The 123135-nt window shown below is 44.4% G+C and overlaps 3 protein-coding genes across 7 annotated transcripts; 2 read left to right on the forward strand and 1 right to left on the reverse strand.

The window, feature by feature from the left end:
* Positions 1-50792: 50792 nt before the first annotated feature.
* EAF2 (ELL associated factor 2) lies at positions 50793-63387 on the reverse strand. Its single transcript, XM_072342066.1, has 6 exons — positions 63189-63387; positions 61754-61848; positions 60793-60929; positions 59909-60051; positions 56938-57204; positions 50793-51663 (listed from the first exon to the last, which is right to left on the reverse strand). The coding sequence occupies exons 1-6, from the start codon at positions 63289-63291 to the stop codon at positions 51617-51619; spliced, it is 792 nt and encodes a 263-aa protein (XP_072198167.1). The 5' UTR covers positions 63292-63387; the 3' UTR covers positions 50793-51616.
* Positions 63388-63540: 153 nt separating this feature from the next.
* Positions 63541-81806, forward strand: IQCB1 (IQ motif containing B1). 2 transcript variants are annotated; one of them, XM_072341867.1, is made up of 14 exons: positions 63541-63656; positions 63843-64048; positions 64827-64989; positions 66650-66779; positions 68912-69005; positions 70096-70195; positions 70708-70880; positions 73032-73144; positions 74267-74376; positions 78368-78510; positions 78931-79079; positions 79519-79647; positions 80011-80167; positions 81184-81806. In XM_072341867.1, exons 2-14 carry the CDS (start codon positions 63946-63948, stop codon positions 81411-81413), a joined length of 1794 nt encoding a protein of 597 aa, XP_072197968.1. In that variant the 5' UTR covers positions 63541-63656; positions 63843-63945; the 3' UTR covers positions 81414-81806. The 2 variants fall into 2 exon arrangements, with proteins under 2 accessions (XP_072197968.1, XP_072197969.1); XM_072341868.1 differs by lacking the exon at positions 63541-63656 and having other exon boundaries at positions 63801-64048.
* A 2318-nt stretch (positions 81807-84124) lies between these two features.
* On the forward strand, positions 84125-121615 carry LOC140255057 (uncharacterized). Of its 4 annotated transcripts, XM_072342362.1 has the most exons (8): positions 84166-84292; positions 106931-107050; positions 108570-110299; positions 115235-115409; positions 116156-116360; positions 116774-117396; positions 119015-119160; positions 119927-121615. In XM_072342362.1, the coding sequence occupies exons 3-8, from the start codon at positions 108732-108734 to the stop codon at positions 120720-120722; spliced, it is 3513 nt and encodes a 1170-aa protein (XP_072198463.1). In that variant the 5' UTR covers positions 84166-84292; positions 106931-107050; positions 108570-108731; the 3' UTR covers positions 120723-121615. The 4 variants fall into 4 exon arrangements, with proteins under 4 accessions (XP_072198465.1, XP_072198463.1, XP_072198466.1 ...); XM_072342365.1 differs by lacking the exon at positions 108570-110299; XM_072342363.1 differs by lacking the exon at positions 106931-107050 and having other exon boundaries at positions 84171-84292.
* The last annotated feature ends 1520 nt before the right edge of the window (positions 121616-123135 follow it).

Raw genomic sequence — 123135 nt, forward strand, 5'->3', positions numbered from 1 at the left:
TTAGCTCCACTGGCCATGAAATGAGAGACAAGCAGAACTAATCTCCCATACACACAGAGGAAACACTTTCATCCATTAATCTGACCATACAACTAGGAGAATCTCAGGGCAGGCACTAATTGTAGTTTTTCCAGTTTTGTTTTTCATGCACCAGCAATAAACAGCCTGATTGTTTCATTATCTGCAAAGTTAATGCACTGCACAATTTCAAATCTTTGCCATCGCAGAGAGAGTACTCACCAGCTCTCAGCACAGAGGATTTTTTTGGCTAGGGCTTAAGTTAGATTGCTGTTGCATAATCAGTGTTTCATTAGGGCAAGCTGCCAGGTCAGGGAACATGTAAATCCCTATAATATCTCTGTCCTGATAGAAATCCTACTGATCTAATCCAGAGAGGTCCCAGCTCTACATCAGTGGCCCCTCCCAGATGCAAGCACAGATAGACACATTACAGCCTTCCGCATTCTAGGGACTATCATTGCTGTGAGATTTTAATCAGATCCTCCTGGACCAGCTCCCTCCATTGCCACACCCAGGGCCAGGCTGATCAGGGGCTCATCCAAGATTCATTAACTCTGGTTCCCTACATTTTCATAATGAGCTTGTGGTGTCATCCATTCTTTTCTGCCTTCCTCTGCAGTAACCGCAGGGACCACTTGGTCAGATGGGGAGAGCCAGCAGCTCCAGCAGGAAGAGCAGCTGTGTGGGTTTTCCCTGTATCAAATCCCAGAGGGAAAGACAGAAAATTAGTGACTTTTCCTCCTAAGTCTAAACATACAGTCTGAACTGACAGTCTGTAGCACAATCTATTTTGTCCTGGCTATGCTGTGCACAGGGAAGTCTGCTCTCCACTGGCCCTTGGTGCAAATCCCCTCTGACTGCAGGGGAAAAGGGTTATACTCACATAAGAGGAGGAGTTCATAAGTTCCTCTTCTTTATACAAACAGCACCCCTGAACCAAGACATGCTTTTCTCATGGGCACAGGGAGCTGCAGAGCAGAGTTGAAGCTGCAAGGAAGCAGCCAGATGTACATCCTACCAGCAAGCAATGGCACATGGTATTTCTCCTGCATCTACAGCCTGGATGCTGCAAGCCATTGGAGCTGTGCAACTGCAGGCTCAGCATGAGTCCGGCTCCCACAGCAGGTGGTCTGATGAATCTATTTGAGGCTGCTTTCACTCATTGGGCCGCTATGGTCACCTCCAGGCCCCTCTGCTTTCCTAACCTGTTTCTGAGTAGTTCCTCATGCGCTATGAGGATACAAACCCTCTATGGATTTCCTTTATCTTCCTGCGGTGTACTTGTTAGATGCTGATTGGGTCCTTCTTTGCATTTATTACTCACCAGCAGCCATTCCCACCTGCATCATTGTGGAGCAAAACGCCCATACCTAGCAGCCCCAAATGACAACGTGGATTTCCACCACCTCTCACACCTGTGCTCACAGCTGATCTTTTGCTGTTCAGTATTCAGCTTTAGGTCTATCCAAGAGCTTTTGCACAGCCTTCAGTAAACAGAGGAGACTACGGTGGTATTCGGTGACAGAGAAATCCATTAGTGCCAATATTTGTTAGCTTTAATAAAGCCATGATGAAAAAAGCAGTCGCCTTTTACATGGCCTCTGGCTATGCCTAGGATACAAGAGAAGATCTGGCAGTGCCAGTCCTATGAGATGCAGAGGGCCACTCAGGAGGTTTGTAGTCAACTGACTTCAAAGAACCTCAGAGTGCTCAGCAACCCACAAGAAGAGCTTTGTTTATAAACACTCATTCTCAGAAGCAAAGTGTACATGGCACTTTTTCTCCATCTCTCATTCAGTTTTACCTCCAACAATCAATCACAAAACAGACTAAATGCAGAAAGCCTTGGCATTCTGCTCCTCCAGAAATATTTCTTTGTTGCAAAAACTCAGATTAATATTCATTCTCTCCAAGATAAAGACAGCTAGAAGTAATTTGAGGCAATAAAAGCAGTTTTCAGCATTACTGACACTTCCCATTGTTAACAAACAGATGATCTAATAACGGTAAAGTCAGAGGAATAATTCCGCTCTTATACTGGATCTGATTGACTAGACACGACAGATGGTGGTTTTATTACTTTCTGTCTTTATGCCATTCTAAGAGAGGTCTCATCTAATGCAGACCAGGCTGTGTTTTGAGTCTTAACCTCACAGATAAGCAAACTCTGTTTCATCAGGTTAATGGATCCTTACTAGATTCAGGAAGGCAATTTTCCTTAAAGTTATTCTAATCAAGTACTCAGAGCCCAAATTGTGCTGGCTGAATGAATGCCAGCAACAGTTAAAGCTTTCAAGTAAAGACTAGATTTATTTTCAAAGAGGGAAAACAAGTTATTATTATTATTACAGAACCAATTCTATCCTGTATTCAGCGACTTCTCAAACACTGGCTTTTACTGCAATTAGAGAATTAAAGATAAAAGTAAAGTTAATACAACTTCCCTCTCAGTTGTTTTATTAAATAGCAGACAGGAAAAGAAAATTATGGAGATAAACGGCCTGCTGTCTATTGATACCCACTCAATTAACTGCCCCTAAGATAACAGCAGCTGACCCTAATCAGTACAGACTCCTTCAAAGAGAGACTCACTCCAAGCTGTCTTCCTCCATCAGCCTCCAACCTGAATGCTGTCAGCCTAAGTGTCTTAGCCAATAGGATAAGGATGGCTAAGATCATTCACCCTCTAAAAGAAAAGCTCTGAAGGAAAACTCATACCTTGAGGGTGTCCCCTGCAATTCCCATCAGCTGGCATGACCTCTAGCTCCACAAGCACAGTTTGGTGCTAGAGCTGCCCTGGTGTGCAGTGACAGCTCACACAGAGACAGGTCATAGTGTCCTGCTTTCTTGGCTCTTGGTCATTCCAAGCAGAAACCCTACTAGGTGTGGGGCTGTCCAGTCTGCCTGAAGGAACAGATGGAAGGTCTGAGCTCTCCTGCTGTCCCCCACCTATCACAAAACTGATTCAGGGATTAAGCTGAGGTAAGGACAAGGAAAGAATGCAACCTCTACAAGGTCATGCAGAAAATGAGCCACAGAGACAAGACCTGGGACCAGAACTCCCAAATGATCATCCAGACAGTGCTTTTACTCCTCAACGCACAAACTACCATTATATACAACCTTACAAGCACCTTCGGTCTCTCCAGTCTCCCCTGAATAGAGTATTTCCACCTCCAGAAATCACAGCTCCCCAGGAGCCCCAGCCAGCAGTGCTGGAGGTTGCAGGCCAAGCAGTGAGCAGCTGAGCTGTTGACCTAACAGCTCTGCTGAAGTTATTGATGCCTCAAATGAAATGATCGTTCTCAATGATTTTTATCTACCAGCCTCCAGATTTTTAGAGTTAAGTCGGGCAGAGGATTACGTTGTAATTTCAAGGCAGGCATCTTTAAAACGGTGATTATTCTACAGGAACGATAAAAATGCTGGAGAAAGCATTAACTCTTTCCTTCCTCAGAAGGACTACAAGGTTGTCAGGCTGCAGTACAGTGGGAAACCTACACACATATATGCTTCCCCTTCCTGACACGAATCAGACTTGCTGTGGTTGTGATCACAATAAGCATGTACCCAGACTTCATTAACTCACACTCTTCCTTATCTATCTCATACTGAGCTGTTTCCACAGCTCTTTCTGATGCTCTTAAAGATATTTCATCTCTTTTTACTATTTATTTATTTATTAGTGTCCCTAAAATCCAAAGAGGTATAGCATGGCAAGTTTTATCCATGCTTTGGAGCAGCAGCTACAACAACTTTCTGCTTAGCTTTGGGATGCACAGGAGGAACCCATGCACTGAGCAGCATTTCAAAGCAAGGCAGTGACAGCCTCACAGGACTTCTACCATTGTTCTCAACAGAAATCCCATAAGATGAGTCATTTTGACATTACTGGGGAGCTAATTTTGAGGCCTAAGTTCCTGATAAAAACTGTTGAGTTTTGTGTTTTTCTTAAGGCCTCCAACTTCCTCTGGATTGGAAAGGGAACATGGTCTGCTCTTGGTTTGGATATCAAGTGAGAAAGGTGTGGTTAAATCAGAGGCCCTCAGGTCCCAAACCAAAGTCAATGTATGTCTGGGCTCAGGCTCAAGGGCTAAAAGCTCTCCCAAATGTCTCTGCTTTGGGTCCTCACACATTGCCTGTCACCTCTGAAGTGCACAGCACACTTCAGGAGGGGTAGCCTTTAAACACTATTCTCTCATTTAATATCATTGCAGAGCTGATTACAGACACTTCTGAGTTCACAATAAGCACCACTAGAAACTGTTCAGAGAGGGATCAACAGACAGAGGGGCATAACTTTGACAACATCACTGTGTAGGAACAGCCCTGAAACTGTCCCCACAGTCAAACAATCCTGGAAGAAGTAGGCATTCATCCTTACTAACTGCTACTGGGAAAGAAGGCATCTGAGCAGCAGGAGGAAGAGATGACCCTGCTTTTTACCAAGTCTTGTTTGCTAGACCAGTTTTTGTTTCACATTTAAATTGGCATTGTACAGTGCCCCCGGGCCTGATTCAAAAGCCCATAACTTGGGCCCATGCACATAGGCAAGATTCACCGCAGTCCTGCTGCCGTTGTTTGGGAAGGGCTGACTCCAGCTGCTGTAGAGAGAACTGCAAAGAGGCTCTGCAGCTATAGGATAAGCTGCCCCCATAGGTTTCTCATCACCTTTATTGAACGTTGGGTCAGACATCATGCACAGAAGTTTTTGTGATCAATGAACCCATGATTCGCTAGTTCTGCCCAAGGGCTTATTCACAGTTAATCCAAACCTACTTGATACAGGAAACTGGAGGGAAATCTCATCAGAATAGACTTTGCAGAGATTTCTGGCATTTCTTCTTCCACCACTGGCTGAAAATAGAGTAGAAAGAGACTCCAGCCTCCTCCCAGTTATTTTGTCAGATCTTGAGATGGGTGACTAATTCACAGTAAATAATAGTAGCTTCTTCATTTTCTGCCTTTTGTTGCTGTTGTTGTTTTTCCCTTTCTCCTTAGTTTCTCAAAAGTATATGTTAAGCAATTTCTGCAAATAATTGCAGGCAGTTTGGCAGCATTAGCGATCTGCAATATAAGCAGGCGTGACGGGACACACAGGTTACAATACAGACTTCAGAGTCTTTCATCTGGATGAACATACATCTTAGAAACAGGTTCACAGTTCAGATTTGCACAGCTCTCAATCTGAAGCAATTCGTGAGTATTTTGGATTAGTACCTCAAAGCAGCCCACTCCCTTAAATATTCATCTCATGGCATCCATATGCTTAAGCACTCCTCAGCCAGGCGATGTGGAAAGAACAGAATACAATCAAAGCACCTGATTTCTGTATGCAAACTTAAAGCTTCTTGAGGAATCATTATTTAAATCACCATCCATTTTCTTAAGGGGTGTCTTTTGTATTTTCTGCACTACTCACTGCCTTTGTAACTGCAGAGCTACTGATGGGATCTCTTCCCAACTGCCACACACTCCAGAGCAGGCATCATGTAGAAACGAGTGGTCCTACAGGGAGGACAAGCAGCTAAAAAAAGGAGCTGTGATGAATCTAGGCTTATCCAGACTTTATCTGCCTGAGCCCTAAAGTTTCCTCTTTTTCACAGGTGCTGGCCAAATCTTCCATTCCTTGTTGGGGAATGAAAAGCATCTCAAGGAATTGGGCTGGATCAAACTGACTCAAAGTCTCCAGTGTCTCCCTCTCTGTTCAGTCCAGAGAATGTAATTATTTCAGCCTCAGTGCTCAAGTTGCTAAACCACCCGTGGCACGTTAGTTATTAAATAAGGCTGACTGACAAACAGTGCACTGATTATTTTAGAGGAGATAAGCCAGACATACAAGCTTCTTGTGGCAGAGCACTTCAGAACACTTGATACAGTGCTATGTGGTCCCTTGAGAGACTGACTCACCTCTCACCTGTTTGGTAAGAAGCAAAAGAAGCTGCTTTGCTTTGTCTGTGCAGCCAAACCTATAATAAAAAGGTTTGGTTGGAAGAATCTCTTTCTTGAGTGTTGGCCATAAGGATGGCTGGGAATCACAGGCTTCAAGGGTCTTCTATACACCTAGAAAAGCCAAGTGTGTTCAAGCTATGTGAACTGCCCTTCACAGAATCAAAGCCACAAACTAGAATGAAAGCCACAAACATCGGGTGATGAACATGGAGCCCTCCTTAGAGAGCATGAGTTACATAAGGGAAGGAATTCAAGCACTGATGACTGTAGGCTGACCAAATAGAGGAAGGAAGAGAAGCAATATGGTATGAGGGGTGCTCTGATTGCCTTGCCATAAAATGGTAGATAGAAATGTAAAAAGCTTTATAAATTATTCATTCAGTTTCAGCGTTCCTGCACAGTAAGAAATCTGTAAAGGGAAACATGCCCCAAGCAAACAGCACCTCAGAAATGCTGAGGTAGTTCTCCTGCACATTAACATGTCAGGTCAGTGAAAACAAGGCTGGACAATGCTTCAGTTTATAAAAAGGTCAAAGCTATTTTCAGCCAGCTGCACTCGGCATACAGAGCAGCTCCAGCTCGGCACGTCTGCCCCCAGTGCTCCATCCCTATGGGATTTTGGAACTGCTACTTTGCCCACAGTCAGTAAAAATAAACAAAACTGTATTTTTGAAAAGAGTTGTGTAATAAAACTGCAGTAAGAAACTTCTGCAAGTCCGGAATAAACAGTAGACAGTAGAAAAGTTGAATCTAGTGGTTGCCACACAGAAATAAACTCTAGGGAAGAACCACACAGGGCATCCAAGGATGGAAGAAATCACAGTCCAGATCAGAGAGAGAATATCTTGAAGAGAACTGCAGTGGGAATGAAGGTGGGAAGGATGAGGCTGTAGTTCTGGGCAGTGAGCATAAGGCAGCACCCTCAGCCACTGGGCTTTGCAACACCACTGCCAGATGTTCACACTGCTCTGTCATACCCCAATGCTGGACACAGCCATGGCAAGAAGCAAGAGCCAGCTCACCCAGCTGGGCTCTGTGCAGGTGAAACAAGGGGACTCTGTGGGGAAAGCTGCAGCCCAGGTGCAGCCACCTTTCTCAAGCCCCTTACTTCACCAGGGTGGAAGATGGAGCATTACGTGCGAAAACACAACATTTTGGTTGCAAAATAAACTCAGGGAGTCAACGGCTGCTGGAGCAAACAGCCTATTTCATGAGAATTTAGCAGGGGAATAATTTAATGGAGCTCAGATAAAAGGCAGTCACCTGGAACTCAGATTTAGAAGAAATTGCTTTTTTTCTGAATTACTGGTTCGAAGGTTAAAGATGGAATATTCATCTGCACTTTTTTTGCACATTCTCCCTGATCAGTGCACTAATGAACTCCAAACCATCCAGGGAAATTATTTCCCCCACCTCCCAAGGAACAAATTCTTTATTAAAAACAAAAGATTGATTCTCAAGATCAGTATCTGCAGGTCTGGGTGCAAATTCAATCCTGGAACAAACAGGGGGCAATTCCCACTGCACTGATTAGGAGCTGATCCTTCTCTAAAAAATCCCTAAGGCCACTTGAATTAGCTGTATTGAGTTAAAGTGGGTTTAGCTTTAATTGAGTAATTGGTGAGCTTGGTTATCACTGGAAACGGTGGAGATTTCAAACAGGGGGTGCTTTCTTTGCACCTCAGTGCAACACTCCTCAGGCTGAACTGTTCAAACAATTAAAGACACCTTATGACATCAGAACACATTCAAATACGTATACATCCATCTTATGTCAGCCCTGGAGGAGGCACCATCCTGCTCAGTGTTGGGTTGCACACCAGAGCATACAGGATTGCAGAAAAGCACAAGCAGGCCCAGCTCTGCACGCTAGGGTTGCAGAGTAGGAGCAAAGGCTAGCTAAAAAACATTACATCCTGCTGGGAGCAAACAGATTTACCCTGGTGCTGAGATGCTAGGTGGCTCACTCCCTTGTGTCTCATATTACTATCACATTATTAGTAGCCACAAGAACCAGTGTAAGGGGAGACTTGGCTGATGGTAAATCTCAAGCACACACACTTTCTTAATGCCTTCTGTAGAGATTTGGAACCAATTGCCAGTGAATGACCACTGTGAAATATGTGGATGTACATCTCTGTTTGATGTCTCACTATCAAATAATTTCTAGGTGCTTTGCAAGGCCTCTTACTGTGATTTCCTGATTCAAACCAAAGACAGAATTACCAGTGTTTAAAACTAGAAATGAGAGAAAACTAATTCTAGGGTTAATTTTACATCCATAGGTGACCTCTTTGCCTCCACTTAGCATTCTAGAGATAAACTCTCAGACTTTGCAGCACTGCAAAAGCTCTTTCTAATTGAATCAAGCAGATTTAGATTATATTGGCTGATTTTTTTAAGCAGGAAGTAGGGAATCACTTAGACCAGTGAAAACTGAGGGCCTGCAGAGGAAAGGAACTGAGAAGATTGTCTCCATGTAAGCAAAGAGAGGGAGATTAACATTTCAAAATTATTCAAACATGTTGTTTCAAAGCTTTTAGTTAAGTTACGGTTTTTAATTCTCTGTACACATATTTAAAGGTCAAAATCGAAATAAAACATTTCAAAAAGCATTATGACTGACTCAAGCCATGTCTTTTAATATTTCAAAATGCAGAAAGCTTGTTTTGCTTCAAGACAAAGATTGTCCAAATCTCAAACGCTGGTGGGGTTGGAACCTGGGGTGCATCTCTGTGCCTCTAAGACCATTATGTTCAGATCTTCTAAAGCTAGAGGCAAGTGCACTGCCAATGCAGGCAGGGAGGGACAATACAGGTTTACATGGCTCATTTATCAGCCAGCACAGGAGCACAAGCTCTGGGGTTAATTTCACTGTTAGTGAAGGGCAAAGCACAGGGTGATGGAGAGCTGCCACCTGCTCCATCTAACGACCTCCATTCAGACAGCCCTCCTTTGCTACGTGCTGGCTGCCAGAGCAAACAACTCCAACAAGAAAGCATGCGCCACTGAAACTGAAGTCACAGAGAGCCAAAATCTGCATCTGTGACTGATATTATGACTCTGACACTGTCAGACACTGTGATGAAGGAGGCTGATTCAGTTTGGCTCAAAAGCCACGTCAGGGCAGAACCATAGTTTACAGTGACTGAATTCCATCCCACAGTCACGCTGCAGGAGTGCTCAGTCCCTCACTCTTTACAACAGATCCCAGTGATGTGAAGATGTGCCAGATGCTGTTTCAGCCCCATTCATACAGAACAGATGACTCTGTCCATGCCAGTGGAAGCTGTGGTGGATGCACTGGGAGGTTGCCTGAGGGAGTTGGTCTTGATGTGCAAGCCAGAAAAGGTCAGCAGATCTGCCCAAACCACAGGATGACCAAACACAACTTAGCACAGTGAGCAGTTCCTCTTTGCCATCAAAGGCTGGACAGATGGCTGGACAGCAGCAAGATCCCATCACTTAACACCTTACTGTTGATACACAGCCCCTCCCCTTCCCTGGTCTTTTCAAGGTCATAGCCCATCCCCATTGACTGCCAAGGAGGTTTTCTGCCCAGAATCTGATTTTATACTACTCCAAGATGTGTTAATGAAGAATTCTCTACACTGACATACAACACTTGACATATAAATTGTCTGAGATGTCACTGTATAGCCATCTCTTGATATTCTGACACAACCCTCCAGCCCAAGGACCAGTCAACTTAAACTGACGTATTCTCATTCTGCTACCCATTAGAAAAAAAGTAGAAGGATTGAAGCTGGAATAATATGGTATGATTCTTTCAGTCCAACTGCACTGTTTCCCTTCTCTTGCTTGAAAATAGCAATGAGAGCACTTTGCAAACAACTTTCATGAGAGTTTACAAAAAGCAAGCAGATGGGAAGGTGGTTTGAAAGACAGGTCCACCTCAGGAACTCAGCTCCTGCATGCAGCCATGCACATAGCACAGCTGTCAGGTGGGAGTGATGCATTGCATGTAGCATTCAAACTGGTTTATGGGTGATCTTGTTCTGCAGGAGGATGGCAAGGGACCGTTCAGGCATTAAATGAGCAGAAAGAATAATAATTAACATGTCTGGATGTTCTGCTGAACAGATTCTCCTGGGACCCAACGGGAATTGCTCTCCTGACATAAGTAAAGTAGAAATCCCAAGATCAACAGTGAGTGTAAAACCAAATTCTTGTCTCCAGACAGAGGCATGCAAGGCACCCTGTGATGGACCCAGGCTCCACTGGTCAGAACTAGTAAGCAGGAAAAGCAGAAGCTCTACCTTTGAACGCTATTCTAAGTGTGAGCTGCTATCATGTTTCTTGTCTGAGTCAGTGCAGATTGTGAACATCATCATTTGGAGCAACAAACTTTTCTGTGCCACAAGTTCTCTTTAAACTACAGCACAGCGAGATCACAGTGAATTCTTTCAACTTTTTACAGCAATACTGTCAAGAGAAATGAAAAATAAAACTGGCTGCTCTAGGCTTTTGTTACAGCTTGAGGGCATCAAACTCTGAGCTTACCAGTTACTCGTGTTTCTGTCTGTCACTGTATTACACAAAGGGCACTTTCCTGTTCTTCCTCACTTCTCCTACCCCTGGTTATGGCTCAGCCTGAGATAGAGGGATGAGAATAAGGCACAGCTGCTGGAGGGCAGGTCTGTCACAGGAGCAAGTCCACCACTTTCACGCAAGGTAAGTCCTCTTTCAGACACCGTTTACTCTGCAGCAGTGCCTCATGCCACAGAAATTCTCTCTCTACCCTCCCAAGTTCCCCAACACACCCATCCAGAAAACACTCTTCTACACTTCAAGCACCTCCCTAGTCAAGCCTTTCCTTTTTAGCTGCCTGCCTACCAGCCCCAGCATAGCAGGGCAGCCCGTTTGCAGAACTCAGCACACCAATCCATTAACCTTTTCCACACTGTGTGGGCTAGACAATTTCTTATCACCAGCGCCTATTTTAAGTAATTTTCTAGAAGTTCAGTTCACTCTTCTGCTTGCCTAAGGAGATATAAAAATTTACACCTATTGTAAAAGCATGAATAAAAGCTGATTGCAGAAAGTAAAGACAATAATGTGCTCATAATACTAACAACCTCACTTGCACTGCTTTTCTGTTCGAAGAAAGATCTGTCTTATCATCAACAGGGTGTTGATTTAGATTGCTACTAAAATTGCCACTGTAAAAGCAGATCCACTTTTATTGCATTAGTATCGAAAACAGTTATGTGCAATTTTGACTAGTATGCCTATTGCCAGCAGTGATCAATCTATTAATTATCAAGCCAAACCGGTTCTGCAGCAGGAGGTGACATATTTAGTGCGCTTGGGATCTTTTCTGAAGAGGTTAAAATTTACAAAATAAAAATCAACAAAACCTTTTTAAAGTAGAAATCAGCAGAGTTGGTAACAGAATCACGTAGGGAAAGCAAAATGTTTGAGAATGTAAAGCCAGGGTACTGCTCTTGTACATAAAAGGCTCACATTAATTTTCTAGCTCTGTGCAGACTTCTGATGTAACTAATGCTAGTTTTTCAGGCTTAGTGACTGATTTCCATAATGATACAATGCATTTTGGCCAAACACTGAGAGAAAGAACTATAGTCACCTTCAATACTAGCCATGTCCATTTTAATTTCTCTTTACACAATTCTCTAGAGATCTGATATGCAAGATGCAGGTCACAAGTTTTCTTTGGTAGCTGTGTTTCCTGCCTCACACTTAGGTATTTCTAACTTCATCTCTGTAATCACTACCAGCAAAGCAGTAGATCGTGTGTGGATGCACAGGAGGAAGAAGCTTCTGTGCATTTTGCATGTGGTTTGTCATGTAAACACTAACCCCCCGAAACAGAGCAGGAAGGAAACATCTTACACTAACAAGTAGATACCTGCTTGGATCTCTCAGTGACCCTTTCTCATAAGTGGGAAACATTAAACTGGAAATAAATCCAGAGGCATTCCTGCACTGGTTTTGGCACATTCAGAATCGATTCACCCCTTGCTCAGTGCTCAGACTGCTCAGCAAGGAGAGCAAACCCTCTCTAGCCAACAGTGAACACTGTGACTGTGGACTGTTACCCTCTGACTCAGCTAAGGTGACAGTACTTGGGCGAATTTCATCACCCACACAACTCACAAGCAGCTCAGCTGCAGCTCCTCGCCAGTTATACCATATGGTCTTCAAGAGGGGTGTCAGCAGTGGGACTACAGCCCAGCCTGGGAAACGCCAATTGAAATCACTTTGATGAATCATTTACAGAAAACACATTTATAGATGAAAAGTACATTTATCTGAAGAGCATGCCATCAGTCAGAAATCACTTGAAGGCACTGATGGGAGAGCTTTGGAGAACACTCGGGATCCTGTACTTTTTGGTATGGCTTTGTTACCAGGTTTACACAGACTGCCTGCCAGCTGGGCTGTGTACCTATTGAGAAGCATCAGTCTGACTAACAGATAGCCCTGCTGGAGCTGGCTGGGTGGGAAAACTGTGTGCTTCAAAGGGGCATGGTAGGCACTGCTCTTCAGGCTGCCACTCTGAGAGAAACCCACTGGCTGGAATTTTTTTGAGCAAGAGAAAATGACTAATCATACAGATTTCTGAGCTCTAAGATTTCCTCCACCAAAGTAACAGAAGCACCAATTGACAGACCATATGAAAGAAAGAAAATCCTGTAATTCAGCCTATTTCAGTGTGTAAGAGATGGCACCATAACAGGCAAATTAAGTTGTTAAGGTATCAAAGCAATACCTTGTTTTCAATTCTCAGCTATGTCTCATCACCCTATCATGATCTTGGGTAAATTACTTGACCACTCATAGCTTGATTACTTGGCTTTTAAACAACTTCAGTAAGCATCTCTTCATGGAGGTTTGTACAGCATCTAACTCTTCTTCTCTGACAATGTTTTAGGGGAGGAAACAACATCTTTTATCTGCTACTGTAAACACAATGATCACCAGAAAATTTTCACTGCATCTATAGCTCAAGAGAAGTGTTCTCATTCCCAGGCCACAGAATCAATCAGGACAAAATGAATTCCTTAAGCCCCCATCAAAAGAGCTTCAGATGGGACACTGGCTGCCTGGAGGTTAAAGGTTTTCAGCACGCCTTGGAAGGCACTGCCATTGCCTGTGGAGTCTTCAGCCCAAACAAAAGAGCAAAGACACTCCAAGTCTTTGGGGACTGAGAGCAAAAGAAATCTTCCTTTGAATTGAGAAAATCTTTAGAGAAGGGACTTCAGACCTCCAGTTATAAAGGAAATAAAAAGCATCTGCACTGACAGCTCCGGTTAGGAGTAAAAAAACACAAAGGGCTTTGAAAAACAACCAGCCTTTCATCTTCAATAGCAAGCTCAACAGCTCTGCAACAGCTGCTCAGTAAACAGCATAGCAAAGGAAAGCAAATCACTGGCACCAAATGCATTAAACATGGCAGCGTCTTCAGATGACATATTTTGTAAACTTCCTCCTTACAAGTTATGTTATTTCTTAAATCTAAAGAATTACTTGCTGTTTAGCAGCAGAGCCATTCTTCCATGCACTTGGGCAGGTTCATTACCCATATTTCTTGCTGAGTTTCCCACAAGGCAGGCTGGCAGCTTGGGTAACAGAAGATCTAACAGGACGCCAAGTGCCTTGAGTTCATCACCTGTCTCTGCTTCACATTTTCTGAAGGCCAGCAAAGCACTTAATCTCTGGGCCAAGTTTTCACCTGGAAAAGGAAAGAACAATCACTGGCAACCTTTATTGACTCTGCATCTGTATGAGCATTTCAGGAGACAGGTAGATAGATTCTGCCTGGCAAGCTAAAGCCTCCTGATCAGAGTGGGGGTTTTTTGTTGTTTTTTTGTTTGCTTCTTTTTGTGGGTTTTTTTAGTTCTGGACCACATAGAAATTGCCCAGGAACATCCAAAAACCTGCATACACTCCCACATTTCCATTTTCTCTGCTCATGTAGAAATCTGTTGGGATTCTGGTTACTTAGACTTCCTATTGGGAAGGGAGGTTACAGCTTGCATCTTCCTGCTTGTCTTTGTCAAGCAGTCATCCAAAGACTTTCTTAACATCAGCCAGTCTAGCCATTTCTGCCCTGCCAGCTGCAGCTAAGCCAGATGTTCTTCCCTTCATCATGCATGGAGATGTGACTTCTCAGGAGTTGCCTTGAGAAGAGCCCAGCTGTCTCACTGTGTTAAAATAGCCACTTCAATTTGTTCTCTACACTTTGACCAATAAATAGCATATGGATCCCTTCTATCTTCTTTCATCCAACGCAAAGCAGCCCCCATGCTTCAGAACACAGCACTAGGCATCTACACTTGGAATAACCCTGAACACATGTCCAGGTGGTATCTGCACACTCAACCATTCCAGTATGAAAAACAGCATCCCTACATCCCACATGTCCTTGGGGTTGCAACTCATGTCTTCAAAGCAGGCAGTGCTGGCAGCTCAACCCCAAGTACTGTACTGCAGAAAGACTATACTGGCAGAGTCATTTAGCAGCTCAGCTACTATTAAACACCTGCTAGGCAGAAGCAGGCCTTGCTCCACCTCAGTGCAGCCCTAAAAATCTCTCCTTCTTCCCTCAAAGCTAAGTCATGAAGCAGGCATTGCCTGTGGAAAAGCTGATGTTTTACATACCTTGCTGTAACAGGTCTTTATGACTTGACTTGATGAGATTCCTTTAGTCAGAGGCATGGCACTGTCAAATGAGGACCACAGACTGGCTGGTACAGAGCTAAGCTTCAGCAAGCTCTTGATGCTGCTTGGACCTGGTCAGTTCTGCCCTCCTGTTGTAAGGAAACAGGATGAAGAGGTGTCATCACATGGCTAGAGCAGAGTTTAATGGCAAAGGATCCTTCTACCTTAGTCTCAAAATCAACCTCCTTCCATTCTCTGGGAGAAGCCTGTCAGGTGGGGACACACATAATGATAAAAACACCCTTCCTCACCTTCCTTCTTCCACTTGTTAGGCTAGTGTCATTGTCCTCTTAAAAAAAGGGGAAACTGAGACACAGAGCAAGATGACAACTTGTCCAAGGTTGCTCAGCCACAAGCCGTGCTCTGTGCCTGGGAGGAGGCTTTTCTGAGTTCCCACAAGAGATCTGAAGAAGACCTGTGTGACCAGACTCTGATGTGCAGCAGGGTTAAGGACCTGTGTTAGAGCCCACTTTTTCCAGAGATGGTCATCAGAAGCAAGACAGCTTCCTATTGCCTTGGAGGCTGCTTCTACCAGACAGGAAATGGGGAAGTCTCTTCCCCACTCCCCCAGCCCGGCCCTCTTCTTTCCATAGCACAGCTGACCCCAATTCAAGCTGCTGACACATCCTTGCTCAGGGTGTTTCAGAGCTTCATTATTTGTGAATGCTTTTTTGTGTTGTGCCACTGGCACCAGCACTGCCTGTTCCCAGCCTGTTCCAGCAGCTCCCCAGTCACTGAGGTGACAGACTCAAAACAAAGCATGGGATCCAAGCAGATCCTCACTAGGGTCAGGGAGAGAAAGAAAGGGTCCTGGTGGATCTTCCTCCTTTTTCTAGCTTTCCATCCCAGCCTTCAGTTGCTGCTCTCCAGACCTCAGTGCAGAGAGCTACTTGTTTAAATATATATATATACACACATATATAAATTTTAAAACCTTCACATTGGGCAACAACAGACTGCATAGGGTTGGGAAAAGGCAGAAGAAATATCTGAGAGGCTCCTGGGATACATCAGTGAGGAACAGGCTTGAAAACAGACAAAACTCTATATTCTAACTATGAGGCAGCCAGGCCCAGGACAGGGAGCTGCAGGCACAAAGGAAGTAAGCGCTGCAAGGGCTGATCCAGTACATATGCAGTTACCATGAGAGCACCGTGTTTAAGAAAGGGAGGGTTATTCTGGAGAGTTACTGTATAACCTGGCAGCTGGAGACTGGTACCTGAACTGTTCATTGCCCTCACTGTGTCTAGACTGTAGCTGATGCCAAGCTGAAGTTAGGGAAGAGGCTTAGGTATGTTCTCAAGCAACTTCTCAGCATTAGGGTAGGGAAAAAAAAATCACAAGAGTGACAGAAAAAGAGCAGCGTTCATAGGATAAATGAAGCACCCACTCAGAAGCCTATCTTCAACCATGACCAAAGGTAGGCGCCCAGGGAAAAGAGGAAAAACAGGGCAAGAGATGCACTCCCAAATGCTCCTCCAGCATCTGAGTTTGCAACTCAAGTGCAAATAAACGACAAAAATACCTCAGGTGTGAGACCAGACCAGAGAAAAGCCTCCTGAGAGCTGAAACTTGCAAAAGCATGCCAGAATAACACAGGCCAAAGCTCAACAAAACAGCTCGTATTGTTGAAACAATAAAAATCAGACTCTCATTGCAAAGTACCCCATGATTTTTTTCCTTTCCCCCTGACAGCATTAATAAACTATGCAGGTGTTCTGCAGGTGACTTTTTGGAGGGAAATGTGGCTAAGCAGTCACCCAATCTGCTGTCATGGGAGCAGGTGAAAGCAGGACACCAGCACCTAAAAGCAGAGCACAGCTTAAGCTTCACCAGCAGGGCATATCCAGACAAGAAACTGCTGCCTCCATATCCACCAAACTGCTACAGAGTCTGCACAGTTCAGCTTTGAATGCCAGTCACAAGCCATCTTCACCCATGTGACACAGGCAGCCCCCCAGTAGATGGGGAAGGGAAAACCACAGGGGGCTGAGTTACAGTCTATGCTGTATCATTGCAGTGCCATTGCTGTCTGCTAGAAGACTTCACAGTACATTAGAGGCAGTGTTGAATTAAAGCTGGACTTTTCAGACCTTAGCAACCCTATACACATTATTTCATAGGTGGAAATAACACAGCCCATAATGCCAAGGGCAAGAAATCTCATTGGTTTTGTCCAAGCTGTTCTTTTCTTGTTACCTCAGTTGCTCCTTGGTTTTTTGGTTTTTTTTTTCATCTATTTATCTTTTTTTTTTACCACCAGATTTATGCACCTGCCCTTGATTAAGCAGGCTGGTCCTGCAGTCAATCACTTGACCCAAGGTAAGGGGCTAGGCCCACGTTAGAGGTCAAAGTAAATACTTTTTGTAAATACTGCTCTGAAAGGTTTTGTGTTTGGGAATAGGAACGCATTTATCTTACTGGAAAACTGTTTTGATTCATTGTTTTAAGTTCTGTTTTGAGCACTTAAGCCAGTGCAGAAGTACAGGACATCTCCAGCACGCAATAGAGTGGCCGGCATACAAAAGCACAGTAACTCATTCAGAAATTATCATCTGAAAATTACTGTTGTTACACTTTATTATTCAGAGGCCTTGGGTGCACGGTCCAAGAAGACAACCCATTTAATCCAGTTACTTCTTAGGCGTAAAACTCAATACCCACAGTCTGTACCAAGAGGACAACCATCGTGCCAAGGGAAGAGAAGCTTTTTATATCCTCCTCCATAAAACAGTGTGCAGAGCAGAGAGAAACACCTTTCTCTCACATCAGTTACAGCCTGCAGCGTTGATCAATGGATTGGTCTTACTAGTAAAACTCTTCAGGCAGATTGACAAGCAATGCAGTGATATCAAATGGCTGGTAAGCATCGAGGATAATTCCAGCTCCCGGGCCCTTAACAGAAGAAATGCCTACAAAGGCTTTGCTCTGGCAAGGAAGCCCTTGAGAGGCTGATAGCCCTCACTGGGTTTTAATACAAAACCTCACAGCTTTGTAAGCAATGAACTTAGAGCTCATTGCAGAAGCAGGCCCAAATACGCTGTGCGATTACAGATTTCAGCAGCTGGAAACCAGACATGCATCCTACTTTCAAAGCACCTTAGGAGTAAACTGAACTGCTTTGATCCCAGAGGTTTATTAGAAAGAATTGGAAGTATTTCTGAATGCATTTGTCTCAGACATAAATAAATTGACATAGTCACTCTTCAGGAAGAGCAGGAAAATGCTACTTTGTTGAGATTGCAGAAGATTTACCAGTTTTGTCCCTGAAAACAAAGGGTATGTTAGAGATCACCAAGCCCTATCCAGGCACCAGCTGCATGAGCAGCTGCAGCTTCCCGTGACACCAGTTCGATCAGGCTGCTGGGGGTGACAGGTTGGGTTAATTGCAAGGGTGAACACCTGAGCTCAGGGCAGCAAACACTGCACAGAGCAGCTTTCAATAACACACTTTGGTGGCAGAGGAAATCTATTTCCTTTACGTGAGCAGAGAAGATAAACTCCCACTGAGACCACTGGATTTCATAGCCCTTTAATGCTTGTGCTGGGCTGGACTGAGAAGTAGGGGAAAAACAACGTGGAACCTCTGTGCACCATGCAAGAGAAGTTGCAAAAAAATGCCCCTGCAAGACCAGATAGGTTCAGAACTGGGGAAAAACCAAGGGCACAGCCAGGCAGGGGGAAGCACTCCAGAATCAAGGTGGAAATGGTGTACAGTGGATCTGTTGTGCTGGCCCAGGAGAGCAAAGCTTTAAGGTACACATCCCAATCAACTGTCCTGATAGCCCTGACGGCCTTGGCCCTGCCAGATCCCAAGGTAACCCAAACAGAGTCACATGCTGGGGCTGTACCTATGTGCTGTGCTGCAAGCAGAGGTGACACTTGACTGCTCATGGGCACCAGCTGCTCTGAGCATGGGAACCCACAGGGACTCAACTACACCTCTGCCTTTGCTTCAGGCTGTCACCATCCCTCAGGGCAACTGGACACCACTCCAAGTGGTGGGCCAGGCACTCAAGGTTAACCCTGGCTGTCTTCCCAGCACACAGATTATCAGGACATTTGTGTGTCAGGTGAATCAGAGCCCATCACCATCTCCCCTGTCAGGAGCTGAAGCCACCAGGCTGTGACTGCCTGCCTGACAGCAAGCCCATACAGCAAGGGGTAGGCAGGCCCAACCTGCCCAGAAGTAGGCAGCAAAACTCTGATCTTTCCAGCATGGATGAGTCACTTCCCACCAGGCTATTAAGTTATTAAATTGTATTATTATATTAACGTCATTGCTGTTTTCAGGAGAAGATAAACCTAATTTTAATCTGCTCGTAATTGAAAGCTTATCAAGAGACTGGCTCCATCCCTACACAGTGAGATGGCTTTTTATTTCTTCCTTTTCCCTTTCTCCATCCCTCCCTCCTCCCCCCCAATACACCACACTCCTTACGATGATGAAAAGAAACATCTCTATTCATTAGAAAAAACAGCTTGGAGTCAACCAGGTCTTTTAACCTGAAGCTCAGGCTGCTTGTGCCCATTGGACCTCCCCTAACAAGAAAATGAAGGAGCTGACGGCCCTTTCCTTAGCTGCTCGTTTTTATGGTGGGCACTTGACAGTTTCCATTAGGGGAAGTGAGAATATTTGAGCAGCTCTGGGAGAAAGTTAAGTATATAATACAAGGGGACTGTGTAGATTTTAATTACAGATTCCCCCAAAAATCCATAGAAACTCTGATTAAACTCCTAATTACTTTTAAAGAAGTGAATAAGCGGTCAATAAGATGAACAGCAGTCTCTCTCCTCTCTTTTTACTGTGAACAAGCTCCATGCTGATAGCACACTGCAGATGTATAACCACAGGCAAGCTAATAGGAGACCAGGGAGGAAACATTTCTCTCAAAACTCCTTTGAAGGAACTTTCGGTGACATACTCAAAGATAGGCCCTCAAATCAATCAGCTTGCAGTGCTTTGCATCAGCAGAGGACATGCCCATTGCTCCAGCTATGGCTTCATTTTGCAGGGTCATGTTGGATTTCAGATGGAGCTCTGCTCTTTACACTAGCAACACTGACACTTGGGGGCTACAAGTGGGCTTCAGGCCCTTACCTGGCACATGAAGGTGACGTTCACAGCAATGTGCACCCTGTCCTTTGGGGCTGGAGCCAGCTCTCCTGGCTGGGACCTTAAACAGAAGATGCAAGTGACCTCTGATAAAACTGATAGCATTTTGAGGCTAAAGCCATTCTGTGCAGTGGGTACAGTGCCCAATGGAATGGGGCTCAGTGCTGGCTGGGAGCTCTCAATGTTTTTACCATATAAATAACTTCTATCAGAGAAAACACACCTAAAGTAGTAAGACTATAGGGCATGAACATTTCAAGCATCCCTTTTCCTTTCTGCTTTTTTTATGGGGAGAGAGGGCTGCAAAATGGAATCTTATAGGGAAGAAAAAAGAAAAATGAGGGAGGGAGATTTTGCAGTGTATTGGAGAGATAAGTCTTAAGTGTTGAGCCAAGCAGACAAGAGGAGAGAGAAAGGGAATTGGAACAAAAAGAGGGTAAGGGGTTTGCACTGCAACCAAGGCTGGGTAATAAGGCATGTGTGGCTCCCAGTGACAGTGTGTGAATTTACAATATAATAAAGATATATATGGCCATTTGGAACAAGCTATTTCTAACATAAAACGACTGTGTATATTGATTGCCCGAGGAATTTGTACAGAACCTTATTTCCAGACATATAACTGAGCGTATTATTTACTCACCATAAAAGCTGGATAAATGGCCAGACTCCAAGAGGGTGTGAGGCAATGGTAGCTGTTCATTGACAGGATGAATGGAAGGAGGTTTGAGCATGACAGAGCATGCCAGGATGCTGGAACAAATCCCACCAAGCCAGCAGCTTCAGCAAATCACTGCAGCTGTATAGACCAGGTATATCTGCTTGTTCTTCAAAAAGATGAGAACTCTTGAGGAGGCATGAGCCCAGCGTATAGGGAAACACTATTTCTTCTCTCAAGCATCACTCAGTAAGGAATCAGAGACCAGCACGTCCAGAAATCAGAGAAGACTCTTACAGGACAGCATGTGAGCAATTACTGGAGGTCCCAAGCCATGGGAGCCCAGTTAGACCCTACATCATTCACTTAATAATGAGGAGAAATTACAGCTGTAGACCTGCCCCTGCCTTGCCTCCCATGTCCCACCTAATCTAAGATTGGTCTCCCTCAGCTGTACTGAGAGCTCCTGCTTATTTCCAGCTGGCTGGAAGTGCCTGGATGGCATGCTAAGGAGTTCACAAGACCTATGTTTGTAGATCTCCTTTCTGCTTCCTAAGAGACCCCTAGGCACACCAGTTTCCACTAGCTTCTTTGTCTGGCAAGCAGACCATGAGAGACATGAAGGCAGAAAGAGTAAAAAGATGCAGGGAGGAACAGACAAACAACCTTTAGCTCCCCAGAAGACAAGCAAGCAGTAAGATCACCTCAGAGACAGGGAATTCTGCAAAGTTTAGCAGCTCTACTGCAATTATATTTGGCATATTGATAGTTTTATCTCAACTTATAAAGTGGGTGAACAAGCAACACTCTGATCTTGAGCATTCTTCTCTGCACCTCCTTGCATTTCACGCTCCATTGCAATGTTATGTGTAAGCAATACTGAGTCCAGACTGAGATCCCCTAGGCAGGGACTGCATCATTTCCACATTCTGTTAAGTGCCCAGACAGTCCCCACATATCTGTTACGTGGAGACCCAAAGGACTGGCCAGACAAGTGAGAAGATGCTGATTCATGACTTCTGCTCATCAGCAAGGTGTTCTAAAATGGGAAGAAAAAAATAAAGAAAAAATAAAGAAAAAGAAAAAAAGAAAAAGAAAAAAAAAAGAGAGAGAAAAGTTTAATAGGTTTTGTGAGGGTTGTAAAACTGCCTTCATGTTCAGCACACAGCCACTCTGCCACAGCAGACCAGAGTATCCAAGAAGCTGAATATTTTTGTACTCCTGCTGCCACCTAAAGGAAATTTCTCAGCAATGTTCCAAAACGTCCTGGAATAACCACATTTTTTGTTTCCATGCTACAAAGGGCTTTTAGCTGAAGACAGATCCATTTGGAATATAGAATATTACAAAAGGGATATTTTTGTCTTCCAGAAATCTGCTGCAGTGTCCTGGTAGATGTCAGCAACCACAGCTGCCAAAGGATGGGGCCAGAACTCTTCTGCTGCCAACACTGCAAGGATTCTAGCAGTGGTATCTTGGTGACCATGGTATAAGGATATACTGGCAAATGAAGGTTTTTAGAGAGCAGTAGTATCTTTTGTTAGATAAGCAGACATAAATGGAAAACCAGAATAGCTTTAGGAACAGAAATATACCTTCTTCACTCAGAGTTCAACACAGAAATACCACAAGTTTTTGTTCAGTGGCTCCATCTGAAATAGTTTTCCTCAAGGCACTTGATTCCTATATTGTGTTCTTCCCTTTATTCAAGGGAGATGCCACGTCCTTTGCTGCCTTTGAAGACATGACAAGAAGGTCAGGCTAGTTTAGAAATCTGGATCCATGGCCTGTTCCTGGTCTTGGTCTCCTTTAATGCAGCTCCCATTCTTCTGGGACCTATTATATATATTTATATTTTTCCAAAATTGGGCATATTCCAATGGTGCTGGTGGTAGCTGGGCGAAGTGGAGACTTCTAAAAGGAAATGTTGTTCCCATATTGTGCATAAAATAGCAATAACTTTGTTTAAGCTTCTATGCTGAATAAATGCCCAGCACCAGAAGTTCTGTACAGTCAGCACTAGTGAGCCCAGGGAAATATTAAATTGCCTCATAAACTGGAAGCCAAGTGGAAGTATTACTTAAATGTTCAAAAAGTATAATTTGCTGCTTCAGATCAACGAGTTGCCTTATTAAATAGAGGGAACATTACTACATGAGGGAAATTGGCTTTGCAATTTTAACTACAAAGTTCACATTTTAATAACTTATGTTTGTGGGGTAACATAACGTATCCTATTTAACTTTCCACCATGTACGCGCATAAGGGCTTGCATGGAAAAGTATGCATACAACATTCAGACTGGTCAGAAGTACAGAAAGTACAGAATGTGGTCAGAGTACAGCAATCCCATTGAAATGTATCAGAGATTAGGAGCACATAGCACAACAAGGACTATACCCCTCAGCCAGAACTCTGGGCAAACTAATCATGATGATAAGTAGGTGCTTCCCTATATCACAGTATGAAACGGAATGTTTGTCAAGAGCAGGTAGCAGTGTGTAAGCTTCAGTGCACAGCACACTCTGATGTATCATTTCACGTCTGGAGAACTTATTATCTTCCCCATGTATTTACATTTTGGGACTACTGAACACTTTGTTGTCCTTATTTCACAGAGAGTTAAGCTGAAATGCATATGCATTAAGCAATTTGCCCCAAAGTGCCCTACTGCTATGTGTCATTTGATGATAGCTGCTCTTCCCTGATGCTATTCAGGAAACCATTTGACTTGCAGCCTGTGACTAATGTCTTGCCTGAACAGTCTTGTCAGGAGATGTGATTTCTACATATGCTTTCATTCTCTGTGCATTCCACAGAAACTGCATTTACCCAATTTGGTCTAATACTTTCCCCATTTATCCTCACTAGGGAATTTTAGCTTCTCTTGCAAGTGGAAACAGGAGCTATCTAGGGCAAAAGACATAGATGAATACGACCTTTTAATTAAGTCTTCTGAAACTGGTGAAGAATTGGGAATTGAAGACAATAAGGATGATTTTGAAAAAGAGAATGAAAAACAGAGAATAATCCTTTCAAAAAGGATTGTCTCCCTGTGACTCTTGTCTTCCTTTCCCTCCCAGAGCATGCCCAGGTGCAGCCAATATTACCACAGATACTCAAAATAGAGGCTGCGCAGGTTCACTGATGTGCTGTGCTGCAAGGCACTGCGCTGTATTAACTCCACAGCCAGCAGCTCTTGTGACTGACGTCAGAACACATATTATATCAAAAGATGAAAACCAACAGGGAAATCAAAATGATCGGGTTTTATCTTACCATTTTATTCCCCAAATGCCCAAATATGAAAATATTTTTTCTCCAGTACCAACGAGCGTGTATTTTTAGCTACTTGCAATGAGTGACATTCGTACCGACCTCCTGCTGCTCTCAAGGTATTGTCTACAGACTATAAGAATTCCCAGAGCCTTTAAGACTGAAAGTGACTGGGTAACTGACACTAAATATCCCTGCAAGGCCTCTGCAATTCCTCTCGCTTCTCAACCACTCAGAAGCTATACCTGTGGTCTCTGCTCACTGGGATGGTCCCTCTAGTCACTGCAAAGAGACCAACACTTCTAGCAGGCAATTCATCCACCCATCTCCAACCCCTTTCATAGGAAGAGATGCAGTTTTCTCAGCCTGCATTTGAATGGCTTGCAGGTAGGGCTGAGGATTCCTGCACCAGCAGGCTCAGGAAGCTGTTTGCCAACATCCTGCTGCAACACAGGCTAGAGGGCTTGCTCAGAACACTCACTTCTGTTTTGTCTCTTCCAGTAGGGTAGAATAAATATGCAGATAAATAAATAATCACAGCAACCAATACCACATGCATATCCTTTCAAGACAGGAATATGTGTTTTATATTCTAGCAATCTGAAACGTGTCTCTGAGGCCTCGGGTAGCATTTACATCTCAGCCAACCAAAATTAATTTTGCTTGCTTCTAACATCTTATAAAACAGTGCCTTAATTCTTTATCCCACACTTTATTCCATAGTGTTTCATGCTGTGTTCTTACCTACATCTATTAATTTTTGTAATGGTACACAGGAAAAAAAGCAATTAGGTTTGTTTGGCATGCTTTGGTTTTGAATACAAAAGAACCCAGGAGTTTTCAGTGCCATTCTCTTCTCTAAAACAAAAATCCCCACTTTCTTTTGAGTTATGCCAGAACTGTAACTACTGCAGAATCCTGTCTTTATGTCTTACTTGGTCTTAGTTGCTTCCCCTTCAGTGCAAGCTTTGGTGCTTCAGAATTCAAGCAATAAAGCAGAGCAACACTAGACACAAAATGCAGCATGTACATACCAGCACCTGTAAGGGCTTAAAAGCATCTCTGTAACTTCTGAGCTGGCAGGAAGATGGAATCATCTGGCATAGCTTTTTGGCTTTATAAAAAGAAGCCATAATTGTACCTTGAGATCTTTGTCTTCTTGAAAAACTCCGCAACTCTTCAGCTATCTGGCCTTTCTTGAGCCCTCAGCAGAAAGTTATCCTGCTAGCATTGTTACTGACACAGAAAAAAAGGAAGACAGGAAGTTAGGTGACAAGAAAAGCACTTAATTTTGGCTCAGCGAAGTGAAGGAGAAACTATTTCTGTTTTCACTTAGTTAACAAGCTGCCTGTGAAGATGTTCCCTTCCTGTTAACAGTCCTGTGTGCAGGACTGTTTCTGCATTGCATGTACAGATAGATACTCATGTGGACCTGAGCCTATGTATTGATCAGAGGAGAAGTTCTCTGTCAGGGGTTAGGAGAAAATTCATCTGTAGTCTTTATCCTCTTTTTAGCACACTTTGCTGTGAAGAACCCACAGGCAACAGCAGGAGTGATGCTGAACTGGATGAGGGTCTTTCTGCCATTTACACAGGTTAGCACCCCCAAGCCACACTGTATGGACCAGGCCCCCAGCAGTGGTTCATAGGGAGGAACTGCATCACTTCCAACGCGAGCACATGCTGGAGACTGAGATGTGGGGTGAAACCCTGTTTGGATTTGTTCCTGGTGCTGGAGCAAAAGAAATTGTACACATACATTATCACACTTCATGTGCTTGTCCAAGTGGGGATTAGGTACAGCTATGGAAAAAAACAATAGGCTGCAGAAAAGGAAAGCTGCTCTGATGCTGTGTAGGAGGGGCCGTTGGAGCATCAGTGGCAGAGGCAGTTTAGAAACAGAGAAACCAGGGTTCTGCCCCTGGATGCTCTCTCACACACACAGGTTCATGGGCAGCTCTGTAAAATTACTGCTTCATCTGCTGAGAGCTCAGTGTTAATTACAGAGTCTAGACTGGGAGCAAAACCCAAGGCATTAGAAGCCGATGTGTTTAGGCCAGAAGGTAAAGAGGAGTACAGGCAATAAAAAGAATTGTATTAAAGATATGAACTACCTAGCAAGGGAACCAGAAGTCCTATAAAAACAAAGAGAAGTGAGTTAGGAGGATTATTAAGGAACCGGAAAGAGATACTGAGTATCAGACTTACAGAGAGGCTTACAGAAAACACAGGGCACTGTGGACAAACCTGCACCAGACAGAAAGTAAACAAGACAATTACTCCAGTAAAAATCACAGAGGCAAACTGGAGTCAGCAGGTGATGAAATAGTGGAATTTATGAAGCAATTTTTTTCCTCCTGCTTCTTTGCAGAGAAGGGAGGGAGGAGCCCAGTGCTGTGACAGGGTCTATATCTCTGGTCGGGAAAGGGCTAGATAATGTGCAGACAGTAATAGAAGTGGTTCTGGAAAATATAGAGCACTCACCACCTCCAGATTTCTGAAATACTCACTTAAAAGAGAAAATGCACCTAGCTGCTGTGAGGGAAATGAAGATAACAGTCAGAGAGCATCAGGTCTAAGGAAGATATTTTAAAGCACCCAGCAGTGCTAGCAAAGGATCACAATAGAAGACATGTTTTGATTAGTATTAGTACACATCCCTAGTGTATTAGCACAGCACTGAGATACTTCAGCAGGACTGGAAGAAGAGCCAGGCAAGTAGATGCCCTGCCAGCCCCACGGCTATGCAACAGTTGCCATGACCCCATCAGGCCCCATTTCATGGGGCACTTCAGATTTCCTAGGTTTGACTGATTCAAGCCCACACAGCAAACTAGGCAGATGCAGTGCATGGAGGAACTGGAAGCCTGCTTACCTTCAGATAGCCCTGAACAAAGGGGTAAAGACTTCTCCCTCTAATTCAGTGTAACAGCCAAGCAGAAAGAAAAGATGTGTTTTGAATGGCAGCCTTACAGCAGGACTGCAGGAAGGCTTGTGCCCTGGGCTCTGATTGAGACTATAGGAACCTGCCAGTAGCTCAGCCCATCAGCCACAGCACACTGGGATTCACTGTATTTGATGCTTTCCACTCACAGCAGGAAACAGGACTGCGAAGGAAGGAGAGGAGAAACTGGGGCACAAAGCTGTTATAGAAGCTTGTCCTCTTCCTTTGCACAGGCAGTTCATGGAAGAACTGGCAATTCCTTCTTCTGGGTCCATAACAACTTCACTGGAGCCTGGTCAACAGGTAAGTGAGACATAGTACAGAAAATAGCTGCAATTCCAGCTCTTCCTTAAACTCGGGTATCTGGGTGGTAAGCCACAAGTGCTGGGGAATTATGGTGTCAAAACACCAGTTTGTTTTCAAAGGAAAAGAACAGACCGTCACCAGTCTCTGCTCTTACAAATGTTTCTGTGTGGGGAGAGTCTTACTGAACAACACAGCCCTCATGAAGGTGTCCAGAAAGGAATAAGTGCAAATATTCAAAGACCTCATTTCCCACACACTTTGTACCTTATCTCACGTAACGCCTGTGTTCCCACATACATACACACTTGATTTTTGCCTTACAAACAAGGCAAGAGCTGTTTTCCAGATCTACCCTAAACAGTCAATAGTCCTACACTTACTAAAAGCCGGGGATGAAATTTTAAGCCTATATGATCAGTAAGGGAATAAATGCACAATGCTATCATGCCTATCTGGTAGCTGGTTCATTTCTCATGACCCACAGTTAGCCTCCAATTAGTACTTAAATAGTCACTGGTGGCAGTGATTAATAAGGTGAACTGCCACTTAGGAGACCCAATTTCCCTCCTGCTTCTTCTGTTGTGTCTATGTGGGCAGTAAATTATTTATAGTAAAGACCACGTAGAGTGTGTCCACCTATTTTCAGGTTTTGCACCTATTTCCTTGGTAGTACTGTTCAGGCTCAATTTTCCAGGACAAATGAATGTTTTGTACTACATTTCTCATGAGCATTAACTCAAGAGACTGTATGTGACAAATGTACATCTCTTTCAATTTGTCTACAGGAAGATGAAGAACATGACTGCTTGTAAATAACTGGTTTGAGGATGTAAATTATCACTCTGCTTCAGTCTACCCCAGAGATTCTGAAGCTAAAAATGTGCAGTTCATTACCACACCGTAGTTAGCCAAGTTTCTAATAGTGTTAATATGCATCTTCGTATATCAGTGACAAATGAAGTCGATTGGCTCAGCCCTGTTCTGTGCATGGCAGAAGAGGTAATGATGGCTGCAGCAGAGATTTGCAAACCCTAATGTGTTCAGGACAGCCTCATCTCCTTAGCTCAAGAACGATGTATATGAAGGAAGAGACCAAATACAAGACGCATAAACTAGTTACAGCCCTGCCCTTTCTTTTAAGAGCTCCACACATGTGGTCCTCAGTCAGAGAAGGCTGTGTCTTAACCTTGTATGGTGGTAAGAGGCCTAAGGGATCCAAAATGAGAAGATCTTCACCTAGTTTGTACTGCAGGTTTCCATCTGGCTACAGGCAAGCACTTCCCTAATGCCCACCCTTCGGTAGTGAAGGCTGTACATCTTCTACCTCCTTCCAAAATGCACTGAGCCTTATGATATTGATTTGTGTCAGAAAGAGGGCAGAGTAGACGCAACTGGAAGTGCAGAGCAGTGTCTAGCAAGCATGGGTAACAAGCTGAGTGATGGGTGGTACACGCACGCTTGCAAGTAAATAATAAATCTGTCTCTTCTGTGATGCATGCTGCACAGCATTTAATTCTTTCATCTCTGCATAGCTGCTGCTGAAGAATGGCGAGTGACTACACATTCAGTGACGGCCTGCCCCTGAACATGGGATAGCAGTGCAGGGCCCCACCACGCTATCTTGACTTTGAAGAATATTACAGTAGCTTTAAAGCTCTCAGACATTAAGAAACCATTACTCACTGTCTCCTCGGAGCTGATGGAGTCCTTGCCCTGTGTGTTCTCCATTTAACAAATGTCACCGACTGTTTTACAACACACTCCGCTGAGGAACAGAGGAATCTTTCAATTCAAACAGAACTGCAATAGGTTTAAACAGCAAGGAGCACTTCGTGCTTGCTTGGGAGCAAAGCAGTTCTGCAAGCAAAGGTCAGAGTAAGAAGTCCTGAAAGAAGTTATCCTGAACACAGGAACTTTCTGCTGGCAAACTCTGCGGCCAATTACAGGCTGTGGTACAGCATGCTCAGCAGTAAGGGATGTGCCAAACATCAGGTAGCAGGTCTGTAGCAGAATTAAGGCTCATGTGTTCCAGCTCCTGCCCAGCTGCAGACCAGCATCATACTTGTTGAGCTCTCGATATAGCAGTCAGACCTCCCAGGTGTCTGAGGCAGCAAAAGAGGACAGCATGAAGCTGACAGGGAACTTCCCATGTGGGCAGCACCGGCCCAGACATGCTGTTGTTCCAGCTTCTGTGCAGAGAGAGATTAAGCTGACATCCAATCATCATCAGTTCCAGCAATTATTAAAATTTCCCAGTGCTAACCCAGGAGATAATGTGAAAGTCTGTAAATGTAGTCAACGGTAATTGTGAACCTACATCCCGATAATGTGAAGGACAATTAATAATTGCACTCTTCTTAATTCAGAGAAAGTGCTATATTATAGCTAAGTATCTTTTTTCCAAATCTGAACTGGACAAAGATAAAGTAGCACAGCCACTCTACACTGCCATAAGAACTTCCATTCCCTATGCATAACGGATTTAATGTCATTATCTAGAGATAGTATGTGTTCCTATTCTTCTGAAATCATCTACTCTTTGTCCATGGTTAATTACTTTGTATGAAAGCTGCTTAAAAATTATTTCCCCCAGTGGAAAATGTGGATGAAAACGAGAACATTCTGGTCTGAAATCAAAATTCTCAGTAGAAAACTGCTGGGTTTTTTTCTTCCTTCTCCCCGACTGCACAAAGCATTCTATTAAAAGTTTTGAGTTCAGGTTTTCCAGTGAAAAGCATCAGTTCTCTCAGCTGTTCTGTTCCATTTCCCAAAGAAAGCAGATGCCCTCCATGAACCAATTTTTGCTATGCCAAAATTAATTTTGTATTGACTTCAGGTCTGACCACCGCATGGGTCTCACTGCTACAGCAGCTGACAAATACCCCAAAGCACTTAATATCTCTGACACACACCGTTATTTTTTAATGCTCCCACACCGTGCTTTGTAGCATTACCCTGGGTTGTGTTCATTTGGAACAAGCTCAGTGCACGGGAGGATGACGTGCAGAACCAGACCTGGGGACAAGAGCACAGAATGTTTTTGATCCTACTTCCTTGTTCCCTCAGGGTTGTGCCAGTGGCAGTTTGGCAGCTCCCAGCTCTGGTTTCTGAAGCAGAATGACTCTCTGCAGCTGCAACTGGAACAGTCTTTTTCACCTTTTACCCTAGGACCAAACAACCTTCCCCCAAGCCTCATCAGAGCCATCCATTTGTGAAATGGCTGTACAAGAGGAGCACAAATGGCAGCAGGAACTTGGATGCTATTCCAGACTTAATGTAATAACAGAGGTGCTGCTCAGGAGTGATGTACTCTGTGTCCCTCAGTCCCTCCAAGATCCCAATTAATACAATTCCATTAACTTCAAAAGGTGTGCTAAGTAGTAATGCTCTGGGCCATTAATTCCAACAACGTCAGCATGCTCTTGCTATGACATTTACCTTAATTAGTACTATAACCCACTATTTAACTGCAAGCCTTGCAGGTAATGATTCATACACCAGTCTCCCCTAAACAGAACTTTGGTTGCTCTATACCAGAAACTGTAACCAAGTAATACATGTTAAAAGGCAAGCAGCGAGGCACATGATTTAAAATGCAGTAAGAGAAAAAAAAGGTGTTTAAAAGGATGTCACTGTAATTATCACAACCCTTTGAGCCTTGGTTACACCCTTAGAGGTTTGTAAGACTTCAGAACTGACTGTCTATTAAGTTCTTAAGTGATCAACCAAAAAGCTATAGACAAGAGAAAGTGTCCTTGGGTAACATTAGTCTCTAGTAAGCTCTAGGCACTTTGCTAAATCTTTAGATGGATGAGATTCAGCTGAGGATTTGGTCCCTTGAAAATGAGAAGCAAGGTCCTTATCCACCCAGAAAACAGCCCCTGAACTACTCAGACTCTCTGCTGCAAAAAAATTGGTACCAGACATGTCATTTTGTTTTTCCCTTAGTGATATAACAAGGTTGTCCTTGGGGAGACAGATGCAGAGCCAGATTTGTAATTTAGAGCGGGGCAAGAACACCTACTGGCAGGGAGAGGCAGCTCTCAAGGAATCTGAAACACTTTGTGCCTCTCAGAACTAATCTATCCTCAGATTGCGATGTATTTCCCAAATCCTAATGAAGCAGGCTGCTCCTGTGGGATGTGTTTTTGAACATTTTGTCCCAAAGGAAAACCAGATGTGCAAGAAAGGAAAGGGACTTGTTCAACCCACCTATTTTTCAGAGGCAGGCTCATGTCTTAAATAGTGAACAATAACCAGTTCCACATTAACTATGGCTTTTTCAGAGAGAAATAAACCTCAGGAAAGAGGAAGAGACAGAGATCCTCTCAAGTAACTAGGGCAGGAGTGATAGGAACAGTCCACCCAAAGGAAATCATCTTGGTCACTATTCTGCCTGCCACAGCATAAGATCTTTGAAGGACAGACAGTCTTACAAAATGAGCATGGGATAAAAGGATCCCAGAAGATTCCTGAAACGAAAAACAGGTGAGAACCAGTGAGACACAGGGAATGAAGTGGCTTGGGTCTGTCCAGCTTCCCAACACCCATATACAAGGCTTTCCTTCTCGTCTCCTACAGCAGCAGCAGTCAGAACAGCTATCTTACTATCTAAACAAAACAATCTTCACAGGCAAAAGAATCAAGGCTCCCTTTACGTTAGAATGACAGAAACAGAATCACAGAATCCTAGAATGGTTTGTGTAGGAAGGCGCCTCGAAGATCATCCAGTTCCAACACTCCTGAGAAGAGGCACCTCCCACTAGATCAGGTTGCCCAAAGCCCCATGCAACCTGGTCTTGAACAGGCTGAAGAAAATACTCATGCAGAAAAATGCAGCTTGATGAAAGGAAACTGAACACTGTATGACAGGAAATGTAATAGAAAATGTCATCTCCTTCAAGTTGGTCTGTTTGGAATTGGCCCTAAAAAGCAAAAGGGATTTGGATGCATACTCTGTCTTCTAAACGTTACCTCTTTCTCCACACAGGCACGACAAACAGATGGTTCCAGTACCAAACCCTCTTGTAGTTAAATGAGATAACATGGATGGCTGAGAGATGCCAGAAATGTTGTTCCCAGCCCATCCATTTCCTTGTCTTTCCAGCTGAGACTGACAAGAAGAGAGGCACAGACTGCTACTTAGAGTTTCTGAAGGCAACACTACTCCAAAAAGAATTCAGATGAGATCAAACAACTCATTTCCCCTAGGACTTCAGTTTCATCAGTAGGGAAGAAAATGCAACACATTCCTGCAGGCCCTTCTTGACACTGAAGTCTGAGGGTCTCAATCTGATCTCTATTATACTCGTGTATATCAAGTTTTGCTCGTACCACAGAGATGGTGACATTTCACCACTTCAGTATTAATAAAGCCCTGGATATCGCCTTCCCTGCCATGCATTCTGAATGGAGATGGAAAATGTGTTGATTATAATTCACTGCCCTTAACTTACATCTGTGAGCTGGTCAATTGCTAAAAGAAAGAAGAAAAAGCCCTAAGGCTGAAAGGGAGGGCTGTGTTGGTGCAGTAGCTGGAGCTGGTCTACCAGAACAGTGCAGATATACCTGGGGATGACATTAACTGAGGGGAGAATGGTCAGCAGTCCCCATATCCTACCGCTTTGGCTCATAGTTTGTATTCACATGTTGCCAGCATAGCCTTCCGATGGGAACTTAGCAGTGCCTGGGGTCTGGGTCAGAAACCATGCCCTTGCCCACCCCATAGCACAGAACCCTGACTCACAAGCTTTTCTCATGTGACATATTTGTACTGGGACAGCATCCGCCCCAGTAGATTGACACCCTTCCTATGCTAGCATCAATCCCCAAGGCCTCTGAGAGCCTTAATGATTCTGGCCATTCTCCAGCTTTCTGCTAGGAGCAGACAGAGGAACATTTCAGGTGAGAAGTGTCTGTTTGAACTATGCTGAGTGTGGGGTTTTGATGGAGAAGGATGGATTTTGCAGCCACCAGAGATTATATGCATTCACTTTCATTGCAGTCATGATCAGTTGCTCTCAGTTGGTCTGAAAAGCAGTACAACACAGCAGCCAACAATGGGTTAAATGAAAAATAAGAAAAAGACATGGGCACGATCCCAGTCCTAGTGTGTTCAGTGCTAGAAATAGCTCTGACTGAGGTTCAAGCCACAGGATTTCCAAACAGCTCCCTGACCCCTCACACTTCAGGAAGGCTGAGACTGACTATTGTGGCTTGAATCTTACTGCCAAAGAGGTTTTTTTTTTTCCACAGAGTCAAGTCTATGTCTATAGACTGTGCAGCCTGCAGGATCTAAAGTCCCTACAGTCCAAGGCCTTTTCCTAGCAAGACAGTTCATCTAATGCCACTCATGCTTAAAGTGAAAAGGCTGCGCAGATTTTTTAAAGTTCTCCTTCTACCATTTTCCTCTGAGGAGAGGAAAAAAGTAAAAGTATGATAGGACTTGCTGGGTTTCCTCACTTAGCTTGGGGCTGAAAGGCAGTCTGGCTCCTCAGCACCACAAAAGAGCCACATCGCTGACAACCAAATCCACATCCACACTTGGTAACAGTTACTGGTCAAAACCACCCATAAGCATCAGAAAATTTAGCCTGGATTCTGAAGAAAGTGGCAACGGCCCAACTATACAATTTCCCATAGTGCTGTGTAAACAGCCTATCTGCTAAGAAAAAGAGGCACTAAACAGAAGCACCACTTCTTTCAGACACACGCTGCCGGCTCCAGAGGATGTCAGCTCTCACATATAAATTAGTCAATATAAAATGGAGAACCCAACACTGAAAAAAAATGGGAAGAAATAATATGAGAGGCTTTTCTTGGTTCATGACTGGAACAGCTACTGTCATTTAGATTTTATTAGGACAGATTAAAAGGAGCCTCGGAGTGAAGCTGCTGTGATGAAGTAGTCCCAGGGTCTCTATAACTGTGATTGGCACCATACTGATGTGTCAGCCTGACAAAGTTATGATAGTTATTATGCTGGCCCTAAACCAGACCCTTCAGCCTGAGGAGAAATAATAAAAAATGGGGAAGAAATCTCTAAAACGTAGGGAGATTCCATCCAATTGGGCAGAGACGTTTATATTTCAGCATTATTTTTTCAGAGGTGATATAGAGCAGACAATCAATAGTGCCATATCTGTATGGATCTGACTCATCCTGAAGGAGTCTTTGAGTGTGGTCTGTAGGCTTGGTGTGTGGCTGGTCCATGTTTCCCCCCCTCCCCTGCAGATGCAGGATCCCTGGGTCACAGGAAAGAGCAGGCTGAGAAGCCTGTAGACCAGCTGAAGGCAGTGCTTGCCTTGTGCACCTTGGCAGTTTCTGTCCCCAGAATGGCACAGCACCTTAGTGAGTCAGCACTGGCTAAGGAGAGCCTCTGGTTTTATGACCACCTTTACCATAGGTAGGGAATAAATGATTCCCTGGGCTGGTATGTCACAAATGCCCATGACAAGTGACCAAACCTCCCAGCACAGCTGTAAAAATCTCACTTTCTGAAAGCTGCTGCCTTTGAGAGGTCTGCCTGCCTTCAAGATCTCTTTTGACGCATGCAGCCAGCTCACTGACCCTATTACACAGCACATCCGAGCGTAATCTCTGGCCCCAAGAGACACTGCCTCCATAAGCACAGCTAACAAACAGAAGCACAATGAGCCCTTCTCACCAGCCCAAAGTTGAAGGTGAGATGTCTTTTTAATAATAGGGTGTTTGGAAGGATTTATAGGCTCTGGCTGTTTCAATACACAAATGACAGTATCAATCAGAGCCAGACAGCAGAGGAGGAAAGCAATATACCTGCTAGGTGAGGAGAATGCTGATGTAAAGCACAAGCAGGAGAGGCTGTGACCAGCAGGAGCTGGTCTGTACCTGTACCTTCCTGCCTGGTGAGAGAGGATGAGCCAGTAATAAATTTGAAAGAAAAACTGTATTCTGCATCCCAAGAATGTTTGGGTTGTATTTTAGGACCAGCTAAGTCACTTTGATTCTTTCCCTTCCTGTCTCAGGGACTCTGCCTGCTGCTTATGTAATACCAAAGCACTGCACAGAGGCTTAGTGCAGCTCTGCTTGTACCCTCAGCCCCACACTGAAAAGTGGTAGATTCAGAATCGTGTTGTTATGTGCTGCAGAATGGACACACATCTGTATAGCAGACCTAGTGCCCTATGATTCCTCTACTGATATATCTATTTCCTCATTCAGAAGGTGGAAAAACAGAGGCGGTTTAGTTGCAACAGCTACATTCCTTAAAGACACACTGAGGAAAGAACAATGATTTGAAGCAACCAAAGATATGTGAGCAGATGATAATCCCGCACTGCAGCAAGCATATTCTGTATGATATAGCACACAAACTCAGGCAATCCAGGGCTACCTGACAACTGAGCCAATTGGCAATCCAAAATACCTCTGCTCTGGTGCACCCTCTTTGTGTCCATACACACAGAAGGGTAAGAGGTGTAATACCAGTGTTGGATATTCTGTACAAGAACGGGGCAGGTGATGCTTGGAAAAGGGGCACGAGGTCAGAGACATTGTTTTCATAATGCTTGATTTGCAATTCCAAAGCAGAACAGGACCCTCCCTTGCCAGCAGGATTATTTTAATTCAGATTCATCCAGAGAGAATTGTTTAATTTGAGGAGGTCAGAGGTTCTGCTTACTCTGTGTTTGCCTAGTAACTGCATTGATAATATCTAACACAAATCGAAAGGAAACTTGCATTCATGTTTTTTCAAGGTTTTTAGCAAATCTTTTGGGCAGTGCTACCTGATTAGTATTTACCGGGAAACTAGAGAAAGCCTGAAAGTTGATGATTTAATTGCCTTTCGCCGTTAGGATAGAATACACTGTACACTCAGTCCTATGTCCCACTCCTGTGTCTGCTCCACTGAAACAAGTACAAGGGGGAAGTGGGCTCCCAACACACAAACATTTCTGCAACTTGAAAAAAATCCCATTTTGGAATAAGACCCAGGCTGTCTCAAATTCCTTCTGAAAAGAAATGAATGCGTATCTTGGTGACTAGGGGAAATCAGCTGAGATGGGAGAGGTTCTTCAAGTCCCGGTTGACCTCACAGCAGGTCACCCACATTTCCTGATGCCCATATGAGTGCTGTAACCCGCACACTATACACTTCAACAGAGCATGCAATTGCTTCTCTGTGTGTCCTTGATCCAAACAGAGCTTAATCAAAACCACCTGTCCTTTTTAGAAGTGGTTTTTGAACAAAACTATTCTATCCACTTCAACAGCTCCAAACCACTTGTTGCATCGTGCATACTCTGAAATTTAGGAGATCAACAGACAATCTTTGCCTGTGTTGGTAGCTACATTAAGACCCTTTACTGCTGCAGACTCCTTTCTTTCTGTGTCCTTTTAGAAAGACTTTTGCCTCAAGCTTCCTTTTGCTTTTTCTTTGCTTCTCCATACACTCACATGCAAGGTCAGCCTCTCACTCATGGAACAGATAGGTGAGGGAGAACAAAAAGAAGGATGAAAATACACCTCTCTTGCAGAAAGGAAAGCTGAACTCTTTGTCTTTCTTCAGGGCAAACCAAGCAAGCATCCAAAGCACTAACTTTTCGTTAGATACAGCCTTGATGTCCTAGGATACTAGGGAGCATGTCATGAGCAATTGGGTTAGCAGAGCCATCTCCCAGATGGTGCAAGGCTGAGCAGATCTCCTGGTGGTCTGCACATTGTACTTGATGAATTCCTTCCACCTTCCCTCTCAGTCTTCCCAACACACATAATAGAGCCCATCCAGCACCTCATTTGTAACCAGCGCACTCCTTGCCAGAGCTCACCTCTGGGATTTAGCTTTGCTTTCAGTGCCACTGCATGGCCGGCTAGGGGACTGGCATTTGCTTCTCTAACGTGGCATCTGCCCACTGCACCGGCAGTGTTATAGATGTGTAGCCCAACTCACAGAGCTCATCATGACTCACTGCTGCTGCTGTGTCAAGGATAAGAGCAGTACAGTCCAGAAGGCAGGAGAAACTCCTTCACAGACATGCACAGTTTGACAGATGACTCAGGTTTTGGAGATGAGATTCATGTTTTCCATTACTTTAAGACTCTTGTCCCTAAATATGCATAATTAAGTCCTTACAGAAGGATACCCCCATTTCCCCACCAGCACACTCAAACTAGTCACCAAGCACTCTCTCTCCATTTCAAGGAATAAAAGAGAGCAACTACAGTATCTCAGCATAAGGACCTCACAGTCACCTCAGAGATCCTGTGAAAGAGCTGCAGCAGTTTCTCCCTCATTCTCCAGGGCTTCAGGGCTCATTACAAAATTAACAAATAGACAGGGTTTGCACATTAGGAACTTTTCCAAATGGCAATCTATCTGCAATTCAAACAGCTTAGAACACAGCAGGAATGCAACACAATTTATCTTAAATGGAAAAGGCTCCAATCTGGCACTGTTTGTCTTAGAAAGTGGGTCTCCCTCCTAGGGTTATTCAAGTTACACAAAACTCTAGTGTCACCATAGTCTGATGCTGAGCAGTTTCTACTTGAGAGGGAAGGCAAGGCACACAGGCCTTCTGAAGGGTCACTTGGTGTCCTACAGCCCATCCAGCTGAGCGGCTGTAGGATACAGGCATCAGCTTCAAGCATTTCTTAGGATAAAGCTGCTTCTTGTCTGCACTCCTAATACAAAGCATACACTTAATTCTTCCTTGTTGCTGTAAGCAGCAGCAACTGGTAACTCTGCAGTAAGAAAAAGATTAGGGAGCCCTGTCATCAGCCTACGTTTATTATGCTGTAGACCCGGGGGCTTTGGACAATGGCTCACAACCCATAAAACATGCTGATCACAAGCAGAAAATTTGAAGATTCTTTTTTACAGGATTTTTCAGTCAACTTCAAGCCTTTCTCCACTCCAAGCCCCATTAAATGTCGTGCTTTCCTCCCTATAATTTGTCAGGATTTAAACATCATTTTCTTAAAGATGTGTCACATTGTATTCTGAGTCTGTCAGAGCAAAACATTCCCTGATAAAAGTTCTCCCTCTCATTTTTGGCCCAAACAATTCACTGAACATAGGCAGGTTCTCAAATAATTTCCTTCCACAAAACTGTATATTTCAGTGAACTAACTATTCCTCAAAAGGCATTTCTCCTCTGCTGATAGTCTGCTATTTTCTTCTTTGATGTGACAAGTAATAAAAGACAATAAGCTGAGAACAAAACATTCCTTTACCACAACACAAGCAGCTCCACTCCCAGCTTCTCTTTCATGTTAGACACAGGCTTCTCTGGCTTTCAGAGACCTGAAGTTTCTCCAGACAGAGGAAATAACAAACCTATAGCCACACCAAGTCAGTAGCAAGGCAAAAGAGATCACCTGCATTGCAACTCTCTGCTTGAACAAGAAGACAGCTTTCAGAAGAGATTTATTTCTATAGTTTCCTGATTTGCAAGAGGAACAATCATTAGAAATAACAGAGCCATGCCTAAAAGCATCAGTTACAACTGCCACAGTGTGAGATGTCAGTCCCATACCTTGTAAGAGTCAAGTCTTGGTGCAGAGGACCTGCAATCTGCACACACAAGTGAAGGATGCAGTGGGAAGCGTCTGCCCCTTCTGAATGTTGACAGAGGCAGTGAGAGAGCATCCACACCATTCACTGCATATTCCCACAGCAGCAGACCAGTAGCTTATCTAGGCCAGACGTTCTCCCCTGATTTCTATTGACTGGGAAACCACGCTTCATTTATGCATATCTCCCAATTTTTCCTAACTACTGCTGAGACTTCCTTTAAAGCATCATTGTATGCAGTCTGCCACCTTCCACGCAGTCTGGAAGTAATATGGGCAAGGGTGCATGGAAGAAATTTCTTTTTGATCCATCAGATAAATGCCATTAGAAGGATCTAGAGTCTGACCATAAGGGGACAAGGACACAATACATTTTGCCTATTTCAAAGTCCTCCAGCTCTGTGTAATCTCATAATGAGTGGTCATCCTTGTTGCCCAGAAGCCCATTGCCAGTCAGTGCTCAGCAGTGACAGGATGTTATGCCCCCTGACTCTGTGGGGAGCCTGAATTCAGACAGATGGCAAGCAGAAATCGCACCAGACTCTGCAGGCATGTCAGCCCAGACAGGCATATGCCCACCAATCTCCACCCTGCCTGGCACAAACCAATTCCCACCTGGAAATGTGGCTGAGCTGGCACAGAGGTCACACTCAGAGCAATGCTGAGATCCAACTTCACCCCCCGCAACATGAGGCCGATGGCAGCAGTGCATGAGCACAACACACACCCCTCCACCTTCATCCAACCAAAGCACCTTCCATCTGGCCTTTTGCAACTCTGTGCCACACAGATATAACTTACAGGTGACCTTCTGTGCTGTGTCACACTGATGGTATTTTGCAGCACTGTTAAATTGGGCCCTGAGATGCTTCATGAGCTTGTTGCCTCACTGAGTTTGTTGGTTCAATGCACAGGGACAGCTTTTCCCCCTTCCCTTCCACCTTCCCTTAGTCATAGTGGATACAAAGCTATGATCATTATTTCTCTAGTCTCCAATGAGAAACACAAGTAAGATTTGTATGTTTTCTTTCCTGCTTTCTCATGATTAGCATGCTGCAAGGTCATGAAGCACCACACAACATGAAACCTCAGCACATGAATGCTCAGTGCCCCACCAGCACCAAATGTTCCAGCATCCCTGAACTGCTTGAGAAACACTAGTCTATAAAGTACAAAAGCCCAGGTTAAGGAGGGAGAGAAATGGAAGAGGGAAACAAATCCACAACATACTGCATGCTTTTCTGGCTGATACCTGACTTCTGGCAGCAGCTGGGCACAGGAAGGGCTTCTCTGGCAGAAGGGATGAGAGGCAGGTTGCTTCTGAGCCCCTGTTTCTGCTGGGCTCTCCCCAGACTCGTACTTCTGCTTCCTCCCAGGGCAACCAAGGCTGTGCCCGGCTCTCCCGTCGGCCACGTGTTGGTCGCTCTCCAGCACCACGTTCTGCCCCTCCGCAGAGCCCAGAAGATGGCGCCGGGCCCTCAGCCATCGCCGCCCTCAGCCGCGGCCTCCGCCACAGCGCGGAGGGGGCACCTGTGGGGCGCTGAGGTAAAACACGACGGAGGAAACTTCCTTGTCCCCGGGGCAGCGTTAAAGTCAAACAGCTCCTCGCCGTGCCCGCGGGGGAACGGGAGCCACGCTTCTCGTTTTAATTTTACATAAAACAGTGCTGGTTGGCAATAGGGGTAGTGCTCCCTCAGCCCCCGCCAGCTGTTATGACAGCCTTTAACTGGCAAGGTTAAATCATGGCCTGAAGAGATGAGGACGTTTGCCAGCTACAGAACGAGCTTTCTGGCAGCAGTCAGAACAGCTGAGGGAACCAGCATTAATACAGCCTGCAAATACCAAGGCAGGTGCTGGGAACCGGGCAAATTAATCTTTGGATCCAGCTGCAAAGAAGCAACCACCTCTCCGTGGAGCTCAGTCCTCACCAGCTTGAAACTGACACTGATTGCCAAACAAAAGCAGTGCAGATCGGGGTTCCTGATTAGCTGAAACCAGCCGGTGCTTTCAGGCTGTGGCAGGAACTCTGTCAAGGAAAGCTTAGTTTGACAGCCGGGATTAGGCACTTGCGCCAGACCTCAGGAAACTGAGAAGACATCCACTGAGAAACAATAGAAATGCAGCACTGAAGGTTTTTTTTTCTACATGACTGATTGTTTAGAAATGTTTTTGTTTCACAGCTGCTCCTGGGAGGGAGATCCGTGGGACTCACAACAGGATCTGGTGGAGCTCAGGGAAGAGGGTTCCCTTCAGGAGCTGTTGTCTCCCATGTGGAAGGGTATACATACAAACTAAAAGCAAAGCCTGGTTTTACAACATCACAAGCACAACTGAAATACTGAAAGCATTTTTAAAAAGAGGAATTGGAGAACAAAGCTCCTAAACTCCAGAATTCTTCAAAGACAATAAAGCTGGGCAACTGCTCCAACTGGCACCTGGCCTAACTGCAAGGCTGTATCCCTGCAGGAGGAGCAAAGCAAGGGACGTTCCTGGAGAAGGAGCTGAGGAGAAGAGTAGTAAAGCTCATAGCATGGCCGTGAGAGACCATACAGGGGACAGAGCCCACCATATACAGGGCTCACACAACTGCCTTCTGGCTGTTTATACAACTATCGTCAGAGCTCCCTCAGGAGAAATGCCATCTGTGGGAGCTCCATTCACTCCACTCAAAAAGCTCCATTCTATTTTTCTTTCTTCTCTCTCTTTTTTATTTTTCCTTTTAATCCCTACTAGTAACATACTTCAACTCCTGTGTGCCTAGTAGCCAGCACCCTGATTAAAGGAAATGACAGCACCTTCTTTCCTAGGCAAACATTAAGAAATTCATCAGTAAAAGGTCATGGTCTGGACTGCTCTGTGGAATAAACTTGGAAAGATCTCTGAGCTTCATCAGACCTAATCAATACCAAAAGCAGCTCTTGTGGTTCACATTCCAAGCCTTTCCAGTCTCAGTCCAGGGTCATGGAAAAGCTGCCTGCCTTCCTTGGCAGTTTTCAAACTGGGTTGCACAAGTGCAAAGGCGTGCAGCATGTGAAAATAACAGATGTTAGACTAGTACATCTTGACTAGAACATTATAGGGATGCACTCCAGAGCAATTTGCTTCTGATTTCCTTTGAGCAAGAGTATGGAGCATCAACATTCTCAAATGCAGCACCATCTTCTGTCGTGTACACTAATTCCCCAGTGCCAGTTTTAAAGTTGAACAAAAGTTCCATATGTGCTTCACCAGCATTCAAATGTAGCTCTCTGGGGAAAGACAAACTCTTGGGGGGAAAAAAAGTGTGGATCTGAAGGAGAAAGGTTTGAGCAGAGAGGATACAAACCGTTCAACCAGATCAAATTGGTTGAACGTTCTGGGATGCCAGGTTTAGGCTTCTGGAAGCCTGCAAGCACATGAAGTGCAAATATTTTCACTGGATGGAGTGGCTTGTAACTTCAGTTTAAACAAAACAACATGCCGGTTATATTGAGGCTCAGTGAGGACCATCTGTTCTGCAGGGTACAGGAAGTCAGGAGTTGAGTGTGGTAACACAGGTAACACAGCCTGCAGAAACTGTGGCCTTGTCAGTGAGGAGCTGTCCTGTTGGCAACCGTTAGAGGAGTGAAGTGCAGGAATACCAACCAAACCGCATCACTCACGAGGAATAAGCTGGGAAAGGGGACTTCTTACATCACTGTGGATGTAGAAATGACTTCAGTGCCCTGAAGAATGTCACTGGGGTATTTGTACATTCGAGTTCTCATTTTGGTCACATTGAGGTGAGTTAGAATTTTGCAATTATTTTAAATAGTGGTCAGACTTTGCAATCCATGCTATTACCCTCAGGCACTTAAAGCCATTGTAAATGAAAAAATGAAAAATTATCAACCATTTCTCCCTTGCACTAAACAACTGCCCTTTGCTGAGCAATTGCTACGTAACAGTTTTGTTCACTCTTTTGAAGTCAAGACCAGAATCTACTGCACCAAACTCTCATTCTTCAGAGCTGTCTGTACCTCAGCATGGACACAAAAGAGAGTAAACAGCAGGCTTTGCAAGCACATGGTTTTATCTTAACACAGCTAGAAAATTATCAGCTAATTTCTGGGAATTCAGAGCAGCCAGGTCTCAGACCCCGCTCACACATGTTGCATGTGATAAGAAGACACACTTTCATATTTGTGCTTGCTTGCCATTGTGACTGAACAGGTAAGCTGCTTTACTTCTAAATACATCCTGACAGCCTTAAGCTTGCATCTCTGAGGAGTTACTTTGGCTCTGCTGGAACTAACAAATAGCCATCAACTATAGTCTGGAGTAAGCAGAATTATGACTGGAGACAAATCTTATGCTATCCATACCTGGCTTCACAATTAAATTCTTAATCGTATCATATCCTGAAAGCCTCAGATGACATTAGAGAAAACACTGTTTTAACTACCAGTTGTTTTGTTGTTTAAGAATGAGAAATACTGAAGGTGGGACCAATATTCTGGTCAGAAAAATCTTTCTGCTAATCTCTGGAGATAGACAATTAAACTATCATTAACTCTGTGCACAGCTTTACAGATCAGATTACAAAATACAGTGAAATTAATGTCCTTGACAAATTCATCAGGACACACCTTATCAATACAAAGATACTATTTGAAACAGTTTCTAATGAATCATTTTGTGCCAGAGATAAAATGTTTCTGCCTGAAGGGATTCAGCACATCTACACCAGATACATCGTAGCAACAATTTATCCCAGCTTTGCTCTATATTGTAGATAGACTGATTTTGTGATGACTCCCTGTCAACCCAGGCCAGACACACCTGTTAGTCATCCAGGGATCAGAATTCAGACATTTCTGCACCAGCAGCCCCTTCCAGCACCATCCAGAGCTTCAGCACAGCCAGACTCATTTGCTTCAGGACAAAATAGGAGCAATCTTTGCTTACTGCTGACATGGGTTAGTCAGTACAGCCTCACCTAATCCTGCTCACCCACCCTTTGTTTGTGACTCAAACATTTGCATTTTGTGTTTTATTCTTTCCTCATGAACTGGTAATACTGGAGGCTGGAAGACCATGCAGCTGGGTAGTTTATGCCCTGACAGGGCTGTGAGCTTGGATGTGTGACTAACTCAGTCCTTAAGGGGAAAGGACTACCCACTACAACTCACCCAGCTTGGCTCTCTTTTGAGATGCTCTTTATGTTTTGAAAGTGACACCCTTTGAAACAAAAGGCTTTTTTATTTTTATTTATTTACTTTTGTCAGAAGGGGTACAGCAATGGCTTACAATACTATTGCATCGAATGGACTAGGAGGTGTCAGGGAGACACTGTAGAGTGGCTCTCCAGTACTTAAGAAAGGCCTATGAGAAAGCTGGACATTTATCAGGCAGTGTGATCATAGGACAAGAGACAGTGGGTTTAAAGTGAAAGAGGGGAGATCTGGAGTAGAAAAAAGGAATAAATTATTTTTCATAAGGGTGGTGAAGCACTGGCACAGGCTGCCCAGAGAAGCTGTGGCTGCCTATCCCCAGAGGTATTCAAAACCAAGTTGGTTGACACTTTGGGCAACCTTGTCTAGTGGAAGGTATCTCTGCCCATGGTGGAGGGTTGGAACTAGGTGGTCTTTGAGATCCCATCCAACTTTGAGGTAGTCTTGATCCTTTGGTGAGTGAAGACTGTTTTGGTATTAAGATGGCAGCTCTGGCTGCTGCTGTGGTGGAATGGTGAATGGAAGGAATTTCAATGCTCTGTCCTCTGCTAATGAGGTTTGTGCAGAGCAGAGAATGGGTAAACTATCACCTCCCTATACAATTAACACAAACCTAAATACTCTCTTCCATGAAAAGAGGAAAGCATGTGCTATTTCTGCTGCCCATAATGAGGAACTTGCTGTTCTTTCGGGGCATCTCCTCACTCTACCTGCAGCAGCTGATTCCTTAGGTGGCTGGTGTTTCATGTCAGGAACAGCTAGGGACTGTCCAGCCTCCCTGAGTTCAAAGCTGTGTGTGTAGAAGGTCCACTGCTGCACGTGGCTGAGAGTGGAGTGCAAGAGGAAAGATGTGCAAAGAAACCATGGGCAACGTCCATGATTTGTGCAGCATTCACCTCCCTTACTAGCTCGAGGTGGGGGAGAGGCCTCTGAAACAAGGTGGCCTAATTCACGGCAACAGTAGCATATTCTAGTCTGGGAGAACTTTAACAGCACAAGGTGTTACATTGTGTGGTTTTGTCATGTGAATAGGGTCAGGCAGCAGGGATTCCAACTGCTGAGCAATTATTCAGCCTTGAGCAGTCACCTCACCTTATTGTGGGATGACCAAAATATTTCCTTCCTTGCCAAGCACCCTGCCACTATCCCTGTAAACTGGAAAGCTGGGAGAGGTGTCAAGGCAAGTACACTTGAAATTACAGTTTTCATTTAGCTTGGAAAACAAATTGTCACATGCACAAATTTACCATTGGTACTGCCCCTCCTCCTTGTCAAAGAAGTACAAGTCGATGAAAAGCCAGCTGTGAGGCAGGCTTTTGCAGCTGAGCATCTATACCCGACAGGAGGTCTCTGTGTGGTGTGAGCTGATGATAAGACCCAGGAAGTTCACACTCTGCAGCAGCAGCAAGGAAACATCTGCATCTCTGCACTTCCAACAACCACCATACCTGTATGGGGGTTGCACTTCAGGTTCTAGGAAGCATAAGATCACCAGCACCATCAAACACATCTATGGACTATCTGATAATCGGCCTCTTGTTGCACTGATTATCCTATTTAACAGAAGCTGAACTTACCCCACCATGACTGTTCTCCACCATAGCGCAGACAACCTCACACATATTTCTGTTAGAGAGATTTATGCAGCATAAGCACTTCTGGTTTCCAGAACAGAGGTCGTTTGGATCAAAGGCTCCAATGGAACACAGTGGCTTCTTCGGCTAACTCAGCTCAGAGTCTCTCTATGGAATTATAAATATAGCTAAGACATTATTAAGACGTTAACTAGTTTCTCTCTTGGGGATTTCAATTATCACCTGTGAGTAGCTGTTGCTTCACCACCATGAGGGAGTCAAATGGAAAGTACAATAGCGAGGATGGGTTCTCAGCTTTGAACAGCTGTTTAGTTATACAAATGAACAGGTATAAAAAGTCCCCACTAAGCTCAGTACACTCCTTCCAGATGGTACTTTCAAAAATACTCTCATTGTGGCAAGAACTTCTTAAATAGATTAACCATCTTGCATCCTCTGCTAAACATAGCCACAGCCACGGATCACCGGTATCCTTGAGAAATACTGTATCTGGGTGAAGGTTACTAAGCATCGTCTGGCTGTATTTATAAGAGGGAAAGTAGCTCAAGTATGTGAGGGGAACACGGAGCTACTAATTTACATGGAGTTTTTCCCCACCTACACTCAGGTCACATTCAACAGTCATTTTTATTATGATCATTACTTATTTAAATAAATAAATACATAATAATAATAATGTGTTTATGAAATGTTAACTGTTTCTATTGGTAATTCTTGCACAGGGAAAAAGAGGGGTAAAAAAAAAAAGGGTGGGGGGGAGGTGGGGATGTTATCATGCAGAACAGGAGTGGGAGTTGTTCCACCCTGTGATGGGAGGGGATCACAAGCATGCAAACCTTTCCAGCAGAGTTGCTCTAGGACTGCTAATTCCCAAATCATCTGTAGTTAGCCTGACCCTAATGCTCTGACAATGCTCTCACCTTGTGCGCTGCTGCTCTTATGCCTATCCATTGTTCTGATGAGAACTGCTCAGAACAGCTTTTTGCCACAGGGGTAGGTGTATCCATGTGTTGAGGTGTTGGTGTTACTGTGAAGTAATGTGATATCCAGTCTGGCTTTGCCTGTGTCACAGCCTACAGTCTAGTAAGCGAATCACCTGTCTCTACTATCTCATCTTTTCAACAGAACCACAAGCTGGCACAAAAACTCTTAATTTGAAGGGGAAATCTCAATCAGACATTGGCCTTTAAAATGTCCTTAGCTTTAATAAGCACTGGACAGTTGAGGATTCCATAACACTACCGTAAATATTTGGATCAAGCCTCTGGTTAAAGCTATTTTTTTTCATGCATTGTCAATGTGTAGCAAGTCAAATGTAACAAGGAAATCAGTTAAGAGGTGATTTGGCATTTCAGGCTGCATCATTTGCTGAGTCTCTATGATAACTGTATATGAGGATGTCCGTGAGTATTTATTGCAAAAGCTGTGGCAATTAAAAGATTGCAAAGTTTTCTGGAAACTCAGTACATCAAGGATCTTAGAAAAGGTATGTCCAAGGAGGTGAGCTCAAGCTTCATTCTGCTGGTTGCTAAGGGGAAATCATTGTGCAACGTTTTGCAAGAGCATGGAAACTGGTAGAACAAGATGCACAACATGGGAAGTGAAACTAAAGAGATTAAAGAACAGTTCATGTTGTTGCTGGATCTTAATTACCTTCTTAAGACAGTCTGCTTTTTAAACTTTAAACAACAGCATGAAGAAGACCTCATCTCCCACAGAGAGACAATAATCCCCTGTTGTGTGCGTGCACACTTACGAGAATAAGGCAGGTATGAATTTTTAGGAGACAAACAAAACTGCGCAGAAATGACAGCATATAGAAGATGAGAGATGGAAAGCAGGATCTGTAACAAGGGCCCCTGTTTAAAGCAAGTCAGGAGAGGTCTCTGTGGCTAACTCACCAGATTTGTGTTGTACATCAACAAAGCCTTCTCTGTTGAATGAAAGGCTCCTTCATCTTTGCTTCTAACCTCCATTCCTTCCTTACCACAGCAGAAGGATTTGCTTTTCAGAGAAGGAAAAATCTGAGAACTCACTAATTTTCTTCTATGGATTCAGAAAACCACAGGAACAACTATAGCCCAAGTCTTTGCTGTTCCTAGCAGGCCAGACCCTTCACTACAGCAGATTTAGCATAGTTTCTTATGAAAACCCTGCATAAAGTTGGTATGCCTTCTTAGGAACTGTATAGCTCTTCCTGCTGACACAAACTCTGAGCATTGCCTGATATTCAGGAGCTTTTCTTCACCACCAGAACATGCAAACTGTGAAGTAGAAGTCACAGTAACCTTCTTTTAGAGCTTCCACCAATTCAGCCCATTCCTGCACCCCGATAGCTAGTAAGCAGAGAGCTGCCTTCAAATACCCAAGTCATTGTGCATTACTCTTATGCAGGTGGTACAAAGATCATTTGGAACAAAACTGGTAGCCAGTTAGCGAACAGGTGGCCTTGTCACCACAAATTCATTTGACTGGGCAGAACAATAGCTGAAGATTTATGAAGACATAGACCTTTCAGTCCTCCCTTTCACATTTCAGATTTGCTTGGGTATGGATGACTGTTCCCTTATCTCAGTTTAAGTCTAAACTGGAGAAGAACTCATTATTTCCTGCTTCTCCTCATTTCAGTACATCTTCACCTTCTTTTCTCATTTCCCTTATCTCATCCAAAAAGCAGGAGTGCAAATTTTAAGAAATTGCAAAAACCTGTTTTCAAAACTCTCTCCTTCATTCTTAATTTTAAATCATTTCAGAGCTGATTTGAACTCCACATCCTGCCAGACCATCCCTAGGAACAAGGTTAGCAAAATGACTTCGAAAAATGGCGAGGGAAGGAATTCACATGAAGGCAACCATTCAGGCTTAGAACCACCGTAAGCCATGTCAGTCTCCTTCCTTCTCTTGACATTTCATTTTTACCCATCCTAGGTGCCCTCATTGCACTGTTTAAGAAGGATGAGAGAGAATGCAGGAAACGAGATTATTGCTTACCATGCAGCCGCATAGACATTATACAGCGCCTGATGTTTATGAGAGCTTCCTAAGGGGACATTACAGAACTGTGGGCAAGGATCTCAAGAGCAAATTACAGATAGATGTAAAATTACAAGTAAATGGCAATCTCAGTGTTAGCTGCAGGAGAAAGCAGCATCAAGGTTATCCTAAAGCGATTGCCTTAGCCTGTCCCACTGCCCCGAGGCAGAGTCCATGAAAACAAGAGTAGGGCAGAGTTCTTAAGAAAACTGGAAGCTGTCAGGCAAGGTAGCTGCAATTAGCAAGTATATGTTATCATCTTATCAGAACTTAACCACAGTCGAATACTGTGACCAGAAGAGGTAGTTACTAGAAAAACTGTACACATATCAGGTGCTGTGAGGAGAGGCTCAGGTGGGCTGCTCCTGCAGTAGCTCTTAATGCTGTAGGAGCCATAAGGCAGACCAATTTCAGTGGAGCCTGCATTGGCAGACATTTTTCATTTATCAGTGAGTGGTACGCAGATGTTCCTCAAATCCCAAACATACACAATAGCTTAGTTATGTACCCATAAAAACTGTACTTACTTTCCAGATGTTTAGAGATGCATGCACACACACACGCTTTGTATCTCTGGATAGAAAGACAAAACCGTCGAAAGCAAGGAGATGGAACCATATGTATTTCAGAAGAGTATTTTGAAAGAGGCATTCAGAGGTTGTAGAAATAGTGTTGCAGATAATGATTTCGTTCATTACTAGTTAACACAACAGGAATAAAAATGACTTTAAAGGAGAGAAAAGTAATTTTCAAATTGGAGCCTAGGAAAAATAAAATAATCCAGGACCAAAAAAGGCCTAATCTGTTTTCCTGCTGCAAGAACACCTCTCATGCCTCCAGATCTCAGTGCAACCACTTTCTCACTTCTTCCATTTGATAACAAACTCAAGGAAGGTAACTTAGGCAGGTAACTCAGCCTGCTCAGGAAAGCGCACAAAGCAAGCCATAGTGGAACAAATGCTCCAAGCAGGTCACAAATGAGACCCAAGCCAATCTCCTCTGTAGAACAAAAGATCCAGGCAAGCTCTTTAGGTTGCTTTCCAAAGCCTGACACTTACATGGAGAAGGGGAGCGAGACTGCATACATTTGGACTACATCCAGCATATAGCACCTTTTTCTTCACACGTTCAATGTCTGTTATCTTTTTCCTCTTATCTCAATAGGAACTCTGTTCCAGAATCTTATCTCCTGTGCTGATATTTAAAGGGAGCCTTTCATGAATTATCACAACCGTGCATTTGACAGAATACACCCATTTAAGTCACATATTTATACTGGGGAGTGACTGACTCGCCTCTAACCGCTTTGTACTAAGTGATGTACAAAAGCTTAACAAGGGCTCTTCCCATTCGAGAAGCTTTCTAACTCAAAGATGAAAACCTAAAGATAGTGCAGGCTTAGTTACAGTCCTGAGACTCAAGAACTTGGAAAGCTGCTTTACCTGCAGAACTATATTTAAGCACCTGTGCACATGTGAATACAATTATACATCAGACACAGGCAGGCTGCACTTGCAGCAGCTTTTCTGTTCATTTTTCTCTGAAGAATGAATGATTATAATTTAGAAATATAAACACTTACCCATGATTTGGATCCAAGCTTAGTCAGCACTGCTGTACAGCTGCTCAATCCCACGTGCCCTAAATGCATGATTGTTCAGAAAAAAAACAAACAGAAAAAATACCATTGGCCTGAAGGAAGGCTTTGATGCAAACCATTAGGGGTGTGGGGAAGCCAAAAAGAGGACGTTTCACTTTAGGATACTGCTTTAACTCAATTACAGATTAGCAGTAACAGCTCAGGTCCTCCCATCATCAAAGCAGACCTCACTAGCAGCAGGTGCCAAGAAGAAAGCAGTTTGCTAAAGTTCCAATAGCAACAGTTATAGTTCATCAGAGAACACAATACCCTCAAAAATGTCTTTATTTACATTGCTTTCTATCTAAAAATTGCTCATTAGCATTTTCTTCTCAAAGGTCTATTTAATCATGGTCATTAATGTGAGCAGTATAAGCAAAACAATGTTTTCTCCTATGATACCGTCTTTAGAAAGCTGACACTCTAGAAAGCTGTTATCTGATGTAGATCATAGCCAAGGTGCCATAGTCTGGGGGCAGAGAGCTAAGCAGATACTTCTTCTAAGCAGATACTTTCTTCTCTAGTACAGTATGGCTTAGCAATTGTATTTGGGTGCAACCTGTTAGATACATTCACCAGTCACTGGCACTGCTGTAAACTTACAGCAAAGCTCTTAATGAGGGTTGTCTCAATGCCTACAAAAGCAACAAATGCCCAAGTCTTGCATAGTGGGAAGTGACTGCATATCAGTTATAAAGAAACAGAAAGCAAGAAAATGGTATGATAAGCCTTTCAATGGCACGACTATGGTTCAGTGAAAGGTGGAAACATTAACCAGTAAAAACAAAATCAGACAATAAAATGATAAATATTGCTTTATTAAATTACTTTTGTACCCCTACAAAGAAATTTTTTAATTTCCATTACAGAATTAAATGAAGAAAACTCCTTGCTGTCTCTGTAGTTATCTAGATTTCGATACAAAAAGGTTGTAAAAAGACCAGCCTATTCAAGTTACATAAAAAAGGCAGAGAATAGACAAGTTCCCTCAGGAATCTTGAGGCTCAGAATATAAAGTCCTATAATACAATGAAATTAGGAATTCAGCAACGTGTTGAACAATTGTAAACTGTAACTGCACAAGTGGACCACATTATTCAGCAGTTTCCTTGAAGGTATAATCTGTGAACTGAACAAAAAGCATAAGCTGACACAGCAGACCTCATTTAGTCACTCTCCCTTTTATACCCTCCAAGTTAAAGCTGTGAGATCAGCATCCAGCATTTAAATGATAGAAAGGAAACTTGCCTCTATAAATATCAGAATTTCTCCATCCTATAACTATTTATATAAGTAGCTAGCTGGTACAAATCTGTTACAAATCATTTTTCAAGTAACACAGGTGGCTGAGGCAAAATAATTAAAATCAGATCATACACCATTTTACTGTAAATACAGTAATTTGAAAGGTAAACACATAACCACAGCACTGACAATATATCAATGCCGCTGTGTCATGGACTCGATGTGTCAGTAGAAAATTAGGATGCCTTTATTATTAAAATCAAGGACATTCATTCCAGTCTCTGGTAATCTAATCTTAGTGCAAAACAGATGCTAAGACATATTTAGCAAAGGGAAAAAAAAAAAGAAAGGTGATACATTTAAGGCCAAAGATTTGTTCAGTCATCACTATCGCTTCCAGATTCACTCAGCTGCAAGTCATTTCCTAAAAGAGACAGAGTCATCATATTAGTCATTTTCAAGGAAATATCTTTCAAGATTTTCCCCTTTCCCAATTAAAGGCTTAACAACCAACTTGATTTTAGTTTCTACATAAGAGTAGAAACCAACAGAACCACAGAGACCGCATTTCTGCAATTTTAAACTCTTAGCAGGAAGGCCATTAGCTTATTAGTCACAAAGGCATTTACTATTGCAAGATCACAACAGCTGACACCTATCTTTGCCACCCACATTTTCATGCTTCATAAAGGGGAAAACTGCTGCCAAATGCAGGTTTGTGAAAAACAAGTTGCAGGGTTGTTGGTTTTTTTTTCCTTTCCAATAAACATTTGAATGCACTCAGCTGTGCTTGACAACAAAGCCATGTCTCAATCAAGAGCAGCAGCTCTTTGATGCACCTTTTATAGATGTATCGGTGACCTACTATTGCAAACAGGTTTTGGAACAAGCGAACAAACAAAACATCAAAAGCAATTTCACACAGCACTTTAATTTGGAAGCTATATACATATTTCAAAATGGGAAATTAAGAACAGAGACTACATTGTGCTTGCAATGAATGTCCATAAGCTTATGGGAAGGGAGGGGAGGAACCAAAGAACACTAACAACAAAAACAAACAGAGCAGTGTGTTATAAAGAATCGATACCATATCAGCAGCACCCCATTTTTTTTAGGTTAAGAATTTCTTCCAGCTAGTGTGATTTTCTTCACACCTCTGTTGTGAAATAGCCATTAGAAAATGAAAAATGAACCCCTCACATTGTTCAGAAATGAACTGAAAAGCACAGAGAATGGCTGAAACTCAGTAGGCACAGTATTTTCATATGTTCTCTCACCCTTCACAGATCACTTTTCCAGATGGATAAGAGTAACCTCAGTAGGGTAAAACCAGCAAGACACTCGGAGCATATGTTTTGTTATCAGGCATAACATTTCTGCTAGAACACTGAAGTCTTTAACATGGCTGCATTTAGCCTTCCTTTGTTTTCCACTATGTCAGCACTACAGCTTAGGAAGCATGGTACACGATTCTCCACAACAAAGCAGAAAACATTGTTTATGTAAGGCAAGAATAGTGAAGATGGATCTTTTCAGCAATCTTTAAAGTACTGCTGTAGTCATTTTTCCAATTCTAAAGAGCATATCTACAGCCATATCACTTATAATGTTTAAAAAGCAATTTTTAAGGGAAAAAAAAAGTAATTTGTTGGAAATTATTGAGGACAATATATTAACCTGAGAAACAGTATTACAAGGCAGAGAATGGCACTAGCAAATTAAACTCAAGCATTTATCATTCAAAGGAAAACAATCAAAGAGTTCTTGGAAATCCTAATCCTATTATGCATTACCTACTTTGAGAGATGGCTGCAGTAAGAACAAGAAGATAACCTTTCAAATAATGATTCTGCAGCCTTCAGAAGTTATTTCAACACAGTTAATAGAAATTGCACAAACTGAATAACACCAACTAGAAAATATCAACGCTTGTGAAAACCAGCAGATGGGAAAAGCAAGGACTCCAAATTCCAGAATCAGAAGTAATTCATTTGGATATATTTCAGGGGAAACTTTCTGGCCCATCTTTCTAAATACCTCTAAAAGAACACCTGCAGAAAGATGGCAAAATAACAGAGACTAGAATTAGTAGTTTCAGAATGGAAGCTTGATTTAATCAGGACTCTGAAGAATCATCTACACTCAACTGTACTTTGCACAGTAATAAAGTGGGGGAAAAAAGGGAATTCAGTCTTCCACAGTGCCAGTGCTTACTAGTAGCATTAAATAAATGAAACAGATTACCCTGCAAACCGTGGCATTTCCTAAACTTTTACATCGGTGGCTGTAATACAGTTGAATTCATGCAAGAAGTTACTTGAGACAAGGAAACTCATAAGAGTGTCTGTGTTTCATAGATCGTAGTTGGTATATCAGCACCAAATACACGGAAAAGCATTTCATGACTAGCTGCTGTACCAGCACCAAAAACAATCTAGAGAACTGAAGTTGTGTTGAAAGCCGAATACATGAGACACTGCCCCAGTATAGTCAGTGTGCTGATTTTTCCTAGAAAATTAGACTTTGCTTAGCATAACTCTCATTTACAAGTAAACATAAAGCAACATATGTTCAAATATTTGTAAAGAGATTAACTAGCGTCAGCATTTACAAGCTTTATTATAAGGCAAGTTGTGAGCTTAGATCAGCTTTGGAAGGGAGAAAGAAAGAAGCAGGATTTCAGGGGTGAGCCTTGCCGCTGAGGATAAGAAGGCAGCTTTGACCCCTGGATTCTGGAGAAGGTAACTTATTTCTATCTGATAGAAGTGTTTTGTTACCATGCTCCTGTGCCTTCCAAGTTCCACAAAACCTCAACTGTATGATTTATATACCTAAGATGAAACCTCTCTCTAACCCTTTCCCCAAACTTCTGCCCGCATTCAGCAAGCCAGAAAAACTTCACTAATTACTAATCACAGCCTTGATTCTGCAGAGCTGCACAAAACTAGTCATGCACATGCATGATCAAACCTCAAAACAGGATTAGACAAGCAAGCTATTTGTTTGTGCGGACATTTGTTGCTTCAGTGTTTTATTTCTGAAGAACATTTGAGATGGAAGAAATGACCATCCCAAACCCCAACAGAAATCTTGTCATTCCAGCTAGAACCATGTGCTATTCATTTAGTGCCTCCAGGTTTCACTGTTATTTACCCTCTCCTGCCAAATTTCCTCACCAAGAGAGCTAGAGGAAATGCATTCTTCTTCAAAATGACTTTCTTAATATTTGTCTAGTTGAAGTGTACTTCAAACATTAACAGTACTCATTAGGTATAGAATCATGCAGTAAATAAAACTCGAATCCTCACAGAATCTGGCTGGAAAGCAGTTTAAATATCATCCAGTTCCAATCCCTCTGCATTGGGCATGATTGTTAGCCACTGCCCAAATCCCCATCCAACCTGACCTTGAATATCTCCAGGAATAGGACATCCACAACTTCTCTGGGTAACCTATTCAGCCTATAAAAGAGGAGACTGAAGGGAGACCTCATCACAGCCTACAGCTTTTTTATGAATGGGAGAGGTGCTGATCTCCTTATAGTGACCAATGATAGAATCCAGGGGAACAACATGAAGTGGCAACAGGGGACGTACAGGTTAGATATCAGGAGATGTTCTTCACCATGAGGGTGTTCAGTCACTGGAACAACCTGCCTAGGAAGCTGAGCTTGAAGCTGGCACTGAGCTTGACAGAGTTCAAAAAGCATCTGGATAACACACTCAGACATACAGTCTGGTTTTTTATGGTCTTGTCTAGAGCCAGGAGTTGGACTAAATGATCCTTATAGGTACCTTCTAACTTAGGATATCCTATGATTCTAACATTTGCTAGTACTTCTCCTCAGGGCTGCTTTCAGTGCATTCTCCACCCAACCTGTGTTTGTGCTGAAGATTACACTGATCAGCATGCAGAACTTCATGAGGTTTGCACAAGCCCACCACACAAGCCTGTCAAGGTCATTCTGGATGGCATCCCTTCTCTTCAGGGTGTTGACTGCACCACACAGCTTGACATCATCAGCAAACTTGCTAAGGGTGCACCCGATCCTACTGTCCATCACACTGACAAATATGTTAAACATCAGTCTCAATATCAACACCTGAAGAACATCACTTGTCACTGATCTCCACTTGAACATAGAGCTGCTGGCCACAACTCTGACTGTGATCATCCATCTAATTCCCTATCTACCAAGAAAGTTTTCTGTCAAATCCAGGTCTCTCCAATTTAGAGCTAAGCTAAATAAATAGCTGTGCAAGCTAGTTAAGCCCAAGGCTTGATGCTACAAACAGAAGGTTTCACCTGTCTACGCAAGTTCTCAAGCACTAAGTCATCAACTTCCTCTGTGATGGCTTTGATGTTGTCATGTTTCAAGCAGCATTTTCTCACTATGACTGTTGGAACTAGTAGAGTTGGCCACCTGTACTCCTAAGAGTGTTTCTCAGTGGAAGTTTTGACAGCTGAGATTCTGTCACAGGAGGAAGAGCTTCATCTCATTTTCATAGCAGCTTTAAATAAAGCATGAAGAATGGTGAATCTCATTTGTGAACAAGAGTTGAAATAAATGGCATATTTCGAAGTCACACAAATTACAAACGAAGACATTGTTTTCTACACTGACAGTAAAATGAAGATAGCATTAAGTTATTGGCACATGAAGTCACAAGACTTTTCCATCTGATCTTATCTCTGATCAGACAGTATGTAAGTAACCACAGATATTTAAGTATTTCAATACTTGCTACAAAAAAAAACCCAACACTGAAAAAAAAAAAACAAAAAAACCCCCAAAAAACCAACCACCAAACCTGTTTGCATTAACTATTAGGTGCTGAAATAAAAGTTGAAACTTCAGTATAACCTGTTTACATATAGATGATAGGCCTTAAATATCTCAGGCAGTACAGTAGGGTTTTACAGAAATCTCTTCATAATGTGAGCCTGCAGTTCAATGTCTAATTAAAAACATACTTGTTTGCAAACAGCTGAACACTTACAGCTTCTACATCTGAATACCCCTGCTTATTTAGGTAGCAAACTTGAGACTCTACCGACTGATTTTCTCTCCCTCCTCTGTCCAAGCTCTCCTTTTTGACAATACTTAGCAATATATTCCAAGCTGTGTGGTAATCACATCTTGAAGAACACAGCAGCTGCTACTTTTCAAATGACATTTTTAGTTGGTTGAATTGGTGGAATAAGATAGTATCACCTGAAAATAAACAACTGCCTTCCTTACATGCAAAAGAGAGTTTTGCCATGCTGTCCAGTTGGGACAGTGCCATAAATAATAGTAATTGAAGTAGCTAAGAATATGCCATCTCTTCTGTAATTCAAAGTATTGTCAGTGTGGTATCTTTCCCATAGTTCTAACCAAGAAATTACATGTTTTGAGAGTACCCTGTAAGTTCAAGTGCTTTCATTACAAAATCACTGTTCTACAGTCTCAATGTATATAACTGGGAGGAAGCCAGAACAAATCAGAACTGCAACAGCTTTAATTTAGTATCTCTTGGGACCAAAAGCCTTCCAGCCTACCATCTAATTCAGACTTTGGCTGAACAATCAAACCTTAGCATTGCTTCCCACAGTTTAAATTAAAACAGAGACCTACTTAAAAACAATATGATTTCTGCTCAGAATCTTGATGTCTGGAATGGCATACTAAGAAAAGAACTGTCTTTGTACTTACGTAGTGTATTCATCATATGACCACTGTTCTCCTGGGATCTGTTATGACTGGCATCTTCATCAGGGACAGCCTGATGAGGTACGGCAGACACAGTAGGCTGTGGCTGCAGATATGGCATTGACAAGGGAAGAGAGGGCCTTGCTTCCTCATCTTCAGAGTCACTGGAACTATTTTCACTACTTGATGAAGAGGATGAAGAACTTTTGGAGTCAGATGAACTATCAGAACTACTCAGCTGATCCATCATGCTGGCTTCTGCTTTTAGTTCTGCAAACAATGTTTCTCAGTTAGCATTATCATCACTGATGTATAAGAGGGACAAAGAAAATCGTCATTTACAAAAGAAAATCAGTTACACAAATCAACACATTACTGAGAGGAAAAAAATAAGTAAATCAGAAAACCTCAGAACAAAGAAAAGGGTATGAGCAAACATCTAGTTTGTCATGTGGTTTTCTTCTCCCTGAGCTTGGACAGTTTTCCCCCTTTCAAGTCAAGCATTAGAACAAGGATAATTGAACACGAACCCCACATTCCACAGGGTAATGCATGCATCCCACATAGCCTTTAATTTCTGTAACTAGCTAGTCTTATATTTTCCCTAAAGATGTCTTTACCTGATTAAAAGTTGCAGTTATAACCACAGAAATAAGTTAGCAACAAAATGTCAGTAACTGCACTCAATATACCTGCCAGCAGTTCAGCAATGCAATCAACATGTGCATGGACAACATCTTCAAATGTTGAAGATGAAAGTGATCAAAAAGTAAGACTGTTCAAGACTTAATCAAATCAAGAAAGGAGAATAAAAGAATAAGCTTAAACACAAACTTCCATGAATGCTTCCAGTTCTGCATTATCAAAGGTCAGCCTGAAGGAAAAGGTGTTCAGGCCAGTCAGCCTTATCAAAGGCCGGTCTAAAGGAAAAAAGGCACTCAGGAAAACTGGCAGTTGCTGAAATAGCATGGCTATGACTGCAAGGACAAACTACCTTAGTGCCAAGGAAGAATAGAAGAGCCAAAGTGGTCCTTTATTGCAATCTGACTCAAACACAAGGCAAAAAAGAGGTAAAAAACTGGAAGAATCCTGCAGCTAAGTGCAAGTATGCACAACATCTGCATAGAAATAAGCCAGAAAATCTAACGCAAAAATTAGAAAGCAGCTGGCAGAAAGATCAAGATGATACTTCAAAATAATTCTAGAGAAGAAAGGCCAAGGACTGATCTACCACCCTTCTGAGGTTGTAAGCTAATCAAGATACAGCACTCAAGTCCTATGCACTTATGCCTCTTCTTCCCTGCTCTCACTTGTGAATACTGATTAAAAAAATTAACAGTACTGAAAATTGATGAATGAGAACTTTGCCCTGAATTCTGAAACAACTGAATTTCATTAGAAAAATACAAGTATTTTCAGACAGAGGAAGAAGGGCTAAACATATACTGGGGAAGAAATACAGAGTGACCTTCCTTGCGCCCCAGAAAATGAAGATAGTAACAAGTTCAAAGTAGTGTACTTAAACAGGAATAGTCAGTTACACAACCATGGGATGAAAAATGATTCAGCAGGCAACACTTTGGAAGAGCCTGTTACAGTGGATCGCTAAACACAGTTCTACTGTATCATGCTGCAGCAGAAATGACAAGCATTACGCTGAGATGAGATGCTATCTGGTCTTCATATATGAAGACAGTGCCAGTAAGCCAGCCTTCTTGCTTGGAGCAGTGAGGCTAAAACCTCAGCTGAAACTGGTTTTTGGCACCATACTGCAGGAAAATTTTTGAACTAGCTGAGAAATTGCTAGAGGAGAGTGAGAATGAATTAGCAATCTAGAAAACTTCTACAAAGGAATGAACCAGATGGCATCATTTTGAAGAAAGAACTGGTGAGACATAGTAGATTTCTGAGTACATTAAGACATTAAGGGCTACTTAAAAGCAGTGGAGTAATCTGGCCTGTACTTATACGATGAATATAAACCATAAGGAAATCATCAGAAATCTGACTTTAGGACAGAAAGATGGACTAGATAACCTTATGAGGTCCCTTCCAGCCCTGTTTCTTAATTATTCTGCACTTTCTTAAGTAGCACTCAAAATTGGACTGGCAGTACAAAAGGGTTTGATATATTTTGGCAGCCACTTCATTATCTTGCAATGCGTTCAACACTCCCACTCCCCAACAGCACCAAGAAAAAGTATTATTTCATTCACTGCACTCAAGCTTTCCTTTGTCTTTGCAACCCCAGCTCTATTCCAATACTGTTCTGTATATCTTTATAGTGACACATCTGAAAAACATCTGAAGGAATTCAGAACATCTTTGGAGATAGACATCAACTGATCGAAACTGTCACCTGTCAGTATTCCCATAGCAAGTAATGGCCACCTGCCATTTTCCCTGCCCTCCAAAAAGTAATAAGGCCTGCAACTACACAAAATACGCGTCTCACAAACATGGCACATAGCACTGTTCAAGAGGTGATTTGTGCAGGCACTTGCTGTATTTCCCCCCCCCCCCACTTGAATGTCATCTTTCACAAGACTCATCTGGGAATTCAAAAATTGAGTTGTAATGCACTGCACTGCAACCTATATGTTCACTGAATGCAGAGAAACAGAAGCTGTGTCAAAATGGGAAGCAACTGCACTGGTTGCAGTACCACAATACAGGCTACTTTCTGCTTGATTATAGAAGCAGCAGAAGGAAAACATATATATATATATATATATATATATATATATATAAATGTATATGAGTAAAAGCAGTATAGCTTGTGGCATTAAGCCTAATGATTCATCTGATTTTAAGGTTAAGTTTCAAATACTGCTTTGCTACCACTTGAACCAAAGCATGAGGGCAAAGTGCTTGCACAATCAGCTCCTGGAGTGAATGTCAAACTAAAACACACTCTGCTCTCAAAAAATCCTAGTTAAGAGCAAAGTTTCTAAAGCTCATATAGCAGCATTACCTTGTTCAATGTCATCCATAGGAGAAGGTGGAAACATCTTGTCTTTCGGTGGGGAATTTTTGTTGTTTGGAGTCTTAGCTGAGTTTCGGATTTGCTGCTGTTGCTGTTCTATACGAGACTGGACCTTACTGCTTCCTTCAGCTCTGTTTAAAAAGAAAAGAAAATTGTCATTGCTTTAGAAGACAGGATATGAGATAAAAAAGCAGGAATACAGGGGATGCTATACCTCAAGTTATGGAATTATTTGCCATATCTTCCTAAAAAGCATCATTACACTTACAGGTACATTAATTGATCTTAATGGCATATAATTAGATATGGATGTAACATTATAAATACGGTGCCAGTAAGTTTTGAATTCTGTGTTAGTTGACTTGTTATAACACCTGGCTACCCAGGATCATTCACTAATAACTGCTGAAAGAAAGTTCTGAAGATTCAGTAATACAAAAGAACACAAACTTGGTATGGGGAAAAACAAGTCACTGCTACTACTGAAACCAGAACAGAGATTTTTTTGGTCTCTTTTCTTATTTAGAAGTCAGAAGACATTATGCAAACTACTTTCCAAAGAGATTAGCCCTCCTCTGTAATCATTAGATTATACTTCTAATACATCTAAATATGCCACTTCTTAGTTAAAATAAAGTAGGGGAAAAACGACTTTCCTATGATTTCTGCTGGTCAAGACTTGAAAGCTGCAAAGCCAAGTTGGTGTGTTGAGATCACAGGCTTTTCACTCTACTGAACAAAGCCAGAGACTTTCTAAACACAACGTTATGATAAAAATAGTAAAGGGCCGAAACACATCTCAATTTCAACTCAGTAACAAATAGATTTCCTTAATGAGATGAGGCCAGGTGTTCACCTTGTGAATTACCCACCTGATTTTCTTCACAGTGATGTTGCTACTAAGTTTCTCTAGGCGACATTCTCCAGTGTCATGATTGATAATTAAGATACATTCCTTTAGGTAAGGCTTCTTTGAGCCCTTGAACACTGTCACTGGTGGAGTAGAGCCCTGGTAAATGAGAAGAGCCCAGCAATTGTTACAACGTAGAACTTTTTCCTTCTTAGGAAGATAAAACAATCCATCACAGAGATTACAAATTCATTATAAGCAATGATTTCTAGCTTTGAGAAATGCTATTGGTTATTTCAAATCAGACTCAACCGTGACCAAAAGCAGCTGGTGACTGACTAGAAGGAAATTTCATCTTCAGCATTTAATCAGTTTCAAACTTATTTCCAGATCATGGCATACTTACTGTAGGACTCCTTTTACCAAAAGGGGTTTCAGTAACCAATAAGCAGAGGAGTAAAGCATAGCAGGTAGTAAATTTTCCCTTTCCAGTCTTTCCTGCTTTAGAACTGTGCTACAGCAGTAAATACCAAGGGGAAACTCACACTGCCAATATCCACATAAAGCTTTTCGGCATATGCAACACTTCAGGTCATCCTACAACTTACTTCCAATTCAGTGAATACACTTAAAGCTACAGTACAGCTGTTTGGTCCTTTAGGTCCTTTGCAATTTTACACATTAGAGCAATTGGTTTTGAGCTCTAAAAATTACACAAGCAGCTCTAAAACGACATTAAAACTTTCTATCCTTCTATATTCGACATATTCTTATGACAGTAAGCCATAAGAGATAATTATGGGGTGACCAAGGCCAGGCTGGTTGGGGCAGGCAGCCTAATCTAGTGGCTGGCGACCCTATGCACAGCAGGTGGGTGGAACTGGAGAGACTTTAAGTCCCTTCCAAGCCAAAACATTCTGCAGTTCTATGATAGCAAAATATACCATCCCATATGCCTGCCACTCTTCAGCCAACCCACTCACCTCAATATTCGGCAGTGTTATCGTCACCTGTTCACCTTTGCCAACTTCAAGGTCTCCTTCACAAGCAGTATCAATAGAGGCGGGCTTAAAGTCATCTAAAAATAAGAACAAACTGGATTATTTGATGGCTTTTCAGGACCCTTCTAACCCTAGACATGCTCTGAATATCATTTCAATTGGAGACTATTACGCTATGACCTTCTTTGCTGGCATATCGCCTGCTGATCCCCTGATCAGATCTGTAGATCAGCAGAATTCAAAGTCGAGATTGTTTTTCTCCGTATTCAGCTTAAATGTTAACACCTTTCCTAAACGTTAACACCTTTCCGATCTACTTTAGGAAGCCCTGTTAGGTGCTAAAGGCTAGGAGACTGGATGTGTTAGACTTCAAAAGAAAAGACTTCAATTAAATACTTGCAGCAAGAAGCTTTTTGAAAGCCCCTGGGAGCCGATTGTCCCTTTACGGTCGGCTCTCAGGAGGCCCCACCTGCAGCCGGCATTCAGCTCTGAGGCCCCCGGCACAAGAAGGGCACAGACCTGTTGGAGCACGTCTAGGGGGCTATGAGATGTTAGGGGGGAAATTCTTTGTGCTCGTGTGGGTTTGAGTCCTGGGCCCCACACACAGTGTGCTGCTGGGGAGCATAGCAGAGCTCCAGAGCTTCTCATCAGGAATCAGGGGTGATATTTGCTTTAAGCTACATCTGCTGGGCAATTCAAGCAGAGATACCGATTTCAGTGCACATAAGCTGGCTCTTGAATTTCAGTGGCAGCCAGTAGCTACGCTTCCCCCTTTAGTCATTTGTTACCACAACCCTCAGGTGTCAGAGCGATCTCTGTGCGCGGCGGGGATGAGTACACCAGTTCCTACGTCTCATTCGTTGGAAACGAAGGGAGATTTCAAAACAGATTTCAGAACAGATCATCGAATTACCGCAGTCAGCGAAAAGCGGGACTGGTGGCAAACACTCGGTGTACTTCCAGAACGAGGGCGGTTCTCAGCAGTAGCTCACTTACCCAGGCGCGGCGTTCCCCTCCCGGCGTGCGGCCCCGCGGGGAACGCGTGAGCGAACGGGGCAGCGCTCGGAGCCGCCAGCCCGGCCTCGCGTCACCCCCGGACAGCCGTCTCCTGGCTACCCCAGGGCCGCGAGCGCGCAGCGGCCATATAAGCGGGGAGGGGACGCGACGAACGCCGCTCGTCACCTTTGGTGCCGAACTGCGCTCGGCTCCCGAAAACGAAGCGCGAGAAGGCAGAGCTCGAGACCTGCCGCAGGGACCGCCCGGCCGTAGGCAGAGTCGCCCGGGCCCTTCCCCCCCAGGCCGGGGACGGATCCGCCTCGGGCCGCGTGAGCTGCTCCGGGTCCGACCCCGCGCCAAGCCGGAACCCGGAGTCCGGCACCTGCCGCCCTCCCGCCCCGCCGCGCGTCCCCCAGCTCACAGCGCACGGTATGAAAGGCGCAGCGCGGCTGCTTCTCGAAGGTCTCGCCCAGCTGCAGCACCCGCTCCTTGGGCTCGAGGAGCGGCGGGGCCATCCCGTTCATGGCGGCGCGCACCGCACGCCTCACACCATGGCCCGCACGGGCGGCCCCCGCCGCTCCCGCCGCCACCGCACATCCCTCACGCCGCGGGGGCGGGGCCGCGCCGGACACGCCCGCTCGGCTCCTCTGCCGCTGACCACGCCCCCTTCGCGACAAGCCCCGCCCCCTGTCGCCGTGCCGCTCGGCGCCGCCCTCGTAGCCCCGCCCCTCTCGCCGTGCGTCACCGAGCAGCGTAAGCTCGGATTGGACGCCGCGGCTGACGCGCGGGAGGCCGCGCCGTGGGTTTCCGCGAGCGGGGGGAGGCGTTGGAGGCGCCGCCGGCACGCGGATATGCAAATGACCTCCTCCTCCCTCAGGGCAGCGCTCTGGTTGGTGGAGAGCGGCAGCGACCGCACGGCTGGGAGGGGGGGCGGCCGAGGGGGCTGGGGGGGGCTCAGTCACCCCGTGGAGCGCCCCGGGGCCGAGGGGATGCCGGGGTTGCCGCGGTCTCTGTTAGAAGCCGTAGGCCGCGGGAGGCGGCGCGAGGGCTTCCTTCGTGTTTGTTTCCGTCCTAGGGGCAGGGCGCGCGCTTCCAGCTGACGGCGCCGGAGTTGGGCCCCGAGGTCCCCCCCTGAAGTGCGCGGGCTCGTATGGTGCTGCTGGCCTCCCACTGCCCCCATGGCCGCTCGCCCTGCGGTGGACCCCCGGGTGCTGGCCCTGGCCGCGCAGGTCGCCGAGGGCAGCGAGCGGGACGTGCCGGGGCTGCTGCTGAAGTTAAAGGGTAATCTGTTCCTCTTGTAAAGTAACGGGAGATGAGCGGCGAGGTGCGGGCGGCCCGTCCGCCTCCTTAGGTTCGGAAGGTTGGATGGAATGGCGGTGGCAGGGCTGGGAGTTCTGAGAAGGTGATAACGTGGCTGTTCTGACAGCATTCAGCTTGGGAGGAAGTGAGAAGAGGCAGCTCCCCGCTGGCGCTCTGTGTGGGCCCGTGCTGATGAGGGCTGTGTTGCTCCCACCCTCGTTTCTCCCTCATCCCTCCCTCACCAGCTGTGGCTGCCAATAGATCTGTAAGCCTTGGCCCGGAGCTCGCTCACAGCTCGGTGTGGCTCTGCTGCCTTGCCTTTACCACAGCCACTCCTCGTGGGAATGGCAAGAACAAGCCGGGCCCTGTTCTAAATCGGGATGTAATTATAGGGGAGCCATACGTCTGGTGGTGCCTGCGGCTTTCTCTGGCCTAGGACATTGCTACAAGTGGACTACGTCCCAGATAGCATTTGTTTTACATCTAAATGTACAGGGAGAAAATGGAAAGCTAAGTTCAACTATCCTCCCAAGTGTCGTGTCATCCAGCAAGCAGATTGTAGCTGTGTGAGTGGAAGTGCCGATAACATATTTGGTTGTTAGGACTTTTAGAGTTACCTCAAGCTGTCCGTATATGTGTTCCTCTTACATTTTGAAAAGAAAACAAACAAACAACACAGCTATCCAAATTGTACAGCAGAATCTTACGCTTCACTTCCCTTTTTCCTTTGCTTCCCCTCTCTCCTGCTTTCTTCCCACAGAAATTTTAAGTAGTGCTTCCTTGGGGCATCAGGAGTCCAAGAAAATTAAGCAAGACATATACTTTTATGATCTGATTCACTACTGCATGCTGGTCCTTAGACAAGATTGCTCTCGGCTGCATGGAGGCTGGGCTACTGCTGCCCAGCTTGCAGAGATAATAAGGTAAAAAAAAAGATGTGCTAAGAAGTGTCCTGGTCCCCCCCCCCCCTTGTCCCTTGTTTTCTCTGTGGCTTTTCATCTTGCTCTCTCTTTTGAAGCTATAATATGCTGGCTGCCATCCAGAGCAAGGCTTGTTGTTCAGGAAAGGCCAGGGTTAAAGTGCAGAGAGCAGTCAAGAGCAGAGGGATCAGGCATAGCCTAATTGGCCCTGTTTAATTCATTCTCATTGTGTTTCATTGAACCGAGTAAACTTTTTGGTGGGAACAGTTTTTGTGTTGGGTTTACCTTTTTGTTGTGATCAGTACTTGTCTGTGTCACAGTTGTTTTTTTTTCCAAGTAATTACTAAGTTTTAATTGCAGTTATTATTAAAAAGCAGTCTATTGAGATTTCTTTTTACAAAAATTTCAGCTTGATTGACTCTCAGCTTGACTTGGCTCCATTTAAAGATCAATTTCCATTTTAAATGGAGGAGAGGACATTATTCTTACAGACTAGATAGCTTGATGTACTGGTGTTGTGAGAATGGCATAATGAAGTTTAATTCCTAGCTAGTAAACAAGCCAACTTTAAGCTCAAATCCCACCGATCCAATCTCAGTTTTCGATGCCAGGAAAAATAATGAGTTATAAATATTCCCCAAGTTGTACCTGATTTTGGCTTAACTAGGGAGCGAAATTCTAAGGCATGAAGCAATTAGGCAACCATCTCTTATTTATGTCATATCTGCAAAATGAATTTTTAATGCAGGGAATTTCTCTTAAGAGATGCAAGATTTATCACCAGGGCTGCGTGATGTTTAAATCAACTCTTAGAAGCTGTGTTGGTTTGCGAGGAAAACCGAGATTTATTTTAGCTGTAAAAATGTCCTTTTTGCAACTGGATGAATCTGAGCTTCATGCTTAGAATGTGCTTTCACGGGGCTTAGGTAAGCAAAGCTGTATGATGTGTGTTCACAGAAAGCTAACAAAGATTAGATAAGATGTCAGGAAGCAAAATTCATAAGAAGTTAGAAAGACATTTTTGTTGCACTTGCATCGATGTGGGATACAGACTTGAACATTTCCCAGCTGTAAACGCTGCAGTAAATACATTTACATTGCTTGTAAATAGCCTTTCAGAAATGACCAGTGCGTTTGTGGTGAGTGATGTCAGAAAACCGATATCTGAAGAGCTGATCTGTAGCCTGCGTGTGTTCCTCAATGAGAGGAAAGCTGTAGGCAGATTCACAGAATTTTCTGTGGTGAAGTAATAGCTGTTTGGTGTATTTTTCCTCATATGATCTGCACCACCTTCGTCATACTTTCTTTTCCCTTATCAAGTCTCTGTTTACCTTTGCTTCTTTTCTTTATGACCATCGGAGCCTGTCACAAACATATGGAACAAGTCTGAACAGAACCCATGAAGATAAAAGCAAAAGTGCCTGGGATAGGTTTTAAACCGAGACCTATGAGAAGTGGTATTATACTTGGTGTCTCCAGCCTGCCAATGGTTACTGCTCCTTCTGAGGCAGCTATCTGGGAGCTAACAGCAGTTAACTGTTGTTCAGCTTTGAACTGTCCCATTTCAGTTGAAGCATTTCTCATAATGTGACATTCATTCAAAACTGTTCAAACAGGCCCTCGGCTATTTAGGTTGATTGTTTTTTTTTTCCCCCCATTTCAGTCATTGTTGCGTGGGACTGGAGGTGAAAGAAAATCCTGAGGAATTTTACCAGAAATTTCTTCCTTCAGCTATAGACAACCTGCTGTTGTTGGGAAGGCGCCTGCAAGTGCGATTTATCCGAGCAGTCAAGGTATTTAAGTTTCATAATCAAAAGAACAGAGGATCTCTGTAACCTTTGTGAATCTATGTATTGCACAAGTAGGATATAACTGTGGATGTGCTGCAGTGTGAAACGGTATTTTCCAGAAATTAAAATAGATTTTAGTTTCAAAGCTATGTAAAGAAAAATTGTTATCGTGGAGCGTTCGGTCCATTACAAGTGCCAAAACAAACTGGTTACCACAGATTTAGGGTTTGGTTACTACTTCCAGAAATGTTAGAGGGGTTTAGGGAGGTTGTAATTATATGTAAGACAGAAGAATTAGAGCAGTAAGGTAGAAAAAAAAGTCCTAAAAAACAGCATCCCAGTCACTTGGTGTGTGATTAGTCCAGTCTTTCTAAGTGCTTTATTCTCAGTGCTTCATTCAGCTTTACAATAAAAGAAAGTATGGTTCAGGAAGACTTAAGACTTCAGGTCAGATAGGTCAAAGTTTGTTTTGCCATAGAACTTCTGAAGCTAAGATGGCAGAAGATTCCCCAAATGCCTGCTGCTTCTGAACCAGCATGTTGGGCACCCTAAGGGCAGACTTTGTGTTTCAGCAGATGAGAACTCTTTCTTACATTGCTCTCCTTTGCAGAGAGGAACAGTTTTGCCCAGTTATGCTTCTGAAGCATTCTGAGTGCCAGAACCAGCAAAAACAAAAGGTTAAATAATGGTAACTTAAATAACCACCCCAGTGCATTCTGATAGTTCCATTTATTATTCCCGTTCCTCCTTTGTATCTCATTTCTCGTCTCATCGACTTCTTGGACTTACACAAAGTTTTCCTACAGTGTCTTGTTCTGGACAGTACATACGTAATCACTTCTCAGAAAGTATCAGCTGAGTGACGTATTTGCTGTTTGTTCAATACTTTAGACGTGCATTTAGTGCTTAAGAAGCAAGCTTCCTGAATGACATCCCAGGAGACTCCAGTCTTATCTGCAATATGTAATTTGCCCTACACTTTCTTATTATGTCTCAGCCTGCATGCTACTTGAGTCATGCTTGTGGGCAAAGATTACTTCTGCATGCAAATGCAGTCTGTATTATAGTTAGTATGTTGGCTTTCAAGTCTTGTGGTCTCGGAGGTGACCGAGCACCCAGATTTGATGGTTCCTCACTGGAACTTCAAAAATCCCCCTTTGCTGGTAGTTTATTCTGTCCTCACTCTCTTTCTGTACAAGTCTTTGAAGTAAAGGGAAGTACTAAAATAGCTTTCAGAAGATGAATTGCCCAACCCGCCAAAGATAGAATTAGGCCTTAACTTCCTACTGCTATTTTGTATCTCTTGTTTGGTCAGTACCAAATACGCAGTTAAACCATGGCTGATGTCATGGCTGGGTTTCACTGGGGGAGGCTCAATAACGTGGGAGATATCAGGCTAAGTGCTTTATAATGACATTTGTCACCAAATCACTTTGCTATCCACTCACTGAGAATATTGATTTCCAGAGGCTGTGGATCGTACCTGGAATACAAACCCCAAACTGTGTGTGTGTTTGCCCCCATTAAAACTTAGATTCTTCCTGGCTGTTGTATCCAGTGCAGTGTTACCACAAGCAAGCATGTCTATATTTTGTTTAGGTAAACTGATTGTACTTCAGCTCTAACAGTGGTTTGGTATTTGCTGCCAGGCCTCCAACTAGGAGTGCTTCTAAAGCACCGCCATGACAGTCCACAGGAACCTTGTGGATTGTTAACTGTATCTTTGGCTGCTTTGTATTCATTGTTTCTGTGCTATGATCTTAAAGTATGTATTTATTACTTTGTGAATCAAATCTGTGATTCACTTGTATTAACCTGTCATTTACCTTCTTAGCCCTCCCATACTAACATATACTTCTAAGAATTCAACAAGGCTTTTCTCTCCCTATTACAAAGGTTTCAGGAGTGGGTGCTTTATTCCAGTATGTTTTGGCTTTGTTGATTGATCTCTGGCCTTGCAAATTGTTTCTGTTTTGTTTTGGTTTTTTTGCCTGGTTGCTGTGGTTTGACCAACCTAATTTGTGCAGTTGGTCGAGCTGGTTTCCAAATAGCTGAAGTATACAAGACTTCTTGCTATATCATGATGTAGGAGGAAGATACACACATGGATGTTTTTTTACTTCTCTCTCATTTAGGATGAAGAAAAACAAGATTTTTTACGCTATTTCCAAACAGTAACTGATGCCATCTGCTGGCTGGTTGGTGGACATATTCAACTGACAGATTGTGGTAAGGGAAAATTAACTCATAAAATACTTGGGTATTTGCTCAAATAGAGATATCAAGAGACAGTCATAAGCCAATCCCCACCTAGCTTTCCAATTTGTCTATTACCTGTTAAATAATTATCTAATTATCTATTAAGGTATTCCGTTCAACAGGAACAGCAGTATTTAGGTTGTAAAAGATCCACTAAAGGAGAATACTGGGATTGTATTTCCAGTGTTTTAGAAACAAACAGTAAAAGTGTTTTCCTGAACTTTCCCTTTGTAATCTCGTACCTTTAAAAAGGCAGATACTTCTTAGTGAGAAAGTACTTTAGAACTTCTTACTTGTCTGTGATTAGTATACGCAGAAATTTGACTGAAGTACATTGCAAGATCTAAAGGAGGGAACCAACTGAAAATGGGTTGTTCAGTTTGTTGCCATGCTCTCTGTGCTCTCTGTCATGCTGTTTGTAGCCAAGTATCTAACAAACTTTACTAGCACTTTTGACCAAAATAAAGTTTCTATTAACCCAGCGTTGAGCATGTGGATATTTAGTTCATAATGAAAAGCAGAATTTGGTTTTGTCTCGTAACAGAAAGTGATAAATTAAAGATCATAAAATACGTAGGTAAAAACATAAATGGATAGAAAAAATTCTACTTATGTAGACTGGAACTGGAATAAAAAGAAAACGTGGTGCTGTGACATCGGTGGACTTGCATTAAATGAAGCTGGTTTAACAAACTGTTAAGGTTGAAGTGCTTATCTTCTCTGGATATTGTTGCCCCAGTGATAAAATTCCACCGGTGTAATGAGAAACCGGTGCTAGTGTAACATAAGAGGTTTGAAAGCTTTTGTTCTATCTCAGTGCCAGTGCCTAAGGGATATCCAAGGGCAGAAAAACAGAGCTCAGCATGGTTTTTTATGTTGAAATAGTTTACTTACTCCAGTAAGCTTCAGTGTAAAAATTATAGAAGATGAAGTTTGTTCCAGAAAGTGTCTGCTTTTACTTGCTATGGCTTTATGTTTTGTGACTAAGCTCATTTGTTTTATAGTATTCTAAAGCCTGTGATTCTGACTGTGCGATCTCGTCTGTTTGTTTTTCTTGCAGTGCTGCAAAACAATCACTTCCTGCGGTTGCTAATATCAGACAGTGTTGAAATAGCAGTTACAATGATGTCTGTTTTACACAGTATTCTGGGGGTTAATAGGTTAGTTGTTCTTATGTCGCTGATTTTTCCGAATCTTAAATTTCAAGTTCAGTTAATTACTGCTTTGTAAAGTAGAACTTTTCATATCCAAGAGCTGTGGTGTGTTTTGCTTTGTTTATTTTCCTAGTCTTTGCTGTAGAAATAGAAATATCCGATATTTTATTTATCCTGTTGTTAAAATGAGGAAATGGGAATGGGTTGAAATAGCAGTTCTGCCTCTGCCACAGAGTCAATGGCAGTAAGAACTGATTAGCAATACTTGTTTTCTCAGTTTAACTGGAGTAAACGTGGGAGTGTCAACTCGTCACAGGAAGAAAAGCAGCATAAAACAAAACCGACCCTTCAGTTCCATCTCCTCACACCCTGGATCAGATTGCTGGTCCAGTTAATTGAGTGTATTGACTTGCTGAGTACCTGAGGACATCTGTAATTAGAATTCGCTATTTAAAAGCTGATCGTTTGTAACTAACTCTTCATTTCTCCTTCCCCTTTTGTTTTTCATGTATATAAAGTTCTGCCTTGCTTCAGGTTGATGAAGAGATCCTGCACTCTGTATTGGATGAACTTGTTTATAAGCTTTCATCTTCCACCAATCCTGTTATAGGAAACACTGCTACAAAACTGCTGTTGCTGATGGCAAAATTTTGCAAGCAGCTCCTGAAGTTACTGGCAACTCGCTACAAAGGTCTGTGAATGTGTGGAACCAATCACTTGGCTTCTGTGCATCTGCCATACAAATAGAAAGGTGGAGGTTAGCCAGTGCCATCTTGGTTAAGTAACGATCTGGTACAGAGGGAAACTGCACTGCTGTTTTATTCTCCTTCTCAGTTCGTTTCTTGTTGTAATTTAAGGTGCTGCCCCTCTTAGATTTATTTGCTTCAGTGAATGGAAAACTTTGCATGTGGCAGTTTGTCTCTTGTAGCTGTAGTTTGTCACTCAAGTAAAGCTTGATGGGCTTTCCTTCTTTCTGAGTGATGTTCTGCCTTTTTTTTCTTTCATGTGAAGGCTACATATTGAGACATCCTGGCAGCAGGGTGCCCATGCTGCCTCAGTAAGAGCTGTGTGAGGTACCTGCTAGTGTACTGAACCTCACTACTCTAGAAGCAAGGAAGTTTTACTTAACTGCCAGGGTCAGAAGTTGGCTTTACGAGTCTGATTATCTGATAAGTGTTGTTCTATTACTGAGGAGCTGACAGTCTTTTGATGTCCCAAGTGATTAGAATGAACTCTTTCCAAGAATTCATTTTAGTAGTTAATCGTTTTATCTTGAGGCCTTTAGATGAGGAGACTGGGCATGCATATAATTTGTTCTATGCTCTTTGTTACTTAACATGGTATCCCATTTAATGTTTCTGTCCCCAGGATAGCAGGGACCCCTTTGACCTAGGCTACTACATCCACAGAGACTTAAGAAAGAGGATTTGATGTTTGCCAGGTCTTTTATATTCTGGTTATTACTGATGATCAAAACTACTTTTATGAAGTCTCCGTCCTTTTAGGAGAAGAGCAATAAGAACTGAATATGCTAGAAGAGCAATAGGAACTGAATATGCTAGACAAAAAGGAGTAATTCTCTTTTTTTATAGTATTGCTGACTACTTAATAGGTAGTAGCAGCCAGATAAATTTCTGGATTTAACAGTCAGCTTATTGCCTATAGAACTGAGAGGACTTCCTTGCAGTGTGAAACAGACATGCCCAAGGCTGATATAATGCTGTGGGTTCTTGTGGAGCCACTGTGATGTTCTTGTCATCCCAGTGGCAGAATGCTGGTTTGTCTATGTTGCTCACTATCAACAACGTTCCTGTATCTTTGCTTCATGGTGGTTCAGAGCTGTTGCCAGCGTGAGGTGCTTCAGTGTAAGATTTCTGTTGGTAGAGGCAGCCTGCTGGAAATGAGGAAATCCCCCAGACCTCCCATCTCCAAAACTAGCATGGTCTTTACTTCAGGATTGTAAGAGAGCCTCTGTTTTTTTGTCTGCATGGGATGGCACATCTGAAAGGCATGCTTGTACAATAGTGGAAATTGCACGTGGCTGTGTAGTCTGCACAGAAATTGATGAATGAGTTATGTCAGACCTGCGTGACTTCTTTGGGGGAGCTGGTTTGTGTAACCAGACTATGTGAATATGTTCTAGCCAAGGATCTAAGGACAGAAGTTATTTTGATCTGCAGTTCTTCAGGAGGCTGTCCAAGTATGTGTCTATTTCCTGTCTTCTTCTTTCCTTATCCCTCCAACTCTCTGAAGTACTCTGAAGCTCTGGGGTTTGTCTGGTAGAGATGTAAAGAAACACATTATTGTGTACTACGTGTTCTTCTGTGTGCAGCACAGGGAGTGTGTACAAGTGTACTTGTATCTACTGTGTAACTGAAATGCTATTTTATGCCAGGAATTGGACGCTTGGGTAGCCACAGTGAGATTGTGCTGTACAAATAAGGCATCAAAGGATTCCAGTTATGACTGAATAGATTTTATTATGAAAAATATGAAAGCGGTGCTAATAAAACCTTGCACTTACGTAGTGCTTGCCATTCTTTTAGTACCTTACAATGCTATACTGATAAGACGTTGGAAATACATTACTAATTTAACTGCCAATTACATAGATGCAATAATCACTTGCCCACACAATACTATAGTATTTAATAATAATGATTTCAGCATCAGATATTCAGAGGCAATATGCAAATACAAGGATGATTGAGCTCGTTCAGCTTCAGTCTAGTCTTCTTTGCGCATAAGATCAGATTAGATTTTTCTATTTGGAAATTGTTTGAAATTGTGGAAAGAGAAATTTGCCTTTGCAGTATTGCATGGTTCTGCTCTCTTTTCATAGGACTAAACGTGCTTCTAAGTAAACAGTGGACTGGCAAAGGATTTGACAGGGATCTCAGTCAACTTCTGGACTTGCTATACTTGGAGCAATCCAATGGAGAAGGGGAAATGCAGGTGCTGAATTTTAATGAGACTTTCTAATATGAATTTGTAGTTATGTGTGTTTTATGTGTACACGGGTTGAATTTCCTATATTACTTTGAGCTTTTCAAAACCCTTGCGGTTTTTTTTCACTGTTCCAGTGGATTTTGTTTGATTTTGTACATTTCCAATTCATTCTATTTTTTTTTTTCCCCTCTCTTTCATTTTTGAGATCTCAAGGAATTCCAGGTACTGAGGAATGGAAATTGGGAATGGATTGAGAAACTGACTGTGTTGTCACAATGCGGTGTGAAGTTTTATACAATCATAGGGAAAAAAGATCATTTTTGTTAGCTGTAAAACAAAACTAGTTGTATCTGCTTGTTTTGCATCAGTGCTATAAATGTACATTTCTGGATTCTTGGGAGCATTCAGATAGAATTAAGAGTCGTGTAGCGAAAATGTTCAGTGAGAACATTTTCTGGGCTGTGTTTCCAATAAAAAGAGCAAATGTGTGTTCTATGAGCTTACCAAAGTTTTATATGCAGGGTTTTCAGTATGAGTAGTTCAAAGGAAATCAGAGTCGTGTTTACAGAGTCCTGCTTTCACCTTAAACACAGCAGGGGGTTTTGTGTGTTTTGCTCTCCCTGGAAAAAGTACCATTTGAGAATATATATGTATATATATATTTATTTATCATATTTGTTGCATTGATCATGGTGGAAATGTAGATATTTCCTACAGTTTGTTCTCCAGACTGGCCTTTCCATTCTCTCTAGTGAAAGTATTTTGACTGAATTGACACTTGAAATATCAAGTGCTTCAGATACTTTCAATTTTAAAATTCCCTATACCAGTTATGTGGCTAATGTGTATCTGTGCTGTGGATTCATTTGTTTGCCAAAGAGAGCACTGATGCAGGTTAGCTGCCTTTGGAGTAAATACAAGTTTATATACAAGTGATACATAATACATGTGATAATAATTGTCTAAGACCTTAACTGCCTCCTCGCTGTTATAAACACTGTGCATTTCAGAGCACTGGAAAACTGCTAAGGTTTGACCAAATGCTGAGATCGTTCCAAATATGCAAACAGTAATAACCTGTTTTTATATGCAAAGAAAATATTCTGCTAACTGTTTTATACATTTCAGAGGCAGCACCAGGCAGCTTGTATAATTCAGGCAACGTGGAGGGGATTTCAGACAAGAAAAAGACTGAAAAAACTTCCTCGAGCAGTGGCAGCTTTGCAGAGGAGCTTCAGGTAAACAGCACTGCTTTGTAAAAAGTGCTAGAGAGTGGTGTGATAGCATTTGTTTGTGTTTAGTTTGGTGTTTCTCACATCACAGAATTTGAAGAAAAAATGTAGGTCATATCAGTCGCTAAATGCAGGGCCAACCATAAAACAGGATCTGGCTGCTCAGGGCTGTATGCAGTGATGGAGATCTCCAAGGATGCAGACCCACCATCTCACTCAGTCCCTGTCTCGGAGCTGCGTGATTCACATTCCGTTAGAATTCTTCCATTAGATTTAGCAGGGATATTCTTTGTTGCAGCTCTTTTCCACTAACTCTTGTTTTTTTTCAGTGCACCTGTAAGTATGTGGCTGGATCTTCTCTACAGATGATAGCAAAAGACAGAGATTAGATTCCCTGAACTTATACCGTATTCTCTGTACCATTATCTCTTCAGTTAGTCAGTGTCTGTCTTCTGCTGGGTGACCCAGTAAAGTATGGGCAGTATTACAGGTGTGCCCTCCAGAGTGCTTGAGTAAAGCTGTGTAAATAATTTTCTTTGACCCGTTGTCTCTGCTTTTGCAAGTGCAGCGTGTTACGTAGCTAGTCTTTGTTACTGCAAGGGTGCACTGCTGGCTTGTGTTCAGTTTCTAATCCACCACGATCCCCAGGTTCTTTTCAGTGGAGCTGCTGTCCGGGTAATCAAGGCCCAACCTGTATGATTCATGAGGTTATTCAGTCCCAAGTGTAGGACTTCCCATTTGAATTTAATGTGGTTTCTACTGACCCATTTTCTGTTTCTGTGGAGTTTCCTCTGAGTACCAGCCCTGCCCTGTAGTGCATGGGAGACTGATGACAGCCTTGCTAAAGTTCAAGTAAATGACACCCAGTGTTCTCTCCTCATCCACAAAGCCAGTCATCACAGAAGACCATCAGGCTGGTCACACATGATTTGTCTGTGATTAACCTTAGATGGCTGTTCCTATTTGCTTCCTGTGCTTGGAAATGTGTAGCTTTCCTAAGGGTTTGTTCCCATGTCCCAGGGAATGTTCTTGGGTTGACCCAGAGTTCCTTCATCTGAAAGGTGCCTTTTTCCTGTCAGCTGTATTTTCTCAAACATAGAAGTAATGTATTGCCAATATGAGCTATTTCACTGCAGATTCTTTTAGCAAAAACATCCAAACAATGTGCTTTTCCAGCAGTACCAAATTGCCATTTCTGGTGCCAAAAGCTCCAACTGTCCCTTTCCCAGCTGCCAAAATTCTTCTCCATGGAAAAAAAAAAAACAACCCTTAGTTCTGTGATGCCTCTGTGTAAAAATGTATAGCATATGGAAAATTGGAAGTGTGGGACTGTAGCATTGGATTGCACTAAACATTAGAGGATGTACTGGTGGCAGAACAGTTAACTGCTTCACAGTTAATTCTTTAAAAATTCCACCATAAATACGTCCTGAAGTTCTGATAGGATCAGGTGCAGCAGGATAAAGCAGAAAGGAGAGGATGGCCAGGCTGCAGGCAATCAGCCAGCTGCTTTACTTTCTTGTGTCTTGTTCTCAGTATTACAAGCATTAACACATGCATCTTAAATAAGCAGTTCTTGAATCATTTAAGTTGAGTTTTAAGTGTGCTTGTTTAACACTGAGAAGCATAGAAATGTATTAATGTTTTTAGTCATATGATTGTGGTCCAGTCAGTCCCAGCGTACTGAGTATGATACTGTGACTATACAGTGACTATACAGCTCCAGCAGTGGGGTTTTTTTCTGTGTAGGTCAAAGCTGCGCTTACAGTTATGCCAAAAAATCCAAATAATCTTTGGAATATTGTGAGCATCATTTTAGAAAAGCTTTCAAGTGGCCTTTTGGATTTGGAATAGTCAGGGTTTGGTTACACTCTTGGATTTATTTTAGAACAAGCGTGGTTCCGTGCTGTTGAGGCTGAAACTCCAAATCTGGCTCACCTGCAGCTGCAGTGGAAGGTCTTAAACTCTACAAGTTACAGACTTCTGAAACTCTGTGGTTTCATAAATGTCTTGTCGGTGATATTAAAGCTTGCAGTCTTTCCATAAAGTGAGTTCACTTTTATGTAACTAACTGTAGAACTGTTAAAGTGGCAGTAATTTGCATTAATCATTTATCATGTGAGTGTGTGAGAATGTAGATGTACATGTGGGCTATCAGGGGGAGGTTAATCCATGCTATGAACTGCTGAAGAAAGCTTGGATCTTTGCGTGTATTGTACGTTTGTTAACGTGGTCTTGTACAAACACATGTGGCTTATTATAGGGAGAAATGGAGAATGAAGAAGAATGTGTGTTTTACAGACTACTTGGGAAGTAAACGTTTACATACTTGCCTAACACTGTTGTCAGATTCACAGATGCTTATCTGAGATGCTCATAAAACATTCTTGTTTTTTTCCACTTAGTGGAGCTCATAAAAGTTTCCAGTATTGATAGGTTTAATAGGGGAATGTCATCAGAAGTCCTGCTTCACCCTGTGACATCATTCAGCTTAGAAGTACCGTATGTGCCTTCTTGGATTAAAAATGCAAAGGTTTGGAGCTCTCATTTACACAAGTGTGTGGGCTGAAAACCTTGAGCCCATTCTGTTGTTATTGTATGTATCGTGATTTGTCTCTGTAGGTGGATGTGTGGGCACACTTAGAGTCTGCCTTACTGTCATAAGACGATTATGGTCTCTTAGATCATGGTGTTTATCAGTTAAAGCCAGATCTTTAAATCCAGAGCATAGTAGCTTCCATCCTATCTTTCCCAATGAAGTTATTGAGACTGAGAAGAAACTGTGGTGGAAAAAGTTGTGATTAATTTTATACTAGCCATGAGGAAGCACGCTGTTATTTCAATGATACTGGGAGTCTAAAGCTATGTGACATGCAGTGATACCAAAATTACTGGGCACTGGTACTCGCTTGCTGCCTTTTTCTCCCCTCCTCCTCACCCTTAATGCTTATACTCTGTGCCCTTTTCCCAGTGCCTTTCATTGTCCCTAGTAAAGTGCTAGAGGAGAGCAGAACTCCCAGCTGTGGGTCCAGCAGAGGCACTCAGGCCTTAAGCAGGCTAGTGATCTCTCTGCAATAGGAAAGAGAGTTGCATCACTACCTCATCGTGTGGGGAACACTTAATCTTGAGTGTTGAACTGCTAATGAGGTTGTCAGGTCCACTGGGACGAGAGAGGGGACAGAGGGCGCCTTAGCTCACAGCTCTGGCTTCACTGAGACCGTGTCCAAGTGGTCTCAATAATTATAGGTACAGATATGCAAGTATATTTAGCATTAATGTATTAGTCTGCATATTATTAGCTTAAACACTTAGGAGCCAGTCACAGAGTTTTTGCTTGTCTGATTTGTGAAACATTTACTGGGGTGTTTCTAACGCCGAGCACAGCAGGGCAGCATCCTAATGTCAAATTACAACAACCAGTACAGATGAAGAATTCGCAAGGAGATTCTTTCTTAATGTTCTGTTAACAAAATCGATGGAGAAAATGTGTCGATGTGTTATTTCCTGGAGAAAAAGCCCTTAAAGATTTAAAAAGTGGACCTTAACAATCAACATTCTGACCTACCTGAGCAGCCTGTACCAAATACATACGATGGAAAGCAGGTGCCATGCGTGCTGATGGATGCACTGGAAAAGATACATACTGCAGCAGTTGCCTACTGTTGCTTTGACTTTTCCCCAGATGATGGAAGCAAAACAGTTGTTTTCATTCACTCTTGTTGTGAATGTCCCACGTGAAGCATTACTCTTTGTAGTGTGCTTAGAAACTATAACCTGAGTAAAAACATATCTTTTGATTTGGTAACAAATTGAATTTCTGGTTCCCATTTCTCCTGGTCGTGCAGTAATTTATTAGTTTGCAGGTGACATCTTGTTGCTTGGTGTAGTCCTGCAGCCAGTGGCTGGCTTGGCAGCTGCTGGGCCATTAAACATAGACAGAGGTTCTATTAAGAAATGTATAACTTAAGCTAATTGTTCGTGTATTTGTGTATTTTAGAGCTAAACGAGAACAGGAGATTCAGCTTCTGAAAAAACAGAGGGAAGATGAGTCCCTAAAGCTGCAAATGCGTCTTCAGAGACAGAGGGCCATGAGACAGTTCCATGAAAGACAGCTGTCCTTACTGGAAGTAATCCAACCCAGTATGTGTTACATTTAAGTGTTTCAGAAGATTAAACTGTCTGGGTTTCTTTAAGAACATCTTCCTCAATGTATTTCCTAATCTTGCATGTCTGTTTGCACTGTAGTCTTACCATCCCTTTTGCTGACCTGATTACCTGACCAAGAACGTGCTAATTCTTCAAGGGCTCAGTAACTACTGACTGAGAAATGCTGCCTTCAGAGTAGTCCAGGAGAAAAGGAGGCCTTCGCTACCTAAAGCTCCATGGCACCTACAGGTCTTCTCTGAGAAATGGCCTGAAGCTAGTGGGCTTTTGAGGAGGCATATTTAACTGATATAAGCCAAGCTTTTTGATATCATCCAGTTTTTAAGGATTAAAAGCATAAATTGTTGGTAGATCTCAACCCGCAGTCTTATAACTGGATTTTTCTCACATTGCTAGGTCAGATAAATAAGCACATGCAGGAAATGGAGGTGAAATCAGCATTAACGATCCAGAGATTCTGGCGAGGTTATAGAGCAAGAAAGAATTTTCATCAACTGAAACAATCTCTTAAGGAGTATAAAGCAGCTGTCGTCATTCAGAGAGCAGTAAGTGTCTAAACTTTGTTCTGAAGTTAGATAGGACTCGGTGCAGTATTTTGATGCTTCCCAACCAGATTTGTTTATTTACTCTTGTTAATGTTGCTATAGCTATAACTTACTCAAAAAATATGCAGAGGATGATAATCTATAGCTACAGGTTGCCTAGAGAGGTTGAATTTCACGTGAGATGAAAAGCGTGATACAATCTTCTAGCTAAAATACGAGCTACCGCTTGACACCAAAGGCTGGAACATCACTACGGCACAAATAAGTCCATCATTTATTACGAGTGTTCTAACATTATTTAGTATTCATGCTGACAATTTTATGTTGCCTTTTTGGTATTATAGCTGAACTCCAGGACGTTTTTCTGTCACCGATTTCTTGCAAAGTGAGCCAAACTCCCTGTCTACGATTCTCATATTTTCATGTCTTCTTTTCAAAGGCTTGTAAGTTCTTGGAAAAACGAAGAAGAAAGAGAACTCTTTCTTCCTGGAAAGATCCCAAAGGGCTGACTGATGAGCAGAGAGTAGCTTTGCAGCAGAAGCTGGATGACTACATCAAATTGCATCCGGTCTGTTTTAGTCATTTCATAATTCTCATTAATGATGCAACGTAAAATACTGTAAGGATGAGGTGTATTCATAAATTCTGATCAAGATGATCCATGTGAGATATGCCTGTATTAACCCTGCTTGTTTGAGAGCAAGGTGCTTAAATGTTGGGGATTTAAGCTATTAATTGAATAAAAAAGGTCAAAACAAACTGTAATTGGAAAATTACGTATACTTGGAAGATAGGTTTGGAGAGAGCTCCAGAGGAAGCAAAATGATTAAGTTAACAATTAAGAACAGCATTTGTATTCCTTGTTTGGATGTTAGTCTGCCCCCAGTGGATTAATGGATCTTCATGGTAACAAACTTTTATTTTCCTCCAGGCTTCCCAAATGTCAGAAGAAATGAGTGAAGAATTACATATGCAGGCCCAGGAAAAGCTGGCACAATTCCTGCTGAGAAGCAGGCTGGATCAGAGAGCAGCACAGCGGAGAGAGTCATTACTGGCTCAGGTCAACACTGATGTGGAGCTGCTAATGAGTACGTGACTGCTCTGGTCATAGTTTTAATTAGCATTTGGATTAAACTAATTTAGAAAGAAAATTAAAGGGAGCAGTCTTATTTAAAAACTGAAATAGCTTTCTTCCTTTGCCATACGTTTTATGTTGAGACTTTGAGGCCCTGTTAGAAATTATCCAGGTATTGCTGTAAATAGGTCTGCTTTTCAGGGAGCTGATTATTGTTATGCTGGAAGTCTTTCTGATGTACTCACACCAAAAGCAACGGCCCTTGTAAAAAGCATTGATGTTTTTAAGGGCATCTTACACAACCTCTACCTCTATGGGTTTTTTTAAATCTATTTTCTTGTCTTCTTCAGATTAAGGGGGAAATCTTTGTGCTGTAGATTTTGAGGCATGTCTTCCTTCAGTCTGGCCTGGCTTTATTTGAAACGCAATTCACTGCTGTGCTATCTAAATTTCACATCGCTTGGATTGAAAATGAGAATAGCAAACTGCAGCCAGCAGAGAGCACCCAAGCAGGACAAAATTGAGCAAGTTACTGAAATTCCATTGCTTATTCTGTCACATGGTGTGCCACTGCAGCTCAGTGCTGCCTGAACAGGCAAATCAGCATGCTTGCATTGTGCTGGGGCCCCCAGGCAGTGAATACACAGTGCTGCTGCGGCCACACTGATATCAGCCTGGTGCTAGGAGTGCTGATCCAGCACCAGTGACCAGGAGCTCCTCTTAGGTCACAGTTTCATGAGAATCTGGTTTGGTGGATACCACCGCTATCAGTGAATGGTGTAGTCCTGCTTTCCCTGCTTCTCTCTCTTTCTGTTGTGTATTTACTTTTTGAGTTAGCGTTAATTTGGATTACTTCTCCAATCTGGTTTATCACACAGCAATAAAACTGTAACGTCAGCAAGGGGAAATGAGTGACCTAGGATAGTAGGAGGTGAGAGAGTAGTGATCTTTATTGTTTTGTTTCAAATACTCATAAAACTGCAGCATAAGAAACAAAATACAGAAACCTGTTTCTCCTTGTTCTTACAGACGCCCCGCAGTTGGCAGAGACCACAGAAAAAGATCTTGCTGTTTTCATGAGTCGATCAGTCCCTGTAGCTACCAAGGCCAAAGTGTCCCACAGTGCTATGCTGAAATACGTTCGCTGGCCATGGTGGAAGAAGCTTGGAGATGAGTTTGAAGAGGATGATGTCATTCCTGATGACACCCTGAATGCAGAACTTGGAAGTCTGTTTATTGGTGGAAGGAAATCCTTATAGCTATTGGAGGAAGCTAATCCACTTGCAGGCAGAAGGATCTGTTACTCGTTTAGCCGGGCTCATACCTTGCACTATGCATTACTTGTATGTGTTTTTAAGGAAACAAAATACTTGAATTCTAAGACAAAGCACTGAAAAAGAGCAAGGTTTTATTTTACTTACCGTATTAAGAATCTCTTTGTGCATCAGCAGTGAAAGACTGACTGTGCTATTACCAAAAAGGATTAAATGCTGTCCTTGCTAATAAGGATATTTTGCAACTGTTACAAAAAGGATTTAAATACTGTAGTTGTAAATACAGATATTTCGTAACTTATGTCACTTTGACTGTATACAGACTTTGCATTTTCACTTATTACTTGCACTCAGATGCATAAAGAATTACTCCGTTGTAAAAGCCTGAGCTGATGTGCTTTGAAATGAAGGTGGATTCAAAGCAAATCAAGACGTGAGTAAGAACTCAGGCAAGTAGGCAGTAGGCTGGGTGTTTCCAGCAGGGTAGAATTGTTAACCTGGTCAGCACAGGCAAAGTTTGGACTGAAGAATCTCCACTTCATGCTTAGAAAGTGAAAAAGCAAGAAGGTGAAAGTTTTTATTAGAATGTATGTGTTTCCCTTTAAAAGCACATAGTTTCCTTGCACAGCCAGCGCACTGCATTGTAACATGGTCACAGTAACTGTTCAGTGGGATCAATAGTGTCAGCGTGGCCATCTGCACCACCACCTTCATCTTCTTAGACCATGCGGATATCATTTAATCCAGAAAGGTCTCCAGCACAATCACTGTGACTTGGTCTGTGGTGAAAACCTTTAGTCGAGGTCCAAAGCCCACTGCAGATCAATCTGCATAGAAAGAAAGGAGAACACAAGACTGCAGTAGGTGCCTGCACTACTAATAAAGTATTTATTAGGTGAGACCCAGAAAGTCTTAACACTGCAGAGGAAGAAAAAGCGCAGTGGTTCCTGCCAATTTGTATATGGACAGCAATATTGCTTGAGCATGTTTTGCTTTCCATCTTCTCTAGAAGGTTTTGAGTTTTAATTTTAGTGATGAATGGAAAACAAATAAATAGAAATAGCAGGCAGAAGTCCAAGGCCGTTCGGATGCAGCTGATACATTAAAATTAATAACTGGGCAGCTGCCAGGAGGAAGAGCTGCGCTCTGGGTTAATTTTTATAGCAGGCACCGTGATTTGGAAGGCACTGAATTGGCTCTCAGCTCCCTTCTTGGAGAATTAACTAGTGGAAAAATCCGTTATTTGCCAGGGTGCTCACATGTGACTGTTGAATTACATGTTCTGCTCGGCCTTGCTGTTAGCATTAGACCACGCTGATCAGAAACCAGGTGCCCTACCAACAACAGAGTTGGAAAAGATGAAGATGAAATCTTCCCCAGCAGCTGCCAAGCTCTAGTGCTGGAAAGGGCCCAGCTGAACTGCAGCAAACCACCTGTTCCCTTGCAAATGCACTGCCTCTGCACACACAGCATTGGATCCTCTGCTGTACAGCCACCCACCCAAGCTATTTTGTGGCAGCAGCCTCTGCTGTTATGTTTATTCCTAATCACCCTCATTATAGCAGCTCTTTAACGCAGGGTGATTTGCACAGAGGTGCTTTGCTTAATGTATTTTATGTAAAGAGATGAGGCACCCTGGGCAGTGTTAAATACCAAGTGAACTATAGAACATCTCACCGAAAGGCCATTTATTGTAATGTTAATGACCTCTGCCACTCACTGCCACTGGAGTGAGGAATGAACTCCCCCTCTGAAATATACGATTTGCTGGATAATGGGTTTATTCTATTTTATTTTATTTTATTTTATTTTATTTTATTTTATTTTATTTTATTTTATTTTATTTTATTTTATTTTATTTTATTTTATTTTTTAAAGTGAATGGAGAGCTGGGTGGAAGGTGAAGCCTTGCTGGAGGAATTCAAGTTGTGGGGTAATTTATTACCAGCCCAGCAGTACAAATTCCCCTGCCCTAATAACTGAGAATGCCTTTGGTATCCTCCTGGCCATTCGGATTGTTTATAAATGAGCATGCATAAGAAAGGAGGGCCAGCTCTTTGCAGAGGGAGCCATCAAGACCATTGAAATAGGCCTCTAGGATGTCCTTGTAGCACGGTGACACCGGCTCATCCTCCAGGTGACTCTGAGCAGTGAAAAACAATGTAATGAGGAGGTCGTTTGTTAAACGATCGATATGGCGGCCTGGATCGGCCACGGGCAGCTCCGTGTGCTGCTGTGCCCACCGCCAGCCCCACAGCACAGCCGGGATCGCTGGGACAGGAGGGCACGGGCTGGCAGATCCAAGGACGGGGCGCTGCGGTTCCTTCGGCTCCTCTCTGCAGCCTGGAGCTGCGCTTCGTCCCCATCTCCTCGGCTTTACTCTACAGGCTGCTCCAAGGCTCCGAGCGAGACCAGCCATCAGGCACAGGGCGGTGCGAGGATGCCGTGAGCCGGCACCGGAACCGCTACTCCTCAGCTCCCCAAAGCCTCGGGGCGGGACCGCGCAGCCTGTGGCGAAGCACCGGGGATTCCCGAAGCGTTCGGTCGCTCCGACGCCCCCGAGGACACGCTCGGTCCGCACAGCGAACTCTTCCCCCCCGCCGCATCCCCACGCGCTTCTCCCCCCGGCCGCAGCCCCTCCCTCTCCCACGGGCGCTCTGCGGGCGGGGCCGTTGCGCGGCGGCCGTTACCCGACCCCTGCGCCGCACGCGCTGCTGCGCGCCCGCCGTTGCCGTGGTGACGGGCTAAGCCGGGGCCCGGCGCGGTGCGGCGCTGAGGGGCGGGCGGCGGTGCGGGCCGGGCTCGGCGCTGCCGGGCATGCACAACAAAGGCGAGAGGCGAGGCGCCGCGTGCGGGCTCTGCAGGTGGGTACGGCGACAAAGGCGGACGGCCGCTCCCCTCCCTCCTCGCCCGGGTGCCGCCGCTCGGCGCTCGGGCCCTCGGCCGGGGGCCGCCGGCCGTGCGGGGCCGGGGCGGGTGCGCGCCTCCCGGGGCCTTTGTCGGTGCGCCGCCGGAGCGCGGTGTGCCGGGTGTGCGCGTCGCGGGATGCCGAACGGGGCCGTGCGGGACGCCGCGGGCATCTCCCGACCCGTTCCCGTGTGATTCGGAACGCTTTCAGAGCGCGCGTTGCCGTTGTACTGATGTACTGATAGCCGAGCTGTTTGCCGCGGCACCTCTCGGATCCGAGCGGGTGTCCAGGAATTCCCCGGGGCGCATCTAGCCGCTTCTCCCATCTCTATTTGCGCTGCAGCAAAGCGCCGCTCTCTGCGCCTGCACTGTTGCGTTCCCTCATCGCTGTGGCTCTGAAGGGCACCAGGAAGAGCTGTGCGCAGGTGTTAGGGCAGGGCCGAGAATGCCTGCTTTCCTTCGCTGCTCTCAGAGTGCTCCATAGACAGCAATGGAGGCTCGGAGCCCTGCTGCAGAGGTTATGCTGCTTTTCCTGCCCCCTTTTCACAGGTGGAGGAGCAGATCAGAGACCTAAAAAGATTTAAGCCAGAGATTTAAAGTCTCATCTGGAACCTAAACGAGGATCTCACAGCTCCTCAGGCTTCTGGCTGAGGTTCTCTCCCACGCCTCTTACGATAAAGTCATCTCTTATCCTCACTAGCTGCTCCCTGGGCTGCCCTGAGCTCTACCAGGCCCTATTTTGAGATGTTTTTGCCAAGGTTTGTGTGTCTTTAGCATGGGAAGAGCAGTGTCTGATTGACACAGGTCTGTGATTGTTGGTTGGTGCGTGCGGGTGTATAACTTAGCAGCCGTGGGATAGGCTTGGTGTTGGACGAGGCACTGTATGATCAGACAACAAATAGTGCTGATGAGGGAAATGCAGAAAGGCCAGGTATCTGCTGTGGCTTTGTCAGCCTCCCTTATGAAAGGGAGAGGGTCTGTCTCTTTGAAAAGACTAACCTTGCACTGAAGGGCACACTTTCAATAGCAAAATAAGTGGTGACTGTAACCCAAAAGATGCCAGCCTGCTTTTGAGAATCTGTCCGCTTGGTTTTGTGGCCCAGACTGGAGATGGGCAGTGTTTGAGATTGCGTTCCACCTGGTATTTGCAGAGCTCTGGGCAGATCGAGGCTTCTGAAATCTTCTGGAAACCTTTATTCCTCAATGTTTAACTTTGTAGAAGATCAAATTCTACTCTTGCAACAAACACCCTCAAGAAACAAGACGCCAAGCGCTGCAGTGCTGCAGTACCACGAGGTATTGCTTCCCACTGGCAGACACAATGCGGTGTCAGTTTGTTTCCTTTCTGGTGTTTTGGAGGGACAGTTCTTGCAGAGGAGAGGGAGTGAGCATCGCTTCAGGCCTCCATTGCTGGGCATTGGCCAATTACTGTCATATCAGATTAGCTCTGTGGTACATTAGCACTCATTTATGTTAATACAAATGTAGCATGACTGTTCCATACTATTGATGGAACTATTGTATTTACAGCCCTATAATATGACTAATTGGAAGGGAGGTTCTGGTTACAAAACCATGGACTTCAAGGTGATTCCTTCTGCTGCTTCCATAAGGGCTAGTTTTGAACCCTGAAGAACGAGCTGCTGAAAGACACGATCCATTTTTTATTTAGCACTGATGCAGTTACTGTTATGGTAAAATCCAGGCAAAAAAATGTCCTGTGTCATAAAAGAAAATAGGAAGAACTTGTCTTTCTTTCTACCTTGCCTCAGTAGGGGCTCAGTAGCCTGCGCTGTAGTAGATACATCCTTGCCTCTGATAAGAGCCCCTTCTTGCCTGTGCCCTGCAGGAATCTGTCCCTTGAGACCAGCATTAGGTTTTCCCCAGCTGCCCCTGCAGTGCATGAGCATGTTCTATTTGTCCAGAGCAGTCTGGCAGCAGCACTCATGGGTGCTTGTGAGATGAGAAGGCTTAGCATGCAGTTCTTCAGCCAGGGCTGTAAAGCTGTCTGCAGGTTAGTGGCTGTCCTGTTCACCTGTCACACGATGGCATGCAAAGGATGCACCCATTTGTCTCTGGGAGGCTCCTCTGGCCAGAGTTTCTGTGAATTTCGCAGTCCCTGCTTCATAATGAGCTCAGCTTCCATCTGCTTGGCAGTTCACAGCGGCCCTAACAGCTGGTTCCTGGCAGCCATTAGCACCTTGCAGCACAGGAACATCTTTCACTTTGAGTCTTGGGAGGATGGAGAAGGCTGGCAGCATCAGTGATCCTAGGAGAAATAATGAGGGGGCACAAAACAGCTGCATGGATGGAGAGAAGGAAGGTGGTCTGAGAAGGTATGTGACAAGGAGGGGGTAGTGGAGTGACAGGTGGAAGGCACTGTGGGACTCGCAGGGGATGGGGGAAGGAGGCAGGGAGCTTGGTGGCTTTTGGGAATGGGGGATTCTCCTCTGCTGCCAATGGATTGTGTTTTACTGCTCCTGGCTTTCGGAGCCATTCAGCCAGTCCTGAGCCACTGCAGCATGTTGCAGTGCTGTGTGTTTTCAAACCCTCTTTACAGCAAAAGGTGAGCAGCTCTGGGATCTGTCCTGGAGAGCTGGGATCAGTCACCTTGTCCACAGAGCACCCCCTTCTCAGGGATAGCCCTGGGAAGGCTGTGTTCCCGCAGCAGACACCAGCATTGGTTATGTGAGGACCTGCTATTTGCTATTCAAGGACAGCAAGGACAGAGGAAAGTCTATGATTTCAGGAATTAGCTATGGAAAGCTGAGACCCTCGGGATGAGGTAATGAGAATAGCTGGAGAATTAAGCAATTCCCATATTCATAAGATGACAGAGTGCATTTCCTTTGCCAAGGCTGTATTAAATACGCTGAGGGGAAGAGGAGTTCTCTGGCTTTGCTAACAGCTGCTTCAAGGTGAAGCACAAGGGGAAAAGGGAAAAAAAAATCTCAATCATCTTATGTTATTTGTTAAGCCATGGAACAATGTGGGGACTTCTGTGGATGTTCTGAGAATCTCCTCATCATCTAGAAATAACCTAATTGGGAATTAAGTAGCACCTGGAAAGACTTCCTTCCAGGAAGGAACTGAAGGTGCTTTTGAAATTCATCTCTATCCCTCTCTCCTACACAGGAAGCCAAAAAGCAGCAGTATGTTCTTATGAATTGATCACGGCTTTGTATTTTGCAAGTGCTGTTATCTAGAGAGTGTTTCGCCCTTGCCTCCGCTGCTGTTGAAATGCTTAAAGATACATGTAAGCAAAAATAATTTTTCCTTTGGGATATGAAGTCTCAGCAGATGCCAGTAGCAGTTTACACTCTTGCTTCTTTATTAATGCTTGCAGGAGCAGCCAGATGCCATGCTGGTTGTAGGTGCAGTCCTAGAGCTGTTCTAGTTGGATGTTGTGCAGCCTGGCAGCTGAGATCAGTGATGGCAGCATCCTGTCAGAGCTTATTTATTTGTGATGGAGCAGCCTGACTGTTTCTGGAGGCATGGCGAGGAAGGCACTCGGTGACTGAAAGGTGACAGGAGCTTTCGTCACAAGTGCACAATTCACAAGGCTGTCAGAACACTGCTGGAATCATGGGAGTTTGTTCCCCCAGGAAGAGGGGAGTAAAGGACCATCAGATGTGAGGAGAGGCAGCTCTGTTCAGACCGATAGGTGTTAGGTGGGCAGTGCTGCTGTGACAGATTTATCTGCTGACTTTGTAGCCTTGCCTCAAGGACAACTTGCCTACCATTCCTCTAATTGAGTTCTTGCTTATCTTGAGGACCTTGCTTAGTAAACCCACCCTGCACAGAGATCAAGAGGGAAAGCAGCAATTTGAAGTGTGACGTGGGCAGACTAGTAGCAATGGTGGCCAGTGCTGAACTGCAGTGGAATCCTCTGGACTAGCAGGGAATCAGTGCCTGGTGAAGCTGATCAACACCATGCTAAGGCACTCCTGTCACCTGTGGTGTTGTGGCCTTCCCATCTGTTTCTGGGAGCACACAGCTGTGATCTCTTCTGGAATACTTTTCAAACCAGGGAGGTAAACAGGGGCTTTCAGTTTCCCCATCCTGCGGTCAGGAGCTCAGAGCCTTCCACAGGCAGTATCTATTAGGTGATTGGAGCAACAGACAGGCTTTCCAGAGGAGGTAGCTTTGGAGCAAGTATGCACTGAAAAGCAGTGCTGAGTGGATAGTCTGCCAAGAGACTTCTTGATCTTGATGTTTCTCTACCCTAAATACATGTGAATGGACAGCTGAAGTGCTCAGAATTCCCTTCTGAGTAAGGTAGAGAGAAGATTCTTTAGACGGGACAACGGCATCTCTATCTTTTGGCCATACCAGGTCAGAGAACCTAGGCTAAATTCAAACTAGTTGCCTGACATCACTGCATACTGCTAGAGACAGGAGATTTCACATTACCTAGAGTCCCATTTGTAATTAACCGAGTTTTTGTTTTAATCTCTGTTACATATAGTACTGCAGCTGTGCTAAGATCACATTCCTCTTTGCTGTAGGAGACAGCTTCTTGTAAAGGATCAATACAGTTTCACTGCGGTGGTAGTTTAACCTGCAAAAACCTCAGGCCTGAACTGAATGGAGACCTCTCAATTACAGAAGATCTTGCAGCACTCCCTCAGGAGGCCTGGTTTGTGGTACTTAACTGTTTTGCACTCATGTGCCCCATTTTCTACCGCAGCTGTTGCAACAGCTTTGTTCTCTGTGAGCAATTGGGCTTCAGGTTTCTGCAGTGTAAGATAACTTGTCTGTGAGCCGCAGTGTGGCAGCCCTCTTCCTACTTGAAGGGTGCAACTTGGTTTTGGAAATCAGTGCCTTATGCTTGGAGAAGGCATATTTGCAGTGGGGAGACCTCACAAGTTGTTAGCACAGCTTCGTTGAAAGCTCTGAGAACATCACTGAGAACAAACAGCAGCCAGAGTCACAGGTGAAAGAAAGAAAAGCAAATCTGTTTCTGGAAGAGGAAAGAGTAAGCCATGCAAGCTTCCCTTGCTGATAAGCTTTTGAAGGTTAGGATGCATAGCTTCTTTGTTTGAGTCTCGGGGCTGGGAAGGACTGTGGTCCAGGCTCTCAGAACAAGGTGTGCTATTACCACAGTGCTTTCACAGCCAGCCACATCTTACAGAGAAGATCCGCCCTCTTTTCCAGGTTCTGTCTTACCTAATTGCCATACAGCAGTGTCTCCAGGGATCACAGTCATTGCTCCTATACACCACTGTGCTATTTCTGGTCACGTGCAAATATGGGAGTAACAACTCTGCAACACCTATCCTGGCTGTCAGTGTGTTCCTCAGGCTTTTCATTGCCCTAGCAGTAGCATGAAGCAAATCTACAAGACAGGTAGGCCTGCTCAGAAGCAGCCACAGACACTTGCATAGCCTGCAGCCATATCAGCTGTCCCTTCCATGCTTACAACAGCACCGTGTGTGCAGTGTTCTCTTCCCTTTTTTTGTACTAGATGGCTTAGGAAGAAGCTCCCTGCTCTGTGGTGGGGAAAGGAATTTTTGTAACAAGTAAGAGAAGGTGTAGCAGGAGCGTCTGTGCTCAGAGCAGTGGGGATGAGAGAGCACAGCTCAATGGGAGTGCAGAAGAGGCGGGATTAGGGCTGATGAATGCTGGTTATGTATTGGCTTGGGAAGGCCTTGTCATCAGGTGCCTGGAGCTTTTGAGGTTCAGACACATCAGGCACCAAGACAGCATGGGCAACAGGACTCCACATGAGGAAGGGCAAGGAGCAGGGTGCCTCAATTCTAATGTTGTTGCCTGCTTACCCTATTACTGTTTGAAACACAGCAGTAGGAAAAAGCAATGCCCTTGAACAGTGCCTCCAGCTTCAGAAGAAGAGTTCTTCCAGCATTGAATTTGGCCTATGGATTTTAATTACTCTCCACTGTGAAAGTAATGAGAGCCAGTGGAGTTGTACTGATTTTATTTCCTTTTAATTTGTTATGATGCTCTGGATGCAGATTAACTTTCCCAGCTCGATACATATTATTGATTCATCTTGCCTTGTGATGTGATTAATTGTTCAAACAAGTTGCCAGTTTCATTGTAGTGTCCCTTGGTAGCTCTTTGCAGTGTCCTCCTTGCTCTGGCAGTAGCCTAAGTCAGGTACCTCACTTCTGGTTGGGTTATTTACACTGGTAATGAAGGATAAAATCAGGTCTGTAACAGTGTTTCTTTAAATACAAGCCGAGCTCCCTTTCTGCTAGGTTATGTGGCAGGCTTGGTTGATGGACTCCACCAGGTTAACTCAGAGGAGTGGAAGGAGGAATCTGATTGCAGCACTGTGTTCTCTTCTGTGCTAGCCTCTTGGCATAGCAGCAAGGGGTCCAGTATGTTAGGACTCTGTGCCATCTCAGGAAGCTGTGCTCATCACCTTCTGGTTCTTTGTAGTAGCTGGTTTTTCAGATGTTATTGCCCTATGAGAGCAGTGTGTTCCTCACCAGGTCTGGGGGAACACTGCGCTGAATGAGTGATGCCAGTTTCATATCATCACACGTCATTGGGTATCTCAGTGCAGTCATTGCACTGCTGAATTTGCAGCAGCTCAGTGGTTATTACCTGATTCCCGATGATGGTTATTGGTGCCTGAGGGCATTCCCTTGAGCAGGAACTGAGCTCAAGCCAGAGTAGCTTTGCTTCAATTCAGAGAATCTGAACAGTAACTTCAGGTGTAAAATAAACCAGCTCCATGGACAGTTCTAATGCATAGGAACATATGTGCTGCCCGTGCAGCACTGGGGAAGTCACGATAAGGGAGATGAGAGGTAAGTACTGGTTTGGCTTTTCATACAGCTTACTTTAAGGCTTAGAAGCCCATATCCAATTAGAGCAGCCAGGAAATTAACATCAAAACAGTTCATCCTCATCTTCATTGAGCATATGCTAGTATGGCTGCAGTAGCTTCAAAGAAGCTTCAGATTTATCTGAGTAGGACTGGTCCTGCCTCTGTTATCTCCATCTTGCAGAACTTGTGTTTTCAAACATTGCCATGTATTACTTCTCTGTAGCATGGTCAAAGCATCCATTTTCTATCTGTCTCTTGTTTTCCTTTGCCTCCAGTGCTATCCTCTGTGCCTATCTGCCAACAGCTGTTCCCACTGACCCCTTAACAGTGAGGAGCTGCTGTTACCAGTTTCTTCAGAGACACTGGGCAACAACTTAGGAAATCACTTCTGGAAGACTGGAAAATAGCATTAGGCAGGAAAACTGAGGCACAGTGAGAAGCTGGCATACGTCAGCACCTTAGGGAGATGGGGCAGTGTCCCACAGGCCCTCAGCGACACACAGCTGTTGTGCATTAGCTCTGTGTCACACTGTCCTTGCACCTGGTAGCATTTCCCCAGAATACTCGTTTAGGGAGATCAAAAGCCTTGGGGACCTAGTGATTCATCAGAGAAGGTGCTTACGCTGCCCTAGGCAAAGCTGGATGAGTGTTCACTTTTGGATTAGTTCCAGCATACCTGCAGGGGAGATTTAAAAAACAACAAACAAAAAACAATACTTAACACTATCTATTTTTTTCCCCTCTGCTTAGACCAAGCCAAGTTGCTCACTTGCCTGGGCTCACCCCTCAGCAGCTCTGAGTGGATGTCCAGCATGGCACCAGGGATGGCGCCCAGCCACACCAGCACCACAAAACTATGACACCAGCCTTACAGAGACCCAGCTAGTCCAGCTACATCCATCTTATTTCTTTTAGATGAAAAACAAAAACATGCATCTAAATTGTGCTGCTCCTGATTTATACTGAGCTTGCCTTCCTTTCTACCTCCTGAGAATTAGGCTGCTTTATTCCCTTGTCTAACTGCTTTGTTCATTGCTTAGACTGAGAAAGAAGAAACCAGGTGAGGGTTTGAATAGGATCCAGCAGCCACCCTTCCCCAGAACTGTCTCTGCTGAGGTGCACTTTTCATATCTTCCTGAAAAAAAATAGGATATGGTGAAACTTTTGTTTTTCTACTTCCCTCACGGTCTTTACCTCACAGAATCACTTGAAGAAAATAGTGTATCTTCAAGATTTCTTTGCCATTTCCTGCTGTGGTGTTTATTTATTCCTTTCATAGTGAAATCTTTTACTCCCATCTCCGTTCTTCAACTCCTCAGATCATTACAGCGTGATCATATCTCAGAGATGTTGTCTCGCTTGGAGAAAATGCAGTCAATGCCTGCTAGTCTCCTCAAGGAAGAAAGCAAAGGAAGCTTTGGGGAAATCAAGGAGCGGACCTCGGGTCTCATCTGTTACCTGATACAACCTGCATCTCCCACCCCCCAACTGTAAGAAGTACAGTTCTTTGTCTGCACACCAGGGTGAGAAGTTGCAACATCACTTTGTGGCTTCTCCAAATTATCTTTGCCTGTGTCCACAAAAAGCGCAGGGGTGTAAATCAGTGTGACCTTCCCCAGAGAGGAGACAGACAGCCAGAGGAGAAAGTGCTGCCTTCACTTCCAGGCAGAGGGGGTAGGCTTTAATCTCACAAGTGATTGATGACGTGGTTTGTTTGGAGTGGAAAGAGAAGACCTTGGTGGTCTTTTCTCACAGAGCTGGGTCAAATATCTCAGGATCTCAACTGCTGACATCAGAGTACTTCCACCAAAATATTTCAGCCATGCTTCCAAAATCCAGCTCTGCCATTGCCCAGACTGTGGGCAGTTTGATTCCTGTAGTAATGAAAGGCCTTAGCAGCAGCAGATGTTATACCTTAAGGTCTCCGTACTGAGAATGGCATTGCCTACTTCTTTGCATGACCAGATAATGTATTTTCAAACATATAGACTTCTTTTTCTGGTTGTTATCTTCAGATATCTTTAGCTTATGGTAAATATAAAAGTCTAAGGCTGATATTTGGAAAGAGCCATGAAATATAGAACTGTTATATTCTGCAAAAGTTGATGGCTGAGGCAGAATGGTTCGGGTACTGTAAAAATCTGTGGTGTTAGTTGGGTGTCTTCCATTTGAGAAACCTTGGCTGTTCTCATAGGTGGCAGCTGGATGACCTCAGTGATGGGAATCAGGGCCTCCCACTAAACACAGAGAGAGCCCTTCAGCCTTTCAGTAGCTTCAATTTTATTTTTGCTAAAGATTTGTAGGCGCTGTGAGGTGCTAAAGAGGATCTTGCTGAGCTCCTATTACCTCAGCAGCAGCTGATATGTAATGAATTATTCAAGAATAGCCAGTTCCTTCATTAATTTTAATAGCTCAAATTTTCCACCATGTTCTAGACAGTGCTGCCAACTGGGGTATGATAAGGTAAGCCCATTATTTCCTGGGGCCTTTTTCATTGTGTTCAGGTTTACTTACCTGAGGGCCTTTATTGTTAACAAGAGATTAGTAGCAAACAGTGCTAATTCGGGGTGGTTCTACAGTGGTCAGCAGAGGCAACAGAACACCCCTGTCTCTTGTGGGATCCCAATGTTCTGTCCTTACATAGGGAAGGTGCCTCTGCATGTACGGAAGTGGACTCAGCTGCTTGATGCTGACCTCTGGATAAAAGGGTGACCCTTCAGACAGATGGCCTGGACTCTGCAGCAGCTAATAGGCACTTTCCATCTTTCATACAGACTCGTTCTCCTGAAATTGTTACTAGGTCTCTAATATTTCCCCAGAGTGGGTAGATTGTAGCATTTATGAACCAGTCTATTTAGTAAGCATCTACGTGGATCAATCTGGTACTGCTGGTACGTATGCAAGTAGCATCTTGGTACCCTGTGAAAATCCTGTCCGAGCTGCTGATAAACCTCTGTACAATGTAATAGCTACCACAGCAACCTGAAAGCTAATTTGATGACTCTTGTAACATATCTTTCCCTGTGTTTCTGTTCAAACACAACAACAGAAAATGCTTTCTGACATTGAAGCAGTATTGGCAGTTTCTCTGTACATCTGAGTATGCACAAACATTCTTGTCTCTGTTCATAGGCTGTCAGCCTCAAAATTACTCCACCTTTTGTTTGCTTCCACTCTCCTTGCTGAAAAAGAACCAATCTCATGATGGAGTTAAAGGCATATCTTCATATCTTCATATCTTCATATCTTCATATCTTCAGAGAGCTTAAGTTGCTATAAGGACGTTATTAGATGTAGCCTAGCTGCACTTTACAGTGTGTGCAAGGAAGGCAGAAATCTCTGAAGCTGCTTTTGTTATCACATATTTTAGAAGAGCTAAGTTGAACTGCTGGGAGTAGAGGCTGACATCATCAGTGCTGGCCACAGTGATGAATCGGTCCATGGATTAGCCCATGAGTACCTAAGCTGCCAGAACCTCCGTGGTTCATATTCACAAATATGCTGCTAATAATGCATTCAAGTACAGTGGCACTAAGATTTACTTTGATTGATAGATGAAGGACAGACCTAGCTAAAGGAAGGTCACGGTTATGGGAGTTTTAATTGGTTGGTCTTTGTGGATTAAACATGAAAGAACAGCATCTAATAGTGAGAAATCAAAGTGTCTCCTCACAGTCTATTAAATAGCAATAACCATATATTTGTGTTGCAAGATGTGGAGGGGATATCTGCAGATCTCTGTATCCATTGCGCATGCTGGCTCTTCTCATCTGCCCTGCTTGGGGGCTGGGCTTTGTTCGCCATGTCTTACCCATTTCCACTGCTCATCACTGCCCCAAGGAGATTATTGTAGGCATTACGGATCTTCACCATAAATCAAGCACCTACCTGTAGTCTGCTCTGGTCTAGCTTCTGTTCCCAGCTGACAGGATCGCACTGCTCTTCTGTTATCTTCCAAAGTGACCCAAGTCTAAGGCCACTGATCTCATGCTTGGTAGTAAAGCAAAGAACGTGAATCATCTCAGGTTAATTTTACAAAGCTCCTAGGGCAGTTAGTGCTGAGCAGCTGACAGAGGTAGCTGCTACTCTGCATTCACGGCACTGCTGCTGTCTGTTGTTCCACTTCATTGAGGGAATGAGACTGTGCTGTTTTTAGGACCCAGCAGTTTTCAGCTGCTTTGTGCTATCGGCAATCCTGCAGCTTTTTCTTAACTCTTTTTTTTCCCCCCTTATCAGTTTTGTACAATTCTTAGCTTATCATTTTGATTTACTACTTTCTGTTTTCCCCAGCATACCGTGCCTATATTCACTTTCTTAATAAACAAGAACCCAATGTTTTTTCCCAAGCCAATGTATTTTGCTCAGTCCATATGACCTGGCACATGGTTGTTTTCAGCTCTCTGAAAGCAGTGTTTTCAGAGTCGTAATGATGGATAATTGGTTTGTACTGGGCTGTTTGCACACAGCAAGCATAACTGCGTACAGATCATTGGTAACTAAGCAACCAGTTATGTTTTTAATTCTGTGATCAATTCCTCACTATCTGTCAGCGTTAAGTCTAACACAGCGTGTGCCTGTAAGGGATACAGCAAGTTTTGGAGTTCAGTTCCCTTCATCTATAGGACTGGACGTACTAACAGCATGAGGCCCCGCTCAGCACTCTGACTGCAGGCTCTGGCAGGCACACAGCTTTTGTCTTTGTGGATGTGAATGTTTAACGGTCTTGATGGTTAAGGTAAGCAGTACCCAGAAGCAGTTAATTACCTGCCCTATTTTTCTGTGATTTAAGCAGTGATAGCAAACACTTTTGCACTTTATCTACTAAAGCAAATCCTTAACCTTCAAAGGATTTCCTTTGTGTTGTTTGCCTTTTGGAAGTCAGAAAGGCCGCTGACGCCAGTCTTGAGTTGCTCTACTCCTACATCCACCCTGGAAGGTCACCTGGTGGTGCTTGCTGCATGGGCTTTTGAAAACTCTTGGTTTTCTGTTCCTTTGTTAAATTATAAACCTTTCTTCTATTTAACCTGGGAAGGTGATACTCCAACTCTGAGGGCTCAGAAAACTCCATGCCAGGGAGCAGCAAGAGGGATGTCCCTGGTGAGGAGGCTGAGGTGGGAGCTGGCAGCAGGGCAGGTTGGGACAGCAGCCTTGTGCAATGGGTGCAATCCTACTGTGCCCATGTGGGAAGAGCAGAATAGGCTCCAACAGTCTCTAAAATGCAGCGAGCATTTCATGGTGCTTAGAAAGAGCTTTGCAGGCTCTATCTCTAAAATCTCTGCACTTCCCCCTTCTTACTATTGCTGCTTGCTGAAAAGAGCCATATGGATTTTGTACCGCGTGTCACATAAATGCTAATACGTAAGTATATTTAGCTGTGGCATATGGGCAATAGCATGTGGAAATGAGTGCATTCTTGGTTTAAATTATATAGGCAAGTTCAGTGAAGCTAGATGGGTTACAGGAAGCTCCGTTCACCTGGATCCCAGGACCAGATTCTGCCTGCTCTGCCTGACTTTATCAACAGCGCTGATGTTTGCCAGCCCGTATAGTAAGTCCTGAAGACTTCAGCCCTTGCAAAAATAAAACCCACAACACACATTGTGATTTGGGTGGTACTGCAGGCAGTCAGCAATGTGGTTGTCCTTTAGGGTGTTAGGGGCACAAATGTACACGTTAGAATCAGCTGCGTGAGCTGCTCTGAACTGAGTCTGCCTGGCAATTTCCAGGCTAGCTGATGTCTGTACAGTCACTGGTTGTAAATCTACAAGATGGACTTTGCTCTTTCTATTTTTTCACTGCTTGGATGATTTCATCTTGGAACCCCAAACAAAAGCAGGGATGAAATTTTTTCATGAAGCTGTAGATGGTGTCCCCTTCAGTGATAACATCATGCTTTTATCTGCTCTGATTAAAAGGTTAATTAGATTGAGGGTGTTTAGACACGGAGGAAAAGTGACAGAATCCTGACAGATTTCTGCAACTTGCTTGGGAGTTGCTTTATAGCAAATCCACTGCAGTCATTACAGTACCCACTTTTGTCACAGCCTGATGTCTTTTGTTTATAGCTTCGCCTGCAACACTGAATAGCAGCCATAAAGCATTTTGCTACTGGTCCTGCCAGCTGATGAGTCCATTTTAAAGCCTGCTCATTGCACTGCGTGTATTTCTCTTTGCATAGGGAAGTAGTTAGCTTTGAATGTCACCCAGTCCTATGGAGGCAAGTGGGAAGATGGATTATACTGGCAGTAATCCATCCATCTGTTCATCTGCCAACACTAATGTTTAGCTTTTCAGGCTCCCGGTTGTCTTAAATAATGCTGACCTACAGGATTCTGGGGTGGGAAAGGTCACATAGCTCGTTTTGTCTTCCATTTCTTAAGTGGTAATTAAACTTTCAGAGGTGTTATAGCTACATGCAGGAATTCTTGACAAACAATATTTGTGAAGCTGAGGTTAAATCCTTTTCTGGGGTGCTGTGTTGTACAAGGCTCTTACCATCATACTGGCTGTAGCGTAGGCACCATCTTTTCAGGGTGGTACTTAAAATAGGAATTTGTGATGGTTTCATATCTACTTACCAGGAGTGATTGAGTATCTGCATAGACAGTACGTCCTCTCTTTTGATTGATATCACCCAACTGTAGTGTGGTTCTGTCTCTCCTTGCTGTAGAGTGTTCAGCTTTGGGTAGGTGTCAGTATTTGGAGACAACTGCAAAGGCTTCAGACTTCAGTGCTGTACAGGAGCCAAGTTTGTTATTAGAAGAAATCTGGTTGTTTGCCTGCAGCTCAGCCATGATGCTGCTCCTGGATCAACTTAGTCCTGCCTTGATAATTTCAATTAGCAGTCAAGGACTTTTGTCAGCTACTATGATCTGTGCCTTATTTTTTTTCCTCAGTTGAAAAAAAAAAATGGATAAGAATATAGCAGCCTTTATGAGACACTCGGAACGTTTTGCAGAATGGAAAGAAAGTCATGATGTCTCTTATTGCCAGGGAAACACAGAGCTCAGAGCTGGTTGGAAGCAGCCAGCTTCAGAACCCGCAGCAAGACAGTGACCTAGGAAGGACCACAGGGTATCTTGAGTGGTTCTGTGTCTCCTTTACGCATAGCACCATGGGGCTATGTGACACAGCCAGTATCTGAGATCCATGGTACAGAATAAGGGGTCTGGCTTCATGTCCTTATCTTCTCCCTCACTTGCTTAGAAAGTGCTGCAGAACTGCTGTGTTCATTCTTTCTTTTCTTTAACATTTTACATGTGTATTTGCTGACCCACGCTGCAAGAAGATGTGATTTAGTCACACACGTTATCTTGTACATTCAATCAAACAAACCCATTTTCTTACAGCTGACTTAAAACAGAGGTGTATCTTGTCTCTTCTTTCATCAACTTTTGGAGTATGAACTAGTGGATTACCAAAAAGACCAAGTCCATTGGCAATACTGAAAAGTTAAACCATATGTATGTGGTTAGGAGAATTCTTAGAGCATATTTGCTTATATTTATCATAGAATTTCTTTTTTAATGGTGATGATATAAACGTTGCCAGTAAACTACTTATGACATGATGGACGCGTAACAAAGATCTTATTTAAAGGAGATATTATGTCACAACAGCCTCCCCCATCTCCCAGAGCAAAAAACCAGTTCCTGACTATGCTGCCACACCTCGTTAGTGGTGAAACCTTTCTTCCACCTGTGATGCTCACAGACACCCATTTCCTTGTTCCTAGCTGGGGGAAAGATGCTGCTGCTCTTGTTTCTGTGCAACCTGCCCTGGCCAGCAGCAGGTCAAGCAGGTCATTAAGCTTGCTAATTGCTAACCACAGCCTTTCCTGTAGGGTGGACACCAACTGGAGTTTTCTCCAGCCATCAGTGTTCCTAAAACATCTAATATAGGCAGGCTGACAAAACGAGCCGGAGGAAAAAAAAAACAACAAAACATTTTTGTAGCTAATTGAAGTGGAGGTGAAGGAAAGAGGAGCAAATCCAAGTTGAAAGAGCAGCCTTTGTCTCTGATAGTCAGCTGGGAAAAATAACTTATTGAAGCATTCAAGAATATGAAACACAAGCAAATAAGTGATGCTGACAGTCTGATCAAAGGGTTGCTCTATGAGAGAAAGCCTCTGTCAGTGCTGGCTAGGCCTCTGCGTGCTTAGGAACCTTGCCTAATAAATTTGATGAACAGCCACATGTGATGTAGGATAAACGCACTGAATTTTGCTCTTGGGATCTGTTCATGTCATAAAGTGCTTTCAGACTCCATAGTCCATTAAAATCGCATTTATCAAAGGATACAGAAGAGAGTTACGGGGTGATTTTGTCTCCTGGTCCTGATTCACATGAGAGTGAAAGATCTGAATGCATGAGTGGTGGAAAAGCTGATGCATCACTTGGATCTGATCTACACAAGGGCAATTACTGGCAAGACTGGGAGTGTAATGATATTTACTCCATAATGACAGATCCAAAACAATAACAGCTTTCTGGAAGTAAAATCCCACCAGCTGATTACTTACCTGGAGAGATACAGCTGTTAGGAGTGAAAAGTTCTTTAGTGAGTTTGTACATCTTTAGGGCAACTTCTAGACAAAGCATAGAAGAAAACATAGAACATTTGCTAGGACAATGAGCATGCTCTAAAACATACTATTTGTATTAAAATCTGGGTCATAAAAGTGCAGTCTGTACAAACCTCAAAGGCTCAGATAAATGGTGTGTGCAGAGGAATAAGTCCATTGAGATTTTGTTGCTCCTTTACTATGATGTCAGTCGCCTGGATTAGAAATGTTATTCTTGGAGAACGCAAAGCCAAAGAGAGAAGTGACATTTTAGAAAGCCAGTTTCTAAACCGCACATCCCTGGAGCACTTTGTGCAAGGTGACAGTGCCCAACTGCAAGCGGAGCACAGCCTGTCCTTGCCAGCGGTCACTACTTCATTACTCAGCTTGGATGAAGGGTAAGAGATCACACTGCATCATGTACTGCAGAGAAAGCTGAGAGGAAGTGCACTGTGCTGAGCCTCTGGAAAGCAGAGCAAAGAAGGCAGCATTGCAGTGACTTTTCCACACTTGAAGCAGCTCTGGAAAGGCAGAAGGTTGCTGGTGGCTATTGTGGCAGCTGAATGAAATTGTCACTTGTGATAAGGCCTTTGGAGAGCTAGGGAAACTCTTGGCTCTTTGCCCGCTGGCAGGGCTCCAAGTGATTTCACTGGAGCCAAGTTTTTGACTCTGTATGTGAAGTAAATTGCCAGGGTGAAGCGGCAGAAATAGTGCCTGGTAATGAAAGGCCTGCAGATATCCTCGTAGTACTGAAGCAGCAGAGTCCTGCTGCTGGCAGGAGCGATGGTGCTGGCTCTGCACTGCTTTGTTCCCGTAAAGGGAAGGAGGATTCAGGAAGTGCAGAGTGCCGTTGAATCCATTCTGGTTATCATTTAACTGTTCATTTATAGGCAAACTCACACTTCTGTGCTGAATTTTTTTGACCCACTTTTTTTTCTTATCTTTCCCTGAATTCTCACCAGCCCTAGGGACTATCCATCAATATCACCATAGCAACAAGAAGTCATTAATGGTGTCCTGCCTGTTGACAGTCAGGGTGTATGCAGTGCTGAGCTGGGTGGTGGGCTGTCACCATCAGCTCCAGGGAGAAAGAAGAGAGTTTAGGGCCACTGTGGAGTCAAACCTCTTATCTTCTTCCACTGCCTTCCCTGGGAGGGGTCCTGCATTGCATGGTGATGGTAAGGGACATATCTCTTTCCTTAGCAAGTTTTGAACAGTGTGTGCTGCAGGGAACTGCTGTCAGAAAAAGCTGGGGCTGGGTTTGCTGCAGAAGTATTGTTAAATATGCCTCTCTTGGGTTTGTTTGCACGGCACTGTGGCACTGAGAGATGCTTTACATTGCAAATAAGCGACTTATCCAGCAAGCCTACAGGGAGTTCCAAGCAAAGCAGGAGGCTTGGGGGCCAGGAAAGGGGAAAGGCAAGTTAAACTGTGAGGTTAGATAAAAGACATGTCATATAACTCTGCTAAATGGTGAAGGAAGGGGAATTCTCAGCAGATTTAAATTAGCATTGACAAGCTCTACTGATTTACACCCAACTCTGGTCTGGCCTGGTGTCTAATTAGATGAAAAGCATCAGCATCTGAAAGGGAGGGGGTTGTTTATAGAGGCCCACGGGGGAGACTTGGGGATTGAGGAGCTGAAAATGTGCAAACAAGAAAAAAAGAAAGAGGCTTTATTCTTTCTAGTAGGTAGGAAGAGAAAAGGCTTGTGATGTTCTGACCCAGAGGCAGAACCGGGCCAGCTGCACCAGCTTTCTGTCAGGGCTCTCACTGCCTGGTAAAATGAGCATCATGCAGCTTTGGATCTTCTTAGGACTAATTCCTGGGCTGATGCAGTTGACTGGAACAGCCTTCCCAGTTTGTCTTCAGAAGCATTGCTTCGGACCTCCACGCACAGCAGAGTGGGCAGCATGACTGCCTGTGGACACCCTCACTAAGTAGGACTGTTGGCAGTGCTGCAGTCCAGGTTTCCTCACGCCAAACCTGCCTCTGCAAGCAGTACCCCAGTGCTTGGCAGCCTTGAGAAGTGACCAAATAAGTTGTAGGATGAGATCATCTCCCTGACCCTCCAGAGCATCTCCCTCTTCCCTTGGACATAATTCTGAGCTTGCCAGTGGGGTTTGCACTGTTGGCTTGAAAGGACTCGGCTCATCCCTTTCTGTCAGCTTCAGGAGGTGCTGGACCAGGTCCCAGTGCAGTTAATGAATTAAAATCAATAGATTTACTTTGAGAGATATTTTTCTGCTAGGCTTCATGTTGCCTTTTTGGAAATTCCAATGCAGTAAGCCACTAATTCAATCAAAATTTAAGGTTTAGGGAGCAGAAGCTGATGACATACACCTTACTAGCAGAATTAATGTGTGATTGCCTTCCTTTGCCATATGCATTTTAAAGATCATGCTGGGACTCTTGGTGCAACGTTAGAACAAGGAATTATGAATCCTTTCAGCAATCCTGATGGATCCCACTGTATAGGACTGGTTCCGTGTTAACACCCCCTTCCTTCTCGATTGTGTCTTGCTATTCTGACTAGGAGCATTTCCACCTTGAAAAATGTCCAGTGTCAGGACTCAGGTCCTACACATTCTGAGATTAAATAATGGGTTGAACTATGCTGTTAAAAAAGCACCTGATTTTGTTTTCCATTTAGTATGGCTTGATTTTTTACCTCTTTCTTGCTGCAGACAAAATTCATCTGTTCCTGCCTAAAACTATTTGCTGCTGTGTCCGAGTGGGAACTGGTTGGTGCCAGTCTGTACAACAGGCTCCTATCTAGCTTTGTGCTTCCCAGAACTGATGGGGGCTGGATGTGTGTTTCTGGTTCAGGTTTACCTTCAAGAAGCACATGCAACTGATGTGGGGATCTCAGAGCCAAACAGGGAGAAGAGTTGGAAGCTGCAATCAGTTTGGGCTAATGGTGCTTGCTGTGTGATATTCCAGCACCAGGATGGATGGTGGACAAGATCTTCTCTGTATGACCCAAAGGCATGGGACTGCTTGGTTCTTGGTGTGTACACAGGACTAGGGAGCTGATGTAGGTCCCAGATGTCAGCTGAGTCAAGCTAAGTATTGGCTCTGCCTGATCATAAACCCCATGTGTTCTTCCTCCAGCTGAGAAGCAGAGGAAATGGAGTTGCTATTGGTGTTCCATGAGGTGCAGAATCTGTTGTTCATATTCAGTCTGCAAGGCAACAGGTGCTGTGGGTGATCTGTCCCAGGAATGGGTTTCATTGCAAATAGGATGTCAGGAGTCATCCAGTGGAGTTCAGGGTGCTGACCCACTGACAGCTCAGCGGGTTCTGTGTGATGCTGTCTCCTAGGGTGCCTCAGAGCACCTGCTGCCCCATTACCCCAGCTGGGAGTCCAGATGTCACAATTGCGTCTCCAAGAGCCTTTGCTACATAAACTGAGTTACTCAGCTTTCTTTTGCCACAAGATGAATGCTAATCTGTGAGATCCTTCTGCTACATTGTTAGGAGGACTACTGGAGCGATATTGTCCAAGAGACAGAGTGATGTATCAGTGAAACAAAACAAGGTACCCCTTCCCAAAGTAAAGGAAACAGCTAGGAGCTCAGGTCACTTTGAAAGTACACTACTGAAATCAGTGAGCTGGCCTTTCCTTAGGGGCATTCTGGAAGCATCCTGTCATCACAGCCTTCCTGAAGGAGGAACACAAGGAGAAAACCGCACTGTGTCATAAGAAGAAGCTGCTCAGTTTTAAAGAGCAGCCAGAAAAATTCATCAAGGGCGCTGCTGCCAAGTGCACAGATGTGTGGAACAGTAGGGCCCCTCAGGTGAAACCTTGCATGTCAGTCAAGCAAATTTCCCAAACAGCTTAAAAAATCCCACAGAAAGGAAGCCAAGAATGCTTAAGAGCTTCAAGTGATTCCTTAACGTTTTCTGATTGCTTTTTCCACTACCTTGAGAATTTGACCAAAGTAGGAGTTCACATAAAGCTATAGTAGTTCCTGCATTCTCCATGGTGGAAGTGTATGTGCTGTAGCAGGATGTTCCTATGTTGTACAGCAGATTCTATAGAGGAATTCTTTTCCTCTAGAACACCTGGCTGCTAACTGTGTACCTTTGGCTGCTGTCATCAGCCAGTCATGACCTTGGCCAACACTGGTCCTTTTTCTGGAAACAATGGCAGTGGTGGAGATGCTTTGAAAGTGACCTGAGTTAAGCAGTGACCACCAATGGGCTGTGTAAACTTGTGTTGAATGCAGTAAGGTGGGGAAGAGGTTACGGTTTTCTCTATGTTCTCTCTGATTTTGAAACTAAATAGCAGATTTTTCCTCTTGTTAGCGATCCTCATTTGTGCCATGGAGCAAACAATGAAAGCAGTGATGAAACTGTAAACTCGGGGAATTTTGCACTCAGTTGCTTACCCTATGAAAGGAAAGAAACCCAGGAAACTAAACCCATTTAGATAACTGCTGTGGTTGTACCTTTGCTGCTACAATTAACAAACACACTGTAAGACTGGTTGCTGTTTGCTGTACTGCGTCAACTAGTTCCTGCAGCACAGCTCTGTTTAACTGAACAGCTAAGAAAGCACAGACAGTCACAGAACCTTTCTTTTTCTTGTTGACCTTTAGCTTGAAAAAGTAGATGCTTCTGGCATTCTTTCCCTTGAGACTGCTGGTGTTCTGCGAAGCAGCCGAAGTGATGTGCCTGTCAGGGCAGCAGAGAGACCATGGGGTTTGCTGCATTAGAGCACAAAACTAACAGCAGCATTGTACCTTGCTAAAACCCTGTGTACAACTCTTTGAAATGTGCCTTTTGCTTCCCTCTAATTGGGTGGATCTCTGAAACAAAAGGGAGACTGTGCTTTGCTGGTGCAATTTGCAAAACCTATGTCAGAGAAATTAGGGTAAGACCTGAAGGCTCATTTAATCACTTATTTCAAGCTTGAATGAGATGGCTTCAGTTATTCCCCTCCTGTGGAAACAGGATTTTGGTGTGATGGGCATGACTCATAAATTAATCTGTTTGGGACTAAAGTATTGCACATGTGGAGAGTGGAAAATATACCAGACTTGCTGAATATTTCTGATGAAGGCAGGAGACACCTGGCAATAACAAGCAACTCTCCTTCATTGTGTGGGACAAGCTGCCCAGTTTGACAGGTCTGTCAGGCATATCTCAGTGCAGCAAACCCTGCAAGGCAGCACTGGCAAACCTGTTCAGCCCTGCTGGACTCTGTGTCCTTTCCTGAGGCATTGTGAGGCTCTGTGGTCCCTTGTGTTGATGTCCCTGGAGACCTTGGATGTGAATGGTCCTCCCCACAGTGCTTTTCACCAGCACTGAACAGCTTATCCTCATCCCTGCCTGCTTCATCCTCCTGACATTTTCCTGGTTCTTTGCTGGGAAGGTCAGCCAAGCAGAACAGCTCTTGTGTGTTATGGGAAGGAATGATTTATCCTTCAAGCTCTAATCCTCGAGAAATAAGTTCTCTGTGAGGATTTTGCAAGAAAATGAGGGTGAGTGGCAAGTCTCCAAGCAGGCATTTATCTGAGTAGTGGGGGAGAAATTAAACACAATCACATGGTAGGAAATAAGCTGAGCATGCGATGCCTTTAGTCTTACGCTTACTTAAGGCGTGAGGCTTGAGACAGCCAGGAGTTTTTTGGTCCTTGGGCCAGGGAACAGGCAATGTGATCAAAGAGCAGTGATGTGCCATTCCTGCAGTGAGTCAACACTAAGCTCCCTTTTGCTATTTGGCTTTTTGTGCTGGGCTCCAGGATTGCTTGACTTGAAAGGTTTTGGGGTAGGAGAGCACAGCATCAACCCACAGTGCTCAGGTATGCAGGAATGCAACAAAGAGCTGCCAGGTTGCTGATTGGTTTGACTAGAAGAAAACAGGGTGCTTTGGAACTGCTATTTACCTTTAGTACAGGATGAGTTAGGACCCAGAGCTGGAACACTGTGTGAGAGATCAGCATTTACATCCCTCCTTGCCTCACACTTTGTGATACTCACTGCTTTTCTACACCTGGGGTCACCTACAGAGCATATCTATAGCACTGCATGGGTCAGAGGACAAATTCCTTCATTTTGCTGTAGTTCCCAATGTTTCTTCGATGTCAGACTGCACCTGAATGTTCTGTATGTACAGTGAGCCTGCAAGAATGTGTTGAAAGGTCACCTTGGGCTTATCAGGAATAAGCAGATGAACTCAGATGGTTTATTCTGTCTTCGTTTCCATCTATCCTACAGCAGAGAGCCTGTGATGTGCTTGTGGTAATGTTATTTTAAAGCTGACTATGTGGATGTGTGGTTTATGTTATAGCAGTGGCACTGACCTGACACACTCTGGTATTTGAGCTGAAACTGTAATGCTCTGTGCCACGAGGCAGGGAGCATAGAATAGGGGAAGGAGAGAAAAGGGCTCAGTATTTTGTGGTTGCTGCCCCAGTCAGCAGTAGTCTCAGCTGCTCTTGGTGTGTTACAGAGATTTTTGCTTACAGTTTAGCAACAAAATATCCCTCTTTCTCCACTTAATCCTGTTATTTTTGGTACCTACCTACATGTCAGCAGCCTCCTCATAGCCTCCTCTGAGCAGTCTCTATCTCCTGCTGCCTCCAGCACAGCTCTGTCTCTATCTCTGGTTCTCCTCTCTGCTCTGCCTCTGTCACCATCCTGCCTACCCCTCTGCCAGCACCAGCTTCTCCTGACTGCTCCTCCCCCAGAAGCAACTTTTGCCACCTCACACACATCTCCATCTGGAAAATCCAGCCCTTATGATGCAGCAGCAGGCGGCCTGATGAAACTGGGCTCTTCTGTCCTTCGGGGTGAAGGGGTGCCCTCTCCTGTCACCACTCTGTTGCACAGAGGCCAGCTCACAGGACACAGGCACCCCTGCATGGTCTGTGCCACCACCTGAGCAGGTGTCCCAGAGCTGCCAGCCTTGCTTCTTCGCTCTTCTCCTGACTGCTTCCCCTCCTGTCTGTGCTCGTTCTTTCTTCACTGACTCACTTTGCACAGAGTGTGAGCAGCCTGGGGACCTGCCTCATGTAGGCTGTAGTTTCTCTTCAGCCTTAACTGTATGGAGCTCACTTCCATGGGCAAAGACCGCTTTATTTTCAGCTCTCACTACAGCAAAGATTGTTTTCTCTTTCAACTCAATCTGAAAGCAGAGTGCAGAAAGCACTCATCAACACCATCACACAGGATCCCCTGCACAGCGACTGGCTCTCATGTCATCTCATTCTCTCTTTCTTAACAGATCATGTTATAACCTATGATCACAGAAAGTCCTGATCCTCACGTTTCTCTGCTGTCACCTGTGGGCTCCTCCAGAGCCGTGAAGAAAGGGGAAACTCCAGCCCCACCATGAGAAGACTGGGTGAGAAGTGCCTTTGACATCTTGGGGAACAGCCACACTTTAAGAGCTGGTTTTAATTTTTATTTTCAGTAGTTATGAAGGACTGTAATAATGTTCTTCATTGCGCAGTGATTCACAGGAGCAACTTTGTCTTCCTTCTCTGGGACGATGTTAGAGATAGTTTCATTAACAAGGGGAAAGCATGTCAGTTCGAACCACTCTTAATCAAGGCATGAATTAAGCTGCTAGGGTTACTAAGATTGGCTTCCAAGCAATCCACAATCTTCAGAGAGTAATGAGTCTGTTCATTCCCTTCCTGGTCAAGGTGTCTGTGCTGCTCCAGTAGTTGGCAGTATGCAGAGGATCCAGCCTCATGACAGGCAAGCAGTCGGGGCTGTAGCTTATATGATCCTGTCTTGCTTTAGCAAAAGACCTCTTCCTGGGTGTTCTAGCTGATTACTTCTTGCTTAGCTTGTTACAAGAGACTATTGCCCACCATCCCAGCTCCATGTTGCCCTTATGAATCTCAGGTTAAGCTCATATCCCCTGCCTAATCTTATTTTCCTTTACGTGTGGCCCTTACTATCTCATTCTCTCTGCCTCTGGTTGCCAATGGAGGGAATGGATGGGTCTCAAGCAGACACTGATGTCTTATGTGACTGCTGTCAAGTCCATGAAGCCCAAATCCATAAGAGAAATTAGTTGTTTTCCATTTGCTGCAAGGAGGCCTGACTGCTTTAGATCACTCCTTCCATTTCCAAGGATGACTTAGGCTACATCCTACTGGCTTTAACTGAAATGTTAAGTTTCTGTATTTTTGTATTGCTCTGAACATGTGATTTAGTCAGCTCTGTTCCCCAAGCTTACAGTGCTGAACACAGGACATGGGAACAGCCTTGAAAACCACAGTTTCTCTTTTTGAGCTGTAATTTGGGGTGATGATTCAGACCTGCTGCTGAGTGTTTCAGAGGGTACATTTGTGAGACACCTCTATCTCTGCACTAGAAAGGCTTTGGAAAGGCTTGCTTGACAGTCATTAACCTGTGAAGGGTAAATCAAATCACCACCACCGAGCCTTCTTCTTTCACCTTGCTTCCTGAGCCTTCCTGCAAACCACACCATCATTCCCACCCGTACCCTCTTGCTCAGCTCCCACATTTTTGTCTGCAACCCATTTGAGAAAAAGAACTCATGCTCTCTTCTAAATCTTCCATACTGCTGTGCGAGTAAGCTAGGCCTGCAACAAGCACTTCTAAGTATTTCTCACTAGAGTTGAGCAGTGTTTTTGTGAGGGAGCTGCTGAGGGTAGTATCAGCTTCTCCAAAATTAAAACTAGTAGTGCAAGGCCTCTGCTGGCTTGGCTAGAGGTGAAAAAGATTCCCCGGCCCAAGCCCTGTGGTTCATCACCTAGTTATGCTGCTCTGTTCCTACCCAAGCTGTTGGTGGTCAGCTTCTGCATTCCCTAGAAGCAGGTCTGCTATTGCATCCTGCAAGCCATCACCAGGCTGCTCCAGTAACTCATCTTTCCTTCCATTCACAGGTCTTCTGCGCATGGCAACTCAACCCATGTGAGAGTCCACTTATGTGAGTACCCAGCAGCACACTTTGCTGTCTGTGGACATTGACTGCCATCTAAGAGACAACCCAGCTCCCTCCTCTCCCCCTAGAAGCCACTGTCTTAGAGCCTCCATGTGCATTTGCTATGACATACATCAATGTTGATGAGAGACAGGAACACTGCCGGGTGATCTTGAGCTGCCAAAATAATCAGCTCTGTGCGCAACATGGCTTAAAGGAGTTTTCAGTTAGCAGCATGCATCCACTAAAGAACTTAGACACTCATATTTTTTCTGGGGACTTCCACACTTTACACTCCTGCCACACAGGCAAGGCGCTTTTGGCCAATCCTGTGGAAAAGCGGATGTATCGGAGCGTGGAGAACCTTCACTGGGCAACAGTAGCTGACTCTGGGCTGTATTCTCACTGCCGGAGCCTGGATAACGAGGTCATCTTTCGCTATAGAGGCACCCGTCAGTGGTCAGAAAGCTGCGTGGATGTGGCCCCCAGGAGCACATTGGAGTCTTTGAGAAATCTTTCTCTCCGTCATAAACAGACATCACAGTCAGCACAGAATGTGCCCCTCCCTCCCTATGTCAAAGTGCCTCAGTGGCTCTTCCCTTCTGCAGAGGACAGAGCCCTGCGCGAGGATGCCAAAAAAGAGCTGAAGGAGAAGCTGAGGCTGCACAGCAGTAAGGTGGCAGAGCCCAGCAAGCCAGTGCGTCCACAGGCAGCCCTGACTGACCTGGCGGCACAGGAGTTTTCGGAATGCCAGGTGTGCCAGCAGTACAAGAATGGTTGTGCTGTCAGCTGCTGCACAGTTTTGGTGGAACACACTGCTCTGAGACACAGCCTCACTGGGAGGCAGAGACTCTGTGTTGCACACAGGATCATCAGTCCGGAAGACATCAAGCAGGAGGCTCAGAGGAGGCTTCGGCTCCACAGGCAGAATAGCTCCCCTAGCTTGCCCTTCCAGCATGCTGAGGAAAGCCATGAGATGGAGAAATCCAGAACAGCAGAATCCCTGGAACGACTCAGTGGGGAAATAGATGTCAGAGAAAGACTGGGGCAGAGCAGGAAAAGCCACTGCAAAGGGAGGCTGTACATACCCACCTTTGAGGAATTCAAGCAAATGAGAAGTAAGGAGGCAAATTCATCTGCTGGCAGCAGTGAGGCAACAAAGTGCTTGAATAAGGGGCTGCTTGCAAACCAGCCCCTGGGTGAGGAGAGCAATAGGAACATCTGTCCAGAAGATTTGGGAACCAAAGGTGTGAGTGAAGCTGCCATCGCAGCAGAGGATGATGATGACGTGTTCCAAGAAAACCACACCTCTGCTGGGTTTTCACAATATCCAGTCACATGGGATGGTTTCAGGATAAGCAGCCCTGAAGTTAAGGACAGAACTGTACAGATCTCCAGCCCGGATATATCCCCGGTCCCCATTTGCTCTAGCCCTATTCCACGATCACCTTTGCAGGCAGTAGCAATACGCAAAGCTGGGCAGGAGATCTTCAGTGGTGAGCAGCAGAAAGGAGAGACAAGACAATTAAATGATGTCCTCCACCTTGCAGGGCAGCCACTGGCTTCTGAAGCCCAGTCCTCTTGCTGTTCATCGCTGCTGTTAGAAGGCACAGACTTGTCAAGCTATGGAGCTAAGCTACAGAAAATGAAGGATGAATTCATAGGTTCAGCCCTGGAACTTATTAAGAAAAGGTAACATGCTCTGTGGTGTCGCCTGGAAGTAGTTCCTTTGCTAGCTATCTGGTCTCTCTCCTGATGTGCACATTAACTCCTGTAGCATAAATATGCTGCCGACAGAGCCTTTTGTCTTGAGGTCTCTGCAGCGTGTTGACACGTCTTTAAGCCACTGAGCCTAAAATCCATCTTTGTTTGTGATTAAGCTTAAAAAGCCCCACCATTTTGTGCACCTTAGTCCCTTAATCCTGTCCAGACAGCAGTTATTAGTAGTTCTGGTGCTCAATTTCCCACTCATTTTATTTCTGTAGTAAATTATTGACAGGCCTTTTTTTTGTTTGTTTCTTCCCTTTAATATTTGTTAGAAGTGTAAAACAACAGAGAGATTAAAAAAACATCCACACAATCCCTTTGGAAAAAAAAAAAAGATGTAAAGTCTGTCCTGTCATTGCAGAACATTAATTCAGGTAGTGCGACGTGCAGCAAAAAGGGCTTTCACTTACTGTCTTTGTGTAGTGAGTTGGCAAACAACTGAGAGTAGGGTGACTTCTGTGAGTCTTTTATCACCCTCCAGAGTATCAGCAGAGCCAGCAAGTGGAAGTACCTACTGTCCCTCTGCCAGCACCAGCAGTGTGAGCAAAATAATTACCTGAAACCTTCCTCCTTCTTCTCCAGATGCTTTATTCCTCTCTCTGGGTGAGATGCTCACAAGGACTGCATTCTCTGTCCTGGTTTTGGACACTGCTGTCCTGCTGCCTTCCTTCCTTCCAAAGAAAGGGAAACTTTCCCATGCAGGCAAGTGGCACAACAGGGATCAGCAAAGTTCTGGAAGTTAGGAACACCGGGCAGTGTCATTGTGAGCACAGGCTGATGGGAAAAGGAGGAGTGCTGGTGGAGTGGCTTGCTTCGTAAGTCTGGCTTTCTGGACTGGCTTTGCCAAGTATTACATTTGACTGGTTTCCTGGCTGCTTCCAGCATCTGCAGATGCAGTGTTGAAATGCCAGGGCATCAGCCCTTCAGCACTGGCTTGGCATCTGTGGAACTCTAGAGCTTTTCAGTACTAGAGATGATGGTGACTTCTGCACAGGAATGAGAGTCATCTGCAACAGCCCCTATGGAGCTGTAGCTGCCCATGGAAACAGAACCAGAGTGACGAGCAGAGATACTTGGGCAGCTCTGTAATCCAAAGCTTCCTTCAGCTGTCCAGCTCAGCCTTTGTGCTAGAGTATGAAAGCCTGATGAGGAAATAGACCAAAAAAAGCTGTGGAGTGCAACCATTTTCATTGAGTAGGCTGTTTTTATCTCCAGTGTGAAATGCAATGCACAGAATGGCACAAGCTATGAGTAAGAGTACAAGAACAGCTGTCTGATTAGATCAAAGGTTTGACTAAGTATCCAGAGCCTGAGGTACATGCATAGCAAGGTATACAGGAACTGGGTAGTGCACGTGGTATTTCTTCCTACTACCCTCTTCTTCCAAATACTTTCTGCTCAGGGCTTTTATGATTTCAGTGCAGTTTCTGTGCTTTTAATATCCTAGTTGCCTTTGTCTCTGTGAATGTATTCAGTCTCCCTAGTTGGGTTTGTTAAAATACATTCAGTTTTGTAATCACCAGGATGGGAATTCATCTGAAAACGTGAGTTGCAGTATTAGAAAGATTGTTTCATGTCAGTGAACAACCATGACCTGTTTATTTTAGATACTAATAACAGTTAGTGGTAAAGGCCGTAATTTGTTCAGGATAGCAGGAAGGAACTCACCTGTTGGCATTGCCAAGGTAGTGCTTAGTTGGAAACACTGGTTTCCTTTGGCTGGAAAAGTCTCTATTTTCCATCATTTTCACCTGAGTCTTAAAGAGCTGATTATTTATTTGTAACCTAAGCTGATTCTCACTGCAGAGGTAGGAGTCTTCTTGTTGTTTGGATCCTATATTATGATGACTGGGCTACGTTTTTTCCTAAGTCTTACATGAAAGGAGCTGAAAGCTGGGAGTTTGGTCCCATTTTCAGATGTAGAACTCAGCAAGCCTTTGATAGAGATGTTGTGATGGAACGTCACAGAATAAGACAGCTGAAATTGTCTTCTCTTTCTGGTGGTTTTGTGTAAGTGCTACAGTTTTACAGATCAGCTTTGTCTGGTAAGTTAATTGCCTTCCTATTAATTTATACATATTTATTTAAGACTCATGGAATTGGCTTAATGTTTTACCAGAGAGTATTTTAGTTTCAGCTTAGGAACTGTAGCATCTTTCATCCTCTCCTGGGTCACTGGATACATTTAACTTAGGTTGTAGTCCTGGATGGGAGGGGGTGTTGAGATCTAGGCAGATATTCTGTAGGCGTTTCTATAGATCGTCCACTTTCTGAACCTTGGAATAAGGATGTGCAGAAAGGAAACATGCCAGAGAGTCCAGAGGGTTCAGTACAACATGTGTATAACTATCCTTATGTTATTGCAAGGGACAGGAGGCAAAAAAGTCTCAGAATGCCAATTTCAGAGCCTAAACAGCTGGATCCTCACAAGCCATGCCATCGTGCTTGCAGCCTTGGGTCAGCTGCAGCTGGCTGAGCTCCCTCCCTTCCTTAGGGAGGGCAGAGCACAACAAGGTGTTGGGAGAACATCATGGAAGGAGGAAGAAATGAGAAGATGAATAATCTAGGAGGTGTAACAGAAAGGATACTCTAAACTCAGTTTAAACCCCTATCTAGGTAATGTGAATGTCTTACAGTTTGAATCAGCAGAGACTATTGCAGACTGTAAAGAGGAAAGCTGGCAGCAGCGATGGTCTGGCTGAGGAGGTAGAGCTGCAGGAAGAAATGTACAGGGAAGGGACAGGAAGGCTGAGAGCAGGGACAGGAAAGAAGCAACATGTAGCTTGGGCTGCCAGCTCACCAAACTGCTGCAAAAGTTACAAAAGAAAGTGCAGCTTCTGAGCACGATGTGTATGGTTGAAGGTGTCATGATCAAGAGAAGATAATATTCCAGTTTTGCTGCTAAGCTCGGATACAGCCTGTTGCCTCTGTGTACCTCAGCATGCTCCTTTCCTTTTGTATGTTTCAATCAGAAGCTATTCTGAGCAGGAGCAAGTTTTGGAAACGTTGTTTTTTGGCTGTGGCAGATCCTCATCAAGAGTTTCTTACTCCCCAACCTCTGACTTCCCTCCTTCAGGTGTGCCCTGCTCAGCTCTTTGCATTTTACCCAAATCAGTGCAATATCCTTGAGATGATTTGGATGGGAATATGTGAGGGAGGTTATGTTTCAAACACAGATGGTTTCAAAGATTTATTCTAGAATCCAGATTATGGCCACATACAGTGCTGGAGCGGTACCACCACGTGGCTGAGGACAGGAGGGAGGAAAGAGACAGGACCAGGCCAGTAGCATTTGACCACAGCCCTACTGTGCGCCTGCAGTGTTCTAACATAGACGGTAATACAGACTGCTCCAGGGCAGCGTGGGTTTTGGCCTCTCCTTCCTACAGGCCAGGAGGGCCAAAATGTCACTTCCAAATCCACTTGAGCAGGGCATTAGCACAGCAAAAGAAAAAGCCAGGAGTCTGCTGTTACACTGTGCCAGTGCTGAACACCCACAGCTCTACTCTTAAGTTGGTAAATCTGGTGATGTCAGCTGGGACCTGGAAGCACTGATGGAGGGAGATGAAGCTGCAAAGTTGCAGACCAACTTTTTTGGCCTGACAACAAGAGGCAGTCTGTGTTCTGGGAGATTTGTTCCCTCGTCAGTGATTTCAGTGTTGGCTGATGGTTTGTTGTCAGAGCCAACTGTCATTCATCGTAAAGAAAATGCCCATCTGTCTCATGTGTTTGCTTGTAGCTGACAGTGTTGGAATTGTGCATTAGCAGTCTGACCTACCAGCATCAGTTCACAAGAGAAGCCTTTAGAAAGAAGCAGATTTTATCACAGGAGATGTTTGTTAAGCATAAGGTACATTCATAACCTTAAATATTTCCAGACACAGGCTTCCACTATGCACAAACATCCATATTCTGTCCTGACAACCCTTCTTCTTAAAAGAATCCAAGCTCCGAGTAACCCCACAATGAAAAAATAACATTATTCCAAGCAGGCTTCATTATGCATGCAAGAAAACGTCTTAGAGCCTTAACAAATAAAATAATAATATTAAGAGAATTAGAGGTTGTGTCACAAACTGCAGCCTGTCCACCACTGCGTCAAGTCAGTGGTTTTACACCAGGCCGTGTCTGTCTGGAGAGGTGTTATAGGTGTTATCTACAGGGAGAGGAGTGTGGGGTTGGAACAGGCTGCCTGTATCAGCCAGGCCAGCCCCTTGTTACCGGCAGACAGCTGTGACTAAGAGCACCCCAGAACTGCCCAGTGAGACTTGCAGGCTGCCAGTTATTTCAGGGCTCTACAGTGCACCAAAGGTCCTGATCACGAGCTCCCTGGAAGCAGAGGGAACCTTCCCAGTGGTTTCTGTGAGTTTGGGATCACATGAGATGAAGAACAGAGGGAGAGCTCCTTGAATCCTCTAATCTCTTCAAAGTGTTGTGGTTTCTTGCAGGTGATTTTCTTCCACATGAGCAATATGGCTTCTGTGTTGACAGCATCTCTTTGAATAGCAGGAAAAATGGATATAGCCTACTTAGAAGGAGGTTTTTCTGGTCCCAGTGGGTGAAGCTCATGTTTTACGAACACAAAATAGTCCTGTGAACACCTGAGACTTGATATCCCAGACTGATTCTGGTATGAGTGCAATTACTTATTTGCACTGCTATAACAGAGCTGTATTTAGAGCCCCTGAAACACAGACACAGAGATCTATGCCAACCAGACTAGATTCCTGCCTGAACTTTCTCTGACCTGCTGCAGTTGGGCTGATCAGACTGTGCCTTTCTGCTCGGTCTTATCTGTGTCATGAATGGCAGGTAAGCTGCAGACGTGATGTTCATCAGAATTTGCTTCTTTCCCTGCAGCTGCAATGCTGAGACTGCTGCCAAATCCCCCTCTGAGGGACAGTGTGATCTGAAGGAAGACGATCGCCCACCTCCAGAGGACAGCCAGCAAGCCACAGCAATGTCCATGGCAACAGAAAGCTGGGAGGATAAGACAAGCAATGAGAAATCCAGCGACGCTCAACCTGCAGGGAATGTAAGGGAGAGGAATTCACCTCTCATTTTGTGTGCTTAGGACTTTTTCTTGTCAGAAGCTCTGAAAGATCTCTTTGTTGTAGAAGCTGGGCAGCTTGGCATCCGAGATCACATCAACTCCCACCATCAATTTATCAGAAGGATTTCTAGTGCCTACTTTATTGCACTTAAGGAAATGGTGTGTAACAGTTGTGTGCCCCTGCCTGTCTGCCACTGCAGGGAGCTCAGCAATAAGCCCCACATGGTTTTCACCATGCCACCAGCCCACTGTTGTCACAGTGCCCACTCCTTCTCTTGTCCACACTTAGTCAATCCACTAATGTAGGTAAGGCTTAAAGGCCTGGACCAGCAGCTCTGAAATATTCACAGATCAGAGAGAATCAAAGTTAGATCCCTGTAGGACTGATGCAGCTGCCACTTTGGAGCCTTAGCCAGGGCTGTGTTGTTCACTTCTCCATGCTTATTCAACAGTTGTGGCTCAGCCACCACTGAACTGCTGTACTGACAGCTACAGAGCCACAGGGGAGAGGAGTCCTTGCTGTTGGAACTAAGCAAGACAGAGGGACACGGGGTTTGTGATCGTGGAATCATAGAACATCCCAAACTGACCGTGTAGAAGAGCTGCATTTCAAACTGCCCTGCTAATGAATTGCCTTTTTCCTCCTTTGGCGACTGAAATCCAGTGGCTGTAAACCAGATGTTGCTTTGACCGCTGCCTTGTTCCAACCCCACTTGCCTTTCTTGCAGACCTCCAGTCCCAGCTGCCGCCGATCCAGCTCTGACATCGTCCATGAGAGCACGGATGGTGCCAAGGCCCAGAGGGAGTGCCGGCTGCGGCCGCACTTCAGTGACCCCATGCCAACAGACTCAGTGAAGAGGAAGCAGCTGGAGCTGAAGATTGCAGCAGCAGCACGGCAGCATGCACAGAAACGCCGGCAGGAGCGAGATTATGGTACGCACCTTCTGCACTCTGTGGTGGGCCAGATGCTTAACCTGCTATTCTAGTGTAAATATGGTGTAACTCTACTGACCTGGGGAAGGGAAGCATTCCAGAGTTAACCTTGACAAGAAATCAGGATCTGTCCTGCTGTGCCTCTGTCCCTGTCTGGCAAATGGCAGTGGGAGAGAGAGCCCAAACAAGTTCACAGATAGAGGCAGTGCAGGGAAGACAGGCTTCACCTGTCAATTATTTCTGATCCCCACTCCCTAACTTTCAGCAGCAAAACAGGGGGAGACAGCCAACAGCCCTGCTTTCATCAGATCTCCCCACCGGGGCTCCTGCTGCTTGTGGCTATGCCAGTTTGAATTCCCCGGGTGAGCTCTGTTTGGCTGGCAGTGCCTGTAATGATTTGTGTCTGTTCTCAGGTCCAGTGGTAGCAAAAGCCAACCTTGGCCATGGCAGCAGCTTTGACGAGACTCGCCGTGCCCCGCGTGGCTCCCTCCGTTCCAGACATCACTGGAGCAACGTCAGCAGCCTGAGCACAGACAGCGGGATTGTGGGTGTGAACGATGTCCGTGATGACCTGGATCCCAGTGAGGCCACCCGGACCAAGTCTGCAGAGGTGGAGAGGGCAGACAGTGGCATTAGCCAGACGTCAGCCAGGAAGTGGAGGAATAGGGCGGCCGAAACACTGAGCTCCCTGCAGGCCTGGGAAGCCCACCGGCCCTGTACCGACTGTGGAGAAAGGGACCTCCCAGTAGAGACAGATATGCAGAACTGTAATCAGAGGCGGGCTGACCTCTGTGAGAAGTGCCGCAAGCGTAGGACGGAGCGCAAGGAGTCTGTGCTGGAGTTTGTCAACACAGAGGCCAGCTATGGAGAGGACCTGCGCATCATCAAAGAGGAGTTCTACCTCCCCATGCAGGCAGCTGGGCTGCTGACTCAGGAGCAGCTCCTCGGCATCTTCAGCAATATTCAGGAGCTCATTGACCTCAATGAAAGCTTCTTGGAGATACTTCAGGAAGAAATCGATCAGGCCTTTGATCAGGTATGATGTCTGCATGCTGAACTGGGCAGGTAGGAATAGGTTTTGTGTTAGTGAGGCAGCACAGCTGGAGTAGGGGGATTGGGAGGTAAGATCATGGGTTCTGGTCATATCCCCAGTCCCTTGCTTGCTCAGTTATTGTAAGCCAGTGATTGCAGTAGATCTGTGCCAGGTCACATCTGCTGGCCTCACTCTGCAATGGTAATGCCACTGCCTTTAGCAGGTCATCAGCCATTTATCCCATTAACAGGACCTAACTGTCCTATTACCAAAGTTAGCTTTAAGCCAGATAGCTTGGACACTTTTAAGAGTGTGACCACAGGGTCACAGCTTGGTCTGACCACCATTAAAGGACCAAGCTTGCAGGCCACATGCTTACCCAGCCCTGCTGGTGTGAGTTTGCAGTTTATTGCAGCTTGCCTCCAGACTGGTTGCAGGGCCAGACAGCACAGAATGCTCCCTGCCCTGGTGACAACTTGCACCTGTTTACAGCTTTGCATACCAGTCGCTTCTACTGATGCACTCTGCTTTGCACAAGGAATTCTCCTATCCCAGCAGTGTAGCGGGTAGAGGCCAGAGAAATATAAATAAGTTTCTAGAACAGCAGTTGCTGCAAAGAACAAATAAACAGCTTCACACCCTCCTTTCTTTGAGGAACCAAACCCCACTCATCGCTTTGTCAGTTTCACCAGGACGTTTGTTCTCTAGGAAACACATCCTTTATCTCCCTCTCTAAACCCCTGAGCATCAAACTGAGCAATATGTCCCAGAAACTGACAGCCTCTCTCATGCACCTGGCACACAGAGGACAGATATACACTGTGGTTGTCCTCTATGCATAATTTCTTGAGACAATGGCTTCTACAGAGCTGTGGATTTCCCTCTTTCCTCCTCCATGTTGCCCTTTGCAGTCAGAACTCAGTACTGCATCAAAAAGCTGCCAGCAGAGAACTGCTCCCTCTCTTGCTGCTGAAATGAGTAGTAAATGCAGAGCATATCAGCACACACCTAGACAAAGATAAAAGCAAGATGTAGCGCAAGATACTTATGTTTCTGATTGGTCTGGAAATCAAAGAGCAGTTTACTACGAAATGTATTTTTCAATTAGGCATCAAAGTAGTCAGAAGGCGTTCAACTGATGGAGATCCTGCTTCCCAGCCAGCCCAGCTGCTCAGAACAAGTGCAGAAGTTGCTAATTGCCATGTCTGTTCCCTGAGTTACCTGCCTCCCCTGCCCATTTCGTCCTAAACTTTCTCTGTTAATTTACTCACTGCTGCATTAGTCTTATGGCAGACCTGCCAGCAAGAAAGGCCACTGAAAACCCTCCTGACTAGAAGGCTGATTCTGGCCTTCAGCCCCTTGAGCTGGCTGAGCCTGCAGAAGCAGAGAAGATGTTTTTTTTACATGTAGAAGATCAAGCAGTTAGAGCAGCTTCCCTTCCCCACCCCAAATGTGCTGCTTGCTCCCGGACATGCAGGGACTGCCTTTCCTCCAGCAGGGTGAACCCAGTTGTGTGCTCACCGGATCCTACAGCAAGTTTGTACTGATAGCACTGAATGCAGGCTCTGTGCTTACGCTTCTCCTGAGCTAACCCAGCAGGGGCTGTATTGCGTGTTTGCAGGGGGATGATGACCTGATGACCGTGTGCATCGGCGAAGTATTTCTAGAGTTCGTCAACATGTTGCCGGCCTTTCAGACCTACTGTCTTCAGCAGTCCTCCTCTGTCAACATGCTCAATGCTCTGGAAAAGGAGAAAGAGTTGCTCAGGTGAGGAGAGAGGGCACCAGGCTGAGGGCAAAGCTCAGCTGGATCAAAGTCTTGATGCTAATGTTGGTTAAGGATGAGCTGCGATGTCTTGGGGTGAGGAGCTTTATGCTTCAGAATATGTTCAGCCCTCAGTATGCTCAGCGAGGCAGCCTGCTGGTGTCCATCTATAAATGGTATTTTGTGGTACCAGTGTTTGCCCACTGACCACAGAGCTTAGCTTTCACTAAAGAGCACCCAGCTAAGAACATTCTCAGTCCGTGCACCAGAGCACGGTTTGGATTTCCACTGGGAAAAACCACCGGGTGAAGTGTGCATGACTTGAATGTTCCCATTCCTCACCCCAGCCTGCTGGGCGAGTCATTTCTCTGTTTCCACTGCAACAGCTATAAAATGATGACGGTGCCAAATGCTTGTTTAGAGAGCTTTGCAATCAAATGATAAAAGAAACTACAAATTTATGTAATCTGATATAAGCTGATGTATCTGCCTCGGGCCTATGTCAGCGTGTACCAGGGAAAGATCACACCCTCACTGTTTTACAGTGATTAACGGATGACTGCTAGGATATTGCACTCTAGCATACCAGGGCCCTTGTCACTGCTCTGCAGCTGAGCATGGCTGCAGACGTTTTTAATTCTTGAGAAGACAGAATTCACAAGGCAGCACTCAGCAGCTGTCAGCACCTCGCTGCTCCTTTGCATTTAGGATTGCAGCATCTGCTGACAAAACAGCCGCCATTTCATTCCTTCTTCTTAAATCCCTGCAGAATATTCCTCAATGTGTCCCAGAATGACAACACGGCACTGCGACGGATGAACTTGAGGTCCTTTCTGATGGCCCCTTTGCAAAGGGTCACAAAGTACCCCCTGCTGCTCAGCAGAATCATCAAGGCCACCACCGAGTACCACCCAGATCACGGCAGCCTGCGGGAGGCCAAGAGTCGCATCGAGTCCCACCTGGAGCACATCAACATGAAAACCAAGCAGGAAGGGAACACGTGGACCCTCCGCTCCTTTCGCCAAGACAGCAAGAAGAAGAGGGAAGTCATCAACATTGAAATGAGGGAAACTGCCCTGAAAACTGTGGGATGGCTGCGGGAAGAAACACGATTTGTGATGGAGGGCTCTCTGCAGCTGGCCCAGCCCCCCGATGGCCAGTGGGTAAAGAAAGGCAGCAAGACCCTGAAGTTCCAGAACATGCAGGTCCTGCTCCTGGTGAATATGAAACGTGTGTCTGAGTCCAGCCTGGAGTCAGCTGAGCCCGGGCCTGTGAAGGATGCTGTGCTGGTACTCATCAGGGACAAAAATAATGGCAAGTTCCATTTGCTCAGGGAGCCCTTGAGGCTGAGTAATTGCATTGTCTCCACTGATCCTGACTGTGACGACACTTTTGAACTCATTGAAATCAGGAGGGAGGCGTTTGTGTTCCGGGACAGCGACCGGGCACGGACTCACCACTGGTTCCGGCAGATCAGGCGGTACTCGCGGGAGTTGGGCTCCTGGAAGAAGCGTCGGAACGCGCTGCCCAACATCATGATCAGCACACCTCACACCAGGCCCTGAGCGCCACGTGGGCAGCACGCTGTGACACTGGGCTTGGCCAGAGCCACGTGGGAGGACCGCGAAGAGCCTCGGTGGCTTGAACTTGCTTCATGGAGAACATGGAAAGGAGTCCAACACATGAACTACTGAGCAGCACTGGAACCAAGTGTTACGGCCTAATCCTGATCTCCAGCCTCAGGACTCAGAGCCTGCTGGTGGCTGATGTACATACACACAGGAGCCTGCTGAGGAGCAGAGCTCTGGAGGAAAATAATGAGTTCAACTTGTTGATATTGCACTGTGGGAGAATGATGTGTGATGCCTGCGTTTGCATGAATTCTGTTGAAAGCCAGTCTTGATAACATGGGAGAGGTTTCCGCCATTGACTATATTTTATCAGCATTAGGTAAAGTCAGGGTCAAAGTGAGGTGCAGTGTTATGCAGAAGAGGAGGAAAGTTGGAGAAAATGCTTTCCATCGTTACTCCTAAGGACTGTATTTCATTTTTCAGTTGCACCCTCAGTCAAAAGACTTGTTTTAAAAGGTCTTTCATATTTAATCCAAATCAAGTAGGAGTCAATTTTCTCAGATCCAGCTGCATGCTCACAGCACATTAAAATGTCAGACAGTGAAAGGGGTTCTTGCTCTCTCACGTGTGCAACCCAAATACATGCAAAGGCCCTTGGGAGAGCAGTATCCCCCCATTGGAAGTCTGCATTTCATGGACTTAAGAGACTGAAACATCACAGTGCATCTAAAGTATTTCAGACCTGTATGTAAATATGGCTCTGCTACCACGAATAGGAACTTAAAATGTGATTATTTAAATGATGTAATCTAATGTATTTCAAAATGTAACTGAAAGGAACAATTGACGTCCTATAGAGAAACATAAAAGGTTTTAATAATTATGTTTCAATGACTTGAGGTGGGTATTTTTTCCAAGAAAGATTTGGGTTTTCTGGAACAGATATTTCACTGATGTGAGCAGCATTGGAGTGAGCAATGTGCCTGTGTCTCCTGAACAGAACGCAGAGGTAGTGCTAATGGAACTGGGAGAGCAGTGCAGCCCTGAGACCTTAAGCAACAATAGACTGGCACAAAACGTTATGCCCTGGCCACAGTCCTGCCTGGGCAGGTCAGGCCCCAGTACGTGAGAAATGAGAGCTGAAACTGAGACCACGAAGCTCCCCTGTAAGGTCCAACCGCTCTCAGTTCCTTGGCAGGGAAATTATTTGTAGCTGAACAATGTTAAAAGGCAAAAAGGACCTAACCTTTTCAGCCTGACATTCCCACTGACTGTGACCCTGCGATTACACCATCAGCAAAATGCCATGCTGTGACTAACACGGCAAAGGCCACCTTACAGCCCGAGAGGCAAAATTAAAGGAGCCTCAATTTTGGTTGGTGAAGCTCAAAGAACAGTCCTTAAACGTTCATTCAGATCCCCAGGGTAAGGACAAAGCCAGTCAGCATTACTCGCCATCAACAAGATACTTCTGACACACACGAGGAGTATTTTTGTGTATCTGTCCAGAGATCAGCATCAGTTAGCCCACAAAAGCAGACAGGGCTGCCTCCACGAAGGTGGGTAACTCTGATCCTGTAAGGTCCCCGTTGACCCAACACTTAAGTAGGCCTCCACAGGGCATCCAGGTTTGTCCCTCTGCTGGGGCTGCTGGGGCTCCTTGTCCTGCTCTGGGTGCTGAAGCAGACCCAGCAGTGAAGCACACTTACTGGCTGCATTTTCTCTTTAGTGCTTTGTTGTGTCCGTGAGGAAATAGGAGTATCTGCATCCAATGGAGACGCTGCAAACACGTACCCAAGATGAGGGTGGCAGCACGCTGCAGTGAGCCGGAGCTGGCAAAATGCCTGTCAGGGCAGCAGCACAAGCGAGCTGGCATTCCCTGCAGCTATTCCGAGCTGTTAGACAACAAGTTGTTTGTTCCCCCAAACATGCGCTCAGTGCAGTGAATAGCACGAGGCGTTCATTTTAATTTGTTGTTTGTGTTTCAAATCAATTGACACAGAAGCAGAGCAGCTGCTGGATGAAGACTTCATGACAGATCCGCATCGAGCCGCCTTTGAGCCTCATTCTCATACCATGCAAAAAGCAACAGTTTGTTGTGCCTTCATTTTCTCTCCCACCATCAGAGCACTGCAGCATCCTTCTCTTCGTTACCTCCCGTGGCAGTTGTGCTAAGAGAAGGCATAAGCACAGTAAGCCTGATGCATTATCCAAAGGGCAAGTGGCTTTCACACTGCTGCTGCTTCCTGAGATGCCAAGTACTTCCCAGTGCTTTTCTGGTTCTCTCCAATTCACACTCAAAACCAGAGATGAACTGTTGGTACAGTCATATCTTTAAATCCCTTGGCTGCTCCTAAAGGTCAGGGAACAACAAGCATACGTAGAAGGTCTGCTTTTCAGCATCAAT

The sequence above is a fragment of the Excalfactoria chinensis genome, chromosome 7 (assembly GCF_039878825.1).
Source record: "Excalfactoria chinensis isolate bCotChi1 chromosome 7, bCotChi1.hap2, whole genome shotgun sequence".
NCBI classification, from domain to species: domain Eukaryota; kingdom Metazoa; phylum Chordata; class Aves; order Galliformes; family Phasianidae; genus Excalfactoria; species Excalfactoria chinensis.

Bases quoted from the DNA above. Each gene is read 5' to 3' on its own strand.
- EAF2 (XM_072342066.1), bottom strand. From the start codon at position 63,291: ATGAACGGGATGGCCCCGCCGCTCCTCGAGCCCAAGGAGCGGGTGCTG. The intron at 57,205-59,908 runs GTAATGCTGCTA...CATTGTTTGCAG, and splicing joins TATGGATGACATTGAACAAG to AACTAAAAGCAGAAGCCAGC. The intron at 51,664-56,937 runs GTAAGTACAAAG...TGTCTCTTTTAG, and splicing joins TCATATGATGAATACACTAC to GAAATGACTTGCAGCTGAGT.
- IQCB1 (XM_072341867.1), top strand. From the start codon at position 63,946: ATGGCCGCTCGCCCTGCGGTGGACCCCCGGGTGCTGGCCCTGGCCGCG. The intron at 70,881-73,031 runs GTCTGTGAATGT...CTCTTTTCATAG, and splicing joins ACTGGCAACTCGCTACAAAG to GACTAAACGTGCTTCTAAGT. The intron at 79,648-80,010 runs GTCTGTTTTAGT...ATTTTCCTCCAG, and splicing joins ACTACATCAAATTGCATCCG to GCTTCCCAAATGTCAGAAGA.
- LOC140255057 (XM_072342362.1), top strand. From the start codon at position 108,732: ATGACATACATCAATGTTGATGAGAGACAGGAACACTGCCGGGTGATC. The intron at 116,361-116,773 runs GTACGCACCTTC...GTCTGTTCTCAG, and splicing joins CCGGCAGGAGCGAGATTATG to GTCCAGTGGTAGCAAAAGCC. The intron at 119,161-119,926 runs GTGAGGAGAGAG...AAATCCCTGCAG, and splicing joins AAGGAGAAAGAGTTGCTCAG to AATATTCCTCAATGTGTCCC.